Raw genomic sequence first — 128749 nt, 5'->3', positions numbered from 1 at the left:
AGGCAGGCAGAGAGAGAGGGGGAAGCAGGCTCCCCGCTGAGCAGAGAGCCCGATGTGGGGCTCGATCCCAGGACCCTGGGATCATGACCTGAGCTGAAAGCAGAGGCTTTAACCCGTGAGCCACCCAGGTGCCCCGCAGACCAAGTTATTTTTTAAAGAAGAGTGTTAATGTCTTTAAGCCAACCAGTCAGCTAAGAATTTTTTGGAGTCCTCTTTGTCTGTAAAGTATTATTTAGCTATCCATAATTTAAGAATTCAGAGCCACATTCCTGCCATTGTTCCTTGGTGAACCCCTAACCACAATAAAAAAGGAAATTTAGTCTCTCTCCCTGCAGGCCAGACAAAGAAAATTGCAGCGAAGGGTTCAGAGGGGCAAATTAAATGTCACTCTGACCCAAAGGTTTGGAAGGAATGTAAAAATTCCATTATGAAAACTGAGGGAGCACAAGAAATCACGGTGGTAAAGTCGAAGTACACTCGTGGGCTGATGACATTCGCATGAAAGATGGGACCTAGAACACAGGGACACAGAGAGTCTGTTCTGTTGGCTTCTGGACTTGAGGCAGAGGCAAACTAGACTCTTCGGTCCCTTACAGTCTTATGGCTCTGAGACGGGGAGTAATTAGGGTACAGAAAACAGTGGAACAAACACTGAAAAAAATGTGGAAGTTTGGATACACACATCCAAACCAAGAAAAATAGTTGTAATATATTTAAACTCAGAGGATTTAGCTTTGATTTAGAAGGCATAGAAGAACTGGTTCCAAATCAGGCCAGGAGGGTTGTTTATTTTGCTTTGCTCAAGTCAGATCTAATGATCCTAATGACTTTAAATGTTTCTAAATTATTCCCCAGACTTGGTTAAATTTTGTACTTGGGCCATAGTTGAGACAGCAAACACTGATTTATTTAACGTTCAATCAGCCTAACTCTCAATTTGCTGGCATTCTGGCCCGCTGTACAGCGAGGACTGAAATTCACCCTCCCGCTTCTAAAATATTTCTAGATTATAGCGTCCCTTTTAGAACTATCAGAGTACAGTTTGAGGATTAAGTTAACTATATTGGCCTCTTTTTCCTTTGTCTGTCTGTCTGTCTTTCTTTCGTTCTTTTTTTCTTTCTTTCTTTCCTTTCTTCCTTCCTTCTTCCCTTCCTTCCTTTCTGCTGTTTTTTAGGCATAGGTTATCTCTCTGTTGACCAGAACATTCCACTGAGCAGTGCTACCCAAGAGAACTTTCTGCAGTGGTGAGCATGTTTTCTGCATCTGTATTCTGCATCATGTAGCTACTAGCTACATGACTACTGAGCGTTTGATATATGGCTCATGTGCCTAAGGAACTAAATTTTTAATTTAATTAAAATTAAATTAATTAATTAAAATTTTATTTTTCAAATTTAAATTCAATTAAATAACATATAGCGCATTGTTAGTTTCAGAGGTGGAGGTCAGTGATTCATCAGTCTTGTATAACACCCAGTGCTCGTGATATCACGTGCCCTCCTTAATGTCCATCACCCAGTTACCCCACCCCCCCCCCGCTTCCCCCCCCGCAACCCCCCCTTTTTTTTTTTTTCCTATGCTTAAGAGTCTCTTACGGTTTGTCTCTCTGATTTCATCTTGTTTTACATTTTCCTCTCTTCTCTTATGCTCCTCTGTTTTGTTTCTTAAATTCCAAACATAAGTGAGATCATATGATGATGTCTTTCTCTGACTGACTTACTTTGCTTAGCATAACACCCTCTAGTTCCATCCACGTCACCACCAATGGCAAGATTTCATTTTTGTAATGGCTGAGTAGTATTCCAGTGTATGTATGTACACCACATCTTCTTTATCCATTCATCTGTCGATGGACATCTGGTCTTTTTCCATAGTTTGGCTATGTGGAGATTGCTGCTATAACATTGGGGTGCAGGTGCCTCTTCAGAATGATACATTTGTATATTTGAGATAAATACCTCGTCATACAATTCCTGGGTTGTAGGGTAGCTCTATTTTCAGCTTTCTGAGGAAGCTCCATATTGTTTTCCAGAGTGACTGTACCAGCTGGCATTCCCACCAACTGTATAAGAGGGTTCCCCTTACTCCATATCCTTGACAACATCTGTTGTTTCCCAAATTTTAATTTTAGCCATTCTCACCGGAGTGAGGTGGTATCTCATTGGGGTTTTGATTTATATTTCCCTGATGCTGAGTGATGCTGAACATTTTTTCTTCATGTATCTGTTGGCCATTTGCATGTCTTCTTTAGAGAAATCTCTGTTCCTGTCTTCTGTCCATTTCTTGATTGGATTATTTGTTCTTTGGGTGTTGAGTTTGAGAAGTTCTTTATAGATGGTGGATACTAGCCCTTTATCTGATAATACATTTGCAAATATCTTCTCCTATTCTGTAGACTAGTAGGTAATGTATTACTGGACAGTGCATTTCTAGAACAACAAAGAAGGTACTACATGTTAATTAGCCTATAGATAAACACTATCACTATATGCAAATATGTCTGTAAAACCCAGTGTTCTCCATGCTGGTAGCAGAAGATACTTATCATTTTTTATGCGGCTTGTGGTAGGCTTGTGGATGACCATGATGGCATGTCTGCTGTGGCACTCTTGACCAATGAAGAAGGACTATTAGTTTCCTAGGGCTATCATACCAAAAACTGAGTAGACTGAAACAATAGAAATGTATTGCCTCACGTTTTGGAGGCAAGTCCATAACCAAGGTTTTAGTGGGACCACGCTCTCTCTGACAGGAGAATCCTTCTTGGCTTCTTTTAGCTTCAAGTGTTTGCCAATAATTTTTGGTGTTCCTTGACATATTGATGCATTGCTTGGATCTTCTGGCTGTCTTCTCCTTGTGTGTCTTCACATTGCTTTCCCTCTGTGTGTCTGTCTCATGTCCAAATTTCCCTTTATAAGAACATTAGTCACTGGATTAGGCCAACCCTAATAACCTTATTTTAACTTGACTACATCTGTAAAGACTCTAAGTAAGTTCACACATTCTGAGATACTGGGGGTCAGGGCTTCAACACGTCTTTTTCTGGGGGGATCAAAATTCAACACATAACATTCAGTATAGCAATAATATTCTTGTGTGGAAGTGGGCAGATCCCTGAAAGCTGACAGGGCCCTTCTATCACATGAATCCCCGAAAGGCAGCAGGACCAAGTCAGTGGACCATGTCCACGTACAGAGGCTTGACCATCTTGAGCAGAAGATATGGAGAAGTCTCATCCACTTGTGCTTAATCTTCCCCAGCATCTTCTCTGCTCAGCTCACTGCAGGTATGGTGGCAAGCTAAGGAGACAACAACTTTGAATAGGACTCAAGGCATCCCACCAGACTGGCCTCTATGGTCTGGCCTATACAGTGTTGCTTTCGGAACTCACCACTATTCATGCCCTCTTGGAAATTTAGATGAGAGACTCTTTCCCTCTAAAAAAAAAAAATTGCGCTTGCCCTCTGTCCTTCCCACCCCCTCCCTAATTCCCTCTGCTAAGTCAGTCTGACACGTTTACTCCTTTTTGTCAAGCAGCCTCCTTCTACCATGCATGTGGTATTTTGCATTGCATCAAACTTCTAGGAAACTTGGTAACATTATATATCACCCACAGGCAAAGGACACAAATCTCCCCCAGATGAAGTATGATCTTGGCAGCAGCTCAATGAAAGCCACGGCCCTTGATGAACTAGGCTGCTGAAAGTCTTCCTGGTACCACTGGACCCCTGAGATGACCATGAAGGCTCAGGAGGGCAGAGAGTCTTCACAAAAGTAAGAGAGAAGGGTGTGAAGGAAACACAGACCAAGAACTAGGTCCTGGAGTGAGATGCTGAGGAAAACACTAGGGTAGCATGAGGAGCAGGGGGTGGGAAACAAAAAATAGAGAAGGCCATTTAATCATCATCTCTAAGGACTGAGTAAAATGTTGTCAACCAGGGACACCTGGGTGGCTCAGTTGGTTAAGCGGCTGCCTTCAGCTCAGGTCATGAGCCCAGCGTCCTGGGATCGAGTCCCACATCGGGCTCCTTGCTCCGCAGGGAGCCTGCTTCTCCCTCTGACTCTTCCTTCCACTCTGTCTGCCTGTGCTCGCCCTCATTCACTCCCACTCAAAAAAAAAAAAAAAAAAAAAAAAAAAAAAAAAAAAAAAAAAAAAAAAATGTTGTCAACCAGAATGTCAATAATACTTCGTCAGGGGGTTGAGTTGGACCAAAATCTCCTTAAGGGGAATAAGAAGACTTACAGTCTTTTATATCAGCACCTAGTATGGTGTCTGGGACATGGAAGGTATCCAATAAATGTTAAATAGGTAAGTAAAAAAGCAAATGAATTTGAGGATTACCAGGAGGTTAAAGTACAGAAAAGACAGGCTCAGGTACTATTCTGGGAGCTTCGTTGGAAGATGGAGGCGGAGAGACTAAGAAAGGTATCAGGAAAGAAGGGACAAAATGTGGAGAACAAAAGAATCTTCAGTAACATTAAATAAATACATGAAGGAAAGGAGAAACGAATGAACGAAGAGGTCAAAAACAGCTGAGGTTTCTCACCTGAGACATTGGTGTTATAATGCATCAGATATTCAGATAAAAACCGGAATACAATGTCTCCCATGAAGACAAACGCCCACGATCACCCTGCAAATGTGTTTGGTTTCAGCCACAAAGAGTTAAAGCGTAGTTTTTAAAAAGATTTCCACTGGACGAAAAATGCAGTGGACTCCGCTAATCACGCACGCCTGCTCAGACTTCCTGCAGTTGGCTCCACTCCCTTGTCCCTCCATGCAGCCCACTTCGTCCATGGGAAGGGCTGATAATCCACCAGTACAGTTCAGTTAAATCAGTTAGACTAGGGAAATACTTTAAATTGTTTGGTAAACCAGTACTATTCTGTGCCTCCCAAATGTTTTCCTGCCTCTCTAGCTGCCCCAGACCCTGACCCCCTCCAAAGATCCTTCAGATCTCTCCAAGATCCAAGAAAGAAAGGAGAAATGCCAGGTGTTGCAAGGATCCCTGCTATTGGATCTGCTCCATGTCCATGGCCAGGATCTGTCCCGATGGCTGACGGTTGGTACCATATCAGCTGCTAAATATTATTAATAGCATTCCTTCATGTAGGCCACCTGCCCACTCCCCACAAAGCATCTGAATTTGCCACCTCGGCTCACATCTTAGCGGCTCCATCTTATCCCCAGGTGCTGATCTGAAGTGTCTTTCTTCTGCCAACTCCATATCTCCAAATAGTTGGCTTGTTGACACTGTCATCAGATCGCCCCTAGAACATGGTTCTGTTATAGCCCCATTCCCACGGGTGCCTATGCTCCACCCCTCAGTTTAATTCCCTTTCAATCCACTGCACAACTGCTAGTCAATTTGCATGCCATTTTCCCAGAAACCCCTCTCTGCACCCTTCTGTGGGCTTCCACCCACCCCGTGGTGGCTGTTTATTACAGGATTGGAAGGCTAAAATTTGGGGTACTCCTTGTTTCGTTAAAATTGAGGCAAAACAAAGCAAGAGGAGGAAGGTTTTATTGCAGGAAAAGTTACCTAGATTAAAAGGTTATTGTCACTTGCCTATGAAACTTGAGTAATCAGGAGATAAGAAAGAAAATCAGAAACATAATTTTTCTGTTCAAGTTCCTAAGTGTTTCTTCGATGTAAGCCAAGAAAATATCTAAAGTATTAGGAGCTCCATCTTAATACTGGACTCCTGGGGTGGCCAGAATCTGGCTGCATTTCAGAATAATAAGCATTTGGTTCAGAAGGCTGTTTAAAAGAAATAAAAAGGCATAAAATCTCAATCATCCAATATGGTTTGTGTTAGAATAAATTGATTATCCAAAACCTAACGTGATCAGAGCTCTGCCAAGAGACTGGCAAGCATCAACTGTTGACATAGCCCAAATCCTAATCAGTTATTTGTAACAAGTGATTATTTAATAACCATTTGCATTCATCTTTGCTCCTTCAGCCAAATGGAGGAGGGAAAGAAAGAGAAGAAAGCTCAGAGGGAATAAAAAGAGTTCCAGCCTTATTTTTTTTCTCATTGTGAGTACAAGAAAATGTATCCATATGCAAAGAAAAATCCAATGTTGCCAGTCACACCCAGCTGAGTGAAAATTAAGTCTCTCTTTCCATTTACCAAAATCTCTTTTTTTATTGTTCTTTCTTGCACTTTTTTTAAATTAAGTTTTTCATTTTAATTCCAAAATAGTTAACCTCCAGTGTTATGTTAGTTGTAGGTATACAACATGTAGTGATTCAACAGTTCTATACATTATTTAGTGCTCATCATTTTAAGTGTACTCTTAATCCCTTTCACCTATTTTACCCCCCCCCACTTCCCCACAGATATACTTTGTGTTAAAAGAGTACCCTCAGTTAAAGGTTCCCCCCCCCCAAAAAGAACAGTTTTTACTTGAAGCATACTTCCAAATACATGGTTCTAAAAGATATGTATGACACATTCCACCCAAGAAGAATAGAATACACATTTTCTTCAGGTATACTCAGAAGAATCCCCTGGTTAAATCAAATAAAAAGAGACATAACAAACACTACAAATTTAAGAAGACTGAAGTCATACTGAGTGTATTTTTCAAACACAATGGTGCAAAACTAAGGATCAAATAGTAGATCAAAATATGTCTCAAAACAAGAGAGAAAGAAAATACAATATTCCAAAACCTATGGGTTTTGCAGCAAAAACAGATGTTCAAGTGAAATTCATGCTATAAATACATATATTAAGAAAAAAGTTAAAATAAACAACATGATGCCTAGAAACTGGAAAAATTAGAAACTAAAAAAAAAGAAACTTTGCTGAAATTTAGTAGAGGAAGAAAATAACAAAGAAAAAAAGAAAGAAAGAAAATAGAGACCAGAATATATAATCACATACCACTGAAAGTCATGAAATTCTTGAAGAGCAGTTGACTTGTTGAAGAGGTCCTGAGAGTACAGATATTGGATGAAGAGGTTTGGTGTTGTGATGCTTCTCCTAAGAAAAAGAATTTTTTCTTTTATAACACATATAAAAGTATAAAATTACAAAACATTAATTTAAAAAATGTTCTATTCTTTCTCAGTTGTACAAGTTCCTGAAATTCCAAAATCAGACTGTCAATCAACTACACTGAAGAGTGATAAGTGTGGAAAATTTAAAGAGAAAACTCAGAGCATATTTAAAACATATTGGTGGTTTATTGATAGACAATAAACAAACAAACAAAAAAAAATGTTTTAACAGCAGTGTTGAACCAAAAAAAAGCCCAACCAACCAAACAACCAAACAAACAAAATCCCCAGTATTTCTTACTCTGCGGGGCATCACATTAAGAATCTCTCTCATTTCTTCCTAGACCAGTTTTGGTAAGAAGATTTGAAGTTTGTTGTTTGACTTTCTAACCTTTTACATTACTCACAAGACAGCCCTCAACTTTCCAAGTTACTATCCTGACATCCCATGAGAAAAAAAAAATCTTATGTAACTGTCTAAAAATGTGATAGAATTGTCAAAGCATATGGAATCAGTTATATAAATCTTGAAAGACAAGTCAGTATTATTTGTTCTCTGGGAGAACAAATGGGAGAAGTTACCAGCAAAACAGTTAATACAAACAAGGAAAAGCTATAAATGCCACTTGATGGAGACTTCGGACGTGACCATGTGCATTTATCTCCACAAACACCAACGAGGACATTGGCGACATTATTAGAGCAGCTCAACAACAACTTGCTCTTGAACCTACGGTGAGGTACTGATGCAGACATCCCACCCCCAGTACACACGCCTATACTAGTGAGCAAGGAGTGCAGAGTTAGCTATACCTCAACCTTTTCTACTTTGTTCGGGAAGAGCTGTGCTGAGATAGGGCTCTCTAGCTGGAGTCCAAGAGACACCCCGGAGAAGGAGTCTGAGAAGGATAGATTTGTCAAGGGAAGCTCTTGTGTTCCCTGAGAAGAGCCCCTGTCAGAGAAAATTGCTTCCTCATCTTAGGTACCGCAAGTGTTCCTAATCCTCCAGCATTTTTCTTTTGATGCAAATGAAAGAGAGTCTTGCTGGGATGGTAAGTCCATTCAGCCCCTTCCCTCCATGGCCTGGGCTAGGAAGCAAGCGAAGTTCACCACAGCCACTTGTTAAGGCTGCCGTCAGGATCCTCTTGAGTGTGCTCCTGAAGTAGCAGACAGCTCAGCCTAGGTATGGGATCTGGGAGAGAGAAGAACTCTTTCTGTGTCTATTAATTGAGGCTCCCTTCTTTCAAAATCCTACTAAGAATTATTCTAACCTGTGAAACCTCCTCCTGACTTCTAAATAATCCCCTTGACCCAATCAGTCCATCTTGCTTTAGAGATTATAGGATTTTTTTAAGATTTTATTTATTTATTTGACAGAGAGAGATCACAGGTAGGCAGAGAGGCAGGCAGAGAGAGAGAAGCAGGCTCCCTGTTGAGCAGAGAGCCCGATGTGGGGCTCGATCCCAGGACCCTGGGATCATGACCTGAGCTGAAGGCAGAGGCTTTAACCCACTGAGCCACCCAGGCACGCCGAGATTATAGTTTTTTAAGGGTGAAATGAAAATATACATATTAGTACAGTCTCAGAGGTCACGTGTGCCTCTTCTGGGCTACCTGAGCTTAAATCTTTCCAAGCTTTGTGTCTCTGTGTTCTCCACCACAAAGTAGCTATTTGAGTATATTGGTTTTTACCTATTTATTAAACATGTATTTCATGCCCATGCACTGAGAATCAATGATGGCTTCATAAGCTCCTCTTTCCTTGAGAAGTTGATGGTTTGCCAAGATTACCCCCAAAGTATCCCCATTTCTTTTCCATGGCTTCATTCCTTCATTCCATAAATATTTGACAAGTTCCTACCATATTCCGAGCATTATTGTGGACACTAGAAGGGGGGAAAGAAGAGGAGGAGGAAAGAAGGGGAGAGACAATGTTCCATGATCTCATGGAATTTACTTGGGAGAGAGAGTTAAACGAAGTAGGAGGAGGCAGAGGAAGAGGAAGGAGAAGACGAGGAAGACAAAGAAGAAGAAGTGAATTACAAGCAGGAAACGAGCCCGGGTGGTGTAGATTGTATCACGCTTTGATGGAATTCGGAAGTGGAGGGAATGTAGCTTTCTGGCAAGATTATTCTTGAGCAGGGAGCAAAGCAGGTGCAAAGCCCTGAGACCCGAGTGCCTGGCGCCTACGCAGTCCAGCGAGGCCAGAGGGGCCAGAACAGAAGGATGAGGTGAAAATGGGAGACGAGGTCAGGAGCACTTGGCATCCAGCTCATGAAGGTGATGTGAGGACTTTGACTTTGACTCTAAGGTAGAAGGGAGTCCCCTGGAGATTTCGCGTAAAGCAATGATACAATTCCACTTTCTTTTGAAGGAAAGGCAAGGAGTGCCCAGATGGCTCAGCGGGTTAAGCATCTGAATCTTGGTTTCGGCTCAGGTCAGGATCTCAGGGTTGTGAGATCGAGCCCCACATCAGGCTCCATGCTTTGCAGGGATCTGCTTGAGATCCATTCCCTGTCCCTCTCTCTCAACCCCTCCTCCTGCTCTCTCGCACTCTCTCAAATAAATACAGAAATCTTTAAAAATAAACAAAAAACAAAGGAAAGGCAAGCATGGAATCAGACAATTTAGTTAGGAGGGGACTTCACAAATCTGGGTTAAAAATGACAGCGTCTGGGACCTGGGTGGGAACAGTCGTTATAGAGCTGGAACAGATGCTGGGATCTCTTAGGACTCTGTGTGTACTTCCATTGTGGCATTTACCAACTCTACTGTGAACTACTGTGTTGATTATCAGGACTGAGAGCTACCTAAGAGCAGTGACTTTGTCTTCCTTTTGTGCCTAAGCAGAATGCCCTCTCGAGAAGGTGCTTACGAAACAGTATCTGAAAAAAATGAGTGAACCTGGATCAGAATAAAGATCTCAGAAATAGACCCACACAAATACAGTCAGCTAATATTTGAAAAGGAGCCAAGGTAACTCCACAGAGAAAGGATAGTCTTTGCAACAAACGGTGCTAGAATAATTGCATGTTCATATGCCAAAAACAAAACAAAACAAAACACCAAAAAAACCCAAATCTGGACACCTTACAACACCTTTCTCAAAAATTAACTCAAAATGGATCATAGACCTAAGGATAAAACACAATACTATAAAACTTCTAGAAGAAAGCATGGGGGGAAAATCTGCATGTCTTTGGGTTTGGCAATGAGTTTTTAGATACAACACCAAAAGCATGATCCGTGAAATAAAGAATTGTTAGGTTTCAGTAAAATTAAAAACTTCTGCTCTGTTCCATAATGACCAAAAAGAAATCTGATAGAGAAGCAGAAGTAATTATTCAATGAGTAATTGCAACAAGCACCCCTTCTTAGCACAGCTCTCAAGGGAAACATTTTCCTCTGACCTCAGAATAGCCAACTTCAAACCAAAGCATCTGGCCCCAAAACCCATTAGCACTCATGCTGAGCAGTGTAGAAAAGAATACTTAAATCTATTCTGTTATCCCCACTGGGGGTTCTCCTCCTGCTACTAAGAGCAAGAAAGGTCGGCATCATCAGATTCCTGGGGCTGATGATTCTTATAGTGTCCTGTGTTGCCCCGTCCTGTGATTGGAACATGTCACAAGACTGGGCTGACTTGGATACTCCAGTTCCAAGTCATGCCCTCTTTCTGGGGTGTTAGAGGACAGGAGAACATAGAACAACATCAACTCACACTTGCTGAAAATGCGGATTTGTAAAAAAAAAATTTTAAGTCTGGAAGTGTTAGCTTCAAGACTGGTAAACAGATCATTCTAGAGGGGGACAATATGGCTTCCAGAACAGGTCACCAATTCAGACAACTTTGGAGGAAATTTTTAAAGGTGAAAAAGTATGGATGAAAGAATTTAATTAAAATATTGGTATTACCTCCAAATATGTAAGATGACCTTCACGATCTGTGTCAGCCAGGGTCCAATCAAGAGAGAGAAATGACAGCAGTTCTTTTAGACAATTTAATAAAGAATGGTTAACTGGGTGTTGCAGAACTGAAGGAGGGAGAAAAAAATAGAACGCGAGGGATTCACAAAGGTAGCAACTGCAACAGTTACTATTCCTTAGGCCAAAGGAAAAAAGGGAAGAGATGAAACTTATTAGAATGGGAAAACCTGAGAAGGGCCTCGCTGGTGCTGGAGGTGAGGGAGCGCCGTGAGGCCGACGAGTGTTGGGAAATGGTAAAGTGAATCCAGATGCTGCTACTGAAGTAAACCGGCACTGCCAGACTCAAGAAGGAAAGCTCAGGGTGATGCTGAGAGGAAGCAAGTGAGAAGAGCTAAGTTCCCCTCCTCTAACTCTCTGGCACCCCCCACCCCACACCCATTCCCGGGAAGGCCTATCAGGGAGCCCGTTGGCAAAGCAGAAATACGGTTCCTAGAGTACCAGCTGCAAGTATCACAAAGCAGTTCTAGAAGGTGGGTTTGGAGCGGAGAAGAAATCGCTCTATAAATGGTACTTCTACAGAGTACCATTGACGAAAAGGGAGGACATTTTTTGGTAAGGGAAAAAAAAAAGTTGAAAAATAAATTTTAACATTTAAATAGATTAACGATCCTCCTGAGAGATAATATAGCTTTTAAAGTTCATTCGGGAAACCTGTTCTTTGATGATGCAAGCAGATGGCAATCTAAAGGATATAAGACATTTTCATGAATTTCTAATTTATGAGGAATGGATGCATTCAGTTCTACTGTACTTTGCAGAGTCATATGAAGTAATCTCATTAAAAGAGAAAAGAAGTTCATACAAATCTCTTGGGTTTCAATTTCATAGCCTTTCTGTGATTAGGTCCTTGAGCTATATGCTTTGATTTCTGTCAAAGAAAGATCAGCTGTACTGGAAATAAATAGTTAGCAGACTGGTGGGAACAAAGTGCCCATCTACGTACGATTCTCTTGGATGATGGAAATAGCTCTGTGGATTCTGTGACAGAGATTAATCACACGGGAATCTGGCATAAGATGTTGGCCCAGTCCCTCAGCTGAAACGGGTATGGGCGAAGATCTGATTGCTTATTAAGACTTTGGTCTACGTTCATCAAAAACAAAACCAAAAAGATGGTTTTTAATGCTACTGGGGCTAAGGCTGGGAAGTCAGTACATCTTTGTCAATTTCTCCTCCATCTGTGTCCTGATTTAAAAAAAAAAGAAGGCAGCAGTCTTCTAGACAATAATCATCAATAAGTATTTATAGGCTGGACCTTGTGTTTGAAACAGGGAGCACCCGGGGCCTCCAGGACTCCGCAGTCCTGAATAAGGCAAGGGATAGCTTCACAGGGAAAGCTGCACGGTGGTGGCCGCGTCTCCCGGGGCCTGGGGTTAGCAGTCCTCTACAAATCGGATTTCCAGGGCCGGGACAGAGCTAAAACTGCGAGTGAAGGAATGTCTGCCTCTCTGCCGGGCGCGGCCCCAATCACCCTATCCCCATTCCCAGTGCCTCCTCCCAGCTGCCGGCCCTTCTTCCTTCCCTCTCCGCTCCCCCCTCAGAGTTTCCCGACCCATCACCACCCATAACGTCATAACGGCGAGATGGCCATGGCTTCGAGGCCACAACCAGTCTGCAAAAGCCCCAGGCCTCATTGGCCTCGACCATTTAAGAAGTTACTTTGGAGACTAGAAACCAGTGAGAGTGGGAACTTCGTACGTGATACCAGAAAACAGAAGCCTTTTAAAAATGATCTTCTTATTTTATTGTAGAAACAAAATAAAGTGAAACAAACAAAGCAAGTCCAGAGGAAACTCTGGTAAATGTTTAAATAGGATGACTATGTGTTTGATGACTCTCCTTTGCCGATATCAGGAGAAGTTACATAAGAAAAAAAAAAAGTTTTCTCAATATCTCTATTGCAGATAAAAGTAATAATTTCTGAGTTAGGGTGGGTTTGTAAGTAATATTTCTTTCTATTTCCCTAACTTGCTGTCATTGTTATATTGACTAAACGCCATTCCCCATTTCCAATGGCTCCTGCAGACATTCTTCCGTATTTTTACTTAATCTTCTGTGGGTGTGTCCCTCTAACTCACTCCAGAACTCAGCCTCTCTGTCAATGGTTAATTGTCTCTAAAATCATATGGCAGGGCTCCCCTCCACTGCCATTTAAAGGAAATACCTTGAAATAAGTTGGAAGGGTTGATCTTCTGCTTTGGTTCTGGTTTTCATAAATGGAATCGAATTCCGGTAAGAGTCTGGGAGAAGAAGAGAGATCTTAAAATACTGACACATTGTATCTGAAAAATTTTTTTTTGTCATTTAAAAACCAATTGTGTCAAAGACCCACACAGCCATGTTTAAGAGCTACTGAAAGAGAAGCCCTAGGGTACATAAAGAGGTGGAGGTTTTTATAATATTTTATTTATTTGACAGAGAGAACACAAGCAGGGACAGTAGCAGGCAGAGGGAGAAGCAGACTCCCCACCGAGCAAGGAGCCCATGCGGGGCTCGATCCCGGGACCCTGGAATCATGACCCGAGCTGAAGGCAGGCATTTCACTGACTGAGCCACCCAGGTACCCCATAAAGAGGCAGAGTTTTGAGCGGACTTTGGCCTGTGGGAAAAGCCTGGCAAGGGAAGAGTTAAGGTTCCGTGATCCTGCCACCAGAAACACTGGGTGTTCATGCCCCATGTGTCTGTCCCCATGGCTATTCCATTAATATGCACACACATACCTCTCTATGCAGCTGACAATCTAATCATAGTTTCCCTACTGGGTTCCCTAGAATCATCTCCAGGTCTTTAAGGCCACAGCAGAATGGAGGGAATATTCCATCTGCATAGAACGCAAGATCTAATTTTCTTAATGTGATCCAAACTTGCTATTCCTTTCAGTGCCATGAATGGGCACTTTTAGAAAAAATAAAATGTGTAAATAGCTATTCACATTGACTGGCCACATGCTCAATTTTTGAAAAGCACCATCTGAGTAGCTAGAATCTGGGTTTCAGGACATAGTGTGGGACGAAAGAGAAAACGGTTTCTTCTTTGGGACTTCAATTTCTTCATCTTCAAAGTGATAAAGAAAATCCAGATAATGAAATCATGTTGTTATAATAGGAGTTACGGAAGCTCTACAATTCCTTTAATTTGGGACTTAGAGCTACTATGAATCACCTGATGCTTAGGAAAATCACCATCCAGCAGAATAATGAAGGACTAAAAGATTGGCATCAAGAGGCATTAGGAAGTTACATGGTTTCTTCTTGTCATTCTATTTGTAACTTAGGTTTCAAACAGGTACCCTGGACCAATTTAAAAGAATTGCTTTTCATGACAGACCTGGTGAAAGAAAGACCATGAAAGGAATGGGTTTCAAAGGGATCTCCTGCTCAGGTAATAGCAGGCCAGGCTCCAAGAAAGTGTAAAGAGTGTAGATCTTGACTAACCAAAAATTCAGAATATAGGCTTTGCAATTTTATCAGCTTGCTTGTGGGTGAAGTAAAAGAATTTCCTACTGGACGTTGCTTTAAAGTAGAATGTTTTGTTTTGTTTTTCTGATCTGACAAGAAGCCCAAGGTTCGTTCAGAGGCTTAACAAAGTTATCAAGGGCTCATTTTTCTGATCTGACATCTTGTATTTTGGAAATGCTTTATTTCTGGCCTTGGAATTGGTTACTGCTGACTGGTTATCATAACGGTCACGGGCAAAAGACAATGGCAGGACCATAACTGACTTATGTTAATTACATTGCTTCCCTGGGGGCGGGCCCATATCTTTTTCTGAGCCAAGACTGCCCAATGTCTGAACAAAAGTGGGGTTCTCCAGGCAAGAAAGAAAGTAGAAGTAACAGTTGGGTATGCAGCAACAAAAATTTTGTCTGGGGCTAAAAAAAAAAAAACTTGGCTGACGTTGGTTTAAAAAATAACTCTTCATTGACTACAACCTATGCCACATTTGGGAAATCAGTGTGAGACTCTTCCAAACCAACATATTCTCTTCTTAAACGAGTTTATGACAACCTCAAGGGGGGAAAAAAATCTAATTTTGTTATACATGTTGGAACAAGATTTGGGTTGCTAATTTGGGCTTCTGGCTCTTATAACAACAGATTGGTAAGTGGAATCTGCAGTCTTCTCCATCAAAATACTTGTTTCAAATTCTAGGAATGAGGGGTATCCTCCGTTTATTAGTTCTGCCATTAAAATAGGATACTTTCAAGTCTGGGAACATATGGTGCTTCCACACAGAGGGAGACCCTGATTTTCTCATAAATTGAATACTCAGCCTCTGGGAAAAAACTAGCTGGGCAGAACGAAGATGTAACTCACCTCTCTGCTTTGAGTTGAGGTTGGTTCGGAAGGCAAATAGTCTTCACACTTAATACACCTGTTTACCAACCACAGCAGAGCATTTTTCCTTCCCCACGAGTCTGTGACTCCAAGCAAAGTGACCACCCACCTGCTGTGTGGGCGCACGATAAAGGCTGCCCATAAATAGCACAGAAGGGACAGAGCATTGTGGGCTAGCACAGGGCACCCTCATGACCCTTTGCTGGCCTAGGTCCAAGAATATGGCCATTAAACCAACAAGCAGCTGGCATTCAGGATGAATAACCCTTCATGCGGGCTGCCCAAGGTCTAGCAGGAAGGAGAGGGCATGCGCCCAGCAAATGCTCTGGTAGATAACACAGCTGTGATTTCAACACCAAGAGGATCTGTTCACATTTAAAATTCAGGAATATCCCCATGTTTCGCTAAAAAGTCTGTAACTGTGGAAAGCTGCCATTTTCCTATCTCCTTGCAAAAGCACCACTGGGGGGAAGAGGAAAGTGAAGGAGAGATCCCCCTATTACGACGACAGGGTACCTTTTGCTGGAAACCCCAATGCCAAATCCCTGACTACCTCAAAGGTTTAAATGAAGTGAAAGAAAGCACACTCTCCTTAGGCGCGGAGTTGTCCTAAGCCAGGAAAGAGAGAAACTTCTGGCATTGAGATTCAGAATGGGATTCTAAAAACTTGTCAGGCCAGCGTCTAGTTTCCTGGCCTCCTGAATCCCTTCACTCTCTAGTTAGGGGCAGATAGTAATATATCACACGCTTTGGACTAAAAATCCAGACCAGAGCCTCAGTTTTGTTTTGCCACAAACTTAATAACCTCTTGAGGTCTCTTCCTGAGTGGCAAAACACATGATTATTAAATACCAAAGGCTATAAAGCATTGGAAACTGTGAGGATTCCATTTGGCAAATACAGTATTCTTATGCAAATAAACAATACCCTCTGGGCAAACTCACGCTGCCCTAGAAGAGAGGAGTAACAAGATGCAGACATCTTATTCATCAGCCACATTTCTTTGCATTGAGGGGAAGGGGGCTGGTGAGAATTTTGTGGGTTGGAACTCCCATCTGCAAGTGAACAAAAATATGTGAAGTTTGGGGATATGTGTGTTTCCTTGTGATTTTCTATGACATAAATAGAACAAATCACTTAAATTTACTCACACAAATACATCAACATTGAGCAGGACGGACCTTGCCTGCAGCATCAGAACCAGCATAAAAGTCATCACTTTTCCTTTCGTACCAGGAGCAGCTGCTGTTAGAAATGTGGTGGACAGAAATCTACATTCCTGGGGCACCTGAGTGGCTCAGTGGATTAAGCCTCTGCCTTCGGCTCAGGCCCTGAACTCAGGGTGCTGAGATCAAGCCCCACATGGGGCTCTCTGCTCAGTGGGGAGTCTGCTTTCCCCTCTCTCTGCCCGCCTCTCTGCCTATTTGTGATATCTCTCTGTCAAATAAGTAAATAATCTTTAAAAACATTTTTTTAAAAAGAGGCACCTGGGTTAAAGCCTCTGCCTTTGGCTTGGGTCATGATCCCAGGGTCCTGAGATGGAGCCCTACATAGGGCTCTCTGCTCACCAGGGAGCCTGCTTCCTCCTCTCTCTCTGCCTGCCTCTCTGCCTACTTGTGATCTCTGTCATAGAAATAAATAAAATCTTTTAAATTTTTTTAAAAAAAGAAAGCTCACTTTAAAAGAAAAAAAAAAAAAAAAGGAATCTACGCACCCATTACTCTCCCCGGGCATCACTAGATCACCACAAATTTGGGGAGAAGAGAAGAGTAGGTGACACTGGACAATGGTTGAGGGGTAGAAAAATGAGTTTCTGATCATCCAATGCTTAAAATATATATTTTTCAGAAAAAACAATGTTGCGAGTGTAGGTTCTCCATAGTTGAAACAAATGTAATTGCCATTTTAACATAGTATGAGCTACATGGACTACCTGAGTTTAAGTTCAGGCACATTCTGCAATGTTGCTCCTGTAAGGAAATATATTCTGAATTCCAAACAACTAATTTATATATAAACATCACCAATACAACTCATTTTTTTTAAATCACAGTAATTGTTTTCTTTGGGTATTTTTAATGAGCCAAACAAAGAAAAACCCAGACCAGCAGGTGATTACTTTGCAAGATCAGTAACTGAATGATACTACAAACCTATAGCAATTATACGCATTTGCAAAATAAGCATTACTGGACTTGACAATGGTGAGAATCTTGTAGGTCGGAACTTAATCTGAAATTAATGTGGAGTGTTGGGTACACAGATTTATCTAACACTTTTAAGCTGCTGTATTTTAAAAATTATGTGCATCTATCTTTATATAGAATAACCTCATTTTATTATTTGCAAAATCATACATAGTTAAATATTAACTAATTTTATCTGACAATTCCAAAAGGTATTATTCTTCCCAATTTTGCCAGAGGAAATTGAGGCACAGTGAGTTATTTGCTCAAGGTCACATGAGGACCCCAGGCATTCCAACACTTCTCCCTTTTATAAAGATTTTATTTATTTATTTATTTGAAAGACAGATAACACAAGCTCAGGGACGGAGAGGGACAAGCAGACTCCACACTGAGCGTGGAACCCCATGCAGGGCTCGATCCCACAACCCTGAGCTCATGACCTGAGCCAAAATCAAGAATTGGATGCCCAACTGACTAAGTCCCCAGGCGCCCCTGACGCTTCTCATTTCTAAGGTCTACATTATACTAAACTTTTGTATTTAAAGCCTTACAAATCTCTAGGTTTTTTAAGATTTTCCAAAACAGACTAAGAGGATTTAGTTTTGAGTAAATAATGCTTGTGCATCAAGTGAGTAGTTACAATTTTCACAAGTTGAAATGTATCGCTAGTCTTCTATTTATATACAAAATGAAGCACCAGGTAACACAAATCAGATGCCATCATCCTAGGCTTGGGGACATCTCCACTGCATAGAAAAGGTGGAAGAGCTACTTCTGTCTCTTGAATATTTGTGCTACCAGAATTATTCTGGAACAGTCTGCCTCTAGAGAGGCAAACACAAACAAGAGATTGAGCTCTAAAGTCATGAAACGGAGGTTGAAATACTTCAACTCCCTAAGCCTATTCCATCTTCCATCCAGTGACGATAATCTCCACTTTGCAAAGTTGTTGTGAGACTCATCATTATTATAAACAAGATCTCCTTAGACATGAGTCTGTAGCTCTGTGTCTCTTGGATCTCAGCCTGTAAAGTGGAGATCCTGCTGTCTACCCCACAATGGTGTCTAGGTTTGAGCAGACACGTAAAAACAGTGTAAGGTGCATGTAATGTCCCACACAGTGTTTTCAGCAGTTGAACCATATGGCTCAGGTGAATAGTGGGCACCAGATCCATGGCACCCACGGAAGGTGGGAGGCTGGTTTTAGGTTTTAGGTCCTCAGGCTTTTCCCAGTAGAATGGCCTGGATCTTCGAAGCGTTTCCAAAATCTCTTCTGTGTGTTCTCTCCGGTCAGTGAACCATAAAGCCCCTTCCTCTCAAGGAAATTCAGCTTTTAGGCTGGAAATGGGAGGGAGAGCCTAGCTCAACCATCTCCACAACCAGCTGGGAACTACCAATACCAGACACATAGTGTCCTCCAGAAGAAATAAGGATATTCCCTTTGTCAACCACAAATGAGAAATATAAAATATACACTACAGATGAGTTCAACTTTCTGACTGTGGTATATTAAACCGATGAATCAAGAGAATTGATCATAGTTTATTTCCCATTTAAGCTACTTTTGTGACATGTTGCCATAGCCTGAATGACCTGGGAAGAACTAACTTGGAGATCCTAAGACCGCTGTGCTCAGCCACCCTAAGAGGAGTTCAAAGTTTTTTCCCTAACCCAAACCCATTGGGAAGTGGAATGGGTCTCCACCCCTCCTAAAGTTGGGGGCCCCTGGGAAGAAGGGTCTTAACTTTTTTCCAAGTTCAAAGAAACCTATGAAAAGTTCATAGTTCCAACAAAATAAATAGAATGGGGACAAATGAGAAAAACCACAAACAAACCTCTAAGGTTAACACATGTACAAGTAGATGGGTGATTCTTAAGAAATTGGGCTACAATTAAATGTTGGTTTTTATTCCCTTTTTATTAAAGATTCAGCCCCTTTGGACTCTTGATCATTCCCAATAAAATGAAGGACCAACTGAGATCCTACAGAATATTCAAGATGAAAGAATCTCTCCACCAAGTCCCTCATTGTACAGGTTGAGAATCTGACTCCTGGCTCTCTGGAGTTGGTCTGTTTCTCCATATGATTGGTCAGCTGGGATCTTTCTGGGACCTAACTGGCTTAACAGGTACCTCAGAGTTGGGACCGGGGTATATTCACTTTCCATCCTATTTGCAGCTTGATATCCTGCTTGCCCATTTAGGACGACTGTGAACAATTGCAAAAATGGAAGGCATGCTAAGTATTTCCTATAACATGGAGCAGCTACACAGTCCACCTGGGAAAACGTGAAGACGCTTTCAAGGACCCGTGGAGCTCCTCAGCGAGTCCTACTGAGTGGAATCTTCCAGTAACTGGAGACAGCCAACAAAGCTGATGGCCTGATCCCAGTGATGTCTACTCCGGGCCATGCCCTTGAGCACATGGCAGCCTTGGGATGATTTATGATAAGGATATTGCACCAGACCACAACCCCGAGCCCCTGAAGAAAGAGGAAAGTCAGGATATCACTTTCAGTAGATGAATACTAAGAAGCTTAATATTATTGAAGCATTATTCAACAACAGAGGCCACCTTACAAAGGCCAATTTTAAAATATAAATGATAGTATTTGTCAAGGTTTATATATCAGTCTGAACTGAAAGCTAAGAGCAAATTATTTTTTAACTTGCTCATGTCCTAGAAAATTTTCTTACCCTGACCAAGGACAAAAAAACTTGTTCCAAAGTTTTTGGATTTGATGTGGCTCATAATGCCTGCATATTTTCAAACCCTGTCATCAATAAATAAGCTGGAAAATACCATACCTGTGTATACTTGCTGATGCAATTTACTGGGTACACACAATGTGCCAGGCACTGGCTGGACATATTATTCCTGTATAATTCCTATATAATCTACATGACCCACATTCTAAATCATGTCTTTTAATATAACCAAATACATTCACTAAATATACCAGTATCATTTGTTAAAACGCTAAGATTTTTATTTATGTGATCGAAAGAGAGAGAGAGAGAGAGCGAGCATGAGCAGGGGTAGGGACAGAGGGAGAAGCAGACTCTCTTCTGAGCAGGGAGCCTAATGCAGGGCTTGATCCCAGGACCCTGAAATTATGACCTGAGCCAAAGGCAAACGCCTAACCAACTGAGCCACCCAGGTGCCCCAAAACTTTTCTAAGAGGCTGTTGACATTAGCAAGAAATAGTGCCAATGCTCTGAATGCATTTATATTTAGAAATCATTTTTACAGAAAACAAAAGTGACTTTTATTAGGAAGGAAAATGTCTTGTTTTAATACGAGATCACCATTCGTGAGAACGCACACTAAAAGAACAGTAACAAATTGGTCTCAGGAAGAAATAATACAATGACAGAAAACTTGCTACACCACATCTTCAAGGAGCCTGCAAACAGGCCCAGTGGAAACAAACCCACAGCTCCTGCCAGCCCCACACACAAGTATGTACAGGTCACACCCGCGAACATTTAGAAACCACGCCGGACGAGGAGGAGGATCACACTCACACGTGTCTATGCGTGCGTGATCTTTCTCTGTTTTACTCAACTGAAAGAAATTCTTGATCTAAAATTGCTTCATGCCTAGCTGTACACATAGGAAATATAAAGCAAAAGTTCACATTTTCCTGGGAGTTTTTCATCGGAAGTAGACGACATATTTTGGATTCTCTTAGGGTGAAACCCACATATGAACAGAAGTCACGGCATCATGCTTGCCATCGAAGTACGACATCACCAAAACCTTTATATGGTGCCACATACACCATGGAAGAAAACTGTCCATGAGGTGGTGATCAGTGCTTTCGAACTTGTCCGATACTTCTACCTGTGAGAGCTAAAGAGTACAATGTACTTAGATTTCTAAGTGATTGTTTTCTTCCCACAGGTAATGTGCTCTCTGACTGAAGAAAAAGCCTTTGCAGACAGGCATGCTGCCTTCTGGTCAAACACGGCCACCTGCCAGGGTCCTGACACACAAGGTCGCTTCTACTGGACCCTGCAGTTCTCACTGCTCTTGGACTCGGGGACAGCTTCCGGGCTGGGGGCGAGCCGGCCTCGCTTGGCCCTCAGGCCCTCCCTGGGGCTGTCAGCTGGACTTCTCTCAGGAAGGTTACTGACCGAGAGGGATCTCGTGGTGGGTTCTCGGAATGAGGCGCTTGAATCCACTGGGCTTTGTTGAGCAACCTTGACCTGCAACGAAGCATCTTTGTTAGAAGCGTAAATCACATTCACATTTCTACAACATGAAAATAAAGTGCTTATGTCACCACATTTTGAGTTAAAATGTTTAACTTTAACTCAGCCCTCTGCAGGTACACAGCTATACCATTTCTTTTTCCCTGAGAAAAGGCCCCACCTCACAGAAGCTAGGAGGGTGTCGGACATGAACTCTGGTGACTCCCCCTGTAAGCCTTCCTTGACACCTCTGATGGCCAAAGAAGACTCACTCCAAAGGCTAGTGTGATATTCTTAGATCAGAAGGTAAACTTTGAGGGCAAAGTCCTCTTTACCGTTCTATCCCCAGTGCCCAGAATAGGCTTGACTAACTGGCAAATTTCAATATATGCCTGAGTGAGAATCAAAACCAGCTTTCATTCAGCTCAAGTGAGCCCTGCTGTCATTCAAATGAATATAATCCAAATGAGTAAGACTATCTTCATATGGTGGAAGGTTTATTTACAACATTTAAAATACCTAGAACCTGTTCCTCATATATAGTCATTTTAAACATTCTATTTATATATATTTTTTAAAGATTTTATGTATTTATTTGAATGAGAACGAGGGAGCACGAGCCGGCAGGAGGGACAGAGGGAGAAGCAGACTCCCACTGAGCAGGGAGCTTCACTCGAGACTCGATTTCAGGACCCCGGGATCATGACCTGAGCTGAAGGCAGACACTTAACCAACTGAGCCACCCAGGCGCCCCTCTACCCCTCTACTTATACTTGTTTTGTTTCCATACTGTATTTGCATTAAAGCAGAATAAATAATAAAGTCCCAAGAGAGTAAATCCACTTTCTGATACCGGCCTTTTAAGAGAAAGAGGGACCTCAGAAGATGTGAGGCTTTCGGACACCTGGGTGGCTCAGTCAATGAAGTGTTTACCTTCAGTTCAGATCATGATCCCAGAGTCCTAGGATCGAGTCCTGCATCGAGCTCCTTGCTCAGCGGGGAGCCTGCTTCTCCCTCTTCTCCTCACACTGCTTGTGCTCTCTCTCGGTCTGATAAAATCTTGGAAGGAAGGAAGGGAGGGAGGGAGGAAGGAAGGAAAAGAAAATGTGGGACTTTAAGAAGCCGTCGAGAGGGCACGGTAGCCGGTAGAGTCAAGTTTCTGAGGTTTACACAGTCCTAACAGAAGATATGGGGTCGGGGAAGAGAGAGAGGAACAAGACCGATGAAGGATCGAAAAGCTTCATTTAGCCAAAGTTAAAGGCAAGAGTGGAGGACTCAAGCAGGAAGATCTTTAAAAGGTAAAGAACAACAAGGAGGGGACCCCTGTCCGTCCCCACAGGGAGAAGGAGCTACGTGACGGAGAGCCACAGACTCCAGTGACCTCCTCCTGAAGCAGCAAGAAAAAAGAATGGAAACTATTTCCCCATTTATATTCTTTCCATAGGAAGTAGGTGGTTTTAAAAGGCAGCTAACTACTTTTCATTACAGAAAACATAGTAAATCTGGCCAACAGATCAAATCCCTGGAAAGCTTGCCTCTAACTCGGATTGTGTGCAAGACACTTAAAAGGATCAGCCTCGAAGGATCAGAACTTAATGGAAAATTACCGTCCATGGAAAGTTAAAGGAAAAAAACAGAGTTTCACTGATACTTTTTTTAAGTAGAAAATGATACAAAAGACAGGCATTTCCCTTGAACCCATCAGATGTAGGAAAGTCAGATCTTCAGGTTCACCATTGAAAAGAGAGAGATCGAGATCACTCGCATTGGGAAAAGAGTATCTGAGCCATGAAACTCTTTCTTAATCCCAATTAAATAGCCAAAGCCCACCCATTGGCTTCCCCTCTAGACTCAAGTTCTCTGATCATGAACTGAGGAAATTATTATAGGCTGCGATCAGTTTAAACTGTGATTTTGATCCTCATGTTAGTCAATTGGCTTCAGACTTGTCCCTGTAGGTAGATGAGGTCCAATTCACTAAGTATTTAAGCTATTAAGTGTAGGGGTGTCTGAGTGGCTCAGTTGATTAAGCGTCTGTCTCCGGCTCAGATCATGGTCTCGGAGTCCTGACAGATCAAGCCCCGCGCCGGGTCCCTACCCTATCTTACAACTCCATCTGCAACCACAGCAGCCAGAGGACAAGCACGTGGAGGGCTCAGTAAAAATGAACCTCATTCACAGTAAGAAACACAAGTACCCACTAGACCACTGACCAACACCGCAGTGACGGCATCACCATCATCCTCTGTACTTTAGTGTCGGGTCCCCTGGCACTGACCACCATCCCCAGGTTCAGACCAAGTCTACAGTCATGACTCACGTGTCCCCAACAAAAGAGGAGCATCTGGGCTTATCCATCCCAGAGACATCCCGGAGACTGACCCTCACCTGCTTTGCATCTCTCCCACCTTGAACCCGACAGATGTCACCAAAGGTCCCGCTAAATGACCTAAGGGAATGTCTCTCTCAGACCGCAGCCAGGCACATCAGGCAAGGACTCAACATCCTATTTCTAAGCAATTGCCTTTGGAAAAGATGCCTCGGCTCTCTATTTTTCAACCTGAATGATGAAATTTGCTTAACTGATGAGGCAAGCATCTTATAAGGCACCTCAGAAAATGCTGACTGACCAATAGGCTGGGTTTTGAAGAGTTTGCATCTAACCGGGAAGTCTCCCAGGGGCCCCCTGTCAAGAGGAACCAGGCCCCATTCCCTTACACAAGCGCACAAGACTGCCTCGCGATTCCTCAACACTGGTGCCCAGGGCGGCCGGGTGCCGCCTCACTGAACACGAACCTGCAGGAAACCATGGTTACCGCTTCACTCAGCGGGCTCCGCAGCATGTGGAAAGCAGGCCCCCTAGTGTGCAAAGCTCTTGTTCCTGGATAATAAGTCTGAACAGCACATGGAAACTGCCTTTCCAACAGGTCCTCGGAAAAGAGGGGAGAAAAATGACCCCTGGGGCAATTTCATGAGAGGATTTCCTAACATATCTTTAAACTTCTCCTATTGTAATCACGTGAGGACACCAGCAGCTCCAGAAAGTCAACAAATAGGCGGCCGGATGCCTGACACCGTATGAGAGACAAAGACACAGGGAAACCGGAATCGTAGTCAGGAGCCCCACAGTCCTCATAGTGCAGCTCGGAAGGAGAGCTCCTTTCTTTAGATGTCTAATGAAATATTTGCTTTTTATAAAGTAAAGGAGTAAAAAAGATAGGGGAAAAAACGAATTGCCAGCTGGGGGTCCAAGGGGTTAGAGGAATAAGTGTGAAACAAGCAATGAGCAATGCCTGTGGTCAAAAGAAAGATGACCTCTTCGATTCCTTCAATGTCCTGCTTAACACGGGCTTACACACACTTTGATGTCTGATCTACAATTTCTCCTCACTGAGCATTTTCCATCAAACTCTAAGCGGCCTGCCGGATCAAGGAGACCACAGCTGCAGGATAATGTAATGTTTATCCCCAGGTCTGCTCACTATGTCCTCAGGACTAGCTTCCTTACAGTGTGTGGAGAAGGTCAGACTTTTAAGAGTTCCCAAGTCAGTGTCAAACCCTGGCCTGACAACCCTGTAATTTCCTGGATTTAGGACGGCAGATCCAGGTTCCTAGGAGTTACCTTCTGTGATCTGCTGCCACCAGCTGTTGGCTGGGAGGTCTCAGCCTGATTTTCTTTGTTGAGGCTCAGAGGGGATGGCACTAACTTCTGCGCAGCGAGGCGGGGGCTGGTCCGAGTCGGCATGGTGGTTCTCCGCAGGACATACGGGCTTGTCTTTCCTGTTGGGATATCAGCAAACCCTAAAGGCAAAAAATGCTGGCTGTCAACATGGCTAGGTCCGACTGAATCCACAGTGGAAACAACAGACATCAGGTGAAGTTCTCACGGATAGAAGAGTAACTCCAGAAACACTGCCAGCCCCAGTGGACAAGGGATTGACTTCACAGTTGCCAAATCAAACAAGTAGCTAGTGGTTTCTTACCAGACACACAAGAAAACACAATGGAAAAGGGGAAAATAACATTAAACAGAAATTTTTTTTCCCGCTTCTTCTAATTCTAATCAGATGTCTTAACTCTTCATTTTTCTAAGATCTGGAGAACATACCAGCAAGACTCCCCATAAAATTTGGATTGGAGAGAAAAAGGGAGGATCAAATGGAAACGCAGAGAAAAAAAAAAAGTCAGCTCTTGTTTAAAATGAGAAAAGGTAAAATGGTAACAGCCCCTGCTACTCAGGTGGGAGGAGAGAGCCGACCCTATAAAAGAGGGATCTCACTGTCTGCTCACAAGGTCTCCCTCCACAGTGGGAGCAGACGTGACCGGAGGTGCGTAAGAGCAGAAAGTCAATCCCAGTGACGCTAACGGTCGGCATGTCACACACCCTCCAGAGCCACGCTGATGGCTAACTAAAGCAGCATTTGTTTTTGCCTTTAACCCTTTAATTATAAATAAAACGCAGTAATGAGAAAGAGATAGCTAACGGCTTTGGGGCCAGATTTCCTAAGGGCCAAAATTACTCAGAACAGTGCTCTTCAAATTATCTATGGCAAAGAATCAGTGCTGATATTTCTTTGAGCTACAGGGGTGGGGGGGGGGGTGGTTTCCAACCAGCTATGGAATGATAATCTCTGTATAACACAACAAGAAAGAACCAAGAGAAAACTCAAAATGTGTTTTGCATGTTGTTACCAGGTCAAATTATAATGAAAATGTCCCAACTCTTACTCTTGATTTTTTTTTTTTTTTTTTTTTGGACAAAGACCAGTAACAAACCATTCCCAGACTGGCCAGGGTCCCTGGGCCACACTTGAAGGATCGATCACTAGGTTTAAATTAAAAAAAACAAAAAGTGGTGTCTCACATCCCCTAGCTCGCCTCCTACCTGGGTGAGACCTAGATTAAAGGTGGAAAAGCTTAAAGAGTGTCCTCGATTTGGGGATTTTCAGCACAGAAACATCAAAGTCCGAAGAGATTTTGAATAGGCATTTCTGAAATCTACTAGCACGTTTCGTGTTGCAAACATGAGTAATTAGGTCCTAGTCCTTTTCTCATGCAGAAAGAAAAATATACCTTACCAGTTTAAAGGCGGACTATTGTTTCTGAAGGTCATTTAGTTCTGTTGCACAATAATCTAAAACATAAATGCTTCTTTTTCATATGTGGACTTTTACAGGGAATTTCAAAAGAACACACATAATTTTGCTTTTAAATTATACCTACCTTTCTTTACAACTTCTGGAAGTCCTTCTGGCTCAAACTCAGTGTCTCTGGTGTCCTCTGTGGGGTGAATACCACTTTTGACTGCTTTCCTACTCTTTTTAGAAAATGTCTCTGGGGTAGAAGGCGCTGTGCCTCCTCCATCTTCCCGAATCCCAGTGGACCTTTGTCTTTTGCCTGAAGTTTTATTTTGGCTGGATGACAACTTCTTTTCAGTAGCAGAAGGGGCTGGAGAGTCTTCTGAAACAACGGAATTTAGCAAAGGAGAATTCTGGAGATTAAGTTTAGACCGTGAACTCAGACGAGCAACTTGTGTCTCCAACATCTCTTTGGCTTTCTCTAACTTCTCGTGGCTGATGAGCAGGGAGCAGTACTTGTCCAGGTACTCATCGGCCTCCTTGTTTTTCTCTTCAAGAGTTTCTTTCAGTTCTTTGATCTCTGCCATTAATTCCTCTGCGTTAGAATCCACAGCAGTACCTGTCAAAAACAGAGACACACTGTAGACCACTTGACGTTTCTCTAACTATAGAATGATAAAGCAGATAACCTTAGATTTGATCTTAGATTTTCGCTTAAGAGAAGTGGGAAAGTATATGTATGTGTGTTCTTATAGATCAAACAACTCTTGTTTGGGAGGGATCATATCAAGTACGTATTCTAGTAGGTTAAATGACTTTCATTAAGACAGCTTAAATAAAGTCCATCAAAATCTCAAACTCGTATCCCAGCCACCCCATCAAAACTTCCTTGCAGTTCATAGGAGATCAGATGAGTTAATGGATCACATCCTCAATCTCCCCTGTTCATTCTTTTCAGCATAAGTGAGTAAAAAATAAAAGTTGGTAAAGACTAGGAAGTCTGTTGGAATAGCTTTGGGAAATGGAAGAGGATAGTGACAAGACAAGTAGAAAACAGCTCTGAAAACCATTTTCAAGAGGATCTGGTGGACAAGTGCTTGAGAGCTGCTTCAAAGGCGGTGATAAGGGGAAAACTGTGGTCTAAACTGGCCGACCAAACCAGCAAGGCAATTCCAGCCCCTATTTCAAAGCCCTTCTGGGTTCTTCTTCCCTACCCCGTTCCCTGCGTGCACTAAAACGACCAAGGATACGGAAGTAGAAGGGTATAAATTCCCCTCCCTGCGAGTGCTCGGGGCTCAGACTTTTAGAGAACGGTCTCCTCCGAGCCCATCGGTGTTAAGCAAACCTCCCATCCTCCAAGGTCTCCGAGGGCCACTTGGTTCTTCCATCGGGACCCAGTCCAGGTTCCCTAACACGTGGTTCCCTGCCCTGGAAACCCAACCACACTGGCCCATTGTTGCTACCAGTTTGCAGTTTGCGGCACTGGCGGGGCAGGGAGCGAGCGAGGTCGTAAAGGAGAAGGCGCACGGCCTGATTTCCGGCAGCCTCCCTCCCGCCCAGTCGCCTCAGGCCCGCCACACCCTGCTGTTCCCACCAGACTCAAAGGAGACCTGGCAGGTGACGACCTGGTCCCCACGTCGGATTCCGGTGAGGCCTGGGACCCCAGGACCCAGTCAGGCCCACCCGTCGGGGTGGAAGGGGAGACTGACCATCTCCCAGAGACCCCTTAGAAGTCTCACAGGTCGGGCCTCCCTGGGGGGGTGGGGGGAGAGGAAGGGCCCCTCAGGTCAGGAATGCCCCGAAAGTGGGGACAAGAAGGAATTTCTGAAAGGAAGGGAATTCCACAGATCAGGGCCTCTGGGGCAGAGTGTGGGGGGAATGTAAGAACTTGTGGAGTGAATGCAGGAGTGAATGTGCAGTTTGCCCTGCTTGTCGGGGACTGAGTCTGTGGCTCCACAGGTGGGCACACTTAGTGTCCCCAGAAGCCTGCGTAGTCCGAGTGGGCCCTAACCTGTTTCTATAGTGACCTCATAGGGTCTACGGCAAGCCCTTGGGGCACCACTCTGGGGTTTATACGGACTCACTTTGGCTAAGAGGCACCCAGGTGTCCTCTCGGAGGGTGGACAGATGGGCATCTGACTGGTCTCTCCTCTGGAGGGACACCCACCCTTTATCTGTCTTCACGCCAACGACACCGGGAGGGAACACACAGGGTAGACAAGAGAGCCCCTGGTCATCATGGGTGGAAGTTCTTCCAAACCTACTGTCTTAGACCATATGCTCAAAAGTTTTGAGAAGGGATTCTCAGGAGACTATGGGGTCAAATCATCTCCTGGAAAATTAAGCACTTTAGGTGAACCGGAATGGGCCACCTTCGGGGTCGAATGGCCCTCCGAGGGTGCCCTGAGCCCTACCCACTGTCCAGGTCATTTACACAGTCGTGGTCGGGACTCCCGGGCACCCTGCCCAGTTCCCGTATATCGATTCTTGGCTTCAGGTAGCCCAAACTCTGCCCCCTCGAGTCCGATTTTTGTGCTAATAGGAAGGACCAAAGTAGGATATTTGTAACACAAGTAGATGAGCCCAAAGGCTGTGAGGAAGCAAAGCTTATCAGGGAGGCCCTGCCCAGGGGCATCGGCAGCAGCAACAGGGATGAGCTCTGGACAAGGATGAGCCAGTCAAGAAGCATGGGGACGACCGTCCTCCTCTGACCCAGGGCCTGAAGCTGAGCTGCAGGAACACGGTGCTCCTGCTGCTTCTCAGTGGCATGTGTGGGGAGAACCTGATTTAGCAGCTCGGACAGCCCACAGGAAAACTGATCCAGACAGAAACAGGATGTAAAATAACAGGAGCTCTCATCCTTACGTTTGTGGGGGGCACGTCTGGGTGGCTCAGTCAGTTAAGCGTCTGCCTTCCACTCGGGTCATGATCCCAGGCATCCTTCAGCCAGGGACTTTAAGGAATATTAACAAGCAGCTGCCGAAGCTCCCTTTATTTCTGGGAAATTTCCTGTCTGGCCTGACATGGACTGCCTTCTCCCCATTGTTGGCGGGAAAATATGGCGTCTGCTTCTCTGGAGCTGATGAGCTCCTGAACCGGGATCCCTTTCCCTGCCCTCTAGATAATTGTCTCAAAGTCTTCTTGGGTGATTGTTAAGATAGCTTTCAAAATCTTTGGTAAACTAAAACTTAAAAATTTTGCTTGGATGATAAATGGAATTAACTTTATTGGACATCTAGGTCTTTTCCAAATAGGATAAAGTGCTAAGTCGTTAATTACTAGACATAGGATGGTGCTTTTGACTTCTTACTGCAAAGAAACCAAGGATATTTAAATCTGCCGTTAAATATGTTTTGTGCTTAACTGATTCACAAATTTGCCATCTAAAGAATTCTGGTGCAACAGTTCACTACTCTTTAGCTTTCACTAGAGATTAAGGTTTCTAAAGAGTGCATAATTCTGCTAACTGTAACTAAGACTGGTGGAAATAAGGGAAACAACTCTGTATGTAGAAAAGTAGAAGATATGTAAGAAAGTTATAAGGAGTGGGAATGCATTTTTGTTGAAGGTAAAATAAGGTAATGTTGTACTAAATGAGATGGGTGTTTGGAAAGAAATGGGTTGGTGCAAAATCAGAAACCAAAGGAAAGCTGTAGAAGGTTTATGGAGGGAAGACTTTGTAACAGAGTTTTAGATGTGGTCAGGACGGACTAAGATTGAAATAAACAGATTTTAAAGTATGCTGGCATAAGTCTGCGATCTCTCTGTTCAAAAATGTTTCGGGGCACCTGGGTGGCTCAGTTAGTTAAGTGTCTACCTTCAGCTCAGGTCATGATCTCAGGGTCCTGGGATGGAGCCCCACATTGGGCTCTCTGCTCAGCAGGGAGCCTGCTTCCCCGCCCCCACCCCCGCCTTTCTCTCTGCCTACTTGTGATCTCTCTGTCTGTCAAATAAATAAATAAAATCTTTAAAAAAATTGATTTGCTATTAAGAAAAAAATGTAAACACTTGTCCAAAAAAACCAGTTTCTAGGTTTTGCCTATATCAGGTCTTTAGCATGGCTAATCCTATTTAGGCATGTGCTTTAAAACTTTCTAAGGTTTAACAAGTTTTCACAAGATTTAAATTGTAAATGAAGTCCCTTTAACTCATTAGGACTTTATCTTGATATGCTAAGTTACTCAGGAAGTACTGCTAAACAGGGGATAAACCTTATGTTACACTTGGGTAAATGCTGTAACTATTCTAGAGGTTGTATGCAATTCCTAAAGTTTTAATAAGGTCCTCACTTGATATTTTAATTACTGAAGTGTTATATGTCACAGAAATAACCTGATTTCCTTGCCAGCTATACTGTAAACTCTCATCTCATCAGCTCTTTAACCATGTCCATTCTGAGTTGTTGTCACTTACAATTGTTCTTCCTGTCCTGCAAAATGAGTTTCATCTTCAAGGAAGTTCATATAAAGGACTTTTAGGACAAAACAGATATTTGATATCTTTAAGATCAAAACTAAAATGAGTAAGAATTTCCAGAACTAAAAGTCGCATTCAAACTAGACAAGGGTCAGTAACGCGGGACTAAAGGAACTAAAAGGACAAGCACAGGGCTGCGGCACTGTCGGAGACATTGCTGGTCTCTACTGTCTATTCTTCTGGATTAAGAGAAATTTCCTCTTAAGATATCTATGGCTTAACAAAAAACATGATGAAGTATTCATTTGTAAACAAATTGAAGCATTTAACTTTTCTCTCTACCTGAACCTTCTAAAATTCGAAAGGTCTCAGTAAGTATTCTTTCTTCCATGGCAGTCATAGTTATTTGCAGAAGTTCAATAAGAATCTGTTCTCCTTGTAACAGTGCACCATTGAAAATTTCAGTTATTTTACCAAAGCTTTGACTGGAATTTCTTATTTGAGAGCCATGCAGACTCAGGGACCAAACAGCATTAAGGAACTAAGGTTGACTTTATGAAATGTGGAGCCATAAAGCCCCTTGGAAATGTTGGGCTGATACCCTGCTTACAGAGTTTTTAGCAGCCACACCAGGTAAGTAAAGAATGTCACTTCCTGGCAAGTGAAGGAACTTCAAGATATTTTGGGGACCTCATGAAGAGGAAGCCAAGAGTCCTGATCAACTTGTAGCTGGCCATGGTTGGCACCAAATCCACTGGAAAAACCCCCTGGATCCACAGTTTACTCCAAGTACTCTTCGAAGCAGGGAAGACCACTGACCCACCCTGTGAAGCTGTGGTCCAGAAAAGCCCCTCATACTAGGCTTGGCACCATCTTCCCACACAGTGAGAGCATTCTACTCCGCAGACATAAGTGGAAAAGAGTGACAAGGATAGCTGTGATTTCTTTTTTATTTTACCTGCCACCCAAACCTACAGTCCTTAAGCCTTCCATTTAGTGGACCCACAAAGATGGGCCAAGGACAGCCAGAATCGGCTATTGAAAAATGACCAATGCCAGCACAGAATGTCAATCTGCCTTTGACATAGGAACTTCATAAATGGACATCCACATGAACAACTCTTCTTGGAACAGCTCATTTGCAAAATGTGCTACCAGTTTTTCATATGTTCTATAGAACAGAAGACACAATAATTCTATTTCAAACTGCAGACTTCATTCTGAATCCTACTAATCCTGTGACCCCAAGCTGCACAGAAAATTCAGAAACTGGAAAATGGACATCAACACGCAGTAAAGGAAAACTACACTAGTGTGATGAGTGCTGGGTGTTATATGCAACTAATGAATTATCACACTACCTCAAAAAACGATGTACTTACTATATGCTGGCTAACTGAACATAAGAAAAAATAAATAAAACTAAATAACTAAACCTAAAAACAAAACAAAAAGAACACACAGCACTAAAAACATCTCTGTGTCTACATACCATTCGTGTATGGTTTCACTAGCAGAAAAGGGTTTTGGCTCATGGATGTGCCCAATTAACGCCTACCTGTCTTCTGTTTCTCTTGTGCAGCTTCAAGCTTAGACAGCTCTTTCTGCAACATCTCCTTTTCCTCTTCCAGCTGTTTACAGGATTTGATTAACAATTTTATTTTCCCCTGGGCACGTTCATTTTCCTTCTTCAACTGATTTGCATATTTTACATTGTCCGCCTACGAAACAAAACCTTGAATTTAAAACCTTGAATTAATTTTTTATGAGTATATGAGAAAATAATCATGAGGTATAATTAAGGATCATATATTGTAAATTTAAGAATTATGATGTTCAAAATAAAAATGATTCATCTTCTCTATTCAATTTCCTAGGTCTCCCCAGTAGACACTGTGGTTTTGTCACTTTCTGAGTGGCAGCAAGCATAAATCTTGGTTCCTAAGGAGCCCACCATGTCTGGGGGTTCACCCAATGGGAATCACACCTTAGGGGCTAGGGTGGGAGATACATGGGCATATTTTTGGTGGGTCAAAACTTCTCAATGATTGAGGGGCCTAGTGGTGCAGTCAGTTGAGTGGCTGACTCTTGGGTTTCAGCCCAGGTCCTGATCTCTGGGTCATGAGATCGAGCCCTGCATTATACTCCCCAATCAAAGCAGAGTCTGCTGGAGATTCTCTGTCACCTCTCCCTCTGCCCCTTCCCTCTGTGTGCTCACTCTTTCTCTCTCTCAAAAAAATCTTAAAAAAAAATTCTCGAGGATAGAACTATTTCCATTTGTAGTCCGTGCCTTTGTATAATTTCAATACCCAAGATGGCATTTGTGTTGGTGACACCAAGTGAAGGCCAAATAATTTTATGGCTCATGATACAAACTTAAGTTCTACAGTTGCTCAAATAGAAAGTGAATAGAATGGTAGGAAAATGATAGAATAATACACTTCTCAGGAGTACAAGTTCAGGATTCCTTAACCACATCTGCATATTCCAGAAAGCTCAGACAATGATTTAGAGGAAAAACCTCACCTGAACAGATACAGAGGTATTTATATATAGTCTTTATTTATCCCACCTTGTAAGCATAATCATACATTTTGTTGCAGAAATATGAATTTGATAATGAAGTATTGCCCCATACCTTGCTGGGATATTATGTGATCTATGGCATATGCCTTGTATTATGTGATATTAAAAAAAAGCAGGCTTCTAAAACAAACTAACTCCCAGAGTTTGCTGTTAAGAGATCATGAACATACAAAGGCAAACTGAACTATTTAAGTTTAAGAGAAAAAAAAAAAAGAACTGGGCATCCCATTCACACTGCAAGTAGATTTCATTCTTTGTCTATTTCATTTTGGAATAATATTAGCAGTGTTGCAGTAAATCTGCATTTTTCAGGATTTTTATTTCTGAGTCCAACATTAATTGGATTAGAGATCCATTTAATTCCATTTCAACAGTGCTCATTAAAATTATGCAATCTGAATGGGCTCACCTCACAATGAGCCATTTTGCACACAGTATGTGTAAGACACAGACATTCCCCACAATAGAACTGTCAAAGATCAGACAAGCAGAAAGCATACCTGAAACTAAAATATCACTATATACCAAACTATATAAAAAACCTCAGTTTTTTAAAGGCAGAAAGTGAGTAAACAAAAAAGTAGACTGAAACTCTTCTGTTATGAGACCTATCATGTTTCATTTCGTAGTAGCAGAACATTAGTGACCATGAATGTTATCTTGACTTTTCCTACTTTGTATTTTGTTGGTATATTTCCTTCAACTTGAGAATTACTTAAGAGCTACAGACTTAAGAAGTTTGCCCCTATTTTTCTGTTTCAATGTATTGAATATACGACATCATAATTTTTGCAATTTAAATCACCTTTAAGTAAAGACCTTTATAGGTATTTATCTTCCAGGTTCATTTTTATACATCTTGGATGATATTCATCTTATGAAAAATATCGGTAGGAATCAAAACACCTCTTTCTAAGAAGTAGAATTACTGTAGCACCACCTATAACTAAACAATCCCAAGAGTACAGTTCACCTCTTTCTTTTTTGGAAAGGAGAAAGTTTTACGATCCTTGTGTGGAGATAAGAGGTGAGTATACACGGACGAGTGCATGACCAAGTGCTCTGGTGCACCTTCATCTCCACACGAGCCACGGAAAAAGTGGGCTTGGTGACAGCAGTGAACTTGGAGACCAATCAAGCAAGACTTCGGAATTACCCACAAAATTATTGTCTACAGCTGGAGAGGCCTGCCCTACTCTGCTATCATCAGGCTCTTCATATCCATCTTGAGAAAGTCTTTTACCATCCTCTAATTTGAGAGGATTCACTGAGCAATGCATAACGTTTATTCAAGCTGTGAGACCGCGATCATCTGCTGATTTTTAAATAATAACTCAGCAGAGAAGTGATGCGCTTGTTTTTGACTACCAAGAAAAATGTCGTAACAATTAAAATGAAAACATTAATTCCATGTGATGGAAACCACCATTACCTGTACAAATCATTCTAAGTCATGAAGTAATAAAAAAGGAACATACCTGGATTTTCTTCAATTCTTCTAAAATCTTAGTGGTAGCTTTCAAAGAATTATTGAGTTCTTCTTTGCTGGACTTTAAGAGATCTACCTCGGCCTTCTGCGAGCTGAGACATTCTTCCTGAGAAGACAGTTTCTCCCGGTATGTCTGGATTTCCATTTCGTACTAAGAAGGAAAAATGTTACTTTAGTCAGGAGGCTCAGCTAAAAAAATTTCTCAGCTAGAAAACAAACTAAAGAAAACTGCTGTCCCAAGGACCATTTCAAATAGTCCTTGGGACCCTGCTATTAACCTATTCCAAGATGGAAGTAAATATATTTTAAAAGCTCACATTGTAAAGTAAGACCTGTGAGGTAACCAGGGAAGACAGTGCAGGTAATGTGATGAGACAGAAGACTGTATAACACAATCCTGCAGAACATGACCTTGCAAAAAATGCCTCATTACCATGGTCAACACAACACTCTGCGGCTCCTCCAGGAAACAATCCCCACGTTTTTACCTGTTTGTTTATATCCAGAAGCAGAGTCTGGTGTTTCTTTTCAGCTTCCTGCAGCTGTAGTTGATACTCAGCTATTTCTTCTCGCACTTTCTCTTCCTTTTCCATCTGGTCCTTGTGTATGCAATCTAAACTCTTCTTTAATTCACTATTTTCTAGCATGAGCTCCTTCAATTGACCCTAATGGAAAAAGTAAAAAAAAAAAAAAAAAAAAAAAAAAATCATGCTAAAATAATTAAGAACCTGGATATACAGTTTTAGGAAATACGGAGTACTGAAAAGAGAAAAAGAAAAAAAGAATTTACAGATAAGACAAAATTTGTATAGAATAGTGCTACAACCCTTAATGATGGACTCACTTGAAACTGTGACTTCACCTCCCATGACAATTTCTTCTGTTGCAGCCCAACCACCCCCAAGGTACGGATATCCACTGGGACCACAGACTCTCTGAGAACCCACTTTGAGCTGAACCAGTCTAGACCATAACCTCCTAGGCTTCCAGCCTCATTTACTGAAGTGCTTGCAGTGCGGTAATTCCTTGACATCATCAACAGCGCCCCTACCACTCCCACTGCCACTGAAGCCCCTCCAGACTTACATTTTTTTCCTTGACCAGGCTTGATTCTATGTTCTGTCATGGTGACAATTTCCTTCCAAATGCCCTCACCTCTTCTGCTCCTCTCTCCCTACACTGTGTGAGACAGGCAAGACTCCAGCGCCAGAAGCCCCTGTGTTCTCCGTGCGTGGTCCCAAATGACCGCTTCTATCCGTGTGTCTATACACATGGTGTCCACTTGTTCCTCTCCACTGACTCAAGCCCTCCAGCCTGGTTATAGCCCACCTTCTCCTCCACAGATCGTTTTCCATGGCCTCAGCAGCCTCCACACTGCAAACCCAAGGAGTACTCTTCACCCGGTCCAAGCTCTGTAGTATGTGACGCTGCTGACCACTCCTCCCTCCCTGAGGCAGCCTCCACTCCTGGCTCGTCTCCTCATGCCTTCTCATTCTCTCTGCTGGCTCCTCTTCCTCCATCTTATCTCGCAGGCTGGGGGCTCTGCACCAAACCGCTTTCTCTTCTCCAACAGTATTTTTTACCATTCCCCCCAATTTGTAAGTACTACCTATATTCCGAACCAGCCACCTTAAACCTTCCCCTTTAAACTCTAGCCTCACATATTTGCCATCCCTTTAGATTTTGTTCTAATTCATTGTGATGACCTTCCTTATCCAGTCTTTTTTCATATCATTTTCTATCTCACAATGGCTTCCTTTCACTTTCTTAGGATAAAAAAAAAAAAAAAAAAAAAAAAAAAAACTAAGATTGTTCTCTAGACCTAGAAGCTTCCTTCTTCTGCGCTGTTCCTTGCAGAGCTGACTCCACATCCTGCAGGTTACGTTCTCTGACCTCCCTACTAAATTAGGTTAGTCTCTACCCCACACAACCCACTTCCCAATAAGTTTGCCATAAAGAATCATGTTGATTGATTTATGGCACTTGAGAGATTAAGCTTCTCTCCTACAGCTCCTATGTTATGATGTATTGTGTGTCTAGACTGTAAGCTCTCTGAGTGCAGTAGCCCAGCACTACGGACCGAGCCTAAACACCTCGCTTTGCCTTCTAGTAGAGCCGTAAGCCAGATTCAAGTTGGGGTACTCCCAACCAGCTCAGTACCAAAGGAAATTCCAGCAGGTGCCATACTCAAATATCATTCGTACAAACTCCTTCCATGCAGCACTGCCAGAAAATTCTATGAGTTATGTGCTGAGATGCCAAACCTTTTCAATTTTCATTAAATACCACATTTAAAGGACCAATTTCCCCAACTCCTTACGCAGGCTCTTACGTCTCAACTCTTTGGGATCTTTCGGGGTCACAATCCCAATGGTCTCATTACCCTGTGCTAAGTATTTCCTGGGGATGAACGTGCATGAGGACATCACGGATATGCGAGTGTTCACCGTTTAACCAGGTTTGGCAAACAGGTTTCATTGCACCTGCCAGCTCTGTGTGCACGGTAGTTGCTCCGTGGGGACTCAGTGTGAAGAGATTCAGGAAGAGGAGAGGGCATGAATCAGCAACGTCTGCTCTGCAAATAGCAGTGAGGAGTGGCAGCCCAGATGCTACAGATCTGCCCCAGGAACCCTGCCGTAAAATAACATCCAAAGACTGTTCCAGCTTTACGTTTCCCTGTGACTTCCCGTGACTTTGCCATTCTTAGCAAGATCAGGGCATCTGTCTCTGGCAACATTCTGGCTCCTCATCTGAGGCAGGCTAGAAGAGCCGATAAATCTGTTGAAAGCTGCAGGAAATCTATTTCTGATGTGAGTTAACATAGAACCCGGCTTGCCTTCAGTTAAAAATATTGGAATATTTTGCCAAAGCTGCTTGGGGCTCTTTCAGGGCTCCTGACAGGGCTGGAGGGTGAAGATGAGTGCAGGTCTCATCATGACCTAAGTGCGGGGCTATTTTTTTCAAAAGCTTAAAAAACAGTCTGGTACATTCTAGGTCTTACAAAAACAAAGAGGGAGAGGGTGCACACTGCCTTATCAGAGCATCACAAACACGTCACAGAGAGACTTACCTTGCTGCTCTTTATGTCCTCCGACATTATATTTAATTCCTCAGTTAGCCTATTTCTCTCCCTGGTAAATTCTTCTTTCAGCTCTGTGGTTTTCTGCACCATCTCGTGCATTTCCCTCTGCAGCTCGGTTTCCTTCCCAGTCATCGCCTTTACCTGGAATTTCATCTTTCGTTAGGATCTGTTTGGGGTTGTCATTTTTGCACAAATGAGTCACTCTGGTACAACACACTCGAAACATTTCCTTTCACCTTCAGAAATAAAATGGAACCGGGCTACTCCTCCCTTCACAAATCCACTCAGCTCCTATCCTCAAAACCTTCTGGCAAGCTTACCTTTTCTTCTCAGCCAAGATTTAATAAAAGACAGAAATAAGGGAAGCAATGACAAAGAAAGATAATATTACTAAGTCTTAAAATCCTTCATAAAGGTATTAATTTGTATTAAACAAAAATAGTAGAGACCATTGTATGAGGTAGCGTCTTATATTTTTATCAGTTCTGGGATCTCTACTAATCCCCTGATACCATACTAATCTGCCAGGAATATGCCTAGGATTAGTCAAAACCAGTCAAAGCCTCACCATTGGCGTTTGCCCTTGACGTTGAAAGAGGCTGGCAGAATTTGCCAAATGATCTCTATCGTAACTACCGTCTCTCGAAGCTGTGTCAAAACTTGAAATTCCTGGAAAATATTATAGGGTTATGATTGATCCCATTTTCTGGAGACTCCTTTTTTCTTTTAATATTTGCCCAGTAAAAACTGAATTTGAAGCACTTTTCTAGATCAGTATGGAAGCCTAGAGGACAAAAACTTAATTTTTCATTACTAATCGAGGCCCTCGATGGCAGATTTTCCTCTTTAACTACGAGCTGACAAAACAGGAGGTTGCACAAAGAGAAGGCGTAAGAGGGGCTGAAAGCACAATATCCCCAAGACCTACCCTAGGAGGCATGAGACTTCTGCTGGTTACCGTTATATGGGCACCTTTAATAGTACCTTCTCCTAAAGGCAAAAATGCAGTGCAGGGGCCATGGGGGTCCCTCCTGATCCTCACTAGTAACTGTTACAGACTCCTTGGCAAAAGTTCCCAGCCAGGTATTGGGAAGCTACGACACTAATGTACTGTAAAGAGAGAACTATAATTAGAACCAGGAACTGGGCCTAACCCAAAGCTTCTGCCGTGTCCAGGTGCCACACTGAAAACCTGGGCTAACCCATAGAAGAGTCCCATGTAAATATGTGCCAAAAGCCAAGAGTCACAGCTGTTCCAGCCTGCTCTCTGTCCCCGAAGTTCAAGGCCCCACGAACTTAAAACCTTTACAGAGTCTGGTCCAATGCTGCAAACACGGCCCAGAAAGAAATCTAATCCACACAGCGGATTTCCCTCCCTCGTGACTACATATGCAAATATAGACAGGTTAAGCCACTTACTTTTTCAACAAAGGACATGTTTTCTATTTTTGTCAACTCAAGCTCTTTCTCCAGATCCTTGTGAGATCTCTGCAGTGCTTCTAAGGTGTCCTGCAAAGTGTCATTTTTGGCTTGCAGCCCTTGGCTCTTCTGCTCCAATTCCACCAGCAGATTTTCCAGCTCCCCTTTTTGCTTCTTCCAAAGCTGCTGCTCTCCCTCTACCTGGGCCAGTTTGGAGGTGAGTTGCTCTCGGTCTTGAATTTGATTTTTCAGTAGGCTGATTTCTTCCTCCTTCTTCTCTAGCTTATGTTTGCCGTCTTCTACTTGTTGAAGGAGGCCATTCGCAGAAGACTGCACATTGAGGTAGTTATTCTTGACCTCGTCAAGGTCTTGCAGCAACTGAGCCTTCTCGAGTTCAAGAGCATCTACTTGACTGTGCAGATTCTGTGCTTGGGCCTTCCAGGCATCTTGGTCATGACCCAACGCTTCAACTTTCTGATTTAGCTCCTTTACTTGTGTTTGAAGCATCTCCACGGCAATTTTAGAGTCTTCTCTCATTTGTACCTTTTCTTGCTCTTTTTCTTGCAATAGATTTTCAAAGGAAGACTTTAATATTTCCAATTCGGATACCCGTCCTTGCTCCTTCTGTAATTCTTCTATCATATTTTCTTTTTCTGACCTGACATGAACAAGATCTAATTCCAGATCTCTCAGGTTTTGGGCCATCTCCTCTATTTTTGCTTTTAGAGTCCCCACCTCTGCTTTGGAATTCTCAGCCTCAAGAATCATGCGCTCTTGGTTTTTCCCTGATATCTCTAGTTCTCTTTCAAGTTTCTCGACTCTATCCTTAAGCAAGTCAGCATGATGCTCACTTTCCTTCAGTTTTCCTAAGACCTGGAGCTGCTCCTTTTCATCAGCTTCTAGGCGGACTTTCAGCTTTTCAATGCTATTCCTCAGCTGATGTATTTTCTGCCCCGAGGTGTCCATACTCTGTTCTTCGACCTTCTGGATCTCCTGGTCATGACACAAGGCTATTACTTCCTCATTTAGCTCTTTCAATTGTGTTTGGAGCATCTCCAATGCAGCTTTGGATTCTTCTCTCGTCTCTATTTTTTCTTTCTCTTCTTCTTCTAACCGACTTTTCAGTGAAGAGAGTAATGTGTCTAATTCAGACACTTGACCTTGTTTTTCTTGTAGTTGTTTTATCAGATTTTCTTTTTCGAACTTGACTGTGCCAAGGTCTAGTTCTAGATCTTTCAGGGTTTTGGTCATCAATTCCATTTGTGTCTTTAGGGCTTCCACCTCTGCTTTGGAATTCTCAGCATCAAGAATCACCAGCTCTTGGTTTTCCTCTGACATCTGCAGTTCTCTTTCAAGGTTCTCCACTTTATCCTGAAGCGAATCACTCTTACGCTCGCTCGCTCTCAGTTTCTCTAGGACATGGAGCTGCTTTTTGTCATCAGCCTCAATGCGGACCCTCAGCTTCTCAATGCCTTTTCTTAGCTGGTGCACTTCCTCCTGTGTTGAGCTCAGCCTCACTGCAACCTCACCTTTCTCCATCAGTGCATCCTCCAGGGCCTTGGCGATGGTCAGCTTTTCATGTTCTGATTCATGCAGTCTGGTCTGCAGGCTTTCAGATTCCCCTGCAAGTGATTCTTTCTCTTTATTCAGTTGCTCAATTTGGATTTCCAGCTCACTTTTTACCAAAGTCAGAGCCTGTGAGTCCTTTTCCAAACTCTGCAGCTGCTCCTGGAGACGAGTGTTCTCTTCCGAGAGCTCGGTGACGTTGGAGGACAACGTCTGAATGAGCTGTGCTTTGTCCTTTAGCTCAGCTTCAGCCATGTCAATGTGATGGAGACATTCATCTTGATGAGATTCAAGCTCACATATTTTCTCCTTCATCTTTTCAGACATTAGATCCAGTTCTTTATTTTCTTTTGACAAAGTATCTAACTCTCCATGAAGCTGGTTTCTCTCATTGGTGACCACAGAGAGTTCTTCTTCAAGGCGGGTTATAACTTTCTGCTTACTTTCATTGTCTTTTTCTAAGTATAGCTTCTCTGTCTGAACTGTCTCTAAGTTGGCTTCCACAGAGAGGGCGTGATGCTCCATGTTACCTTTCTCAAACTGGATCCTCTTTAGCTCCTTTTCCGCATCAAGAAATCGCTCTCTCCAGTTGTCGTTCACGTCGGCCACGTTATCTTCAATAACTGCATGTGACCTTTTATCTGTGCCTGTTTCTAAATTAGAATTGAGGCCTTCCAAACTTTCTGTTCTCTGGTGTAATTCCTGGTTGTCACAAGCAAAAGATTCCAATCTTTCCCTTAAGTCTGATTTTTCTTTCTTGAGTTTCCCAACTATTTTTTCTAATTCTACACATGCTTCCGTCTTGGTGGTTATTTGTGCTTCCTGAAAATCGAGTTTTGAGTCTAACTCTTTTATTTCATTTAGTAAACTTTCAACTTTTTTGTCACGTTCCTCTATGACGTGAAGTAACCTCAAATTCTCATTTGATGACTCTTTTACCTGCAGCTGAAGATTCTGAATGGTGACCTGATTCTCTAGAAAATCCACAGGAACCAGAGCATTAGGACCAGAAAGTGACAATTGAGAAATGCATTCTAAACAGCCCTGGGTTTTGTCTTCTGCTGGGGTTTCTGGAGACTGTTCCCTAGACCATTCTTCTCCTGTGAATCTGACTGGACTGGTCTTGGTTATTTTTTCCATCTCCCGACTGAGGTCCTGCTGAACACCTTCTTCACAAATCTGATGAATGTCACGCTTTGGTGTTCTCTCTTGAGTTTCCAAAGTATATTCTTCTGATTCTTTTACATCACAGCTACTGTTTCCACCCCGAAGAGCCTGTAGTTGTTATACACAATGAAAACTCATTTTATTTTTCAAGAGGAACCAAAATAGAATAAATATGCTTAATTATTACTTTATAGAAAAACTGGTTTCTTGCCTCTGCTGAACACATCTCCTCAAATGGCATATTTCTCACCCCATTCTCCTCTCTCCATCAAATATCCAACACAATTAAACAAACAGTCAGTGTTTTCCACAGGCACGGCTCTGGGTAAGGTATTTATCATGAAGACAAATCCTCCAAATTAGTTATCTGATCATCTAAATTGTAACATATCTATTTTTTTTTTAAGATTTTATTTATTTATTTGACAGAGAGAGATCACAGGTAGGCAGAGAGGCAGGTGGGAGAGTGGGAGAAGCAGGTTCCCCGCTGAGCCCAAAGCAAGCCTAGATCCCAGGACTCTGGGATCATGACCTGAGCTGAAGGGGCTTTAACCCCCTGAGCCACCCAGGCACCTCTAAATTGTAACATATTTAAACGTCATAATTTTTTCTAGCTAGAAATATTCTTGGTAGCCTAAATATAAAATTTCTTTTCATGATTCTCAACTAAGAGGCTAACAATTTCCATATAAAATGTTCAATTTCCATCTTCAGCATTTACGATATTCTTCACTGACGGAAGTTTTCATGACCAGATCCTCAGCCCAAGGACTAACTATTCATATACTTGGATAAACTACATGTCTGGACCTCACCTTCTCCTCATCTGTAAAATGGGGATCTTCTGCTGTGCCCACTACGACTATTAGATCACCACCTGCCCTCTCTACCTTACTGAGGCAGACAGAGGGAATCAAGTGAGACTTGTAGACTGTACAACATTACTAGTTTAGCTGGTAGACCAGAAAGGGCAGAAGTTATGAGTGAACAATTTGACCTTCCATAAAGAAAGAGATGTCCCTTTAAATGACTGTTAACAAATCATAGACTTGTACCAGAGCAAGTTGATAAGAAAATTATTCAGTAATATGTAATAAACTGCACTTACTTTTATGACTTTAACTCTGTAACAATAAAATGGTATGAAAAGGGCAAGAAAACTTAAAATTCGTATCACATAGTCATCCATAAGTTTTAATTTAGTATTTAACTGTGTCCATTAACTGACAGAGTGAAAATACATATATGTCCTGAAGATGACTTTCTGACTCCATAATAGAATTTTCTCCAGGCTTTAAAAAACATCTTCAGTAATTTCCTATAGAGTAATATTTGAGTGGAATCATAGAAATTCACACTCATACACCCTGCCCCAATCAGGCTTACTTATTTTTCTAAGGTTGAAGTTTGTTAAAAAACAAAAAACAAATTGAAAACAAAAAACAACCTTTGGTATATTTTGTTTTTATACCCCTGAATTCTAAAAATATTTTAAGTTTGATTTAATGTAGACTTCAATTGAACAAACATTTCTCGAGTGCCTACTGGGCATGTATCTAGAGAAACATCATGTAAATCCCAGATACTTACATCTTCTATGTCAGTGCCGAGCAAAGACCGAGAACTCAAGTCCAGACCTTGTAGCTGGAGTCGTGCTATTTCAAGCTCAAATGACAGGTGTTCAGTCTGCTTCTTTTCTGCTGCCAACTTGGACTCCATCTCCATGGTCACGCTTGTCAGCTTCTGTTGCCACTGTTCATTTTCTGACAAATACTGCTTCCTGAGACAGTCAAGCTCTTCCCTTTCAGAACTTAATATTTGTTCGAGCTCTTTAATTTCCTTATTTTTCATAATCTCCTGACTTTCAATTTTCTCTTCTAGCTCTTTGAGGGATTGCACGTACATCTGACAGAGGGTTTCAAGTTCTTCAACACTCCTCGCTGGGGCAGACAGAATTTCTTTCTTGGTCAGATTCTCCTCCCCCGGACTGCAGCAAGATCGTTCCTCTACATTAGACTGGTTTGCTGAAATAGTCCCATCTAAATTATTCAAAAGTGATGTTTCTCCTGTCTGGTCTAAAATGTCTTTGCAAAAAGAAGATTCCCCCAAACGTGTAAGGCTAGGGCTGTCAGTCACACAAGAGAATGATAATGACAGAAAATGCCCTTCCTCGGGTCCTGGCATCTCCTCCTTTACCAAGTCACCTTGGAAGCTTCTCAGACTTGTTGACAAGATCGAATTTTCAGCCTTTAATGTGTCCACATAAGACTGTAGCTCTGACATCTTAGAGCTCACTTGACAGTGCTGATCATGTAAAATTTTGTGTTCGTTTTGTAAAGATGAGAATTTCTCCTGTAATTCAGCGAAGTGCATTTGAACTTCTTTATTTGACAATGTCAAATGCTCATAGCAATTACTGTCACCCAAGGGATTTAAGGATGCACGTTTCCGCTCACTTTGTTGTTCATAAGACTCATCTTCTGCCATTTCTTTCACCAACTCCCCTTGGAGAAGGCCATTTTCGTTGTTTAGTATTTTAACTTCATTTACTAGTTTCTCCATCTCCTCTGCCATTTTATGAGTTGCTGTAATACATTCTGATCTTGAATCATCAAGCTCAGACATTAGCTCGAGCTTTTCAACCCGCAGCATCTCACACATCTTCTCTAGCTCGCTCAGCTTGCTCATTGCTGTTTGTAGAGAGCACAGGAGATGTGCGTTGTCATTTTGACTTGCTGACAATTCATGAAGCACTGACATATACTTTTCTTCTGTGCCTACGTAACAGTCTTTAGGGCCACTAGGTTCTGGTGACTGAGCGTCTGGTTGCAAATTTCCGGTTTCTAATTCCATTCTAATTGTGCATAGTTCATGCAGTAGGCATTCCTTTTCCTTCTCACCTTCCCGAAGTTTTAATTCCCTAATTCCCTTAGCTTCTAATTGTACCAACTGTGCGTTCTGACAGTCTAGAGAAGGATCTTTAACTTCTTGATCCATCGGAAGTTGAACATGACATTTATTTATCTCACTCACTCCTTCCACCGCGTCGCTAACTGGTTCTGATTCTGGAATCTGGTGCTCTTGCTTCGTCTTCATTAACGTCACCAGGTGCTCATTCTCTTGTAGTAAGGCATTAAGTTCCTTTTGCATCTTACTTTGTTCTTCCTTTAAAGTCATGATTTCTTGCTTTAAACCGTCCGCCTCACTCTTGGAATTGTTTTGGATATCTGCAATCTCTGATGACAGATCATGCCGCACCGCCCCCAACTCCAGTACTAGATTCTGGTTTGTTTCTTCAGCTAATGCTAATTTTGTTACAAAGGCTTGCTGTTCCCTTGCAAATGTTTCCTTTAGATGTTCCAGTTCCTTTTGTCTATTTTCACAAGCAATAGTGCACTCATTTAGCAAGCATTCTAACTGAGAGTTCTTTGCTTGAGCTGCATTATATTTTTCACTAAGATCCTCCAATGCGTGCCCTGTTTCTTCACATCTTTGTTGTAAAATAAGTCTTTCTTGTTTGTACTGATTGGATAACTCTGAAAGGCTTTTGTCTCTCTCATCTATACAGTTTGCAAAACTCTCACTTTTTTGGAGTAAGTTAATCTTCTCTTGATTTAAGGTTGCATTAATTTCCTTGAGAGTCGCATTCTCCTGGGCCAGATCTTCAATTTCCTTTCTGTTTAAAGAAATGGTGGAACTCATTTCCTTTTTCTCTGAGCTCAGGGTTTCAGACAAAAGTTGTAACTCCTTTAGAGAGTCTTGAAGTAAATGGTTACTCTTTTTCAATTCTTGAATCTCTGCTTGCTCAGTTTCTAATTTTTCATTCAAAAGTTGGAACTCTCTTTCTTTGTTCTCCAGGGCTGCTAAAGTTTCAGTAAAAGCATTCTGATGAACAGAAGTGTCTTCCTGTAACTTACTAATGCGTTGACTTGTTTCAGCCACAAAACTTTGATGCATCTGCTCTGCTTTAATGAGATTTTCTTCTATTTCTCCTCTGATCTGCACCAGCTCTTCACACTGCTTTTGTAGATCCAAGGTCATCTGCTTTTGAGACTCTAATGAAAACTCGAGAGACATTACTCGATTTTGTAAGACGGCTGAACTTTTTGGACTTGGGTCTGCTTCTAGATGGCATTTGCTCCTCTCTGAAGGCATGCTTCCTTGCTCTCCAGTTATTGCAAAGGAATTATTCATTGCAGGCTGCTGTTCAAAAGCCAAAAGACTTCTGTTTAGAGCCTCATTTGTCACAAGAGAAGAATCTTTGGATTTTACCAGATCCTGGAGGTTCTCATATTCAGCCTGCAAGTCTTGGTAACGCTGGTCTTTGTCTATGACTTCACTTGACAGTAACTGAAGCTTGTGTTCAAGATCATGCACTTGCCCAGTAAGCTCAGAAATCTTCAAGCACATGTTCTCTATTTCCTTATTGTGTTTCTGATCAGAGAACTCAGCTTTCTGTTGCAAGTCAGCGTAAGCTTGTTTCTGTCTCTCCACCTCCAGAGTCTTGCTGTCTATCACATTGTGAAGGTTTCTGATCTCAACACTGAGATTTTCACTTTCCATCTCCAATGTTCTTACTTTCTCATTGTATTCATGACTTTTTATTTGTTGTGTCTTGAGACAAGTTTCCAAGTGATTAATTTTACTTTGCAAGCTTCCCTTTTCTGACTCCAGCTGACTTAAAAGTTGTTCATTTTCACTTTTCCAACGAGCAAACAGAGTCTTCTCTTCTTTCAGTTCTTCATATTCTTTCTTTTTTAACTCCAAAGCAAGCAGTAAAGCTTCGGACTCTTTCTCTATTTTGCTTAACTTCTCGTTCAGTTGTTCAATGTGATGCTCCCTTTTCTTCAAAAGGTCCTGAGAGCAACCTCGCTGCTTTTCCAAATCAGCCAAGGCAAGCTTCAGTTTTTCTAAAGTCAAGGAATTCTCTTGCTGATTGATTTTTTCTTGAAGATCTCTTAACATGGTTTCCTGAGAGGCATTCTTAGCTATTAAAAAAAAAAAAAAAAATTAGCTTTTTTTTTTTTTTAAGATTTTATTTATTTATTTAACAGAGAGAGATCACAAGTAGGCAGAGAGGCAGGCAGAGAGAGAGAGAGAGAGAGAGAGAGAGAAGGTAGCAGAAAGCCTGATGTGGGACCCAACCTGACCCAATCCAACCCTGAGATCATGACCTGAACTGAAGGTAGAAGCTTAACCCACTGAGCCACCAGGTGCCCTTAGCTGTCATTTTTTAAAAAAATACTTATTCTAGAAGAATTCGAAACTTAAAAAATCCAAACAAACCAACAGCTTCTCAAGCCCTATAACAATCAGCATTACTGCCTGGGTACCTCCTGGAACGTAGATCACCTGATAATTACCTGAGCTTACACACAGACAATGAGGAAATGGTCCTTATAAGGATGATAAGATATTTGTTCATCTTCTTTCTCAGCAGCTTAGTAAAGTGCTGCTGTGTAAAACAGCAAGGGGTTTATTTTTCTAAGCACTTGAAACTATTTTCTTTTATATGTTTTCTATGTTTACAAATATGTTATGTGTGTGTTTCCCCTTCAGAGACACTTATTCAGAGAAAGAAAACTGTGAGAAGAGAGGCATTAAGGTGGAAACATTATATTTCACTACAGAGTAATTCCGGTTTCCCAGAAAAGTGAGTAATTATTTCACCATGTTAGCCAAAAATCCACAGGATTGGGCTTAAGTACAAAAGAGTTGTTGTGTATCAACAACTCTCAAGGCCTACAGGTACTACTGAGGAACAATGTCGCCCACATCCTAGCCCCTCACGGTGTATCTATGAATAGAGGAATCAAATGGAAGATTTTTTAGACTCCACTGCCAACTTGTTTTCTGCTTAGGATCTCATGTCTACCCATAGGCCCCTCCTAGATGGAAATAATGACCGTGCTTTCATTCAGCTGAGATGGAGGTCTCCATGTTCCTCAAATACATTGAGGGAGAATAAATATTGAGAATCTCAATAGATGATTAAGCTAGCATGTATGATAAACCCAGTTGTTACACTCAAAGGAAAACAATTCCTAGTTGTTATTGTTGTTCAGATTTTTATTTATTTATTTATTTATTTGAGAGAGGGAGAGAGAGAGAAAGCAAGAAAGAGCTGGATTGGGGAGGAGAAAGAGAAGCAGGCTCCCCGCTGAGTAGGAAGCCCAATGTGGGGCTTGATTCCAGGACCCTGGTATCATCGCCTGAGCCTAAGGCAGACACTTAATCGACTGAGCCACCCTGGTGCCTCAGTTCCTAGTTTTCAGTCTACCTACTGAAAGTTGAAGGCCCCTGAGGTGCTACTTCCTAGGCCACCATTCCACTTTACTTGTGAGCACCTGGCACAACCACACTCGTGACCAACACTGAAAAATGCCCTCGGCCTGCCTTTTCTTAGTTTTCTTTCCAGAAAGCTGAAGACTGACACTTTTACCCCCTGCTGTGGAAGAACTGAAAGCTGTCTTAGATCAGAATTTAAAAGAGAAAGGAGTCACACGGAACTACAACACACATTCCCTAGGGCAGGTTAAAAGAAGTTCTAGAGGGGCAAATACCCAGCTGAGAAAACTAATGTATGTAAAAGACAAAGGGGACCTACAGATAAATGTGACATGGTGGGCTTGTGTGGTGTGTGTGTGCAGCATAATCCAGTGTCTGTGCAGAAAGTGAGGAAATAAAATCATTCAGTCAAGTAAGTCATCAAAAAAACAATGGTCATTAAAGGCTGGGAAAACGTGCATTTAATCCAGGATTTCTCCACTGTTGGGAAATGATAACAAGCAAGGAAATGAGCTGTCCGGATAAAACGAACAAACACACTTGAGACACAAAGAATAACACTCTGGGGTGAGAGACAGCACTGACAATTTACTTTTGTTTGGAGAATATTTACCCTTCTGGTTTCAAAGACAGTTTGGGACTCTGTGTGTTCCAGTTTAAAAAAAAGTCAGACTATCACTCTGAAACTAGAAAGCGGAAGAGAGAAAACTTTCTCCACATCAACTGTAGACTTCCTCCTGGGAGAATATATAGCAAAATCGAAAAACGTTTCTAAGGACATCCATCCTCCCTCATGCGACATCAGCTTAGAAGAATACCTCCAAAGGCAATGTTTACTCACCCCTCATTTCTTCTGTAGAGTTCTGGCTCTGACTCAAACTCTGTCTGGCTTTCCTCAGCTCTTCCTCCAGGTGGCAGACTTCTCTAGCCCGTTGCTCAAACTGACTCTTCAGGACGCTGTATTCCTTCTTCACTTCCTAAAACACACATTTAACTGGTTATAATCAAAACCACTCGAGCTAGTTATGACCTCTGCCTTATAAGGGTCCCTAAATGGGACTACTTAAATATATCACTAGGGGAGGAATCTCACTTTCCTCTCAAGTACTTAATGAAGTTAGACATTCTTACTTCAATCAGATGATGTTATAAAGAGAACTCAAAACAAAAACACAAAACCTAACACAGACAAATAATCTTTTTTCTTCAAGAAACACTTCTCTGATCTTTCTCGATGTACCTATGCTTGCTAAACAGTTAACTCATAAGGAAAATCCTATTCACAAGATCCTCAAAGAAATAGGCTCCAAGGGGCACCTGGGTGGCTCAGTGGGTTATAGCCTCTGCCTTCAGCTCAGGTCATACTCTCAGGGTTCTGGGATTGAGCTCCACATTGGGCTCTTTGCTCAGCAGGGAGCCTGCTTCCCTTCCTCTCTCTCTGGCTGCCTCTCTGCCTACCTGTGATCTCTGTCTGTCAAATAAATAAAATAAAAAAATAAAAAAAATTAAAAAAAGAGGCTCCAAGGTCCTAGCACATCTGAATGATCAAATATATCTTTGCAAAGATCTGATGTACTAATAAACCAAAATTCACATGACGGATTTTTTTTTTTACTTTTCATTGTAAAACTATCTTAGGGCTTAACTATAATTAGGATGTTTTTATGAATATTAAGTTTTTTTTCAGAAAATTTACAGTGTGTAAGATGCTGGAATGGTATTAGGAAAGATACAAACATAAATTAGAATCTCCTGCCCTCAGAGCCGGTCTCGCACTCCAGTGGGGGAGGACTTGATACTAATCACTTAGTTCATATCAGGATGTGCTAAATACTAAAGAAAGGTGGAATAGGTTATGGAAATCAGAGGGCAGATGCACGGAAGGAAGAATTCATTCTAGATGGGGGAATCCGAGCTTTCACAGTAAAAACAGGTTCTCTGGGTACCTGATTAGGTGAAGTAGCCACACCAAAAAGTAGCAGAGACTCATACGCATGTCCATTTTATGACTATGCCTATTTTTTAATCTTAAAACCGAGCAATATTTATTTAAATGCCAAATAAAAACTATTGCTGGGGCACCTCGGTGGCTCAGTCTGTCAAGCATCTGCCTTCAGCTCAGGTCATGATCCTGGGCTCCTGGGATCGAACTTTGCATCAGGCTCCCTGCTTAGCGAGGAGTCCGCTTCTCCCTTTCCTTCCCTTGCTTGTGCGCTCTCTCTCTCTCTCTCTCAAATAAATACATAATCTTAAAAACAACAAAATAAAAACACTATTGCTTATCAACCACATAAGACTTCCGTGATAAATAAATCCTCTATTTATATTCCTCAATCTGTTCTTCTACCTTCAATGACTAGGCGATAAGTATCTCGGCCTATATTCTATGCTACGGTCTGGACCATCAGGGATTGGTAAGTATTGTTACAGACGGAACAAAGCTCCTCACATCCTTAGGGGGAAAACATTTCAGAAGGCCACCTTTTTCAAAAACTGCACTTCAAAAATATCCCCCCGCAGAAGGGAGAGATTTTTGAATCTTAAAGAAACAATTAAGACCCATCCTCCAAAACCCTACAGCCCCGTTAGAAAACAGATGGCCCTGGCAAAGCTGTGTTGGAAGGTTGCCTTCAATTATCAAGTCTGGTTACTACCAGCAGATGGGTACCCATGCAGCAAAGCCAAATTCAAGAAGAGGGAGAATCTGGCTAGTAGAACATACTTGAAAACTTCCTGGCAGCTGCTGTGTTCATGCATATATGTTCATTTCATCCTCAGAATAAGACAGAGCCTGTTGTAATTACACTCCTCTGGCTCCTTTGTCCTAGTCCTGCTCCCTTCATCAATCAGGACTGATGGGCATCTCCGACTAATCTGGAGACTGAGAAGCGAATGTTCACCCCAGTCAGTGTTAAACTCTGCCAAGAGTGACCATCAAGGTGCACGGATGTTGCGGGCTTGAACAAGCATCATTAAACTATAAGAAACTATATCGCTTGTTTGCTCTCCAGGCTCAGAATGATCACCACTCAGAAGAGATCACAGATGTGAAAGGAAAACTACCTTAAAGCACTTTAACAAGGGTAACTGGGCAATATTATTAGCATTTCTTCCCCAAATTTGACAGCCTCCGAATCTACATGATCGTGCTAGGTGAGCAGAATGAGTTCAATGTAAAATAGTAACCAGCTTGTTTAACCACCTGAGTTGACTTCCCAATCTTACAGTGACACTTATTTTCATACCCTAAAAATCTAATCAAATCGAGTGGCATCTGCATTTGGAGGAGGGGCCACAAAGCTGAGAAGACACTGCTTAAAGTTGGGGGCACCCCCACAGAAGGAAGCAAGGTAAAAAGAAGAGAGAGGGAAGGGGGCAACTTGTGCTTGTTTATGTGTCTGTTGGTCTCTATCCATCTCTGTCCATAACTGGGGGCATTTAAATGAATAGGAAGCCCAACGGAGAGACTAACATGTTTTTCTCTATTCTGGCATTAGCTCCATAAATATTTGTTTCTAACAAAATGTTCAGCCAATCCTGGGACCCAGCAGGCTTGTAATACTATGGCTACGACCAACCCAAGAATTTTAAAAGGCCAAAATGTGGAAAATGAACATCTGAAAATGGATCTGTAGGCTGCCGTCCATCACCAATTAGTTTTCTGTGAGGCCATAGCCACTTAAGACTTGATTGGCTAGCTCATCAGCAACAATGAGTTAAGCATACAAGGATGTATTCTCCTAGGCATCTCTTGCATCCTCAAATGATTTGCAAAACTGGGCACTAGTGTGGAAAAGCACAACAAACATCCCTATCACCACAAGCCCACATTAGAGCTTAGCAAGCAATTCCGCCCTGATCAACTTCAGTTTAGGAGCAGCAAGGGAAGCATCATTTCCTAGGGCCAGACAAAACAAATTTCGGTTACTGTGGGCATTTTGTGATCTCCGCCCATGAATGGAGCTTAATAGTCCCCCACCCCGGGACCAAGTCTCTATCATGAACAAGGGATGGATGCAGAGGATGTGTCCCCTTCCAGCTCGTCATTCCTGCCGGCCAGGCCAAGCTCCTTAGAGAACCTGGTATGCTACAGATCCCCAAGCTCAGGGAGGTCCCCAGGCAAGCGTTCCCTCATCTCGGCTATCACATGATGGTATTTTATCGCCTACCCCTAACGCTAGGGGGCTGGCACTGGACGTGGGATGAGCAGCTTACCTAAAGCCTCCTTTCACTCTGATACTAGAGTTAATTTTGCCATTGATTGGGCCATTAAATCACATTCCTGGTACGGGTATTTTCTCATTGTGAGCAGCCTATTTACTAAATGCAGACAAGGAAAATTTCGGTACAACTGTCGCATTATTTCAGCATCCAAAATCTATAAGCATGTTAGGCCTGTTTGTCCTTGGAATACGACACAGAAAGATACCAGAGTGAGAGAAGCATAGAACAGGCAACATCTTTAATGTGAAAAATCTCAAATGCACTGTCCTGCGGCTCCTCACTTTCTGTGCCTACCGGGGACAGCAAACGGCAGGAACGACAAAAGGTCATAGCTGTTGTGGAGACCAGGGCAATGATCAGGTAGCCTGCAATACTTTACTAACAAATATTCATGTGTTGGGCACTGGGCTAAGCACTTTTTGTAGAATATTTAATGCCATCATTAATATAGCTTGGAAAAGGGAAGGGTATTATTAGTCCCTATATGCAGATGAGTTAAGTCAGACTCAGAAAGTTTAGGTCATTGTCTGCAGGTCACACAACAGGGAAGTGGCAGAAAATGATGCAATCCAAGGTCTCCTTTCCTCTAAGCTACCGTTCTGCTACTAAGTCACACCACTGCTCTAACTGGGTAAATCGCTTTTCTAATGCCAATCCCAATTCAAAATTGGGAGCCAGCTAGACCCTGGGAAGTCTTGATAAAGACACAGATCCACAAACATAAATGAAGGCCAACAGTACATGAAACCCTAAGCCCTGGGCTAGCCCCTTTCACGGGACACAGAAATCAATGAAATCTAAACGCCAACAGGACATGTATTTAACCATACAGGCTAGAGTTCAAGATGGACAAGCTCCACAGTGGGCAGCCCAGAGCCCATGGAGGCACACACGTCTTCAGAAACACCTGCCACACAGTGTCCAGTCCACTACTGTGACTTGGCCAAGCAAAAAGTGGCTGGACCCTCTTCACCAGACGACTGCTTCGACAAAATGTTTCTACTAGGCAGCCAGTGGAGTCGAGGGAGAGTTTCTGGCTATAAGGAAAGCTCACAGGGGGAAGGGTTCGGTGCCAGTGCGCCTGTGGAAATGTTCGCAGAAGCATCTGTTGGTTGGTCCCCACTGGCCAAAAAGGCAAACATTTGTTTTGCTGAAACAAACACTGCCATTTGAAAACAGTCGCTGATGAAACCATCATCTGACACAAAGTTTGCCTCCACTTGGGTGGCTAGAGCTGTGGCCTCCTGTCCCCAGCAGCATGACCCCTCCGAGGCCTGCTGCTCTAGCCATCACCTCTTTGCTACTGACAGATGTTCAGATTTTGCAATTCAGAGCTGTGGGGATAAACACATGGAGACTTTCCCCATCTGATGAAGAACTGTTCTTTATACAGAATTCTTTTTTCAAAAAAAGAATCTTCAGTCTAAAAAATGATTGCAAAAGATTTAAAGAAGTGGGAAAAATTCTTTCCTGTGATATTTGATAGAGAAAAAAACTCCCATTCTGCCGTGCTTCTTTGTAAGAGTACAGTGCTGAGGGCGCCTGGGTGGCTCAGTGGGTTAAGCCGCTGCCTTCGGCTCAGGTCATGATCTCAGGGTCCTGGGATCGAGTCCCGCATCGGTCTCTCTGCTCAGTAGGGAGCCTGCTTCCCTCTCTCTCTCTGCCTGCCTCTCCATCTACTTGTGATTCCTCTCTGTCAAATAAATAAATAAAATCTTAAAAAAAAAAAAAAAAGAGTACAGTGCTGATTTATGGTTCTAGTCAGGCTGTTTCAGTCTACTAACTGTCCCCAAATGAGCTGTTTAAGATAAGCTCCAGGCCAGTGCACCCCGGTGGCTCCATCAGTTAAAGATCCAACTCTTGATTTCGGCTCAGGTCACGATCTCAGGGTTGTGGGATGGAGCCCCACATCAAGCTCCGTGCTGGGCAGGCAGGGAGTTGGCTTAAGATTCTCTCTCTCCCTCTGTCCTTCCAAACTCTCTTCTCCCTCTTAAAAAAAAAATAAAACTCCAGGCCACTAAATAGAGAAGCTGAATCAAGTAAGTATGGATAAAATCCCATAACAACATCAGGTCACTCTCCTCATATCCAAGCGATTGGAGAAACTTCATCCACCGTTTTGTGTAATAAATGAATCTCAAAAAAAAGACACTGTCAAACTTGCACATGGCAACATGACTTTGGGCAACAACTAACAATTACTTGTTGTTTTTGAGAAAAAGAGAGAGAGAGAGAGAACGCATGCAAGTGGGGGTTGGAGCAGAGGAAGAGAATCTCAAACAGGCTCCCTGGCCACTGCAGAGCCCGACACAAGGTTCAGTTTTAACACCCTAACACCGAGACTTGAACCGAAATCAAGAGTCTGAGGCTTAACCAACAGAGCCACCCAGGAGCCCCTTCCAAGAATTTTTGCTTTTGTTTATTTAAATCTGTGATTTTCAACAAAGTTAATATTTGATGACTCAAAAACCAACCCTTAGAAAAGGGATTTAAATTATACCTCCTATCACCAATTTTCTTTCCTCTTAGAATATAAAAATTTTGTTTCTTTCCATCTCTCAGATAATCTAAAATAATCTTTAAAAAAATTAATACATGATCTTAATACAACCCCTGTTTACCTATAATTGCTAGACACTTATTAGTAATCATATACAAATGGAAAGTGGAAAAAAAAGCACATACGTTCTAGGTCATAGGTTATCTACAAAACACTTTGTAATACTTCCAATAAATAAAAAGGAAAATTACATGTGGTCATGATACACGATAGAGAAACAACACAGGAATTCTCTTGTACCCTCCCACTTCACCCCACAAAGCAGCTGATAAATTTGCATCTTGATGCCTCACTTACTTCACTGCTTCTCCTCAGCTCATTTTCCTGGACCTGACTTGCCTGTAAGGCCTGTTCGGTTCTGCAGAACTTCTGCTTAAACTCTTCCAAAGTTTTTTCTAGCTGGTGCTTTCCTGATGTGACCTGCAAAGAGGAAATAGGACAAAGTTTTGTTTTTATGTTCTTTACTTTTTAAATTACTTATTTATTCTTAAATGAAATGGTCATGGAATTTAAGAACTAACACCATCTATTTTGGGTGAGACACGATCTATGTCAGAGCTGAATACAGCATTATAGTTTTCACTTAAAATACCATCAGATCAATTTGGGGGACAGCAGATAGAAGAGGGAAAAGGGCTGGGTTTGGGGAGGGAGCCACAGAAGAAATAAACAAATTTGATCACCAAAAAGTGAACACAATGAAATAGTAATTAATAAACAACCAAAACAAAAAGTTGAGCTAAGAAACAAAACTGGGAGAACATATTTGCTGTGTGACAGATTCAAAGTTACATATCCATGATACAACAAACAAAGGACATCTATGGTTAATTCAGAAGAAAGTAAACTGATTTTTTTAAGAGTAAAGAATAGAAACAGACAATTTTATACCAAAAAAAAAAAAAAATAGCTAATCAACCTCTGAAAGAAACATCCTGAATGGTAATCAAGGAAGCATGAATTAAAACAACAATAAGATGACTTTTTCACTCCTTGGTTGGCAAAATTTATAAAACCAGGACTATCTCCTATCAAGAAGAATAAGCAAGACCAGGACCTCTCTTACACCAACCGGGTGAGAAGGTACATTACAGTTTTTTGGAGGGCAGCTTGTCAGAATCGATCAGAAGGGAGAATACACGTGCCCGAAATGGCCAAGTTCACATGTGGAAACCTGTCCTACAGAAACACCATGATGTAACACAGGGATGTTATTACCGCGGCTACGATGAACAAGAAGATATTGGGAACCTGAACATCCACCCACAGAGTAAGTATATATAGTACACAACATCTAATAAAAGCAAGGCTCAGGCAAAATAAAAACCAAAAAGCAAAAAAAAAAAAAAAAAAGCCTTTTTTTTTTTAAAGGTCTTGGAGGAAGCCCATTTAACAGTTGAAAACTGTTAAATGTTAAACTTTAAAAAAATTGTTTTTTTAAAGTTGTTAAACTTTCATCCTGGGAAAGGAGTTTTTGTTTGTTCATTTGTTTGGGGGGTGTTTTTGTTTTGTCTCGTCTCTCAAACTTGGATAGCCGGTTAGAGGACTAACTCTTAGTACAAACAGATGTCAGGGAATGTCACCGCTCCCATTTTGGCTGCATCCCCATCTCTCTTTCCTCTAAGAGAGGTCAACATGTCCCACTAGGTTATGTCCTAAATTTGAGAGTTAACCAATATTTTCCATAAAATGAGACTCTACCTCAATGGGAGAACCTTAATTTTAGGAACAGAGAAGCAAGTCCTGAGGAGATAGTTGGAATTCTGACAAAAGGTGAATACCGGACATACTCAGGGTAAATTCAAGAATGTGTCACCCTGGGGTACCTGGGTGGCTCAGTCAGTTAAGCATCTGCCTTTGGCTCAGGTTATGATCTTACGGCCCTGGGATCGAGATGCGCACCGGGCTCCCTGCTCATGCTCACTCTGTCTCTTTCTTTCTCTCTTGCTCTGCACGCTCTCAAATAAGTAAATAAAATCTTTAAAAAATAATTAAAAAACCAGAATGCGTCACCGGTCAAGCAACATGGGTCAAGTCAAGAAAAGAATGAGCACCTGCGATCGCCTGCCGCTTCCGAGCTCTGGTGTTCAGTGTTGGCGTGTTGCAGGTCGAGCTGGGAACTAAACAGACAAAAGCCTGTCCTCATGGAAAGATTTAAGTAATGGAAGGAAGACAACATAAAAAGAAAGAAATCACTGTATCAGACATTAGAGGATGTGCCCTATGGAGAAACGTTAAGTAAGGGAAAGGAAGCAGAAAGTACTTGAGGGTAGGAATCTACGTGATGACAAGAGCAGATGTCACTGATACAGCGACATTAGAGCAGAAAGCGTATGCAAGCAAAGGTGCGTGCCCTACACACCCGTCCAGACACAGCGCTTCCCCAGAGAGCACATGCGGAGTGTGCTCTACCAACAGCGAGGAAGCCAGTGAGCGAGGTGGTGGGAAGCCCACCAGGTCCTGCAGATCCTTGGAAGGACACGGCTCCTACTAGGCGAGAGACAAGGAGTGACTGCTGTTGCAAGTAGAGGGGTGACATAATTGGGACTGAGACTTTACAAGACTCACTCTGGTGGCTGGTTGAAAACACACTGTGAGGAGCAAGTCTAGAAGGAGGGAGAGAAGTGAGGAGGCTAGCATGGTAAACCAGGTGACAAATGACAGTCTTAGACCAGACAGGGACCAGCAATGGTGAACAGTAGCCATAGTAAGCATAAAACACAAAGCTGGACAGCAACGTTCATTAGACAGAAATTCAGGGAGATAACAGAATCAGAAGGAAGGAACGGAAGAGCAGAGTTTGCTGCCAATTTCCTCAAATAGGGGTTTTAACATTTCAGTCATTGATGGCAATCTAATATTTATTTTATTAATAAAGTATATTACACAGGACTATTTGGAAAAATTAAAAATAGACAAAAGCCAAAATAAAACAAAACTGCTTAACAGTATAGTCCAGAAATAAGCAAAGCTCATGGTTGGTGTAGATTTTATAAAACTATGTATTGAACATAATCATTTGTTCATAAATAGGCAGTGCCACTGTTTAAAATGATTATAATAGTAATCCAAATAAAAACGAATACAACAGCACAGGATGGTAGGAAATAAACTGATTTCTGTCCAGCACCATCCTTCTTTCTATATATAGTCTTTTACCATTTCTATTTTTATTCTTTTGCTTCTTCCGTTGCCTTAATATTATAATATTAAATAATAAATCTAAGTCTCTTTTCCTTGATCCAATAATTTTAAATATGTATCTTGACTTCCTATTAAGTAAAATGTATAAACATGCCTTTCTAGCAAGCTTTTTGTCTTCTCTGGACTCTTCAAGGTGTGTTCATTTACTCAGGACCTTGAGTTTACAATTTTACAGGCAACTCCTAGTCCTCATTTGGGACTCATTTGGGTTTGTATGGTTATCACAGGGTCTTGCAGGGGGGGCACTATTTTGTATTGTAATTCACACAAATACACTGATTGGGAAAGAACAGATAAGATTGTTAAATTTTGTATAAATACATATTTTATATTCTGTAACTATGAATAAGTGTTCATATCTCTATTCAAAAACCTGAAAACCAGTAAAACATAACTTATATTTACTCCCTTTAAAAAAAAAGGCATACAAATCAGGTTTATTCTTAGCAAGGAGGAAGGGAGCACATAGAGGGTTTCTTGGAGTAAAGATTCTAGGCCCTGACACAGATAATGGTTCTAAGAGAACATTCCTTATAATAATTTATTGAATTGTAAATATGTCCTATGTAAATTTTGTATATTAACATGAAAAGGTTTAAATATAGCTATACAGATAGTATCCACACATATGCAAAAATACATGGGCACACAGAGAGATGCAAATACACACACGTATGTGTAAATAAAGGCGGAGTCAGAAGAATCCTAATGGAAGGCTTTGAGGTGTGAGAGAAAAGGCAGAGTTGAAGATGACATGCGATCTGGTCTCAGCGATGTGAAGGATGGAATTGCTGTTGATTGGGATAAGGAAGACTCCGGGAGGAGCACGTTTGATATAAGTAGCAGGAGTTCAGCTATTACCCCGCCGAGTGTGAGATGCCTGATGGACCAGCAAGTGGAAATACCAGGTACACACCCACAAGCCTGAAGTTCAGGACAGGCATCCCAGCTGGAGAAAATAATACAAGGGTTGTCATCATATAGATAAAAGACAAAGCCATAACATGGTTGAGATCATTTTTGGAGTAAGTGTTAAATAAGTAACGGATTATAGTTTTCAGCGCTTTGATGGTTTGGGGGGCATGAATTAGTGGGGAGGGTTTCCATCTGGTGTAGCACCCAAGAACCACCATCACACCCCTGCACAGACATTCAGGTCTGAGATCCTCACTCACTCCCCTCTTCCTGGAAATGAGAAACCCCAGACTCAGAAGGACTGCTTGCTCTCTTCCTTGGTGAAGTAAGGAAAGGGAGGTTAGAGCCATTCTTCATTAAAAGCATCACCACGTCAGCTGCAGGATAGAAAACGCATGAGTAAGGAAAACGGGGACTAACTGAGGAGAGAAATAAGGCAGCTCCCTACTTTATCCAGGTCGGCCTGCAGGATGTTGCCAGTGTTCTTGGCTTGCTGTAACTCCTGCGTGAGTCTGGCTTTCGTCTGCGCACACTCCTGGTCCAGGGCTTGGAAGGCGCGCTGTTGGCGGGAGAGCTCCTGAAACACCGAAGGCACGTACGTCAGTCGGACTGCCGACAGGTGACAAGGAGAGGCCAGGGTGGGCAAGCCTCCTACAGGCAGGCCGTGCTGGCTGAGAGAGCAGGAGACAAGAGGAAGCCAGGCTGACCGTTCACTTAACAATAAATGTAAACTGTCTTCAGCACTGGTCCGGGTGATCAAATGCGGGCCTTCAGAGGGAAAGCAGAGTCTGCCAGTTGGCCACATGGAGACCAGCCAGCTTCAGTCCCAGCCCCAGGCTGAAATTCTTCATCTCTGTTTCCACAAGTCCAGGGGCAAAAGGGAGTAGAACAGAGCCGCCACGGTGACAACTCAGCTAGGAAACAAAGACACTCAAAAATGGGGTTTAATGGGCACCTGGGTGGCTCAGTGGGTTAAGCCTCTGCCTTCGGCTCAGGTCATGGTCTCAGGTTCCTGGGATCGAGCCCCACATCAGGCTCTCTGTTCAGCAGGGAGCCTGCTTCCCCCTTTCTGTCTACCTGCCTCTCTGCCTACTTGTGATCTGTCAAATAAATAAATAAAATCTAAAAAAAAAAAAAAAAAAAAAAATGGGGTTTAAGATATCAAACATCATAACACTCATAACTTAGAATGTGAGCAAAGATATGCCACCAATTAACTTTGATAACCACATCGGGAGACCAGACTTGCATCTCCAGGGGCTCTTACTGAAAGACTAGAGAGCCTCAATCCATAGGATATACTCGGCCAGGCTAACTCACTCTCCACTGGCAGCAACACTTCTAGAAAGGCGTCTTCACCCATAACATGGCTGCCAGCTTCTTTCCCCACCACATCAACTACCTGTCTAACGTATTCGCCAACCCACAGCCTTTAGAAACATGTGGTGAACAGGATACAACTTCCTCCACAACTGAGAGTCTTTGAAAGAAGAGAAAGGATTCTTTCCTACTTGGTATCAAATCTCTAAGAAATCAGAGGAAACAGGTAAAAAAGAACATTCGAGCTCCTGAGTCACTTCTCCAATCGAAAACTGCAAGACAGAAGTGTGAAGGATCACACGGGGAACCTGTTCCTCACAAAGGAGTTCCCCTCTCGTAGAACACCCCAAGCAACAGCAATGCTTTTCAAATGACAAAACTACAAAATGCAAACTCCTTGTGAAGCCATTCACCTTACCTCTTGAAACTCCTTTTCTTTCTCCTTGAGTTTCTGTTCCAGAGAGCATCTGGCACTTTCTGCATTTTGTCGCTGACAACTCAAATCTTCAGACAATCTTTTCAGTTTTTGTTCCAATGAAGTACACTTAACAACAAATAAAAACGGTCAATACAAAGTTATTCGAGGTGAGAAACAAATATTTTGAATTTTAGAAAAATTGGTTATAAGATCTGGTTCAAGATCATCTGTATTTTGACATTTTTGTTTCACTAAAAGTTTGATTTTTAAAGGATCAGCAGGGAAGCCTCACTGGCTTAGCCAGGAGAGCTTGTGACTCTTGATCTTGGGGTTGAGTTCAAGCCCTACACTGAGTGTAGAGATTACTTAACTAAATAAAACTTTAAAAAACAAATGAATAGAATAAAATAAAATGATCAACAAATACTAAAACTGCTATTAATTATTTTAGCACACATAAAGTTTGTATCTGGGAAGTATTAGAAAAAATGTAAATATTCGACCATTTCAAGAAATACTTCATAATTTGCACTATGAAAAAAGAAATAAGTGTTTCTGAATAATGAATAAAGATTCATCTAACACTTTGTTGCATGGAAATGAGACACTCAAATGCGGTGATGTTGACCTGTGTAATGTAACAGCTGTAGAATAATCAGCGGGTGTCCATGACCCTCATATGAGAGTCTGTTTCAAGAATAATAGGTAAAATTTTAAATATTAAAAAACCTCTTTCCACAACGCTCCCACTATGACATTTTCAATTTCTGAAGGTTCACAGCACTCCAGAGAATATCACAACTGGTTTTTAGCCAAGCTGCCATAAGCAACACAAAGAACATTTCTTTCCCTTAATCATACCCAATACATTCAGGATAAGTTTTAAAACATGAACTAAATCAAAATTTAGGATGTCCTTCTAAAATTAAATTGGAGCAAAATGGCCTTAAATCACCAATACTGAAAATCATTCCTTTGAATTTTCCCCACAGTGTTCAAATCCTCAAAACAACTCTAAAGTTCCAGGGAAGCCTAAAAACATGTCATAGGGCCGGGGGAGAACTCCCTGGTCTAAAAGAAAGGTGTCCCAGTTTGGCAAATCTCTCTTCTAAAGTATTTTTCCGGGAAGCACTATAATCTCATTCAGAACTATTAGAAACACTAGAAATTTAACAGAAAAATTGGAGGAAAAGAAAACACTAACTAATACTTAGCCGGAAGATCAGACAATGATTATTAACTAACAAAAGATGAAAAAAAAAAAGAGTTGGTCAGAACTTTAAATATACCAAATTCAAAAAGAAAAATAATTGAGCCAGTGGTTCAAATTAATACAGTAAGACACCTTTTCATTATCTTTACTGTTCTTATATTTTTAAATCCCCAAAGAAAAGTATTAAAGAAATTATTTATAATAATAACAAATATTTATTGAGAGCCTACTAGATGTCAAGCACTGTGCTAGGCATGGGGGAATGCATCAGGAAACAACCCAGATAAAAGTCACTGCTCAGATAACTGTCCAAATGTTGGTGGCTGACAATTCTCAGGGGGGAAATAAAACCCCAAAAAACAAAAAAACACACCATGCAGGGCAGAGATGCATGAACCCTTGGTGCCCTCTGCTGGTCGTGCCTCAAACTGCAACACATTCCTCTAATCTCAAAATCAGTAACTTTATCACTACAAAACAGGTTTAAAAAAAGCACTTAGAAGATACTTCTATCTTATTTTAAATTTTTACAATAATATTCTGATATTGAAGATGCACAATCCATGTAAGAGTAGCTGACCACTGAGTATCATGAATGTTCTAAAATAGTTTCCAGAGCTAAAATCCTTGAAAATATGTAGTGTATGACCTTGGGCACTCACTCAGCACCCTGGGCCTAAGTTTTCATCTGTAAAATGTGGGTGCTGAACACCAGGTTTTCTGCCTCAAAGTTTCTATGTGAGTTCAAACTTTATATCCCACACAGTTTGAAAATACTTGGAAAAGAAGCAAACTAGAAATAGCATGTACTCACAAAAGAACATGGTATTGATTTTGATTAAATTAGCTCCATTTTACTTAATGGGTAATTCTAATGGTAGGTCAAGGAACAGCATAAACAAAGCACAATTTGATTTCAGCAACACATTTGACCAGGTCCTATTATCCTAGGACCTAGTCCTAGAGGTGAGAGGGAGAAAGGTAGTCTGAATTATCAGTTAGGTAGATTTGTTGCTCACTGGGAAAAAGGAATCCAGAAAGCATTGAACAAATGAGTCTTAATAACCTGGAGGAAAGTTAGGTGTTTTTTTGTTTTTTGTTTTTTTTAGATTTTATTTATTTGACAGACAGAAATCACAAGCAGGCAGAGAGGCAGGCAGAGTGAGAGGAGGAAGCAGGCTCCCTGCTGAGCAGAGAGCCCCATGCAGGGCTCCATCCCAGGACCCTGGGATCATGGCCTGAGCTGAAGGCAGAGGCTTTAACCCACTGAGCCACCCAGGCGCCCCTGGAAGAAAGCTTCTAATAGAAAGCCAGAGCTGTGTTCTCAGCACTGTCCTTGTCAAAAGTTTTAATTCATGATCTGGTAAGAAGAAACTTTATCAAAAATGCTAGGTAGAACAAAGATTCAGTGATCCTGTCACATAAAAACCAGTAAGACAAAGTATAATAACATAAGTTAATTATATAAAGGAAAGCCTAAGTTGGCAGGAAATGCAACTGAAAATAAGCTTAAATGACAAGAAACTCAATGGAATAATAACTAATGTATTATTATAAACTTACCCTGTGCCAGGCACTATGCTACAGCCTTTAAAAATGTTATCTCAATCTTTACAACAATCCTAGGACACAGACTTTTTTTTTTTAAGATTTTATTTATTTATTTGACAGACAGGGATCACAAGCAGGCAGAGAGGCAGGCAGAGAGAGAGGAGGGAGGCTCCCTGCCGAACAGAGAGCCGAATGTGGGGGCTCAATCCCAGGACACTGGGATCATCACCTGAGCCGCAGGCAGAGGCTTCAACCCACTGAGCCACCCAGGTACCCCGGACATGGACATTTTTAACACCATTTTATTGATTAGGCAGTGGAGGCTGAGAAGTCAAAAACAAAACAATAGGGATGAGGCAGGACTCAAATTCAGTCTTTCTAACTTGGAAAACCAACCTACATACTCAGACTGCACAAAGAAAATAAGTATATAGGTCAAGGTAGGTCATGGTCCCATTGGCCCTCCATTGCACCCTCATACAATGAATCAGTATTTATGAACAATATTTTGTGCAAAGCATGGCACTAGGAGAATGTCTAAAAAATGAACCTAGACTACCACATCCAGAAAGATAAAATAAACATTCATTTCTCTATTCCTTCCATTGACAACAATTCAAACCCCTGCACAAATGTTAAGAAAGCTCTAAAGGAAGAGACTGAGTGACTAAGGACTTTGGAACTCAAGGGGAAAACATGATGGTCCTGAAAGAAGAGAACAGTCAACCCAGAATACCTGTATCCTGAGGAAACACCTTCCAAGATGAAGTATCAAGACATTTCCAGAGAAAGGAAAACTAAGAGAATATGTGGCCAATAGACCAAACTAAAAAAAAAAGAAAGAAAGAAAGAAAGAAATGGCTAAAGGAAGTTCTTTTAAAAAAAATGAAAATGATGAAAGAAGGAATACTGGAAGGAATCAGGAAAGAAGGGAAAACAGGGTAGGCAATAATCTTGGCATAAATAGAAAACCGAAGAGAAAGAATCTCTAAGTTATGTTTGACAATTAAAGCAGAAATTATAACACCATCTGATGTAGTTCTGAATGTAGGTAGAGTAAACACTTAAAGAAATTGTATTATAACTATGGGAGGGTAAAAGGATGAAGAGAGCAGTAAATTTTCTGTAATCCCTTAGAGCTGCTTACATGACAACACCAACAGACTGATAAATGATGTGTATATATAATGTATTATCTAGGGCAGTCACTATAAAAGCTCTACAACGAAATGTATCTAAAAACCCTAGATAAATTAAAATGAAATCCTATAAAATGTTTGAGTAACTCACAAAAAAGAAAAAGAAAACAAAAAAATAAGATGGCAGTTTTAAGCCACGACCAATCAATGATTACATTAAATGTAAATGGCCTAAACATGCTAATTAAAAGACAGATGATGGAAAAATGGATTAAAAAATATAACCAACTTGGGGCACCTGAGTGGCTCAGTTGGTTAAGCAACTGTTTTCAGCTCAGGTCTTGATCCCAGAGTCCCAGGATGGAGTCCTGCACAGGACTCCCAGCTCCATGGGAAGTCTGCTTCTCCCTCTGACTTTCTCCCCTCTTATGCTCTCTCTCACACTCTCACTCTCAAATAAATAAGTAAAATATTTGAAAAATATATATATGCACAGGTGCCTGGGTGGCTTAGTCATTGGCTATCTGCCTTAGGCTCAGGTCATGATCCCAGGGTCCTGGGATCAAGTCCCACGTTAGGCTCCCTGCTCAGTGGGGAACCTACTTCTCCCTGTCTCTCTCTCCCTGCTTATGTTCCCTCTTTCACTGTCTATCAGATAAATAAATAAAATCTTAAAAAAACAAGAAAAAGCCCAACTATATGCTGTCTATACAAAACTCACTTCAAATATAATAATAAAAAGACAGGCTGAAACTCAAAAGACAGAAGGAAATACATTATGCAAAATTAAAGGAAAACTGGAGTGACTAAGTTAATATCAGAAAGAGTAGACTTGGGACACCTGGATGGCTGGATGGCTGGATGCAGCCATTAAGCATTTGCTTTCAGCTCAGGTCATGATCTCAGGATCCTGGGATCAAGCCCTGCATTGGGCTCCCTGCTCAGTGGGAAGCCTGCTTCTCCCTCTCATACTCCCCCTGGTTGTGTTCCTTCTCTCCTTGTCTCTCTCTGTCAAATAAATAAATAAAATCTTAAAAAAAAAAAAAAAAAAGAAAAGAAAGAGTAGACTTGAGAAAGAAGGAAATTTCCAGGAACAATGAGGGCTATTATATAGTGATAAAAGTCAATCTACCAAGAAGACACAGCAATCCTAAATGTTTATGCACCAAACAACAAAGCTATAAAATATGTGAAGTGAAAACTGAGAACGGACAGGAGAAATAGATAAATCAACAATCATGGAAGACTTTCACCATCCTTCTTTCAACAACCGATAGACAGGAAACGAATATAGAATTCAATATAGAATTCAACAACACCATCAACCAACAGATAATTTGGGGCTAAGGATAATTTGAGAACACTTCACCCAACAACAGAATATACTTTTCCCCCCAAGTGCCCATGAAACATATCATATACCAAGGTAGACCATTGTCTTAGACCATAAAACAAGCCTCAACAAACTTAAAAGATTTGAAATCATACAGTATGATTGGTATTCAGTAAGTATGGTACAGTATGATTAGTACTCAGAAAGGTATTTCTAAGTAATCCCTGGGGAAAAGAGGAAGTCTTAAGCAAATAAAAATACACAGAATAAGAGTAAAAATACAATATATCAAAATCTGTAGGACATAGCTAAAGCAGTACTGAGGGAAATTTATAGCTTTAAATGCCTACACTAGAAAAGAAAAGTGTCAAATCAATCATTTAAGCTCCCCACCTCAACAACCCAGAAGAAGAGCAAAATAAACCCAAAGCAAGCAGAGGGAAATAACAGAGCAAAAATATATAAAATTGAAAAAAGAAAATAAATGAACCAAAGAGCTGACTCTTTTTTTTTTTTTTAAATATTTTATTTACTTATTTGACAGAGAGAGATCACAAGCAGGCAGAGAGGCAGGCCGAGGGAGAGGAGGAAGCAGGCTCCCCGATGAGCAGAGAGCCTGATGCGGGGCTTGATCCCAGGACTCTGAGATCATGACCTGAGGCGAAGGCAGCGGCTTAACCCACTGAGCCACCCTGGCGCCCCCAAAGAGCTGACTCTTTAGAAAGATCAACAAAAGATCATTAAACTGACAAATTCTATTGTCATTATTGACAAAATTGACACATCTCTAGCAAGATTGGCAAAGAGAAAATGGCATAAATATCAGGAACAGAATATCACTTCACCTAACAACATCAAAAGAATAATACTACAAAAACTACGTTTTTAAGTTTAAAAATTTGGATAAAATGGACCATTTCCTCAAAAAACACAAGCTATCCCAACTCATCCAGTATGAAATAAATAATTTTAATAGCTATATGTCTATTTTAAAAATTAAATTTGTTATTTTTTAAAGACTTATTTATTTGAGAGAGAGTGCATGAGCAGGAGAAACAGGAGAGGGAGAGAATTTCAAGAAGGTTCCACACTGAGTGCAGAGCCCAACGTGGAGCTTTATCTCATGACCCACAAAATTATGGCAGTTCCCAATTCATTTCATAAAGCTAGTATGATCTCTGATACAAATACTAAAGAAAGAACAAAAATAGAATACAGCTGACCAATATCCCTCATGAACATAGACATAAAAATCCTCAACGAATTATTAGCAAATAAAATTTAGAAATATATAAAAAGAATTATATACCATGGTCTTGTAGGTTTTATTCCAAGGACACAAAGCTTATTCAAATATTTGAAAAGCAATCAATGTAACCCACCATATTAATAAGCTACTATTTTGTACAATTACATGTAAATATACAATTACCTTAAAATAATTTTAAAAAGAAAGAACGAACCTGTCTTCACAAGGCAAACAGACGATATAAGTCTACCTACTACAGTAGTTCTTAACCTGCTGCCTTAGAAATATCTAGAGTTTATTAAAAGTAAATTTCCTTAGGCGCACATCAGACATGGATCTAATAGGATTAATTTCAAGGTTCTCAGCATAAACCTCAAAAACTCTGGACTCTACCAGCTTCTCTGCCCTCTTGAGTGCTTCTTAAAGTCTCACATTTTCTTTCTTTCATTTTTTCTTAAAGACTATTTATTTATCAGACAGACAGAGAGAGAATGAGTACAAGCACAGGAGTGCCAGGCAGAGGGAGAAGCAGACTCCCTGCTAAGCAGGGATCCCAATGCATGGCTCGATCCCCAGACCCTGGGATTAGGACCTGAGCAGAAGGCAGATGCTTAACCAACTGAGCCACCCAGGTGTCCCAGCTTCTTTTAAAGCTCCATTACTTAGTCTCCTCTTATATGTGTCAAGTGCCATATATACATGATCTTTATTCTTCCCCACCCTCTTAGTGACTTGCCCAAGTCACTTTGCTGGGAAAACATGCAGTCTGGATTTCACCCCACATCTGCCCAACTCTAAAAGAACTTACTAATTCAATTGCATCAATACTGTCTAGTATGTATTAATGAGGTTCATTACTAACATTTCAAAAATTTTAGTGTTGAAGTATTGCATGAAAAAAATTTCCAAAGAACTGTATGATAAAATGTAGGTTTTCAACAACACTTGAGAAGTCCAGTACCTTGGTTGATGCCTGGTCATATTGCGCTGTTGATCTCACCAGTTCATCCCTATTTTTATTCAGAATTTTCTCTTTTTCAACTAATTCTGCTTTTGCTTTCTCCAGTTGGAGTTGGAGTTCTTGACATTTATTTGCTTGGCCTTTCATTTCTTTCTCTTGTCCTTGCAGATGTAGTTCCAACTCACTAATCTTGTTCCTTAGGTCTTAAATGACATACAAAAGCCACAATTTAATTAATACATAATTTTGACAAATTTATATAGCTCAATTCAGAATGTATCATTTATGTTATTACTCTGCTCTGAAATCTTTGGTGGGATAAATATAAATTCACACTAAACACAGAAACTACTTTAATCGGATTTAATTCAATGGTTAGTCTCTATTGTCATTTGTATTCAAGGATCCCATAGGAAGCAGGTGAAACAAATTTTCCAATGTTTTCAGAGAAACTTGAGTAAGAAAATGGTTTTCTAAAGTCATGAAGAGTGTCTTATTGAGGCTGAAAAAATTGTATCCCATAGGATACTCCACATTGAAATTACTACTTGGTTTTATACGCTGGCAAACTAGTATTTGTTTTGTGCCCATGTCAATGCAAAAAGTGCCAAGCAGTGCAAAATTCACCTTCCTGTATTCTCCGGCAGTTTTACCTCCAGTAAAGATCAAGACAGTGTGAGCCTCCTATACTGCCAAAATTAACAATAAATTTTTCCCCCCTACATACATATAATACTGGTTCCAATGGTATTGGCAGTTTGACAATTCTCACCAGCAAATACTGAAGGTGATTTGCAATATACTATAGCACGGAAAATTATCTTCTGCACAGTAGATTCCAAAACACCACCTGGTGCCCTTGGCTGTCAGCTGTGGGGTGATACTCCAGCCAAAGTTACAGGTTGGTTCCTACGTGGACAACCTGGCAGTACAGAGCAAAGCTGCCCACAAACATGGGCCACACCTCTGGCCAAAGCTGGCCAGACCCCAGGCTTGCTCCATGGGCCACGAGAGAAGCCCAAAGAGAAGAATGGCGCAGGGCTACTGTAACTGACCTACTCACCCTACTTCTAGAAAGACAAAGCCACTCAAAACTACTTTTGAAGGTTTCCAGGTACCAGGTTTCTAGTACAAATAAACGTACGTTCCAGAACTATGGTATCTTGTATCCTCCAAGCAGTATTTCACATCACCAGATTGAGATGTTGAGTTTTGATATAACTAACAGAACACACAAGCACCTTCTAGGACTATAAACGTCTGAAATCACCTTGGAAATCATCTCAGAAAAATTTAATTTCAACTTAATTTAGCTCACAAAGTTACCTTGATTCTGGGCTTTTAATTGGTCCAAAAGGTGAGAATTGCTCGAATTATCACAGAAACTGCCATTAGCATCTCTTTTCCCTGTTTGCAAAGTTGATCTACTTGGAGTCACCTCTTGTTCCCCAGAGAAGTGAGATGCAGAGAACTCTCTCCTAATCGGAGTTTTTAGTGCATTCGATGAAAGCCGAGTTGGGGTCTTTTCTTGTTGCCACGAGAATACGGACGAGGAAGCCTGATGTCGTGCAATGTCCCTGTGATTCATTGTGCTTTGGGGAACAGCCTGGCTCGTTTTCTGTAAAGACAGAAACTCTTTAGGGCCCCTTAAACATCTCAATATTCAAGGTTATTTATTTTCAGGTAGAGCATAAGGACATAATGCCAAGAAGTTACCACTTCCACTACATACCAAGAAAGAATGTTCATCAAGTCAAGGGAACCATAAGGTTGCAATATCCAGGGAAGGAACTGTCTCATGGTTACACTTTAGCACTGAAGGCTTAAGGCAGTAGTATTTGAGTCCCAATCTATGAAAATGGGCTCAGTTTTTATATTTATTCTGGATCTCTCATACACTCTATTAAAAACAAGTGAGTATTCACCACCATTTTGAGTTCTGAAATTCGGTGTCCTTGGCCTATCCTTGGTCACCTCCTCCCCTAGCTTTGCACAAAGAGGATCAAAACTAAATATTAACCTAAAGAATTCTTTCAAGAATCTCACTTTCCACCATACCACTCCCAAAAAATGTCATACAAGGTGTTTTATGTAACACACATTTGTGGATTTGCAATTGCTCTGAATTCCTTATTTTTTTAATTCAAGTATAGTTAACATACAGCGTTATATTAGTTTCAAGTGTACAATAATTCAACAAGTCTGTAGATTTCTCAGTCCTCATCAAATAATCCCCCTTATCTCCTTCTTTTGTTCTCTTTACCTCCATTCTGACTAATATCAAGACATGATTATAGATGTTGCATTAATCTTTTTCTTAAAGATTTTATTTATTTATTTGACAGAGAGAGACACAACGAAGGAGGGAACACAAGCAGGGGAAGTGAGAGAGGGCGGAGCAGGCTTCTTGTTCAGCAGAGATCCCAATGCAGGGCTCGATCTTAGGACCCTAGGATCATAACCTGAGCTAAAGGCAGACATTTAACAAATGAGCCACCCAGGTGCCCCGGTGCATTAAATTTTTTATAGCAAAATCTTTTCTTTGCCACACAGAGAGGTTTCGTGTTTGCAGACTCAAATTTCTCCACCAAGAAAACTATGGGAATCGATGTCAGAAGGAAAGTGGGCACCAATGACTGAACTGATCACCAAACACATGATGTTTCTAAGACAAACCAGAGAATTACTATTTAATTTGTACTCCACCGTGAGAACCAATACTTTTGCTACATATCAGAATCCTGGTGATCTCCAAACAAGGGTTAAAAGCATGAGAATAATTAAAGGATCAAGCTCTCGTAGGTACTTTGTGATCCTCAGTACATAAGTATCTACTTAGAAATCCAGGCTTAAGCTGTTTGAATTGTCCCATTTCAGCGAGTTCTTATGGTTACACAAATACATAAAGTACAAAACTGGGATTTAGGTTGTTGTTTTTCTGCCCCCAGCCCCTTTTCTGTAGCAAGTAACATCACACAAGCAGAAATGCTAAAGGTAAATTGTACAGATACCAGGTATATTTGGGTCAGTCCCTAAACTAGAAGCAGGGGTTTTTGAAACCTGCATTTTGTTTCTTTTGCTGACATTCAAACAAACCTCATGACCCACCCCTCTGCCTATTTACCCGTACCAAAATGGAGCTTAAAATTTGAGTCTCTGTAACTTACGTAACAGAATTGGGGAGATTATCTTGATAATTCTCTCCTCTAAATAAATATTTCATAGATAATGACCCTTAAACCCCATGTCCCTCGTGGCAATCAGTACATTCCATAAGGACTGAATGGGAAGCAGCCAAGGGCCTCCAGGTGATAAAGCCAGCCGGTGAATGTCTAGAATGGCCCTGGTCCTCTCCTCTCCTTACCATTATGTCTCCATAGGGAAATAATTAGATGGCTGCAATTTCTGTAGAATTTGATGAACATCTATTGTCAAGGGATAAACTGATCTCCTCACACTACTTTTTGCTTCTACTTGCTTTTAAAACCAACAAGTAATTATAACTAATGTAATCATCCAGGAACTTTACCTTCTCAATCTAAGAAAAATGTGTCAAGCTCTACGTGAACCAGATTTTTCTCTAACCTTGGACTCCTGCATATCAAAGTACTTGTTCAACTACATACTCCACTGAGAAGACCCATCATTAACTTACTTTAGCTTGCAAGGCTTTAACCTCTGCCTCTAATCTTTTTCGTTCTTCAACCTCCTTATTATATTTTTCTTTTAGATCTTCATACTTGGAACCTAAACAAAGACAATGAGATACAGTTTTACTTTGGTCACTGATTTTGTAAAGGAATTCACAGGTCAACAATCATCGTAATAGTTTAGAAATGAATATTGTAGTACACGAAGTGAACAGATGCTGGGTTTGAATATTCTGAACCTGAATTTTTTTAAAAACACACTATAGGCTAAAATGAAAAGTTTAAAGGCTTAAGTGGGTAGTTCCACTACACAGATACACAAGTGGATATGTGGGCCATTAATGCCCAAATTAAAAGGTTTATTTTTTTTAATGCCCAAGTTAAAAGTTGAATTCAAAGATGAATTATGTGATTTCTTTGGCAAAATTAAAATCCCAGTAAAAGAGCAATGAGGGGAAATAATCCTTACCACTGTAATACTGACTTGGTGTCAGTGGAGTTGCAAAGATTTTTTGTGGTGTCGTGGATGGATGCAGAGAGACATCTGCAGCCTGTGCAGCTTGTTGGCTTCTTTCAAGTTCAGATTTACACCTGTTAGGAAAGGACCCAAGAAGATGCAAATCAGAGCAAATGCTGCCAAACACTAGCACCACCTGTTCCCAGAGAGTAATAAACTTACAAAAACCCCACCCTCTGAGAATTCTTACCACTTCCTTGGTCCAATAGACATTTCATAAGAACTAACTTATGGGACAGACCCAAACTCAGTTCCCCTTCTTCAAAGGAACTCAGTCTGGTTAGGGAAACAAAAATATAAACTTAAAATTGCAATATTACAAAAGCTACAGTGAAGGTCTGTAATGACACTATGGTTATAGAGTTGGGAGGTTGGGAATGTACTCTGAGCAAATTTTTTACTCCAAGTCAACGAAGGACCCAGGAATATTTAAAAACAAACAACAACCCCCAAAAAACCCCAGAACTTCAGAAGCATAGGAAGAAATTGGCATCACTGAAGCATTGATTCAAATCACAAAATTGAATGACATCACTTGTGATATTAAGTCATTAAAAAAACATAAACTTGCCATGTATTTTATGACATTTAAAAAAAAAACAGAGACACAAAGGGGTGCATGGGTGGCTCAGGGGGTTAAAGCCTCTGCTTTCAGCCCAGGTCAAGATCCCAGAGCCCTGGGATCGAGCCCCACATCAGGCTCTCTGCTGAGCGGGGAGCCTGTTTCCCCCCCACTCTCTCTCTGCCTGCCTCTCTGTCTTCTTGTGATATCTGTCTGTTAAATAAATAAAATCTTTAAAAACAGAGACACAAAAATCAAGTTAACATAATGCATCTAGAGAAAACAGGGCTAGAGAAAGTCACAAAGAAATGGGAAAAGTAAGCTATATATTGTATATATGCACAGAATATTTCTATCACTTAAGTTCTGAACACCTTTCAGAATCAAACAACCTAAGTTAGGAGGACTCAATTCTCACAAATCTATAATGTCTCTGATTTTAGCTCAAATCAAGAAATGAAATGAACACTCCATAGAAGAGCTAATGATGCGCAGCAGTCTCTTTCTCATGGACATGTCTCTCAAAACAAGGAATGAGGAAAGTGCCCCAGTGCCCCAGCCCCACTCAGATCCAACCTCAATGTGGGAGGAAAAATCAATGTCTGGGCTAAAAAGGACTGCTCTACAAATCAAATCATCAGATTTAAGCTCCTGGTAAGTAACAGCACTGTCCAATAGAAAGGTTCTACTAACATGTAAAGAGTAACAAGAAACAAATGAATTTAATCTTAGTATTTTATTTAACTCTATATTTTTAAAATATCATCCTTTCAACTTGCAGTCAACACTAAAATTATTGAGATATTTTACATTTTTTTCTATTTAACCTTCAGAATTTGGTATGCATTGCATACTTATAGCACATCTCAATTTGATTTTTTTTTTTTTTTTTTAGGATTTTATTTGAGAGAGAGAGAGAACACAAGCAGGAGAGGGGACAGAAAGAGGGAGAAGCAGACTCCCTGCTGAGCAGGGAGCCCAATGCAAGACTTGATCCCAGGACCCTGGTATCATGACCTGAATTGAAGGTTGAAGGTAGCTGCTTAACCGACTGAGCCACGCAGGCACCCTGTCACATCTCAATTTGTAATAGCCACATTTCAAGCACATAACAGTCACATGTAGCCAGCAGCCACCATGATGAATGGTGTAGGTCTACAGACTACCAAAGGTGTGACAAATTTGGTGATTTTAGAGACGAATTTTAAAAAACCTTGTAGACTCAGTGTTTCTTTTTCCTCACAAATTCACATTTCATCCCCCTCTATCTATCCTTTCATTAGAAAAAAACAAGTGTATTTATTTAAAATATAAAACTATACCCTGCTTTATTCCTATAAGCCTTTATTTCTCCTGTTTCCTATAAAGAAAAAAACTGCCTCCAAAAACAACACGAAATTAAGCATCTTTCTACTTGGTTTAACTATGGGATTGTCAATACTCAACAGTTTTTGACCAACATTTCCAATAGTCCAGACTAACTTGTTTGAGACCTTCCAGAAACCTGATCAGTGGCCACTGTTGGAGAAGGTAAGTTTCAGCCTGCACTTGAAGGTTACCAGTGGGAATTTGAATACACTCAAAAGTTGTTGTAGTTTATAGCTTTTATATTCTGGAAAACTGTATTCTTAATAGTTTTTACAGTCTGAGGTTTATAGAGTTTGTAAATGTTTATAAACATCTATACCTACATCACTGGTAATAAAAATACTTCTAAACTAAATGTGCTATCCTAGCCCCAACTATAACAACTGATAATAATAAAGCTAACACTTAACCAAGTTGCCAGGTATCCCACACAACCCTGTACTTTGTATCTGCAAGTCTTCCCACCAAATGTCACTTTGCAATATAGACATGTATACAAAAATGTTTACCTAAAATGTTAAAAATACAAACATTTCTGTCTAAATTATTAAAGCCAGTATTTCTAGGGAGCCTGGGTGGCTCAGCCAGTTAAGCAACTGACTCTTGGTTTCCACTCAGGTCATGATCCCTGGGTCAAGGGATCGAATCCACATGGGGCACAACACTCGGCGGGGAGCCTGCTTGAGATTCTTTCCCTCTCTCTGCCTCTCCCTCAGCTTGCTCTTTCTCTCTCTCAAATAAATAAATAAGATCTTTAAAAATAAATAAAAAGAAAACAAGTATTTTTAAAACCAGCAGCCAAAATATGCTTTCAAAGAAAACTATTCTGGCATTCATAAAGTAAACTTCCTACTTCCTTGGCATCTGTTTTCCAAAAACAACTACTTATCTCTCACTTTTTCATTTGACAAATATTTGAGGGCCTGCCAGGTGCGTGGGGAACGCGGATAAGACTGACCAGGTCCCTATTCTCATGGAGTCTGGTATGGCAGACAGTAAACAAGAAAACGAAAAAATTCAATGAGATAGAAGTTATTTATCATTCTAACATACAACTTATAAGAGAGCCATCTGCCTATGTGGGTAGGAACCAAAATTAGGAAGATATTTCTGTGTACCTAATTATCTTCACAGGAAAACAGGAGTAATTTTAAAGTGCTTTAACTTGCAAAAATTTATTCGAGAGGTAAGTAGAATTAAGATTATTGCAGCTATGTTAGGAAAAAAAATTCTTGGGATCATGATATTTATTAATCAGCCAGGGAATCAGGGTAAAAATTGTATTAGGTCATGCATCCTCTGCAAAGATACATTGAGAAAGGCACATCGCTCCTTCTGTGGTCTTCTCACCCAAAACTCATAACCTCAATCTGACCCAGTGGTTCTCAATCCAGGATGATTTTACCTCCCCAAAGGCATCTGGCGATGCCTGGAGACGTGTTTGATTATCAAAACAGGCAGGTAGAGGAGGTGTTACTGGCATCTAGTGGGTAGAGGCCAGAAATGCGGTTAGGTATCCCACAATGCACAAGACAGCTTTCCTCAGCAAAGGACCATCCAGTCCTGGATGTGAATTGTGCCGCTGCTGAAAAACTGTGATCTCGTCAGTGAAAAAACAGCCAACAGGCCTAACCTGCAGACTGCTCTACAATAGAGCAGACTCTATTAGACTCTATCAGACTCTTCAACAATTTCAACAACATAAACAACAAGAAACTGTCACAGCTTAGAAAGAGACTAAGAAAATATCAACTAAATATAATGTACAATCCTAGATCCGAGTCTGGAACAGAGACAGCTCGTGACTGGAAAAACCAGTGACATTCTAATAAAGTCCGTAGTTTAGTTAATAGTACTGAATCAATGTTCATTTCTGGTTTGGTCTTACACTTTGGTTATGTAAGATGTTAACAACTGTTTCTGTAAATCTAAAGTTATTTCAAAATGAAAATTTTTTTTATTTTTAAACTTCTGGGTGTGTATTAGCAGAATCAACAATGGGACAATCTGCTAACATCCACTTTGCTTTCCGCCTGTATTACTCCTTGATATTTTGACAAATCTCCACTATTACAGTAAGAAAATACCGTTTATAAGCTAGCGTATTTTGGTCCCACTGGATTTATTTTGATTAATGTCTCAAATTGTTTGAAGATTTTTTTTAATGGAAAAGAAGTCATAAGCACCATTTTTTATTGCTTAAGCTGGCAAACTGGTTATCTAATGCTTAAGATGGAAGATGGGGACCTCAGGAGGAAACTCTTCTTGAGTACACTTCCTTCCCTCTCCAGCCTAGATTTCACGGCACACGATTTGAACCACCCTCTTCTCAGCACCCTCCATCATTCCACCGTCTTTCATCCCATTACCCTGGCTAAAAACAACCCTAAGTCAATCCTCCTGCTCACATTCTCAGCATTTACAACCCAGATGCTAAAAGGAGGTGGAGTGGGGGAGGGCGGGGGGCAAGCAACTCTATAGATGGGTCCTGTTATAAATTCCTGGTCTCCAACCTCAACTGGGCCCTCAGTGCTCCTAGGTCTTTTGAAATTCCCTAGTTCTTTTTTTTTTTTTTTTAATTTTTTAAATATTTTATTTATTTGATAGACAGAGATTACAAGTAGGTAGCGAGGCAGGCAGAGACAGAGGAGGAAGCAGGTTCCCCGCTGAGCAGAGAGCCCGATGCGGGGCTCGATCCCAGGACCCTGAGACCATGACTGAGCTGAAGGCAGAGGCTTCAACCCACTGAGCCACCCAGGTGCCCCTGAAATTCCCTCGTTCTGTCTCATTATCTACAATAGCTTTTCCACTCAGAGGAAAAAACATAAGCCATCAGTATTAGCCATGCTTAACTCCCCTCCATCTTCTAGTACTCACTATTGGGAGATGTGGTATTATTTAATATATCACAGCATCTGGCCCATGAAGCAGCTTAATAAATATATCTTGAGTGAATAAATGAATAAGCGAGAAGCCATTTAATGAATATACGTACTACTGAGCCAGGCAATGATAGGACTGAAGTACAGAAGAATTAATTCCTCTCAAGTCATTGTTTATTTCATTGCAAAAATGATTGCAACGTAAAATTACATCATCAAAGGAAAAGATAAAGGATCCAATGATCACATATAAAGGATATCCACATTAATACCACTCAAAAATAATTACCTTTTCAGTTCCTGTTCTAATTTTTCTATTTGTTTTTTGCTGGAGTTCAGCTGCCCTTCTTGGAAATTCACTTGTGACTCCTTGACTTGAAGTTCATGAGAAATTTTCTGCTTGGTCTTCTCCAGATTCTCACATATTTCCATCAAGCTTTGGTTCTCCCTTTTGAGGTTTGCGCCCTCTGTTTTTTCATTCTCAACCTAACAGATCGTCCAGAAAGAAATAGATCTCGACTTTGGGAATTTATCAAGTATTTGTAAATCTGAATGCAACACCGAAGACTAATTATTTTGAGACGTATTTGCTGTAATCTACAGGTCAGTGTTTCTTCACAAACACAAAAAAAATTTTTTTAAAGATTTATTTATTTGAGACAGAGAGAGAGAGAGAGAGAGCACGAGCACGGGTAGAGGGGCAGAGGGAAAGGGAGAAAAAGTCCAAGCAGATTCCATGCTGAGCCCGGAGACTGACAGGGGCTCGATATCATGACCTGAGTGGAAACCAAGAGTGAGATGCTTAACTGATTGCACCGCCCAGGTTCCCCACGAACACAGCATATTTTAAATGACCTCACTTTGAAGCTTGTAGATAGAAAAGTTCTACAAAGTCAGGAATTACACTGTCTTTGGTCAGGGCTAAATGTACCCTTCCTGGAAAGGGAGGGTTTAATGTTCTTTCAAGTATAACAAACCAAAAATAAACCCTATAAATCTCCTTAGTAATTCATTTTAAAGTGTGGGGTGCCTGGGTGGCTCAGTCTGTTAAGTGTCTGCCTTTGGCTCAGGTCATGATCTCAGGGTCCTAGGATCGAGTCCTAGGTCGGGCTCTCTGCTTAGTGGGGAGTCTGCTTCTCCCTCTGCTCCTTCCCCTGACTTGTACGCTCTCTCCCCCACCCCCGCCCTCTCTCTCTCTCCCACCTAAGTAAATAAAATCTTAAAAAAAAAAAAAGCTTGACCGCTGAACTAAGTTGTAAAAATTCTCCCACTAGCAAAGCCATTTTAGAAGCCATGACTGTACCACCAGCTTGTTGGCTAACGCAGAGGGAAGGAAGAAACACCGTTTTAGTTTTCACTTCCTAGCCCAGAAGAGAAGTAGTCCAGGAATACCATGGTGAAAAGCCCACCCTCAGGAAGCAATATCCATTTGGACCACAAAGCACCCTAATTCAGAGTCAGAGGATCTGGCCATGTTGGTACAGAATAGAAAAGCAATTTCCCACGTGTGGTCCCAAATGGAATTAATAAGAACTCAGCAGCCCTCGATATTAGCAGGAAAGGAAAAATGAGGGGCAGAGGCTGGAGAAAAAGGAGAGGGTCGGATTGCCACCCAAAGAGAGCGCTCATTTTTCTTGAAATTTTAGACCAAGATCAAACAATCCAAATACTGAGTGAACGGTTTTAAAAGCCAGCGTTTGGCTGATACCTTCTGTTTCTGCTTCTGCAGTGCGGCCTCGAGGGTCTCCAGCTGGAACTGCCTTTGCTGCCTCTCTTTCTTCAGTTTGTCCAGCTGGCCTTCCAGCTCTTGGATTTTCTGCAGAGCTCTGGTGGGCAGCCCCTCCTTCCATTCTTCCAAAGCCCAGCTCATGTTGCTCTCCTTTCTTTACTAGTCACACATTTAAAAATAAACTGGAAAGAATAAGCAGACTGTTGGTCTTACTGTAGGAAAAGGGACCAAAAAGTCTCAGAGACTAACGAGTCTCTAAGGAGTTTCAAAGCTTCACCTTTCAACAGATAAGGACGTATAACCTCTATCTTCTCCACCCCCTGAAAGGTGGCCACCAATAGTTCTGATTGCGAGGTACCCCAGATGCTCGTGTGGCTTCCCTGGCTCTGTTTTTCCTATTTCTCAGGTTTGACTTCTTAGCTACCTGCTTTCTACTGCTCACTTTGTTTTCATGATATAGAACAGGAGTACTTTGCTCTGGGGTTACAGGTGAAATACGTCCTGTAAACAAACAAGACTCATGGGAAGTTATTTTGCAAATGCTCTTCACCTCATTGCCATGCACACTTTGTCCCTCTTCCTCTGAGAAGCCTTTCCTGGGGAGGTCCCCAGTCTGACCATATCTCCTGGTCAGTGATGGCATAGGCCCCCCTACCTCTCCTTCCCAGCAACTATCATGTGTTGGATTATTGCAAGAATGAGCAAAGAGCGAATGACATATAAGTGCTAAAATCATTGCAAAATGTGGTAAAGCCATGCTCCAGATAGACTTTGATGTGGAAACTTGTATATAGCCTCAATAATTCAAATTTCAGCTCAACCACCTTCAAGATGTGTGACCTTGGGCAAGTTATTTAACTGCTCTGTGCCTCGGTTTCCTCATTTGTAAAGTGTGGATAATAGCGACGGTGACTTTCCAAAGGCTTAGAACAGTCCTATATTTCCCAATAAGCATTCTGTACCTGTTAGTTATTATATTAATCCTCAAAAATACTTCATTTGTATATTTCAGCCACTAATACCAAGAAGGAAGTGGCTTACCTCCTTCACAGCCACATTTCCTAAAATTTAAAGGAGCTGGGAGAAAAGTATGTTAATTGTTCTTTATTCATTAGCCTCTGGAACTTAAAGAAACGCATTCATTTTCCAGCTAGTTGAGCAAGGTGAGAATCTGCTTTTTGACAAATGAAGTCCACGAACATTTTAGTGTCACTGTATCAATGAAACTTTTTATCAGAACTAATAAACGGTTGACAAAAGTACTAAGAATGATAAAAAGATGTTCAAAGATTAAAGAGACAGAGCAAAGTTCATGGGAAACATGGCTTAGCTATTAAGTCTTGAAAAGCAGTGTTTTCTCTGCCAGTTTAATTTTTTTTCTTTTTCCAGATCTCAATTCTTTGAACGCAGCATCTTAACCTCCACTGCCATTTGCCCAGAAACTGCTGGAAGAAATCTCATGCCTCTCCACCAACAAAGGACAATTTTACACTGTCACAATAGGCTTCTCCTGCCATTTCAATCCAGCTTGCTCATGCAGGGCTGGGAGTACCCTAGCCCAGCGGCACAAAAGAATAACTGTCCTAAACAGAGCTGCCAACCACTGCAATCATTACATCAAGATGCCATCATCAACAAAATATTAGAAGGATCAATTTAGGAAGATGATAGGGATGAGGAAAATAAACAGAAGGAAAACTAGCAAGTTGAATGCTTTTCTATTGCAAAGTCTAAGATACAGCTATAAAGAAGGAGTTAAAACAACCACCAGACCAAGCCAATTTTGATCAGATTAAAGCATCAACCATTCACAGTCTGTAGGGAGCTACTGGGGCAAAGGTCAAAAAGCGTAAATCTCCAGACTGACACCTAAGCAGCTGCAGGTGTAAAGAAGGATGCGTAGATGAAGAAAAGCCCCGGGTGTCAAGGTTCCTGCAAGGAGGATTTTGCAGAAAACGCTCTTTCTATCTTAAATATGGGGAGGGCACTCCTTATGCCCTAAGTACCCACCCCCGGCACTGGAGGCCCACTTTCGCGCTTTCCCTTTAAAAAGAGCTCCCATCTCCAAGAAACCCCAGTCGTCCCCTCTCGTGCCACGGCTGAGCCCGAAGGGTGGAAACCCTGCCTGCTCTCCTACGCAGAGCTCAGGGATAGGACTCGTCGTTTACTTATTTCTGGGTCTTCCTAACACAGCAGAGCCAGGCACTCAAGCGTGTCCAAAGAAATGTGGAAGGCAGGGGAAATGCTCTCGCGGATAGCAAGGGGCACACCAATGTGCCGCGCAGATCAAAATCCAAGCTTTTCTCTCCTCCAGGCAACAAAGGACCGACGCCCACATTTCAAAAAGGAGCCACTGGCTCTGGACCTAGACGGTTGCTAGGAAATACCTGCTAGTCTCCAATTCATGTATCTTCCAGAGGAATGTGATCCCCCGAAGTGCGAGCTCAGGACCGAGCAGGGTCTGCGGACACTCGTGCGAGCACGGGCGCGGAAGAGCGCGGATGAGCCCTGAAGGCCTCGGCCGGGTGGATCCTCCAGTCCCTTGAGGTGGGAGGGGGCGGTCCGCTGGCCCCGGGGGCTCGGTTCCACCGGCTTCCCTGCTCAGGAGCCCCGGGCGGGAAGGCCAGCCCCCATCACACCCGCCGCCGACGCCACGACCCACGCAGGACACTCACCTTGCTGGCGGGGAGGGAAAGACGACCCCTCAGAGAGTCGGGCTCCCGGGGCAGCCTCCGCGGGCTTCCGCCCAGATTCCAATTCAAACTGCCCGCGACCGCCACCGGTTTTCGATTTGCCCGCTTCCGGGACGGACCAAACGCACCCTCCAAGCCTATTGGTCGTCGTAAGCAGAAATGGGCCAATCGGCTTCCGCGCACTCGGACTGCCGGCTCTGATTGGTTCTTTCGGACGGATTTAAAAATCAAGCTCTCACCACAGGGGGCCGGCGCTGGAGTTACGGTGTTTTTTTGTTGTCGTGGGAGGGCGAGACCACGTGCGTTCTCAGAGGCTGGGAGACGTTTTGAACCGCTGTTTCCGCAAAAGCCGGGGGAACCGGCGGACCCGCGGGAAGGCGTGGTCTGTCGCCTACAAGCGGCGGAATTATGCTGTCTGGCCAACTCTCCAGGTATCTGCTTATTAAACACACAGTTTAGGACATAGATGTGAGGTTCTCTGCTTGCGGGGCATTCTTCACCCACTATCATTCTTCTTCTTCTTCTTTTTTTTTTAAGATTTTATTTATTTATGTATTTGACAGAGAGATCCCAAGTAGGCAGAGAGGCAGGCAGAGAGGGGGAAGCAGGCTCCCTGCTGAGCAGAGAGCCCGATGCGGGGCTCGATCCGAGGACCCCGAGATCATGACCTGAGCCCAGGGCAGAGGCTTTAACCCACTGAGCCACCCAGGCGTCCCCACGCACTGTCATTCTTTACAATTCTTTGAGGAAAGTATTTCCTTTTTATTTAAAAGTTAACTGAGGCACACGGACGCTCCCTCATTCGAAATTGAATCTGGAACATACAGGATCTCACTTTTAACCTCTTTGATTGATCATATTCTAAAGAGGTGATTCTGAACACTTGTGAGCTGGATTCCAGGACACCGCAGCCAGAAAAATCTCCAAAACTGGACGGAATCTCTCCTCATTTTGAAACCCACTAATTTTGTGTGTATTTAGGTACTTGTTCTATTTCCCTATTCAGTTAAAACAAGCTTCCAAGGACAGGACCCAAACAATGAATTAAATTACTCTCTCTCTGATGCTGTTGTCTTCCGCAACAGATTCCAAGCTTTCCGTAACCCTCTCTCTACCTTTCGTTAGGTGGTTACTGCATTCTAGATAGTCCCTTACCTTTTCTGCTCATCTTTCAATACCCAGGTCCAGTGCCACTTTCTACATAAAACTTCACTGTTCTCACCCACCCCTTAAAAATAATTATTTCCTACATCTTTCCCAGAAATTGGTGTATACCTTGTATTTGTGTCTATTTCTCCTACAGTCTGGAAAATTCCTGTAGATTAAAATCTGTTTTAATTTACTTTTGTATCTCTGCTAACTGTCTAGTAACTTTGCACATAAAAAATAAGACCATCTTGGTCTGGAGAAAGGCCTTGTTACCCGCTATCCTTGTATCCCCCCAAAATGGGGAGGGAGCCAGTAGGTGAGAACTTTTACTGGACATTGCCATAATTAGTCTAGCATCTGGTTGTTCTGGGATTTGAACCAAATTCTGACTCCAAAACTAATCACAACTCCATTGCTTCCTAGGAGTAATTATTCAACTATTAGTTGCCTAAGGAAAACAGAACTAGAAAGACATGTAAGAGAGGATTTTCAAAGATTACATTTGCAATCTATTTATTCATTTCTTAGTAGACACCTATTGAGTGGTCACTGTATAGCCAAGCCTATACTTCAGTCATCTATAATAATCAGTAAAGAAATACATTGACTTCTTGGGGTGCCCAAGTGCCTCAGTCGTTAAGCATCTGCTTTCAGCTCAGGTCATGATCCTGGCGACCTGGGATCCAGCCCCACATCAGGTTCCCTGCTCAGAGCTGAGCCTGCTTCTCCCTCTCCCACTCCCCTTGCTTGTGTTCCTTCTCTCACTCTCTCTCTCTCTCTCTCTCTCTGCCAAATAAATAAATAAAATTTTAAAAAAATACATTGTCTTCTTAAACAGGGGAATCATGTGATGGAGATTATTTTGTGACTTCAGTTATGATTTCCTTCCCCTGCCTCTATTTTTAGGGGCTAAAGGGGGTGAATCCCATCCAACAAAATACAGATGTCTTCTAAGAGTCATTTTCAACTCCCTTGCTTCTCCTTTTAACGCCGCTCCCTCACTGAGTCAGTCTACTCTCTCTGGATTATTCATCCACCATCTGTACTTTCCGCCTATGAATCAGTGCCCTTGATTCTTTCTGTCTTTTCGTCTCCCACTTAGATCGCCGGGTCCATCACTTAAACCACTCTTCTGCTAGTATCCTCGACTCCCTTGGTTCTTGTTCTGTCTCCTCAAACCTATATGCATGCACCTGTCCAGACCCTGCCTAAAAGCACTGTTGCTCCAGAAAAGTGCTGAAGAAAAATCCCAGGACTGCACAGAGAGGAACCACTTAATTGTTTTTTTTTTTTCTTAAAGATTTTATTTATTTATTTGACAGAGAGAGACAAGTAGGCAGAGAGGCAGGCAGAGAGAGAGAGGAGGAAGCAGGCTCCCTGCTGAGCAGAGAGCCCGATGCAGGACTCGATCCCAGGACCCTGAGATCATGACCTGAGCCGAAGGCAGCAGCGTAACCCACTGAGCCACCCAGGCGCCCCCACTTAATTGTTTTTTAAGACTTACTTGTTTGAGAGAGAGAGACAAGGAGCACAAGCTGGGGTGGGGGGAGGAACAGAGGGAGACATAGAACCCCAAGTTGGTTCCACACTGAGCATGGAACCAGATCTGGGGCTCAATCCCAGGACCTCAAGTTCATAACCTGAGCTGAAATCAGAAGTCCAACATTTAACCAACTGAACCACCCAGGCACCCCAATAGGAACCACTTGTATTAGATGACCTCTAACTGGCATCTCAGTGCTGCTCCACAGCCCTTTCTCCCAAGTCTAAAATTTCTCTAATCTCCTCCAACTACTATCTCTACTCTGGCTCTCAGAACATGACCACATCTCCCAGGTGGCAGAAAATGAAAGATGTCTGACAGGAACGCCTTCAACTGCCTGTCACCCACATCTACAAATTTGCCCAATTCTACACCCATTCCTCTCTCTACTTTTCCTGCTACAACCACAAGAAGCATATTAATGTTCTGGAGCCCCTGGTGTCTCAGAACTCCACTCTGAGTTGTAAACAAGAATCTTCCACTGCTCGTATCTTCCTCAGTTTTCCTCATAGCACTTAACTGCTCAAATCTTTCCCTTTCAGAAGAAATACTATCTCAAGCTACATTCTGTCGAGCCATCTCTCTCATCACACTGCATTTCCTTTTTAGGCTTGGTTAAATAAGTTGCTATCCTCCTTTTAATCAATTATCCCCCTCCCCAAAACATGAAAGTTCTTTCTATAAATGAAGTCTGTCTCTCTGAATCATGAAGACAATAAAACCTATTATTTGATGCCATACTTTATTTTTTTATGATTTCATAACAATGCTTCAGCTAAATGAAGACTTAAAATCATTTTACAATTTGACATGAATCTAATTACCAGCTTGTCTCTCTTTCTCTTGACTCTCTCAAGCGTTGGTTCCGTGAGGAAGGATTGCTATCTGGTTGGTTGCGCTGGTGGTTATAGTGGTTGTGACTTTGGTTTGTTGGTTCAGTTTGTTTTAGAGTCTACTGTTGTAGTTAGTACTAGGTGAAATATATTTTCCATCTTCTTATTTGCAACATTTCTGTGTCTGTATACTTTAGATGCATTTCTTGCAAGCAGCCCATGATTTTCTTTTGTTTTTATCCATTTTGAAAATCTAGACCCTATTTTTTAATTTTTATTGAGATATAATTCATGTAAAATACACTAATTTTAGGTGTATAGTGCAGTGAATTTTGAAAAATACATGCACCTCCTAGGCAACATCAAAATCAAAATGCAAATAATCCTTCACACTAGGTTTCCTTGTGCCCCTTTCCAGTTACCCGCTGCCTAAGAGTCCAAGACACACTCCAACCCACTGATCTGTTTTATGTCACTATACATTAAATATATGTGTTTTTAGAGCTTCATGTAACTGGATTTACATAATGTATACTCTCATATCTGGCTTCTTTTGCTCAACATAATGTCTTTCTTTTTTTTCTTTTTTAAAAAATCTTATTTATTTGACAGAGAGAGATCAGAACTAGGCAGAGCAGCAGGCAGTGAGAGAGGGGGAAGCAGGCTCCCTGCTGAGCAGAGAGCCCGGTGTGGGGCTTGATCCCAGGACCCTGAGATCATGACCTGAGCCGAAGGCAGAGGCTTAACCCACTGAGCCACCCACATGCCCCAACATAACGTTTTTGATACTCATCCTTATGGTATTTGTATTTACTTATCTTTTAACTTTTTAGTAATATGGCTCTGCATGGATATACAATTGGTTTATCCATTTTCTTGTTGATTGACTTTTGTATTATTTCCTGTTTGGAACTTTTATGGATAAAGCTTCTATATTTTTGCATACAAGCTTTTGCATGAACATATGTTTTCATTTCTCCTATAAAATACATATAAGTGTAATTACTGCATCAAATAGTAAATGAATGCTTACCTTTTTAAGAAATGCCCAAAATCTTTCCCAAAGTGGTTGTGTATTTTACAGTGCCTGAGTGTTTGATTTTATTTGATCTGCATATTTCACCAGTGCTTGGTATTGGCAGTCTAATTTATGCTAACATTCATGAATGTTAGCTAATGATGGATTTAATTTGAATTTCTCTGATGACTAATATGTTGGCCATTTTTGATGGGCTTATTACCTAGTTGTATGCCTCCTTTTGTGACATGTCTCAAAATACTTTGCCTATTTTTTTACTGAGTTGTTGGTCTTCTTCCTATGAATTCTCATATATTTTGGACACAAAGCCTTTGTCAGATACAAGTTTTGCAGACATTTTCCCCAAAGGTGGTGTTTGTCTTTTCAACTTCTTAATGCTGTCTTTTAAAAAGCATAAACTTTTGATTTTGGTAGAGTCAATTCAATTTTCGCTTTCATAAGTCATGGTTTTTTTGAGTCTTAGCTAAGAATGTTATATTCATCCGTACCTATTTCCTTTTCTGCACACTACTGTAAGTGGATTTTTAAAATTTTTATTTTCTAGTATTATGTTGCTTGTATAAAGAAATCAATTTATTTTTATAAAATGACGTTCTATCTTGCAGACTTGCTAACCTGTCTTGTATTGGCTAAGACTGCCATAACAAAGCATCACAAAGTGGGTAGCTTAAACAACAGACACTTCTTAAAGCTAGAAGTCCAAAATCAATGTGTTGTCAGGATTGAATCCCTCTGAAGGCTATAAAGGAAGAATCTGTTCCAGGCCTTTCTTTTTGGCTTGTCTTCATGCTCACATGGCATTTTCCCTATATGCATGGCAATTCCAAATTCCCCTTTCTAGGAAGACTTCAGTCAGATAAAATTAGAGCCCGCCTTCCTTCAGGCTGCTTTCATCAATGACCTTAGACTGGATGGCTTCAATGACAGAAATTTATTTCTCACAATTCTGAAGCCTAGGAAGTTTGGAATCAGGTGTGCCAGCATGTTTAGGCTCGAGCAAGAGATCTCTTCCTCACCAGAGGACCATCTTCTTGCCTCCTTACACGGCAGAGCAGAGAGAAAGAGGAAGTTCTCTGGTATGTTTTCTTATAAAGGCACTAATACCATGCACAAAGGTCCCACCCTGATGGCCTGATCACCTCCCAAAGGCTCAACTCCGGATGCCATCACACTGAGCAGTTAGAGTGTCAACATATTAATTTGGGGAGGCCATAAACATTCAATCTACAACAGGACCCAACTGATGACCTCATTTTAACTCTGTAAAGACCTTTTCTCAAAATAAAGTCACAATCTGGGGTACTAGGAATTAGGGTTTCAACATTTGAATTGGCAAGTGGGGTGCAAGTTAACTTAGAACATCTCTTAATAGTTCTAGTAGTTTTTCTGTACATTACTATTTTCTACAGGTGTTCTCTGTGAATCAACATAGTTTTTATTTCTGGTCTACATGCTTTCTATTTATTCTGCATGCTTTCTTCTTCATTTCCGGTCTACATACTTTCTATTTATTTTTCTTCCCTTCCTTATTCCACTGGTTATGATCTCAAGTATGATGTCAGATGGATATGAGAGTGGACTTCTTTTTTGTCTTTCTGATTTCAGAGGAAAATATGCAGTCTTTTACCATTACGTGTGATGATAGCTGTACATTTTTATAGATACCCTTTATCAGACTGAGGAGGTTTCTTTCATTTTTTTGACAGTTTTTATTATGGTTAGGTATTAGATTTTATAAAATTATTTTGCTGTCCTTATTGAGATGATCCTGTGGTAGTTCTCCTTTATTCAGATATTGTGGGGATTATGTTGTTTGATTTTCAAATGGTAAAATAACCTTGGATTATGTTATATGTGCCACTTGGTTATGGTATACTATTGTTTTGTTTTGTGTATTGATGAATATTGCTAATATTTCTCAAATACTTTTGCAACTATGTATAGGAGAGATATTGGCTCATAGTTTTCCTTCTTGTTATATCATTTTTTTAAAGATTTTATTTTTAAGTAATCTCTATACCCAATGTGAGACCCGAACTTACAACCCTGGGATCAAGAGTTGCTCTGCTGTCCTGAGTAAACCAGGTGCCCCTATCTTGTCATATCATTAAGCATGATTAAAACCGGCCTGGTTGGGTTCTTGGGTGGCTCAGTCATTAAGCAGCTGCCTTCGGCTCAGGTCATGACCTCCGGGTCCTGGGATTAAGCCCAAAACTGGGCTTTTCCCTCTCTCACTCCCCCTGCTTGTGTTCCCTCTCTCGCTGTGTCTCTCTCAAATAAATAAATAAAACCTTAAAAAAAAAACAAAACTGGCTTTTTTTTGGAAGTTTGGATCCCTGGTTTTGGGATCAAGTTAAATCTGGCCCCATAAAATTAGTTGAGAAACATTTCCTCCTCATTTCTATCAGGAAGAGTTTATATAGAATTTGTATTATTTATTCTTTCATGTTTGGGCCTGGAATTTTCTCTATGCAGGTTTCTAAATAGGAATTAAAATTTTTAATTGAAAAGAGGTTTTTAAATTTTTACTTTATTCAATTTCAGTAGTTTGTGTCTTTTAAGGAATTTTTCTTTTTCGTATAGGTTGGCAAAATTACTGAAACGTAGTTTTTTGAAATTTTCTATTATCATTCCTTTAGTGGCCTTATTGTATGTAATTACCTTTTTCCTTTCATTTTGGATGCTAATAATTTATGTTCTCTCCACCACCCTCAATCTAATCAATCTAGCTTGAATTTTATTGATATTATTGATCTTTTCAAAAAACCAGCTTTTGATTTGATTTTTTTCTCTAATATTTGTCCATTTTCTGTTTCATTGATTTCTGCTTGTATCTTTATATTTGCCTTAAATTTAATTTTCTTTTATTAGTTGCTTAAAGTGAGAGTTTAGACAACCGATTCTAGACCATTCTTCCTTTGCTAACATAAGAATTTAAAGTTTGTGTTAACTTTACCTGATGACACAATTTTTTTCATTTAAATTCAGTTAATTAACATATAGTGTATTATTAGTTTCAGAGGTAGAGGTCAGTGATTCATCAGTCTTATTTAACACCAGAGCTCATTACATTAAGTGTCCTCCGTAAAGCTCACTACCCAGTCACCCCATTCCCCCGCCTACCTCCCCTCTACCAATCCTCAGTTTGTTTCCTATAATTAAGAGTCTCTGGGACACCTGGGGTGCTTGGTGGGTTAAAGCCTCTGCCTTGAGCTCAGGTAGTGATCCCAGAGTCCTAGGATCGAGCCCCGAATCTGACTCTCTGCTCAGCAGGGAGCCTGCTTCCTCCTCTCTCCCTGCATGCCTCTCTGCCTACTTGTGATCTCTGTCTGTCAAATAAATAAATAAAATATTTAAATTTCTTATGGTTTGTCTCCCTCTCTGATTTCATCTTGTGTTAATTTCCTCTCCCTTCCCCTATCATATTGTGTTTTGTTTCTTAAATTCCACATATGAGTGAAAACATATGTTAATTGTCTTTCGCTGATTGACTTATTTGGCTTAGCATAATACCATCTAGTTCCATCCAAGTTGTTGCAAATGGCCAGATTTCATTTTAATGGCTAATATTCCATTATATATACATATATGGAATATATATATATATATATATATATTGCATCATATATATACACACATACACACAAATACACGCACACACACTTCTTTATCCACTCATCTGTTAGTTGACATCTGGGCTCTTTCCATAGTTTGGCTGTTGTGGACATTGCTTCTCTAGACATTGGGGTGCAAGTGCCCCTTTGGATCACTATATTTGTATCTTTAAGCAAATACCTAGTATTGCAATTGCTGGGTCATAGGGTAGCTCTGTTTTCAACTTTTTGAGGAACCTCCATACTGTTCTCCAGAGTGGCTATACCAGCTTGCATTCCCACCAACAGTGCAGGGGGGTTCCCCTTTGTCCACATCTTTGCCAACATTTGTTGTTTCCTGACTTGTTAATTTTAGCCATTCTGACTGGTGTGAGCTGGTGTCTCATTGTGGTTTTGATTTGTATTTCCCTGATAATGAGTGACGTGGAACATTTTTTCATGTGTCTGTTGGCCATTTATATATCTTCTTAGAAGAAATGAATGACACAATTTTTGTTTTGTCTTTTCATTTTCATTCAGTCCAAGTATTTTCTAATTTCCCTTATGATTTTATATTTCACATGTGGGTTATTTAGAAGTATATTGTTTATCAAATATTTATAGTTTTCTAGATATCTTTCCATTACAGATACAGAAACACCAGTTTCTTAGTGGCAAGTCAGTTTTTTCACTGGATTCTTCCAAGTCTACTCTGAAGGAATCAATACCTACTCTAGATGTGGGGTTATCTTTTCTTTTTAAAGATCCTCTGTCAGGTTTCCTTTCTGAGAGCTAAAAGAATACCTGGTTTATAGTTATGGGATCTTGCATAAAATTGCCTTAGACCAGCGGATCCAGTGAGAAATATGTACAAGATCATCAGATTGCTGGTTCTACAATATCCTGCCTATTTCCTGGAAGTAGCTGGTCCGATGCTGTTATGGGTTGAATAGTGTTCTGCATTATGTCACATGTTAAAGTCCTAATCCCTAGCCCCTCAGAATGTGACTTTGTTTGGAAACAGGGTTGTTTCAGATGTAATCAGTTAACATGAGGTTGTTAGGGTAAGCCCTAATCCAATAGGACAATGTCCTTATAACAAGGGGATATTTGGACACAGAAGCCGAGTTACAGGGAGATTGTTAAGGAAAGAATGGACCCGCCACAAACCAAGAGACACCAAGGAGCACTGGCCAACTACCTGAAGCTGGAACAGGTTCTCCCTCCCAGCCCTCAGAAGGAATCAATCCTGCCAAAACTGTGATCTCAGACTTCCGGCCCCCAGAGCTGAGAGACAATAAATGTCTCTTGGTTTGAAGGCACTTTGGGTGTTTTGTGACAGCAGCCCTAGGAAACTAACAGATACTATGTTGGAATTGCCTATTAAGGGTAATAGGAATTGCCTATTATAGTTTAGATATAACCTATTATAGGCAATAGGAATTGCCTATTATAGTTTAGGTATAACCTGCGATGGAGTTAGAGAAACAGCCTCCCTAATGTACTATCTGTATTGAGCCATGATAGCAAGTTGTGTCCTCAATAGTTAGAATATCTAGGTCCAGATTCCAAGCAATGGAACAAAAATTAGCCCTTCTCACTATCACTCCCAATAACCCATAGATGCTTCCCATTCTACTCGGGCTCTACTAGATAAAGTGGGGTGTGGGGAACACCATTCCTAGTGACACAAAAGGGTCCCATAAACCCTGAAGCTATTAACTGGTCTTGGTTTTTTTTGTTTTGTTTTGTTTTGTTTTTATACAATTGAACCAGCAGGCCAAGAAAGGAGCTACAATACTGGTGAGGCTAATCAACCCAGATTATTGTGAGAAACTAGGCTTGCTGATACATGAAAGGGGCAAGAAGAACATGTCTGTAACTCAGATATATAAACTCACTGGAGCTATTCCTATGTGCCTTTATGTCAGATAATAACAATGAACAAATAATTGCAGCCCCCATAGTCCACCAAGGGCAAGGCAACCAAAGGCCTGACCACTCTAAGATGAAGTTCTGGAATGCCCCACCAGGTGAAAAAATTAATAAATAAAATAAAATAAATCAGTTGATGCTGGCCAAGGTTGGAAAAATCTAGAATGGATGGCAGAGCAGGGAGTTGAGGAATATCAGTCATGGCCTTGAGACCAGCTGTGGCTTATTCTAGCAGGAACCACTGTGGCTTATTCTATTCATCTATAGCAAATCTTTAGAGATGGTGGCCACCACTTGAAGGTACAATGACAGAGTGAACCCAATAAGGGGACAAATGGATCTGAGCAGGGTAAGGTTTGGTTATAGCAAGTACTTTTAAGACAACCCCTTGGCCCACTGTGAGTTCAACCACAGCTGTAATAGAGAGTTCTGTGTGCTCTCAGACTCATTCCACCTCACATGCAAGCTGCAGGTCACGCTACTTCCCCGATCCAGGGATTTCTCTGAAGCTAAGGGAGTCTGCTAACCCACACAAGCACAACCTGGAAATATTGGGATAATTATCATTTCCGGGGACAATCCTCAGTGAAGATGGTTAGGAGCCAGTGGATAGATGGCTCAGCATTTCATCTTTCACATGTGCCATTCTGAAAGATGGCGGAAAAATCAAGCCCTGGCACCTACAGTGACAACTGAAAAATCACACCGTTCCCCTGACTTTCCCTCTTTCTCTGTCTCACTCTCCCTAGTCCTCACTTTACTTCCTGGAATTATCACCCAAATAAACTCCTTCCATCCTAGTCTTTTATCTTGGTCTCTGCTTCAAGGAGAACCCAAACTAAATAGGTGTCATATACATATGATTAATTATTTTCAGCAAATGAAAAATCCATCTCGGTTTCTCACGTGTTTCAAAAGCTTCCGTTAGGTAGATGGAACCTCAGCTACTTCATCTGGGAAATTAGAAGTGTGATCATCATACATTTGCCTGGTTCTGATAGTTTTAGACCAGGCATTTCTGGGAGATAAGGGTCATGCTTATTTTGTGTGTATCTAGATTTCTTTTAACTACAGAGCCATGAATTTAACACATTCTTTGGGACAAGAATTAACTTTCAAAACTTGATTATGAGGGGATTTTCGCCCTGAGGAAAGAAAGCCTGAGGATAAATATTACATATTCAACATGTTAGTATGATTTTAAAAATTGATTGCAAAAAATAAATATTCAACATCTTGGTATGTTTTAAGTACATTGATTACAAACCATATGGGCACTACTCTGTGATCTGAACTGAATTAAAACACAAGCAAAAGAATCCTAAACTTAAAAGCGTTTTCTCTTTCTACCACTAGGTGATTCCCTATACCTTAGAAACTCAAATAACTAGACTGCGTACCTTGACTCACTACGTGCTCTTGTCTATCTCCCCCAGTCCGTTCTATTATCTAATGTTCTTGTTGACTCCCTTTTTAAGCTAACATTTGCTTGTTTAAAGTAGAGGAAAATGACAGAAAAGATAATGACCCATAATTATTAACAAAATAATAAAATAGCACATGCAAACAATAAGAAATTCCAAATGTTCAAAAAAAAGATGTGAAAAATGAATTTAAGAAAACTAGAATGAACATTGGACATCCACTAGACTAAAATCCTCATTTTGTAGCTGAGAACAATGAGATTAAGATAGTTCTAAAAATTCACACAAGGTACTGGCAAAAAAAAATGCAAATACAGAAAATAAACAGATAAAACCTCATCATTCTGGAATCAATTACCTTATAGAAATTAGAAACACATCTTATGACCCTTGCAATTATTATGAATGAAGCAAAATGATTTACATATTTAAAAAATTTCTGTGGCATTTCATTAAAAAAAAAATGCTTACCTGGTGCTTGTTTCTTCCAAACTATTAAAATCAATGTTCATTATATTTTCTATTCTTTAGCTGGAAACCTGATCCTCAAAGAAAGAATGTGGCTGTTATTACAGGTCCAAGTTTCCAAAAAGACAATGATACAGCCAAAAATAAATCTCCCAACTTGCAAGACAAGTTTGCAGAAGGAGATGACAGTATTTATCATCACGTGACTGAACTGAAGTTCAATTTGTCACTAGCTCACTTGCAATAACAGTTTTGATCCAGGTGTTAGGTTAACCTTGCAGTGAAGAGAATGATTCTCCTGATCTCTATAATCAGTGGGTTTGACACCTTGAAATAAAAGGTGAAGGAATTTTCTAAACCAGGAATAAAACGTTAGTGTCCCTAAGAATATCATGGAAAATTTTCTAAAGTGCAGAAATTTTTTTTTAAGATTTTATTTACTTATTTAACAGAAAGAGAGTGAGAGAGAGAGAGAGAGCACAAACAGGGTGAGCAGTAGGCAGAGGGAAAAGGAGAAACAGGCTCCCCATTGAGCAGAGAGCTGGACACAGGGCTCAATCCCAGGACCCTGGGATCATGCCCTGAGTCCAAGGCAGACACTTAACCAACTGAGCCACTCAGATGCCCCTAAAATGCAAAATTTGAGGTTATATCTAGTTCTGATTTAATAGGTTTTAGAGGGAGTACAGAAATTCACATTATGAAACACGTCTGTGGTCATCTGGTAAAATGAATGTACTTCCTGGTTTATATCTATTGCGCTAGCATCCCTCTGGCTTAACATGTGTCCCAGAGTTGTCATTGTTATTGTTGTTGCTTTTAATGAGATATTATTACTAACAGGTGTGTTAGAATAAATCAGGATGGCTTTGGTAGATCACTTTGTACTTCCATATTATACCATGGTCTTCTCTAGGAGTGTGTGGTATGTATGTGTAAACAGGGTTCAACATGTGACAAGAATATAAACTTAAACTATCAGTGCTAACTCCTTTCACTTTTTTGAAAACTTTCTTGAGAGTGAACCAACTCCACCACTTTAAACGTAGCATATAGGATGCTGGCTGGTAAAGAGTCGCTGCCTTCAGATGGCATTGGACAGCTTTGGGTCCGGGATTGGGAGGAGTTTGTTGATGCTGCCCCTAGTGGCCATCTGGGGTATGAGTCAGTTGTGCCTTGGTCCAGAGTCAGGCCTGGGAGATGATGGAGCCCTTAGGCTGCCAGAAGGCCAGTAGGTGGGATCACTGTGGAATGTAAGAAATGAGAAATTTGGTGAAGGTGAGATAGATGAGGAAGTGGGGGTTAAGCATGCCTGCCAAAGCGCTTATATAGAATGGTGTGAATAATCCTGCTAAAATGGTTTTGTCATATACTAGATAGTATAAATCTACCAGTCTTTATGTATTGTTTGGTAGTATTTCTTAAAGATTTTGCAGTGAGCCCTCTCAGCAGCAATGAACTCACCAAAAGCAAACATGTGTTTAGTGAAAATATTAAATACACATTTCTCATTTCTCAATGATGTTTGCCCTAAAATGTTTGCCCATTTACTATCCACCATGAGACCTGTAGCAATGAAAACTACAAAAAAAGAAAAAAGAAAAAAAAAAAAAAAAGAATGTGCTGCAGAGGCCCCGGGATTTATTTTCAACGTGAGACGTTATTTTAAGATCTTCTTGGACGATATGAAATATGAAGCAATAGCTGTTAATGTGTTTGGTTTAGTTAACAGAAGAATTCTACAGACAGCTAAATGACTCTTTTCTTATGGGCCAACAGATGCTTCAAATTACAAATTGGCTAATTTCAGTAAGTGTTCAATTTTTTCCACAAAATTTGTGGAATCAAAGTAAAAAAAAAAAAAAATCTGGGGGCACCTGGGTGGCTCAGTGGGTTAAAGCCTCTGCCTTTGGCTCAGGTCATGATCCCAGAGTCCTGGGATCAAGCCCGCATCAGGCTCTCTGCGCCTGCTTCCTCCTCTCTCTCTGCCTGCCTTTCTGCCTACTTGTGATCTCTCTCTGTCAAATACATTAAAAATCTTAAAAAAAAAAAAAATCTGGCCATATTGTAAATACTCCTGTAAGTTCAATGAAAAACTTGAACTTCAAAGATAAAATAATTTGTTTTATGAGTATCACAAATACAAATTCTGCATTCATTCTATCTTTTGTCAGTAAATTTCATGCAAAATAAGATGTCTATAGAGCAGAAATATTCCCTGAAGCTTTAAGAGGATGTAGTTATTAAAAAACAAAATTTGGAAACAAGGAATTATTGAAATTTATCCTAGAAAAGAAAGGAAAGAGTTGAATAAACAATGAGAACTTGATCAATTTACAAGATTTAATTTTGAAATTCTACAGCTGTGCCTTGAATATCCAGACTTGTGGAATAATCTTTTGATGAAGCTCCCTATTTTATTTCATAAAGTATATTATGCTGTGCTACAATGGAAATAAGTCATAAAAGCTAACAATTTTGAAGCCTTAACATTATATAAAATATTTTAAAGTATAAAGAGAGACAACTTACAAGTTTGTCTTATGTCTTATTTATTTGACAGACAGAGATCACAAGTAGGCAGAGAGGCACACACAGAGAGAGGAGGAAGCAGGCCCCCTGCTGATCAGAGAGCCTGACGTGGGGCTCGATCCCAGTACCCCGGGATCATGACCTGAGCTGAAGGCAGCTGCTTAACCCACTGAGCCACCCAGCCACCCAAATGAGATAGTTTTTTTTTTTTTTAAGATTTTATTCATTTATTTGAGAGAGTATTAAAAAATACTTATGAAAGTATTTGTTAAAGAAATCTACGCTGAAAAGAAGCAAAGAGAAGTCATCTGTGAAAATACCTTGGCTGAAATACTTACACTTTTCAGAATAAAAAGAATAGAATTGAGAATTTCCTCCATTTAGCGGAATTTGTTCTAAACCTACCATTTGTTCTCAGTTGAAAATACTGTGGACTACAGAGGGGTGAACTGCTAAGGAATGAGGCAATTTAAGATACAACTATAATAAGACATACTGAAGAAAAAAAAAACATTCTTCAGAAATATCTCCATATTTCTGGGTATTAGTAAATAAAAAAGCTAGGGAACTGGATGACATATATGAATATATACCAACAATACTATCCTGCTTAGGCTACTTTTAATATTCTGATAATCAACATGAATGTTCCAAAATTTCATTTTAATATACATGGATATATGCATTTTTAAGAGAGAATTCTTTTTTTAAAAGATCCAACAATATTTTTTAAAAAAATAATTTGTTGGCAAATATATGTTATAATTACACAATTTAAATAATTGTAGTTCCCCTTTTATTCTTAAAAATATCTTAACTGGGCAGCTAAGTTGTATAGTCACTCTATTTTAAACCCAAACTGGAGGTTAAATCATTCATGCCCTAAATTGGTGAGGATATTTTTTACTCTGGAATATTTTTAAATGGATTTGGATGGAGGTTCTTCTGTTTTTATTTTAGGGTATAGGACATGGAAAAAAAATACCTGAGAATATAACACTTTGCAACTATCTCAGTTGGGTGCCTAGGTGGCTCAGTGGGTTAAGCAGCTGCCTTCAGCTCAGGTCATGATCCCAGGGTACTGGGATCGAGCCCCACGTCAGGCTCTCTGCTCAGCAGGGGGCCTGCTTCCTCCTCTCTCTCTGCCTGCCTCTCTGCCTACTTGTGATCTCTGTCTGTCAAATAAATAAATAAAATCTTTAAAAAAAAAAATCTTTAAAAAAATAAAACTATCTCAGTTGATTCTCAGCAAAATATAACCCCACATACGAAGGTCACAGAGGTTTAGCTTGCTGAATTTCAAGGAGCAGTAAGGATGACCCAACGCAACTTAGATGCCAGGAGGGAGGGGTTTCTGGGACTTTCAGTGTTAAAACTGTGACAGTCTCAGTCAAGCCTAACTTGATGGTTTCCCAAAAGCTGTTACAGCAATTCAGACCCCTGTGTGTTTAGGTGAGACCTAGCTGTCATGGAGAGAAGGAAAATCAGAAATAACGAGCCCCTGAGCCGTGGTTTCAGAAGGGGTACTCTTGCCCTTTAGTATATCACAAAATAAATAGACAGCAAATTTTGTGGCTTCTTCATGTTCCAGTCCTTCCTTCTCGCACCAGATAAACCATAGAGAAACATGTTACGATGATTCCTGTCCTTTCCTTTTCTCCCCAGAGGAGCCCTGTCTTCGTCACACTACTAACCCTTCCTAATTCCTAGCTAACCTCCACACTGCGCAGCCCTAAAACTGCTACTGCGTTGGAGAGGAAATGCAGTGTTTGAACAGCATCTGAGGACTGTCTGACTTTACCAGAATCTAGTTCCCTAGGTATCCACCAAACAAAGCTGAATATTGAATCCTTAATGCCTACTTCACTGCCGAGTGCATAGTATGCTTTCAATAAATATACGTCGAATTTGCGAAAGGTAGATCCAAAGGCCCCTGCTCCAATAGTGGAAATCCATCAGACTGTTCTCTCCCAGGTATCTGGGGGGGAGAAAGACAGCAGGGGAGGAGGGGAGAGAAACAGTTGGAGAATAACCACTTTGCTTTGCCTCATCTAAAAGCTCAGTAGGGGCTCCCCGGTGACTCAGTGGGTTAAAACCTCTGCCTTCGGTTCTGGTCTTGATCCCAGGGTCCTGGGATCGAACCCTGCTTCGGGCTCCCTGCTCAGCAAGGAACCTGCTTCTCCCTCTCTCTCTCTCTGCCTGCCTCTCAGCCTACTTGTGATCTCTGTCTGTCAAATAAATAAAATCTTAAAAAAAAAAAAAAAAACTCATTGGATGAGGGAGAGTGCAAATGAACCACAGATAAACTGGGTAAAACTATTTGTTCCTGTCTCCCTTGTCTCCCAGAAGGAGGAGTTGCTAAAGGGACCTAATTTTTCCCTCTTGGTTAGTATCAGCTAGCTAGATACTTGGGGAAAAAAGTGTTATTCTTATATTTTGAGAATTTACTTCTGAAATCATAGAACCAGAGAACAGGAACACTTGACTATAAAAAAAAAAAAAAAAAAAACAGGTAACCAACGCTTCTCAGATTTGCATAGGATTCTTTTATTGTCAGGAGAAAAGGTATTATTTCATGAAAAAGTCAAATTGGACCAAACACGTATTCTGGGCGTTAAAATGTGCCCCGTTGACCACAGCACCTGGAGAGTGTGTTTCTTGACATTCCGGAGCTGTGTGATAACCGGGAGACAGCCCAGGGCAGGGGTGTATGTGGCAGATGGAAGAAGGCCTCCCAGTACCACCACTATGTCTGGGAGGCACTGGGCAAACGGCTCTGTTCACCCCTATCCACCGACGAGGGTTCTGATGAGGATTGAGTGGATCATGTATGGAAAACTCTTAGCAGCATGTCACATGGTGCGTATTGAAAAGATAGCCTTTGTTGGGGGGCCCGAGTGGCTCAGGGATTGAGCATCTGCCTTTGGTTTAGGTCATGATCTCAGGGTCCTGGGATTGAGACCCGAGTCAGGTTCCCTGCTCAGCGGAGAGTCTGCCCCCCACCCCGCCCCTCTCACCCCCACCTCGTGCTTTCTCTCTCTCAAATAAACCAATAAAATCTTAAAAAAAAAAAAAAAAGAAGAAGAAGAAGAAGAAGAAGATAGCTATTGGCACTCACTGTTCCTGGTAAGTTGTCACCGAATCATCTATAATTTCTACCAGAAGAACAAAGGTGATTTTTATACCTCATAGCAGGTTTATGAGATATAGTGATCACGGGGTTACTGGTATATGGCTCTTAAGCCAGAAAATATAGATTAGGATTTAAGTTAGAGACTTTTATCCCCAAGCCCACCGGAATGGAAACAGTTAAAAACCCAAAACACCAGAATTCTTTGGTTGAGTTTAATAGACAAGCTATGCTTGTGGATGGCTACCCTGGATCAGAGCCCATGACTTCACTTGCCCAGGGGTACCGTCAGGGAAGGCTGCACCAGGGAGGACGCATTTGATGGGAATCTTGAGGTTAACTGGGAACACGCAAAGTGGTCTTCCTACTACGACGAGCTAAGCCAAGAATGGCTTTAATAGGCTTCTAAGCTGCTAATAATCACCCAGACCTAAGGTCGTGTGATTTAACAAGAAAGGTGAATCGCCAATGTGATTACCACTAAGTGGCATCACTTTAACAAAACTGGCAGAGCTTCGCTTTCCCAGTGTTCTCCTTGGTGCAAGAAACTGGGTGCTGGCTTCATCACCTGAGGCCATAAAGTACTGTAACATGTTAGCTCACGCTGGGTGGCAACAGGTTTGTTTTTCATGATTATGTAATCTGAATTCCTTTTCCAAGAAAGGATTTGGAAATGAGCTATTAAACTGGATTGCCAGCGAGCTCATAGTCTGAATGCACATATATGTTAACCATGACCAACTTGGATCCTTCTCAGACTGTCCCCTCAACACCATCCAGATCGGTAAATGGTAAGTCAAGGGTGACCCAAAAGAAGGGTTGTCCAGGAGCTAGCTGAGGTTTCTGTAAGGCATTAAAATGCCTACTAAGGATTTTTAGGGAGGGTATTTGATCTGCTGAGTCTTAAATAGCAACCTAATCAGGCAGGCGATCTGGGCACTTGGTACACAAGTACCCATATTAAATTTGCTTTAAAGACTAATATGGTGTTGAAATACCGTGTAAAGAGTGCCTACTAGACTAGGTTCAAAGACTTCAGGTGCCAGTTGGGTATTTATTGACTAGAATGTTATTTAGAAGAGCATTCACATTGTTCTCAACTCTCAGGACAAAGCTTAAAACCACAGCAAGTAACTGCTTGGGGTTTTGCATTCCACAGTCTTGGACTCACAGCAAGCTTCCTGTTCCCTCTTGGCTGGCAGACCCGAAGGCCAGGCGATGAATGGTTTGATTCTTATAGTTGGAGAATCTGCTCTGGCTTTCAGCCCTTAAAATTCTGGGTGCCAGACCAGGTGTTATTATTTATTTATTTTTTTTAAGTTCCTCCTAGAGATTTGGATTTCACTTGACGATAACAGCAAGAAAACAGACTGAGTTAGGCGTTTGGGCAAAGACCATATCTAATAAAGATCCACACACCTTTGTAAATCCCAAAAAAGGAGTGTTTCGGAATAACCAAGAACCAAACTTGGAAACTCTACTCATTCTGTGGGATCTTCTTGATAGGTTTCTGGAATTAAGAGAAGAGATGAAGGAGGAGGAGGGGGAGGGGGAGGAGGGGGAGAAGGAGAAGAAGAACAATACCACACTCTTGGGCCAACATTTTTTTCTTCCTGGAGGAAATAGCCAGTCCCCGCCCCCCCCCCCCCATAATTCTGTGCTTTCTTACACAACTTGTATATACAGCTGTATGTTTATGATTAGCTAAAAGTCAAATGCTAATATTTCCTCTACTGTCTTCACAACTTAAAAGGTGAAGGGCACCAGGTCAGAATGTATTAGAAACTGAATGAGGGAGATAAGGTTGTAACTCTGGCAGTGTGTGTGTGTGTGTGTATGCACGCACCCCCTCCTGCGCGCATGGGTGCTTGGGGGTGTCAACATATAATTTATCTATATAGGTGACAGATGAAACACTCCAGAACTTGTCCTCATATGGAGAAGTTATGAGCCTGCTATGAATTTTAAGTGCAAAACAAATTTATTTTTTTTTAAAGATTTTATTTATTTACTTGACAGAGATCACAAGTAGGCAGAGAGGCAGACTGAGATAGAGGGGGGAAGCAGACTCCCTGCAGAGCAGAAAACCCAACGTGGGGCTCAACCCAGGACCCTGAGACCGTGACCTGAGCCGAAGGCAGGGGCTTAACCCACTGAGCCACCCAGGCGCCCCTGGAAAACAAATTTAGAGGATACTAGAACATTATTTATTTGAATAGCAGGCCCAAATTAATAGCTTAGGGAAAACCGTTTATCTTTTCTTGTCTGCCCCATTATTCCAGCAATTTTAAAGGTCTTATGGTCAATTTTAAATAATCTTGAAAGGGTGGGGTTGGAGGTGGAGGGTGGAATTTTAACTTGGCTAAACTGGGGCCTCATTTCCTTGGCAGTTCAGAAGGTCTTAATGAAGGCTTTCTGCCAGGCAGAATAGCACAGGCCACTACTCAGTCACACCGTCCCTGACCCTTCTTCAGAGAAAGGGAGGCTTCTATCTTCCTGTGAGGCAGCCCCTCCCTTGGGTAGGGCGGTCAACCCTCCTCAGTGGCTACCCCCAACCCGGCACTGTGCTCATTCTGACCTTTGTACCCCTGCCAGATTCTGACTGGAATTCTCACCCCTCGCTTCTCTTTACCCCAAATGTCACCTTCCTTGCAAACCCACACCAGGTCCTCAAAAAATACCCAACAAAGGATTTCAAACCAACGGCACTCCCCTTCTTGTAAGCCATCATGAAGTTGCTGCAATTTTTACTATTTCTGATAGAATCTTTGAGCTAGCTGGTCAACCAGGGACAAAAGCCCTTCTCTTTTCTTTCCCAGCTATACTCTTTCTTTTCCTTAAAAAAAAAAAAAGAACTTTATGATCTCTGCCAGGTTTATCATTGTTTACTGTACCCACAGAGCTAGAACATAATCGACTTTTCACTACTGTTGTATGCAGACATTATGTTATTTCAACTTCTCAATCCACTGCACATCAAGCCCATATCTGGTTTTTGCAGAAGTTCTCTGACATTAGAACTTAAAAGCAGTCTTAAAGAATGAAGCTATTTCTCCAACAAGGACAGGAGGAACTGAGGAAGAAAGTAGTACATAGAGGGTATATTGTTACTTAGATTCCTCTAGTCTGGGGAGCATTTGTGGAGAAGTGACATGGCGAAGCTTTTCAGAAATATGGTCCAAAGACACCAGAGGAAACTCCTTCTCGATTGACAAAAATGTCTTCAAGACTTTCTCTAACAAACAAAGAGTAAAAATGTTTTTCTCCTTAGGCCTCATTAAGTTTTTTAAACCTCCCTTTAAAATAATAGTGGCAGATCCAGGGATACAGAAAATAGAGCTCCCATGAAGAAAAAGTGATTCTTTCTCATGAGTCTAGACTTCTCCACGTAAGGAAGTCTAAAGGAAATTGAGTGCAGTCAACCTGCAAGGGTGAGCAGAGATAATTGAAATGCACTGATAATTCAGAATCTCATTTCCACCTCATTAATTTCAACCTCTGTTCCCTCCTAAAGAAAAGCAAAGTAGACCAAATTGAAGAGAATATCCTGTCCCCACAACTGCCTTGGGTTCAGTCAGTTGGGTGGAAGATCATTATCACAACAAGGAGGCAAAGCAAGTCGCCCACGTGATTCACAGTCTAGCGAGCCTTCCACCCCCCACCCCCCCCACCCCCATCACTAGACTGTGCCAAGATTGCAGGGGGGTGTCACTTATTTGATATTGATGAGAACTGACATGAAAATCATTTTTGGTCTTGATATGTTTCCCATTTGCAAATAACCTTGATTTTGCCAAGTTTGGGAACCTTAGCATAATTATGGCTAAAGAAGTTACTACTTGACTACAGTTGGTGAGCTATGTATTTTTACCCTCCCTCCCATTCTTTGGGAAGGAAGGGGTGGATTTTCCATTATTTTCAGTAGGACGAGCCAACTTATTAATTACTGGAAAATGATCGAGGCTCTGTCTCTCGGGTATATTTTCCTCCATCCATTTATGATGTGTATTATGGTACAGGGAGAAAGGTGGTTTACTGTTATAAGTCATTATGTGTAAAAAAAAAAAAAATCTATTTTCTTGCAAGGGAAGTTTCAGGATTCTCAAATACTAACACATCTGGGTGCTCATCTGGGGAGCATCAGACATTCGTTAAGTATCCCTACATTATTAGGCTCAAGTACAAAAGAAAGAGTTGTCAAGAGTCTGAGGAATCCATGGTGAAGAGAGAGGAAGAAATCAGGACCAGCTTAGAATGTCCAGTAACAGAATTATTATTGCGACCACTTGTGGAGTTCACATTTTGACAACGTTCGACACTTAAATATTATCTCTAAGTGGCAAAGTTTTCGACTGGAAAGATACAAGTAAGGGGGCATTTGTGGAAGCAATTCCCTAGCCCGGAAACACTATGGCGTGTCAAAAGTGCCTGCAAGTCCAGCCTTGGGAATAGTAATGAGGAAAAAAAAATTTTTTTCTTTTTTTTGAGGAAAAAAATTCTTGGTTCTTATCCAGGTACCTGGTATGAGGAAACAAAATACATAAACTAACAGCATAGAAATAAAGATTGGGAAGAGTCAAATCCTTCTAGCAGGGTATGATGGTTGATTTTATGTGTCAACTTGACGAGGCTATAGTACCGAGTTTTTCAACCAAATACTAAGTTAGGTGTTGCTGTGGAGGTATGTTGCATATGTGGTTAATATGTAAAATCAGTTGACTTTAAATAAAGGAGATAATTCTAGATAATGGGGGTGGGCCTCATCCAATCAGCTGTAAGGCTTTAAGAGCAAAACAGATTTCCCTGTGGAAGATAATAAGCCTCATGATTTCAGCATCAGCCTCTAACTGAGAGTTTTCAGCCTGCTGAGCTGACCTACAGATTTCACATTTGTTACACCAATAATGTATGTAGTATGGATGGATGGATGGAATCTATCTATCTATCCATCTATCTATCTTACTGGATCTCCTTCTCTGGAAAACCTTGATACAGAGAATAACCAGAGAAGACCTGGGGAAGGGATATTTGAACTAAGCCTCAAGGAATAAGGAACCAACTATGTGAAAAGTAAAGGTTAATTATGTTCCTTGCAGAGGAAAGAGCATACCCAAAGGCCCCGAGATAGGAAGGAGCTTGGCATCAATAAGGAAGTGACAAGGAAATCAGGATGTCTCAGGCACAATGGACAAAAGAGAAATGGCCCAAGGTGTGGTTGGAGAGGCTTACAGAGGTCATCATGCTGGACCCTTAGTAGAATATTTGGATTTTTTTTTTTTTTCAAATTACTTTAGGAGGCCATTGAAGGTTTTTAACCTGAAGAAAAATAGCTGCCTTAGGGGGAATGGAAGGTGGGCAAACTTAGATTACTGTAGTGGTCCAGGTGGGAAATGATAGCTAGCTTGGCCCATTGTGCTGGGAGAGGTGATGAGAAGATGTGGACTGATTCAAGGTTATATGATAAGAAGGTAGGAAGTTAGGACATCAAGGATGCTCCTAGGTTTCTGACTGGTACAGCTGGGTGGATGGTGGTGATACTAAATACAGCGGGATAGACTGAAAGAGGAACAGGATTTTAAAAATGTGAATAAAGAATCAGTTTGGGGGTACCTCGCTGACTCAGTTGGTGAAGTACGCAACTCTTAATCTTGGGGTCATGAGTTTGAGCCCCATACTGGGAGTAGAGCTTGCTTAAAAAAAAAAATTAGTTTTAATATAGAGCTCAGAAGAGAGATTTCAGCATGAGATATACATTTGAGAGTCATCACTCACAGATGATATTTGAAGCCACGTGAATAGACGTGACTAATCAAGGAGAGAAGGAAATTTACCAAGGACGGAGAGTGCCCAGGACTGAACCCTGCATAATTCCAACATTTAGAGAAAGAGTGGAAAAGAGGTGGGTAGAGAAATGGGGGAGGGAGTGGGGAGAGTGTGCCAAGGGGCCTGTTTCAAGAAAGAGGTGGCAATCAACGGTGTGAAATGCTGCCAAGAAACTAAGGGAAATGAGGACAGAAAAATGAGGATAGGGTTTGGGACCTGGCCTACCACCCTGAGCTCTGAGGTCTGACATGTCTGCTTATTGATTTCATGCCTCTCGCTTAACATTCACACACATTGATAACAAGTAGACTACTTCCCATGGCTCATTTCCAGGAGAGCACTGGACTTCCTAAGTATTGATTTTCATAATTGGACGTAAAAGGGGGCCTATTTGTTCGCTCGTTCTGGAGGAGGAGGAAGGAAAGAAGTCGGTCCTTGGGCACTTGGGGATGAGAAAGGAAAAGAGAGACAGGGAAAGGAGAGACAGGGTGCTCTGCATTCCCCAGCCTGGCCTTAGGTAAGGTGTCTGGTGTATAGGAAGCACCTTATACAAAAGGTGACTTGTTTTGAAGATCCAAGGATCCCAAATTCTAGGCTGGAAGACATTCTCTCTTTTACTATTGTTTTCTTCCTCATTCCACTTAGCAAAACTTGTAATTATGAATATATTTGGTATAAATATTTATTTAGCATTTAGGTCTGTTCTAGCTCTCACTCTCATGAGGCAAAGAGCCTGGGTGTTTGTAACGTCTTGGATCTTGGCCCAGCACAAGACCTGGAACATAGTAACAGTTCAAGATATTGTTGTTGAATTAACAAGTGATGATAGTTTGTTAAAGAATGGAAAATTGCAGTCCTAAATTTCCGGGTATAAATAAATTAGTGAACTAAAAGTCAGTGGTCTTCTATGTTTTTCCAGAAGTATTAATTTGCTGTCCATTTTTACTGCTCCCCTCCCTCAATAGACAAGTGGTGGCAGGCACTGCAAATTTAAGAAACTATATGAGAACACCCAAGACATTGAGAATATTTTATGTATTCACTTATTTTTGGGGGGATTTTAGAAAAAACAAATCACTATTTTGTATTTGTAAACCATAATTTTAGTTTCTTTATAGAATGCTTCAGTATTTAGGACTTCTGTACTGGTGTTCTGTACTGGTTTATGATTGATGGGTCCATAAAAATCCAGATGTACGGTAACTATAGGTCTAGAATCACACGGACTTCACTACTTGTGTGGTTCCTAGAGCACTGGTCCAAGCCATCAAAATAGGAGGTTTGCAGTAAGGAACATATGAGGGAAGTATGAACTTCTAAAGCCACGGATGCAGCAGAAGACTTGTCTCAGAAATCTTGAAGAATCTTACAATTTTAGAGTTAAAAGAGACTTCAGGCCAATTCCCCTTCCTGTATAATCTGGGAAACAGGGACCTCTAAGTGCATCATAGAGTTCAACAGCCAGTGTTTAGTTTGTAATAATGTCACTCACGTCTAACCTCAAGCTCTGACCCTAAATTCTGTGTGTGTGTGAATCCGTGTAAATAGTATGTGCCTACTTAGACCCAATACTGATGCACATAATATAAATTAGCCAATGGTTATAGCCTTAGTGATTGACCCTAAGTAGGAAATAATCCCCAATTATATTTATTTCATAAGTTGGGAATTTTTATATTAGGTTTTCTCCAAAGTGAGGCCCTGCTCAGCTACTCTGATGAAATCCCACATGTCTTACCAAAAAAAAAAAAAAAAAAAAAAAAGTCACTTTCTCCCCTTACAAACCCTTGCTGAGACACTGGGGAGTTTACCATGTGTCATAGAATGAGGCTAGAACTGCGTGTTCCAGCAGCGGGGGGTGCGGTGGTGGGGGTGTCTCTTATACATGAATCACAAATCCTTACCCTGCCAGTTTTTTACAACTCATGTATTTCTGTGCATTTTGGGGGGAAATTGATAGTTTTGTAGCAGTGTATTAATATTTACTTTCTTGGTAACAGATTTTGGTTAAGAAATGACTAATTATCCATAAATACAGGGCATTTCTCAAATTATTTCTCTAGAGTACTTGCTTCCCACACTGGCTTTGCCGATTGCAGATCAATAAAAGCAACTATTCAGTCATGTATATATGAAACACGCATAAAGATGTAAGTAACTTTACAGAACGGCTACTATATAAATTAAAAATTTGTGTTCCTTGTTATAGCACTGGTTTTTTTTTTTTTCCCTTTGAATGATTTTCAAATCCTAGGAGTTCTGCAGTTAAAATCCTTCAAATGGCTTTCATTTACAGTTTGTACAACAAAGTGCTGTTTTAGCCAGACATGATATTTCCATGCTCCTACTAAGGATTGTTTTCTCAAATCCCAATCCTGTTTTCATGACTTGATGATGCCATAATGTTTTTTTGGAAGTTTTATGCCAAGTCTCATTTAATTTGAAAGCTTCTCTTTTAAACTGAATGATACAGGAAAATGTAATAATCCTCCTTCAAGAAAATAAGCTATTGAACATTCTCCCCATATTCTATTATTTAAAAAACCCACATTGGGGCACCTGGGTGGCTCAGTGGGTTAAAGCCTCTGCCTTCGTCTCAGGTCATGATCTCAAGGTCCTGGGATCGAGCCCCGCATCGGGCTCTCTGCCAACAGGGAGCCTGCTTTCTCCTCTCTCTCTCTGCCTGTTTGTGATCTCTGTCTGTCAAATAAATAAATAAATAAAATCTAAAAAAAAAAAAAAAAAAACCCACATCATCCATCTTTATCAAAAAGAATGTATTGATTCAAAATGCTGTTATTAGTCATAGGAAGGTATCAAAATACGACAACAAAGACCAGTTTCTGTCTAAAGATGGAACATGTCTCACTCAACTGTGTATTATCAGGACTTAGCAAAGAGTAGGGGATTATTAAATATTTCTGGAATAAGGTTAAGATCTACTATGTACCCAGAAAATAATATAGTTCATCTGAATATAGTCTGTAAGAAAAAGATTAAATTTAACATAAATACAATCATGAAAATGTTTATAAGGAGTCCCAGAAAACTGGGTAGAAAAGATGCTTTCTTTAACTGGGAAAGATATCACAAAAAGATTCTGTTGGCTTTATAGAACATATGGAGCTGGCTTGGCAGATGGGTGGGAGTAGGTGGTTCCTGGCGTGCAAAAGGCCCTACAAGTCCATCTTCCTGCTTCTTGTCAGAGGAGAAATAATAAGATGTACACACAAAGTGTTTCTCTCTGTTTTTAAATAAGACTCGTGTGGTTATGATATTTGGTCTCTATTTATATGTGTATGGTTGCTGAGCTTTCTTTTCTCTTCTTTCCTGGACCAGTCTACTATGATTAACTTATCAGTTTTTTTTAATGGAATGATTCTAGTGGAAACAAATCGTTTACAAAACTAAATTGATAGGATTGACCAGTTAGTTGGATGAGCTATACAGAGCTTACCTAAAAATTTAGGTAATTTCAAATCCAAATCATAGACCATGGGGTGTGTGCATTCGAAAAGTTATGTATAAATTTAATAAAATTTAAAAATTGGGGCACCTGGGTGGTTCAGTGGGTTAAAGCCTCTGCCTTCAGCTCAGGTCATGATCCCAGGGTCCTGGAATCGAGCCCCGCATGGGGATCTCTGCTCAGCGGGGAGCCTGCTTCCCCCTCTCTCTCTGCCTGCCTCTCTAACTACTTGTGATCTCTGTCTGTCAAATAAATAAATAAAATCTTTAAAAAAAAATTAAAATCAACAGTCATGTTCATATTTTGAAGGAGCCTTTTCTTATACTTATGGTTACTAGTTTTTAGTGAAAATTCCTTCTGTCCAATCTAAAAAATTTTGTTTTCTAATTTTGAAAAAATTTTTAAAAAGATTTTATCTATTTATTTAAGAGAGAGAGAGTATATGTGTGTGCACGAGGCTGTTGGACAGAGGGAGAGGGAGAAGTAGGCTGCCCACGGAGAAAGGAGCCTGATACGGAATTTGATCCCAGACCCCAAGATCATAACCTGAGCTGAAGGCAGACGCCCAACTGATTGAGTCACCCAGGCACCCCATAAGTTTGAAATTTTTATATTGTCTCTTCTCCAAAGTGAGGTACCTTTGGACTTACTCTGATAAGTCCAAATCTCAAATATCATGCAAATGAAAATTTTATTTTCTCCTGTGTTGTTAACAGTTTCACACACATTCTTTTAGACTTAAAAAAGAAAATCTGGTGTATGTCTCACCCAAAATGTAGGATGACTTACAGCATTTTGTAGTAGCTCATACTTAACCTTGGCTTTTTCCTGCACTTAAGGGGGAAAAGGAAAAAAGAAAAAAATATATATTCAAAACACATAAAACCTTTGTCTGTATCAATATAGAATTAAAATGAGTATCTCCAGTGAATATTAAAATGGAAATGGAATGTAAAAACAGATAATCCACCTTTTTTTTAAAGATTTTATTTATTTGACAGAGATCACAAGTAGGCAGAGAGGCAGGCAGAGAGAGAGGGGGAAGCAGGCTCCCCACTGAGCAGAGAGCCCGATGCAGGGCTCGATCCCAGGACCCTGGGATCATGACCCGAGACGAGGGCAGAGGCTTAACCCACTGAGCCACTCAGGTGCCTCGATAATCCACCTTTTAATTAAATACTTCAATATTGTTTGAAATGAAAACACATTATTTTTGTAATTTATATTTATAAACTTTTAATTGTTCCTAAGTTTTAACTTCATTATTTCATATTTATACAAATTAACCAGAATCGTGTGACAAACTCCCGTATAGTCATTACTCAGCTTCAACAATCATCGACTCATTGACAGTCTTGTTTTATACATATTCTTATTCATTTCCCACCTCTGTCTTTTTTGGAAACAAACCCCAGATATAACATTTAACTATAGGTATTTCAATACATATTTCTAAGAGAAGGGCACTCTTTATTGTTAACATAAAAACCATTCCAGTTAGCGTATCTCAAAAATTTTACAATAACTCCTTAATATCTATTCAGTGTTCAAATGTCCTCATAAAAGGCATAAACAGCTTTTTTAAGAGTTTATTTAAATTAGGATACAAATAAGGTCACATGTTGGGATAGGTGACGCATCTTTTAAGTCTCTTTTAATCTATACTTCTATTTCTTTCCCTTATCAATGAAATGTATTTGTTTAAAAGAAATTTTTTTTCTTCTGGGGACATTTGGGTGGCTCAGTTGGTTAAGTGGCTGACTTGATTTTGGCTCAGGTCTCATTCTCAGGATTGTGAGATCAAATTCTGCATAAGGCTCTGTGCTGAGTGTAGAGCCTGCTTAAGAGTCTCTCTCTTTCTCTGCCCCTTCCCCTCCACTAGCTTCTAGAGTTTTCTACTTCTTACACTTTGCTGATTGCATCTTTAAGGTTTGTTCATATTCCTGGCTGTGTGTGTGTGTGTGTGTGTGTGTGTGTGTGTGTGTGTGTGTGTATAGAGAGAGAGAGAGAGTAATTGACAGCTATTAGCTGAATCTATTCTAGAGGTTTGGTCAGATGCAGGTTATCTTTCTCAAAGCAAAATAGTAATAGTTTAATGTCTCTTTTTGTGATATTAGCCACTGCTGAAGCCTGTGTCTAGATTCTTACTTTATCTGAGATGGCAAAATGATGATACTCTAATTTTATCATGCCTTCTATTTATTATCTAGGGTATTTCCATAATGAAAAAACCCTTCTCATCTGCTACTTGATTACCAGTGGTATAATTTTTTAGGACATACAAGGTGGTTTATTTGTATCCCTCCATTTATCATTTTTCAAAATAATCAGTTGGTTTTAGTGGTGACTTATTCGTTTTTTCCTCATATCATTTGACAAACGCAGAGTTAAACACAGTTGAAATGTTATACATAATTGCTATTATTATCTTTATTGACACAAAAATTTACCCATCTTTGGTTACTGAGATTCTCTTCAAGGCGGTTCCAGAGTCTTTTTTTTTTTTTTAAAGATTTATTTATTTATGTGTGAGAGAGCCCAAGTGCAGGGGCGCCTGAGCTAGTAGAGGGGCAGAGGGAGAGGGAGAGAATCCTGAAGCAGACTCCTGCCTAGCATGGAGCCCCATGCAGGGCTGGATCCCAGGACCCCAAGATCATGAGCCAGGAGTCAGGAGTCAGGTCCTCAACCGCCTAAGCCAACCAGGTGCCCTGACCTTAGTGTTCTTTTGATAGTTCTCTTGGGTGTTTCTTTCCTCAGACCTGGAGTCCACCATTTCTCTAAGGATCCAGGTTCCATTTAGTGGGAAATATCTGGAATGAATTTTTTTTTTTTTTTTTTTTTTTTTTTTTTTTAGTGGGATGGACAATTTTGACCCAATCCTCTTTCAACAGATCCTGAGGGTTGGTGTTAAAACACAAGCTATGGAGTAAAAAGAGACTAGGGTTCGAATCCCATCACTCCCCAGCTTGGTGATCTTGGCAAAGGTACAGGGCTCTAATGTGCAGCAAGACAGCAGAGCGGCCCAGGCCGGACACCGAGCCGCACCATATTCTCCCCTGAAGAGATGCCACAAACAAGACCGGACTTGAGCTGTTCTCACTGACTGGCCCCGGAAATTCTTGGGGTAGATTGAGGTTGATTCTGTCGACTGGCCGGGAAACTAGGAGGGCCTTGGGTCACAAATAGGGACCACGGTTGGGGGAAAATGTTCAGTTCTGCCCTTTCCTCATCCCTGTATTGCACTAGGCCGGTGCCCCCCTTCCTACCGGAACTTCCTGTGGGGCCAGGATGAGAAGGAGAGCCGAAGCAGTGGGGAGCCACAAGGCAGAGCTCTGACCTGTGACGGTTATAAGCAAAAGACCCTAAGTACAGAGGGTTTGACCAGGCCCTGAGAAGCCCTCTCTGCCCACACATATCCCTGCTGTCACCCTCCTGTGGGCATCCACTTGTAAAACAGAGTGGCTGCCTCCAGTAAGAGATTATTCAGAGGATCCTTGGAGAGCAGGTGAGCACCATCCCACGTGTCTCCCACAAAGGCCACAAATACACAGACCGATTCACCTGGAGAAGCACGATCTTGCTGGACGTCTGCCCCTCTCCGTGGGTGCAGTTTAGGAATCAAGGCAGCTAACGGCTCCGAAGGATCAGGGCTGAGTTCAGCGGGTGGATTCTGAGAACTTCAAGGTTCGAGAACAACAAACTGGACAACTTAAGCCAGAGAAAGCAGAGCTCATGGAAAACCGAAACAGCAGTTAAAGACAGAATAATAAATATACTTGAAGAGATGAGAGAATTTACTGGGAACGGAAAGTGAGAATAAGCAGCCGGATAAAAGAATTAGAATTATTGAGAATGGGAGCACTTGGGTGGCTCAGTTGGTTAAGAATCTGCCTTCGGCTCGAGTCATGATTTCAGGGTCCTGGGATTGAGCCCCACTTTGGGCTCCCTGCTCAGCGGGGAGCCTGCTTCTTCCTCTCGCCCTGCCCCTCCCCCTTGCTCTTGATTTCTCCCTCTCTCTCAAATAAATAAATAAAATATATTTTTTTAATTTTTAAAAGATTTTATTTATTTGTTTGACAGAGATCACAAGTAGGCAGAGAGGCAGAGAGAGAGGGGGAAGCAGGCTCCCCGCTGAGCAGAGAGCCCGATGTAGGGCTCCATCCTAGGACCCTGGGATCATGACCCCAGCTGAAGACAGAGGCTTTAACGCACTAAGCCACCCCGGCGCCCCAAATAAAATATTTTTTAAAATTATTAAGAATGAATTCTGGCACACAGGGAAAGATAGTACTGCCCAATATCATTTATATGTGGAATCTAAAAAAAAAAAAAAAAAAAGTTAAATTTCGTAGAAACAGATAGTAGAACAGTGGTTGCCAGGGACTGGGGTCTGGGGAAAATAGGGAGAGTCTGGTAAAAGGGTACAGACTTTCAGTTATAAGATGAATAAGGTCTGAGGATCTCATGTATAAAATAGTGAGTATAGTTGATAACACTGTATTGTGTAATTAGAATTGGCTAAGAGAGGGGGGCGCCTGGGTGGCTCAGTGGTTTGGGCTGCTGCCTTTGGCTCCGGTCATGATCTCAGGGTCCTGGGATCAAGCCCCGCATCGGGCTCCCTGCTCCGCAGGAAGCCTGCTTCTCTCTCTGCCTGCTTCTCTGCCTACTTGTGATCTCTGTCTGTCAAATAAATAAATAAAATCTTAAAAAAAAAAAAAAAAAGAATTGGCTAAGAGAGCAGAACCAAAAATGTTCCCATACGCACAAAAAAGTGAGTATATGAGAGGATAGATATATTAGCTGAATCCACATGTTTATCACATCATCACGTTGCACTCCTGAAATATCTCACAATTCTGTCCATCACATCTCAAGAAAGCTGAAAAAATAAAGTTAAAATTTAAAGAATCCTATAGTTATCCAATAAATAATTCAATGGATTGTTTAAATAATGAAAATATCCGGTAAATATGTGAGCGGGGGTGGGGGGGGGCACAGAGTTTTCCCAGGAGGCCTGGGGAAAGGGTAGGGCAAAGAATGGAAAAGAAAGAGAAGAGAAATTTGGGAATCAGACAAGTGTCAGAGTCCATCTGTTAGGGACACCAGAAGAACAAAAGGAAATGGAAGGAGGCCAATAGTTCAAGCAATAGTGACCACGAATTTCCTAATGTCACACGGCTAGTGAATGGCAAAGCCAGGAGGTCAGCCCAGGCAAGCTAGCTGGAGTACATACCCTGGACGGCTGTTTACTGCCTTGGATCTGCACGTCAGATGCCAGTCCGGAGGAGGAGGAGAATGACGTTAGGGATAGGGCAGAAAGAGGGGGAGGTTGTAAAGCAAGCAGAAGGGAGCCACTGCCTGAACTGAGGGAGACAATGTTGCAGGAGCTGGGGATAAGTCTAGATGTCTCCACTCCATGTGACTGGGGTCTTTCAAAATAAACATTGGAACCCCCAAAACACAGAAACCACAGCCTAAAAACAACAACAAAAACAGACAAGTCACTTCCTTTTGCTACTCCTCATTTTCTTTGTCTGTAAGTGGCCAATGGGAACCCCTACCTCGTAGGGTTGTTGTAAAGATGGAATCATATAATATAGGTAGGATGCTAAGCACAGGAAAATAAATGCATATACTCACATTAAAAATAATACAATTGTGGAGCGCCTGGGTGGCTCAGCGGGTTAAGCCTCTGCCTTCCGCTCAGGTCATGGTCTCAGGGGCTCTCTGCTCAGTGGGGAGCCTGCTTCTCTTCCTCTCTCTTTCTGCCTGCCTCTGCCTACTTGTGATCTCTGTCTGTCAAATAAATAAATAAAATCTTTAGGAAAAAAAATACAATTGTGTATTTATCTAAAAATTCAATAAATATTTATTGAGGATTTTCTATTCACCACACAGTAGAATACAAAACAGACAAAAATTTTTGAAGTGATGGCTTTTCTGGGGTAGAAGGTGGGTGGGGGAAGGGAAGAAAAGCAATACATAAATATTAATAAATAATATGATGTGAGGTAGTGTGAGTGCTACTGTGACATTAGGACAGGGTAAAGGAATAGAGAATGGGTGGCGAAGAGGTCCTATTTTGATAGGACGGCTGGGAAAGGCCTATGCAAGGAATGAAGTGACTGAGTGACCAAGCCAGGAAACACCTGGAGGAGTGTGTTTGTGGGATGGACAGCAAGTGCAAAGATCCTGAGGTGAGAGTGAACTCAGCATGTCCAAGGGATGGCAGATTGCCAGTACCTTGCTCGGGAGCAGAGAGAACCGGGGAAAGAGTGGTTGGAAATTACATGAGAGAGGTAGCCTAGATCATTTAGGTCTTAATCTGTCACTGAAAATTCAGTGTCTCTTTCACCATTTGAAAACCTTGTCTTTGCATATTCCACTAAATCAGGGATGCCAGCCATGGAGGGACGCCCTTTTCCGTTAGTTCATTCTTTCTAGCCCCTACAACTTAGCACGTTAGAAGACACCTCTGCCCTCTGGTTGAGCGGAAGACACCTCAAAATTGAGCCTCCTAGGCAATTGCCTTCTGCCTGCGAGCCACAGGAAGGCTCTTTTGATCCATGGTGGTCATTCCAAACCAGCCCTCTAATTGCCCTTGTCCAGGTCCATGGGAATTACTCGGAAATGTTTGAAGTCCCAGCGCCAGGCACACTCTGAGTCACCCCTTAGTCGAGGGGAGGTGGCCAGGAAGCAGCCAGGTCCTAGGGGAGGGTTTGATTTAGTGCCCTTGGATTCTCGTGCACAGCCCTGCCCCTACGCGTAGGTAACCCTATCTCACCCCTGCAGGCTGGGGTGCCCATGCTCTTTAGAAAGGCATCCTAAACACGACCTGATCCTTCCCTCCCCGGGCAAGGGTTGTTCCTGTTCGCTAATCACAGTAGAAGATTCCTTTCATCTCCCATCCCTCTCCCAGGGGTGAGCTGGCTACAACTGCCCATGTCAGAAACTAACGCACCGTGTTATTTTACTTTCCAGTTACCTCTGGATTTGCAGTCTGTCCAGAAGGCTGTCCATTCCTCACCTCCCTGAATCTGGTTGTTCAGTTTGCCTTATTACTTGCCGACAATGTCACCTGGAAATTACATGTAAAATTACATTTAGGGGCTCCTGGGTGGCTCAGTGGCTTAAGCCTCTGCCTTTGGCTCAGGTCATGATCTAGGGTACTGGGATCCAGCCCCAAGTCGGGCTCTCTGCTCAGCAGGGAGCCTGCTTCCCCCTCTCTCTGTGCCTGCCTCTCTGCCTACTTTTGATCTCTTTCTCTGTCAAATTAAAAAAAAATTTTTTTTTAAATTTAAAATTACATTTAAAAATAAGCCCAGAACTAAGGAGATGCGGGGGGAATAAACCAGTAAATTGCCACCTCTTTATTTAGATTTGTCATCTAGGACTCCCAGAAGGAGAAAAGTCAGTGGCCCAAAAGAAGCCCAACTTTCTCCCATTGGGTACATTTTCGGAGGTTTTGTGCAGCTAGAAATACCAGTAAAAGGAGACAATGTCAGAAAGAGAAGCCACATCTGGACTGGCCCCTGTATTTTGAACACCAGAATTATGAGAAGGTCAAGACAGACCCCCCCAGCTCCAAATATTTTTCTTCTGAGGTTGGTGGGAAAAGACTGAAAAATGTGTGTCATGTGGAGGAGAGTCTATTGACTTTTTTAGTCAGAAATGTCCTGGTTGACTTGACTTCCTATAAGAGTGTGCCTGACCAACCCTTTCTTTATCTCCTGTCAACAATAATTTTAAGATTGCCCTCGGAATTTTTCTATCCCAGTTATTCTTAGCCACTTGGCACCTCTTCCCACTATCACACCACAAAATTGCAACAGGCAGATATTTTGGAGAAGATTAAATGGGGATACTTATAGCTATCTTGTACCTGCCCCCGTGCAGCTCAGCGAGGGTGTTGATGGCTCCTTGGCCAGCCATGGCCAAGTCTACAGCTGTGTGCCTTCCTAAGAGCTGGGCCAGGTAGGGATATACACAGGATGAAAATATGTTTAGTTCAGTTCATGGGATGGGAGATTCATAACTCATTATTTTTAGAAATTAGGGTATTTCTGGCCTTTTGAGATTGCTGTCCTGAACAGCAATGAGTCCACACTCTCAGAAAGTATGACTTCGTGCCAGTCAAAAGCAACCTTTTGTGTGCTAGAAGGACTGAAGACCCGACTTGCCACTTCGTGGACCTCACAAGTCTGGGAGATGAGAACATTAACTCGTAGGCATCTCAGGAGCCAATGGGAGGAACAGTAGCAAGGTGTTAACGTCTTTTGAAAGGATCTGCTGTCTGATCTTCTAACAGCAGCTTCCACTTCCCCTTTTGCTGTGGACACTCAAGTGAACATGGGAAAGGAAGGATTTGAAACAACTGAAGGCAAATACTCTGGCTATATGTCTTCTCTCATCAGCACAATTTAACATCAGCTGGGTAGAGCTGTCCCCTGGTAAATCACTGTCATGGGAACTTAGAACACACTCCATCCTGATGATTGTGTTTCCTGTTTTTACCACCCCATCCAGATTCAGCCACCGCCTAACCCCAGTCCTGACATACCGGTGTAGTTGACATTCTTTGCAGAAACACAATGGATGAAAATGAACAGGAACTTCAGAATAAGAGCTGAGGAGGTGTGAATCTTGGTTCTACCATTCACTGAGGCACTTTCTGCCTTCGTACATGCCTAAGTAAAAGGTATCTAATGTGGTGAGGTCTCAATTTGTTTCTCTGTGAAGCAACAACAAACAGTAACCTGAATGTATTAGTCTGCCCAGGGCGCCATTACAAAGTACTACAGATGGGGGCTGGGGCTTAAACAACAGGTATTGATTTTCTTACAGTTCTGGAGACTGGAAGTCCAAGGTTGAGGTGTTGGCAGTGTTAATTGCTGGTGAGACCTCTCACCTTGCTCTCTTCCTTACTGTGTCCTCACATGGCCCTTCTGTGCATGCACAAAGAGAGAGAAGCTCTGGTGTCTCTCCCTCCTGTTTGGTCCTATTGGATTAGGGTCTTATACCTATGACCTCATTTAACCTTAACTATCTCCATAAAGGTCTTACTTGCAAATATGGTGATATTTGGGGGTTAGGACTTCAACATGAGTTTTGGAGGAACATAATTCAGTTTATAACAACTGAACACTGTCCCAAGGATTACTTCTGATTATATGTAAACAGGACCTAGTCTCCTACCTACAGTATAGCAAGTGCTCAATGGATATTGGTTCCCTTACTTTCTACCCTAGGTCATTTCCCTCCCGAGTGGGTCATTTTCTTCTCTACACATGAGAAGCCGTATTTGACCCTTCGCATAGATGGTGTAGATAGTTACAGAATGAACAGAGGGCTTCCTAAGACTTCGGTTTAGTAAACAATTTCTCCCTTCCCTCCTTCCCTTATTGGTGTGGTTTCCCCATTGTGGGTTCCCCTTCTTCCAGCCGTTCTCTCCTTTCTGGGAACTGTCCTTCCCACACAAAGTGCCGGGTCTGGCCAGAGCAGCCTGTTCCTTCTCTAAGACCCTGGGTTGACAACTGGAGCCATGTTCTTTCTCTTGAGAATTTGGATTTGTGATTTCGTCCCTGCTGAAGGAGAGAAAACCAGCCTGCAGAGACAGAATGAGGTTGATGATAATACTGACAGGTAATACTGAGAGCTTAGTTTGTATCAGGTACTGTACTAGTCTAAGAATTTTTGACATGTTGACTGATTTAATCATGACGACAACTCTAGGAACCAGGTATGTTTATCGTTTCGCCTTTTAACATCACTCCCCTTTCTGATGAAATTCAGGGGAGAGTTCTTTGCCTAGGATCACATAGCTATGAAGCCTGGTTATGGGCAAAGGCAGAGGATAGTACCCCCAGACAGGGGGAGAAAAGCAGAGTGTCTTCATGGTTCTCTGGTCCCAACCTTCTTCCTTACGGATTCCATGGCGTGTTCCAGCATCCTGCCAATATACTCCCTTTTTGCTTGAGCAATCTGAAGTGGGGTTTTGTTCTTGAACCAAAGAAATTTCTAGTAAGACAGTTGACCTTGCCTACCCAATCTGCTGCACTCAACCTTACAGTTTTTAAGATTAACAATCCTATGCAAATGACTATGAAAAATGTTTTCTATTTTAAACGACTCTATTCTATTATAAAGTTTAAAATTGTTTAAATCGCTAAGGAGGACGCTCTCCTAGAAGAGATTACAGGGAAGGTAAAAGCCTTCTTTTCCAGATAACACAATCTGAAGCAATAAGGCTTGGGTAAGCTTTTCGTTAGCCGCGTGCCACACAGAGGATGCAGGTGGGGATTTGATGCGTCCGTGCATATGCCCTACATATGTGTAGGGAGATAAGCTGTGTGTTTCCTATCAAGCCTGGAAAAGCTAGAAGGCAATATTGGGGTTGGGGGAGGTGGGGAAAGCCAGCAAGCTGAGCCAAGTGAACGTGATCAGGAAGCTTGTACCTCTAAAACAGGAGTCAAAGGCGTCTGCAACCCCAGGTGAGAGGAATAGAGAAGGGTAACAAATACATTGAAACTGGCAAGGCCCTTAATACTGCCCAGGTTTTCTTTCTTTTAGATCTTGCTGCAGGTACCAATTATGCACGTGAATGACTCTTGCTAGAATGTACTTGACGAATAGACGCTGTTGTTGTATAGACTTTTTAAAGGGAAACCAACTGGCTGAATCTTGCACATTCTCATTGCAAAGACTAGGATCTGCCAAGAGCGCATCTGCCTCACGTCCAGAGAGCTGAGATCACTGCCCGTGTGGTCAACTGTAGTTACCAAAAGAGCTGGCACAGCGTCTCGGAAGGACGTATTCATCTCTCCCCTCCCAGCCTGAAAAAAAAAAATACGACATAAAAATGTTTGACATTCTTTCCAAAAGGAAGTAACAAGGAAATAATTCACTGGTGGCTTAGGTTGACAGGCATGGGAATGGGGGCCCTTTCTTCTTCGGCTCAGGTCGGGAAGTAGTCAGTCCCTTGGGGAGGCAAAGAGCCTTCTGCTGAGGAGTGGGTCGAGGAAAGAGAAGTCAAACGGAGAGGGAATGACCACAGGGGTCAGTGGCCAGAGAGGAGGGCGTGACAGAAACGCAAGTGTAAGACATTAGGACAGATGACAAATAGGAGACAGTATGTGACATAAAAGGGGGGCAGGCATGGAGGGCCTCCAAAAAGAGCCTCGAGAGCAAATCTGAACAAACAAAGGTCTACACTTCCATCTGGTCGGTTCTTCGGAACAAGTCCCTCATTCTTTCCTCAGCATTTTATAAGAACGTGATTTACTGGTTTGGTCAACCTGGTGAAAGGCTGGGATATGGTCCCTTCTCTCCCCCAAAGTAAAAGCCTCAAAGATGTACCATGAGGGAAGATAGGGCTCAGTCTTCTGCGTCAGAAATGATTTTTCTAAGGCAGGTCCCGTGAAACTCTTTCTAAAGGGAGAACTCGTAATACCACGGTCACCACAGGGTACCATGCCCGAGGGTGCCTTTCACACATTCACGCTTCAGACTCTTCTCATTCGAGGAAGGGCGCTGCACACAACAGCTCTGCAGAATCGGGTACCTGGAAAAAAAATCACTAGATAACGAGAAGTTCCTATCACAACTCACTAATTTGTTTTCATTAGCAAGGAGCTCTGAATGTATACTACAATTAAAGGATTCTTAAATTTGGTTCCCCCAAAGTGTTCTCTTTCTTTCCTTCTCTGCTGCTTAATGTATCTTTGTAAGTGTTAGTAAGCTAGGCTTCTTTTATTACATTTTTGCTGTTAAGTCAGTAGTTCAGAGCTGGACGGGGCCAGTACAACAGAAGCACTTGGGAAATGCTTTCAAAATATACCTGCCCAATACATCCATAGAATGGATAAGCAAACAGTGATATGTGTATACACACACACACACACACACACACACACTGTAATTCCATTTATATGAAGTTTGAGGACTAGCACAACTATTCAACTTCTCTTTGGCGGTAGAAGTTAGCCTGGCAAGCTGATACTGACTGAAAATTCACAGGAGGGAAATTTTTGTGCTGGTGGACATTTTCTGTATCTTGGACTGGGTGATGGTCATATGGATGTATTTGGAAAAAAATCATCAAGTGGTGTATACACCTAAGACTGTGCTTTTGATTGAATGTGAGTTATGTCTCTATAAAATACTGTCCAAAAAAATGACAGATACGCATACACAGACACCAACCAAAGCCTCCACCCTAGACTCAGGGAATAAGGTAAGATATGGGGAGCAGGGCATACAGAGAGCATGTATATTTTTTAAAATCTCCCCATTATTCATTCCTAGTATTATTGTAAGCTTCCAAATATTCTGTTAGGAATTGGAATTAGAGTAAGGATAAAAACAAATACACAAATAATATACACGACTTTAACTTTGTTAGAATGTCCCTAAGACTTTTCCTAAAAGAACCTGCTCAGTTTCCAGTTTACTTTGGTGAACTTGTTTTGTTTTGCTTTCAAGCGATTTCAGTGTTTCTGAAGGTATAAAATTAATAAATTAGTCTGAGGAATATATTGAAGGGGAGGAATCATGAAGGCCCACGAGATTCTGCCCGTATTTATAGTTTGAATCAGGCTTAGAAAAAGTTGAAGTATTTTGGAGGCAATCTAATATTGACAAGTTCCTAAAACTACAGAGTTTTAAAGTCAATCTGCAGTGATGTGTTTGGGACCCCGGCCATCAACCATCCTGTACCCTCTGATGCTTATGAAGGAGATGAGTGTGATGTAGCCTTAGGAATTTTCTTTTTCAATGTTTCTGAAAGTAGCTTGTGACTTTTAGATATTTATTTAGAGAATGAAAGGCTTTCTTCACTTCACATTGGACATCCTATTTAAAAAATGTAACTTGTTGGGGTACCTGGGTGGCTCAGTGATTTAAGCCTCTGCCTTCGGCTCAGGTCATGATCTCAGGGTCCTGGGATTGAGTCCTGCATCAGGCTCTCTGCTCAGCAGGGAGTCTGCTTCCCCCTCTCTCTGCCTACTTGTGATCTCTCTCTGTCAAATAAATAAAATCTTAAAAAAAATAAAAAATATATAACTTGTAGCATTGCTCTTCTGTGCTCTAAAGATAGAGAAAAGTGGCTGGTCAGATGTATTTCATATTGGCTTTTAAATTGATAATGTGTACAGTTTTTTAAAATCTAGAAGTAAAATTATTTAAATTAAAATGAGGCCACAGACAGTGCTAAATATGAGTGTGTGTGTCTGTGTGTTTTGTTTTGGCTGTGGAACACTCAGCAACATTCCCAACATTCATTTTGATTCCAAAGGCGGCGTGAAAACAGTCCTCTCCCCAAGACATCCTGGCTTCATCAAGGAGCTTCCTCCATCCACATGCCACTGGCCTGGAGGAGTAGACGTTCATTCAAGTTCAGACTGGGGAAAGACCTCAGAGATGAAGTAATTCAACCAAACTCTGACCTCCATGTCACACTCCACTTAAAAAATAAACTTAGGCCTAGGGGTGAAGTGGCTTGTTCAGGGTCACGTGGCTGGTCAGAGGCAGAACCAGAATCGTATGTCTACTCGCAACCTTTGCTCTTCTAACACCCCAACTGTCTCTGCAAGCTGTGCTCGGAGTTAGGCATGGCAGAGCTACAATACACAAAGGCCACATCTTTTCCTCGTCGGCCCCAAGACGCCTCACATCTGTGTTCCTTTGAGAGCCTGCAGGTATTCCCTCATTGATAATTTTCATTCTATTTTGGTCAAATTTTGAAGAATTTAAGAGCTTGCATTTTGGGGCCAGACTGGGGTCTATTACCATATTTCACAAACTGTGGGACCCTTGGTAAGACGGGTGATTTCTTCAGTCCTCACTTTTCTCATCTAGTAAATGGGATAACAATAGAGGTGCACATAAAAAGTGCTTTCCATGCTTCCCGGAGCACAGCAAAGCGTTTGGCGACTTTCTTTGGAAATCCAGCAAGTCCATCCTGAAGCTATCCAGCTATATATCCTTGCAAGTTCGAGAAACTGATGTTTAATTCTCTACAGCCTTTTCCTTCCATCCGTCTGGGGCCTTCTGGACTTCTTTATTGTTCTGGAGGTTGGCAGTTACTCCGTTGGAGAAGTCAGTCACCACCAACTGCTACATGATGGGCACAACACGTTTTGTTTCTTGGTTCCAGTTCTCTTCCGCCAGAGATCCAGATTTTTGCATGAGTGGTGGGACACTGAAGTCTTCTGGGACATCTTCTGTGACAATGACTTCAAGCCCCCTTTTCAACCTAAGAACGGTTGAAAGCACTGGGTTGTGAGTCTCGGTTAGATAATAGACCCCTAAAAGCTGTTTTTGGCAACGCGAAGGCCCACGGAAAGATAGAAAATACTAGGAAAATGATTTTGCAGCCCGAGAGGCCAAGGCTTTCAGGGGCTGGGATACTCCTCAGTCATCCCTTCGGTCACGGGCAGGGCAGGTCCTGGACCCAGGTTCCTTCGCCAGGCTGGGTGCTTTTTCCATCGAGCCGCGGCGTCGCGCGAACTCCACCTCCGAAAGCGCTAAGGGAGTTCCCTCCCAGTGCCCACCCGGGCAGGGTGGGGCGAGGCTGTGGCGCGGAAAGAACCGAGGAGACGACCCCTTCCAGCTCCCAGCACACAGAAACTGCTGTTTGCGATCGCGGGCGCTGGGGGAGATCAGCGATCGGGGGAGTTAAGACCCCAGATGCAGGACGCAGAGACTCCTGGTGTCCCGGAGGGACAACCCTGGGGCTGCCTGCTCGGGGAGGCCACCTTTCTCCTGGGCTGTCTCCCCTCCGTGCAGTGGCTGCTTTTGGGACGTCCGGCTGGGAGGGCTTCCCCCAAAAGAGACGCACCGTCCTCGCTCTCGGCCGGAGCGGGCGGGTTGCGGCCTCTGCCCCGCCCCTGCGGTTTTCGAAGGTCGAAGGGGTTTTTTTCCTTCCCGCCCCCGTCCCTGCCCCGCCGGCAGCGGCGCTAGGTCGTGTCGGCTGTGGTCGCTTTCCCCTCTCCATTCCCACGTCTCTGACTCCGGGGAGTTTCACTCGTCCTCCCTCCTCAGCCCTCACCTTTAAACATTCCCCAAAGCCGCCGCACCAAAAGTGCGCGACTTCTCCCGGGCCTGCACAAGGAGCTCCTGCCGCCCGGCATTCCGCGGATTCCAGCGCTGTGACGTCCCCGGGGCCGGCGCGCCTCCAGCCCCGGAGCTCGGGCTCCAAGTTTCGGCGCTCCCCCGCGCGGACGCCCCCCCCGCCCCCGGCCCCGGGCCCGCCGCCCCGCCAGCCCCGCCGGCCCCGCCGGCCCCGCCGTCCGGCCGCGCGCCTCCCGGGCGCATTCCTCCCCGCCCCCGGCCGCGCGCCCCGCGCTCCCTCCGCCTCCGGCCCCCCGCGCCGCCGCCCGGCCCGGGGGGTGGGGGAGCCGCGGCCGCTGGCGCCTGCTCCGTCCCCTCCCATCGCACGGCCCCTTCCTCCCTCCTCTCCCGGCCGCTCGCATTTCCTGCCGCCCGGCCTCGCGCGGCCCCGGAAAGTTCTGCCCAACTTTTTCTCCCCCGAGCGAGCGGGCGCAGTCCGGGGGCAGGTTGCCGCGCTCCTCCTCGCTCCGCCGCCGGCCCTCCCGGCTCCGGTCCCCGCGGAGCCGCAGACACCCAGCGGCCGCGGGCGGCCCCTCCCCTCCCACCTCTCCCATCCTCCCGGGCCTCCCGGCCCCGGCCCCCCTCCTGCGGGACAACCCCGTGCTTAGGTGGTTCTCCTTTTCTCCTTGTCGGTGCGCCGGGATCGCAGCGGAAACCTCCCTCCCCTTTCGCCTCCTCCGGCTCCTTCCCTCCGCCCCTCCTCCGCCAGCCACTGGAATCAATTCCTTAGGGAATTGGGGCGCCGCCGCGGAGGACAGCCTTTCCGCGCGGGACTCCGGGGCACCGACGGGGCCATGTAAGCAGGTAAGCGCCGTCTGCGGCGGGGGGAGTCGGGCCGGAGGTGGGGGGCCGCCTCGGCGCTCCGGGCGCCCGGCCGAGGACTGGGGCCAACGCTGGCAGCGCCAGCTTGCGATCGGCGGCCCGGGACGCTGGCAGAGCAGCTGGGGCGCGAGGCGGCCGGGCCGCAGGCGTTCTCCGTCCGGGTAGGAGCTGCCCGCCCGACGTGAGGCTCACGTCCTGTCTGGGTAATGACGGCGGAAGGTGAGCGCTGTCCGAAGAGGTGGCGGTGAAACTCGCCCCCTCGCCCCCTCCTCCGTACCCTCCTGCTCTTTGGGAACCGCGCGAGGGCCTGGAAAGGGCAGCTGGAGATACCCAAGCGGTGAGGGCAGAGGAGGAGAGGACGACGTAGCCCTGGCTCCCCCGGGAGAGGAACGCTGCTCCCCGACACCCCTCTTCCCACTGCCTCCTGGAGGGGGGCGCGGGCAGGATCTTGGGAAGGAGGGAAGTTTTAATGCCCTCCCACTAGGCCCCAGCCGTGCCACCAAACTCCTGGCCTTCTTGGCCCTCCTTGGGTGGTCGGTCTGGCTCACTGGGAAAATCTGCGGCCACATAATTTCAGAACTGATCTCCACCTCAAACTTTCAAAGTTCTGAGTATTAACAAGTTCTGAGGGTGTTGTTAATAAGCCTTTCCTTCTCCCTGGCGTGACCCTTGAGTCTCGGTTTTGAATACTTGTTAAGTGGGTTTTGTGCCTTTTTGAGGGAATAGGGAGGTAGCGTGCCCCTACCTAGCATTACCTTCCCCTTCCTTCAGCTCCTGTCACCCCAAACCCCAGCTACGGTTCGAGGAGATTGTGAGGTTTGTGCTTCAGTCTGTCCAGGAACTGGCTGTTGCAGCCTCTTTGTGAAGGTGAGGAATCTCTAGACTGCTCGCTGCATATACAGTTACAGGGTTTCCACCAATGTGTTAATTTCTTAAACTGGATTGGTGCACCCATTCATTCAACAAACCTGGTATTGAGCTTTTACTCTGTGCTAGGAAAACAGGATACAAAGCTACTTAAACAAGCTCTAACTGTAGCCTCCCGGAGGAAACCCACAGGCTGATCATGAATTACAGCCTAGTGAGGGAAAAGTGCTGGGAGAAGCAGGGAAGGCTCGGTTTCGGAGAGCAGGGGTAAGGTGTGCCCTAGGTTTATAGGGTTAAGGGAGTACTTACCTGCGGGAGTGATTAGGAGAGTGCATTCCAGGTACAAGAAGCACCTGGTGCAAAATGAGAGTCATTAAAAAAAAAAAAAAAAAAAAAAACTCAAAAAGCTAGCTGTTTGACCCAGCTATCTGGGGTATGATAGCTAGCTAGATATCAGAAATTAAACTAGAAGCATATTGCCTACTTATGGGAACCAGGTGTTTCCAGAAGAGCACAGGTCTCTTTGGACACACCTCCACGCCCGATGCTGTTTCTATAAGCAGCAGTTGTGTGACCGTCTAAATTTTAATTGGCACTAATTGGCCCATGCCTGTTTTCATTAGAATGACTCTTGATTCCCTTTTAAAGAGGCACTTGACAGCAGTGGGTGATAATGCAACCGTTGGGAACCTTGCATCAAAGTCGCTTATCTTTTGGCGATGGGGTTAAAAGCTGCTGCCGTGGAAAGGACAGCCTTAGTGACTGGGAGCTGTGCAGCTTTTCTGTTTAATCTAAGTGGGTGGCCACGATGTGTGGAACAAGTCCACGGCCGGGTCCGTGGGTTTGTTATCATTTTCTCTGCGTTTAATCGTTGTTACTGCTTTTGTAGGTTTTTCAGGATTCCTTTTCCTTCCACTGAAACTTGACAGTAGCAGAAGCTCTTCTCGCGGGTCGGTGTAGGCTGATGGTCCAGGACTCAGCAGATCCTGGCTAGAAAGTTCTCTTATCACGTGGAAGCTTCCCGAATGGGGGTGGCCCTTTCAAGGGTGCCTCTTCACTGGGCTGAAGTGCAGTTGTAGTCGTCACAGTGGCTGGGTCCTGGCTGAGGTGGCAGAGGTCCAGCCTTGGTGAGCCTCAGGCCAGCACATCGGAGTAGAAAGAGTACAATTTGGGGTGTTTATCTAAGCCCCTCCACAAACACCTTCTCTTATCTCAAGAGCAGCCCCTTGACACGCGTTTTATTGGAGGTACGGGCCTTGCTTAGAGGCTGAAGGGAAGCTCGATCTTGCTAATCCCCCTGCTTGCCCAGCTTCCGTCACTGGCTTTAAAGACCGTTATTATTCACACTTTAGTTCCTCAGGTTTGTGCAGACTGTGTGGGCCGGGCAGCTGTCATGGAAAGAGAACAGATTATTTTAATATGGAAGAACCTAAAGAATTCAGAGAAAAATCAGAATTTTGGGGGGAATTCATATTTGTCCTGAATGGATGGTCCAGGGGTCAAGAATTATGAGGATCTCTCCCTCCACCCCCAGCGCCCTCCCTCTTTATTAAGCGCTTCTGTTTTTTCGCTCCAGGGAAGCAAACATAAACCCTTTGATTGCACGATGTAGCCCACCTGGGTTCCATATGCTTGTTTTTTCTCACCTGCTATGCTGCATTTGAACTTCTTTATTTCGTCACCAAGGGTCATGGGGAATTTGAACTCGTTCTAAGCCTCAGCGCTGTGCTGTGCCCTTTGTTAGAGATAAGGTCAGGGAAAGAGATAGATAAGATGAAATACTTAATTAGCCAATTAAATCACTCCTGCTTGGGCCCATTCAGAAAGAACGAGGGAAAATAAGTTTTGGTAAAGAGATGAAAACAAATGTTTGAAACAGGACGTTGTGATCTCCCCTTACGGATTGAATTTACCCTGCCCCGTCTGAGCCCCATGGAGGTTCTGCAGGTTTCCTGTGGTTGTGCTGGAGCAGCAGACCCAGCTTCAGGAGCTTGAAACGTAGCTTGGTTTGAATTCCAGCTCCGCTTTTTCGCTGGGTAATGTTGGACAGTCTTTGCAGGCCGTTGGCGTCTCCGTTCTTTCGTCTGCGAGGTGGGGCCCAGGAGCATCTAACTTGCCAGGCTGTCTGCAGAGAAGTCACTGAAACGTTCTGCCTTACCCTCCCGACAGGGTGCCTTGCACGGAGTAGGTGTTGGGCCAAGAATGGCTGTTTATATGTTGGAGTTCTATGTGGCCGTGAATGTGCTCTTTGTGCAGGTCATTTTTTTTCCAGCAGCCTGAATTCACATGCATGCCAACATACACATAAAGCTTTGTCTTTGACTTTTTTTTATTTTTTTATTTTTTTGTCTGTTGGCTCCAAGCAAACGTGTTGGCTGGCAGTTTTCACGTGGCCCCTCTATAGGATGAGATTGAGAATTGCATGCTTGGACAGTAGGGAAGCTCTGGGAGAGGAAAAGCCACTTAGAGAAGGGCAGAGACGCCTTTGGGGGCGTCTGGGTGGCCCAGTGGGTTAAAGCCTCTGCCTTCGGCTCAGGTCATGGTCTCGGGGTCCTGGGATCGAGCCCCGAGTAGGGTTGTCTGCTCTGCGGGGAGCCTGCTTCCCTTCCTGCCTCTCTGCCTACTAGTGATCTGTCTGTCAAATGAATACATAAAATCTTAAAAAAAAAAAAGGATCCTTTGGCTTGTACACCACTTACTATAACAAGGGTCGGG

General features: G+C 42.0%; 2 protein-coding genes across 4 annotated transcripts in view; one reads left to right on the top strand and one right to left on the bottom strand.

Moving 5' to 3' along the window:
* Positions 1–20491: 20491 nt before the first annotated feature.
* Positions 20492–82409, bottom strand: CENPF (centromere protein F). 3 transcript variants are annotated; one of them, XM_059412694.1, is made up of 20 exons: positions 82285–82409; positions 79589–79791; positions 78170–78366; positions 73021–73142; positions 72557–72648; positions 70228–70519; positions 68902–69104; positions 61456–61581; positions 60166–60294; positions 55896–56018; positions 49656–49791; positions 44117–47514; positions 39794–42634; positions 38363–38515; positions 35781–35957; positions 35282–35443; positions 32776–32938; positions 26947–27420; positions 25346–25524; positions 20492–21738 (listed from the first exon to the last, which is right to left on the bottom strand). In XM_059412694.1, exons 2-20 carry the CDS (start codon positions 79748–79750, stop codon positions 21535–21537), a joined length of 9333 nt encoding a protein of 3110 aa, XP_059268677.1. In that variant the 5' UTR covers positions 79751–79791; positions 82285–82409; the 3' UTR covers positions 20492–21534. The 3 variants fall into 3 exon arrangements, with proteins under 3 accessions (XP_059268677.1, XP_059268680.1, XP_059268678.1); XM_059412697.1 differs by having other exon boundaries at positions 73036–73142; XM_059412695.1 differs by lacking the exon at positions 82285–82409 and adding an exon at positions 81997–82269.
* A 42225-nt stretch (positions 82410–124634) lies between these two features.
* PTPN14 (protein tyrosine phosphatase non-receptor type 14) overlaps positions 124635–128749 on the top strand; it is a 169756-nt gene continuing 165641 nt past the window's right edge. The window contains exon 1 of the mRNA XM_059412690.1: positions 124635–125149. The gene's annotated coding sequence lies outside the window, so the exon portion shown is untranslated. The remainder of the gene's footprint in view (positions 125150–128749) is intronic.

Source organism: Mustela nigripes, chromosome 10 (assembly GCF_022355385.1).
Source record: "Mustela nigripes isolate SB6536 chromosome 10, MUSNIG.SB6536, whole genome shotgun sequence".
NCBI classification, from domain to species: domain Eukaryota; kingdom Metazoa; phylum Chordata; class Mammalia; order Carnivora; family Mustelidae; genus Mustela; species Mustela nigripes.
Note: the sequence above shows the minus strand (reverse complement) of the source record. Positions and strands in the feature narration are given on the sequence as shown.

Coding starts and splice junctions, on each gene's coding strand:
- CENPF (XM_059412694.1), bottom strand. CDS start 79,750: ATGAGCTGGGCTTTGGAAGAATGGAAGGAGGGGCTGCCCACCAGAGCT. Junction 56,019..60,165: donor TGCAGGCCGACCTGGATAAA/GTAGGGAGCTGC, acceptor TCCTCTTTGCAG/GTCACATCAGGAAAGCACCA. Junction 47,515..49,655: donor CTCTACAGAAGAAATGAGGG/GTGAGTAAACAT, acceptor TTTTTTTAATAG/CTAAGAATGCCTCTCAGGAA.